This window comes from Lagenorhynchus albirostris, chromosome 6 (assembly GCF_949774975.1).
Source record: "Lagenorhynchus albirostris chromosome 6, mLagAlb1.1, whole genome shotgun sequence".
In the NCBI taxonomy this organism is placed as follows: Eukaryota; Metazoa; Chordata; class Mammalia; order Artiodactyla; family Delphinidae; genus Lagenorhynchus; species Lagenorhynchus albirostris.
In genome coordinates, this window is record NC_083100.1 from 70089735 (window position 1) to 70233913 (window position 144179).

The 144179-nt window shown below is 37.0% G+C and overlaps 3 protein-coding genes across 5 annotated transcripts; 1 reads left to right on the plus strand and 2 right to left on the minus strand.

Annotated features, from left to right (window-relative positions):
- Positions 1-3238: 3238 nt before the first annotated feature.
- On the minus strand, positions 3239-10867 carry TBR1 (T-box brain transcription factor 1). Its single transcript, XM_060151485.1, has 6 exons — positions 10176-10867; positions 9460-9614; positions 8984-9105; positions 8177-8335; positions 7156-7217; positions 3239-4094 (listed from the first exon to the last, which is right to left on the minus strand). Exons 1-6 carry the CDS (start codon positions 10865-10867, stop codon positions 3239-3241), a joined length of 2046 nt encoding a protein of 681 aa, XP_060007468.1.
- Positions 10868-15709: 4842 nt separating this feature from the next.
- On the minus strand, positions 15710-110675 carry PSMD14 (proteasome 26S subunit, non-ATPase 14). 3 transcript variants are annotated; one of them, XM_060152771.1, is made up of 13 exons: positions 110334-110671; positions 103902-104030; positions 101579-101630; positions 88985-89072; positions 56445-56516; positions 56110-56229; positions 53491-53561; positions 52348-52498; positions 38432-38539; positions 31692-31766; positions 28385-28510; positions 18561-18623; positions 15710-16121 (listed from the first exon to the last, which is right to left on the minus strand). In XM_060152771.1, exons 6-13 carry the CDS (start codon positions 56227-56229, stop codon positions 16023-16025), a joined length of 813 nt encoding a protein of 270 aa, XP_060008754.1. In that variant the 5' UTR covers positions 56445-56516; positions 88985-89072; positions 101579-101630; positions 103902-104030; positions 110334-110671; the 3' UTR covers positions 15710-16022. The 3 variants fall into 3 exon arrangements, with proteins under 3 accessions (XP_060008754.1, XP_060008753.1, XP_060008755.1); XM_060152770.1 differs by lacking the exon at positions 88985-89072 and having other exon boundaries at positions 110334-110675; XM_060152772.1 differs by lacking the exons at positions 88985-89072; positions 101579-101630; positions 103902-104030; positions 110334-110671 and adding an exon at positions 87381-87400.
- LOC132521812 (AP-3 complex subunit sigma-1-like) lies at positions 98903-99770 on the plus strand. Its single transcript, XM_060151486.1, has one exon. It carries the CDS (start codon positions 98999-99001, stop codon positions 99578-99580), a length of 582 nt encoding a protein of 193 aa, XP_060007469.1. The 5' UTR covers positions 98903-98998; the 3' UTR covers positions 99581-99770.
- Positions 110676-144179: the final 33504 nt, after the last annotated feature.

The following is a 144179-nucleotide window of genomic DNA, read 5'->3' on the forward strand; positions in this document are numbered from 1 at the left end:
GATGGTGCAAAGCTGCAAGGGAAACGACCTCCCCAATTTTTTTAAGTACTTCCTAATAGCAGCTAAGTGCGTCTTTCAGTACCGGGCACTACGTTCCTGTGAAATCTATCCTCGGCTTCTAAGAGCTTCGTTTCCGCACATGACACCGACTCCTTTGTTCGCGGTGACTCTGACCCGAGGGCGGCAGGTCTGGCCGGGCGCCGCGCTCCGACCGCCAGGCTCACTCCCGGAAGCCCAGCGCGGCCCCCGCTACCCCTCGCCCTCGGCCTGGGCGTCCCCGGGCCTCCCGGCTGCACGTGCGCCTCCTGCTCGGCGGCAGCGAGGTCGCAAGAGCGCAGGGCCAGTGGGTGATTGCAGGAACACACTGCTCCACTTCACTCGCCACGCAGGCCCCCTGTTTTGTGCTTTTTGTCCTCTTGTTTAGTTCTTAGGTGTGGGAACGGAGAAACACAAAGGAAAATCAGTCTTCGCTGTTCTATGTGGCAGACAAAACTCCGCGGAACGCCGTCTAGTGGCGAAATCGCCCAGGGAAGGCAAATCGGTCTTGTTCCCCCCACCAATTTTCACTTTAATTGGAACTTTGAAGCCTCTTTGCAGCTGTCAAATTGCAAAGGGGATACACGACCGTCTCTGGGTGGTGGTAAATTTCGTCCCATAACCTGAGACTGGCCCAGACTAAGCAAGAAAGTTGAACCATTCTCCACCTCTTTCTTGGATCTCGTTTCTCTGGACACAAAAGTACAAAAATCGCTTCTCCAGGAGGTAAAGGCAGAGCTCTGCGGACACCTTGACTAAGACGCAGCGACCCCCCAGCTGGAATATCCACATTTCTGTATTTTTTTTCTCAAGGGATGGGGATCTGGCTTGGGCAGGACTGGCACAGGAGTTCCGTTGTAGAAAAGACGGGAGTGGTGCCCCCCAGATACCTCCTAAAGCAAGTTTTAAGCTCAGTGGTTAAATACCGACCTTTCACGAGTTTGCTCTATGAGTCCTTCCCCCCCTCCAACCCCTCCCAAATCCCCCCAAAACAATCCACTCAAGAAATGTAGGCCATCCTGTGTATTCATTTACGGATTCACCACTCAACTCCAAGGCCTCGTATTTAAGGACCGGAATTTTCGACAGCTGCCTAGAGCTGCGGTCAACAGCCTATTTTGACAAGCATTTAAATCACACCCTTTTCTTGCCCAAAGCCTCCCTCCTGACTTTGTGAAATTTAAAGAAATTCTAAATTTCGTATTAAAGACCCTCCTTTTTCTGCTCACGTTATTTCCTACTTAAAGATATAAGGAAGTGTCTACATTTTCCTGAAAAAAAGAAAAAGTGCAACAAAGTAAAACGACTCACAGGGAACTAAGTAGTTGTAAATAAGAGGGAAAAAAGTAATTACTGGTAGTGCTATAAAACAAATTTAAGAAGAAAACGGGAGGCAGTTTCCACTAAACAGACTGCCCCATATTGGAGTAGGGACAGGCTATTCTTCCTTAACCCTTAAAAATAATCGTCTACAATTAAATTATTTTCAAACTGTAAACTGCTTTCAAACACCATAGCATTTTACCAGATTTATTTTACTTGTTATACACAGACGATACAAACGAGCAAAAAACAAAACGTTTCTCAATGGAGTGTGTACTTGTATAAATTATTCAGTTCACAGACAAAACGAAACAAATATAAAAATCACAACATTAGATTTACAGAAGAGCCAAAATATACACACGTTTAGACCCTGAATTCCTATCAGGAAAAAAAATCCCCCCAATGGACTGAATCTAGGTTGAATATTGTGTATGATGCATATTTCACATTAATTTTAAAATACAAAAAAAAGTATAGGTTTGCTACACAACATTAGAAATCCTACTAATCTATTTTCAGGGGGATTAGTGCTCCTTATCAAATATAACAAGACTTAGTGGGAGGGGGAAAAACAGTCTTACTTGCATTAATGCTAGTGTTTTCCCAAGGAAGTCAAATTGCAGCTGTTTCTAGGTGTCGGGGAAATCATTTTCAAAACTAAAATGCAGTAAAATATACAACTCACACAATTCATCTTCACTAGACTACACTATAGTTACCAACAATTCAGTCATCTATATCATTAGTAGAATATTCATTACAAAGATTTACAGCATATAAAGGTGGAGGGGGGAACTGAAAAGATACTCAGAAACAGTTCGTCAGCATATGTGGCATCTGCACAGACCAGTGATGGATTTGGCACTTGGGGAAAAACAAATAAGGCAAAAGAATATTGCTGATGTCGAGCTATTCTGTTTAGAAGTAAGGGGTAAAAAACATATAATTCCAGTTAGCTTTGCTTTGCAGGCATCATGCCACCTAATCGACTTGCCTATGAGAAGACACCTATCCTTTACAGGTGTTCGGTCAGATTCTCCTTAGCTATTTGTGTGCAGTAGGGCAGAGTAATTATTTCATGCAACGGATTGAGGAGAAGTGAGAAACCCATCATTATCTAGTTTTTCAAGTTTCAAGTTTTCAGAGCCTCTTAGAATATTGTTAATTATCCCACCAGAAAAAATGTTAAAGGGGAGGGGGGTGGAGAAAAAGGCAAAGAAAGGAAAAGAAATGAACGAGAAGGTTAAGCATGAACTGGTTTTGTGCCTTGACGATGAGAATAAAAACTAGCCATTCGTTACAGTAAATTAACACTATATACAGTCATTTCACAGGCTTTGTTCCACTAAAATTATTAACATCCCTACCATCCATCCATCCATCCACTCGGGGATAAGAAAGGACGCGCTGGGGGGTCCAGGTTCTAGAGTCAACATCCTACGGTTAATGGGGAGGCCGAGATTTGGCGGGTCGGAATAGCTGCTGCCTGACAGGACTGCCCAGGTCTCCTAAAGGTGAAGAGTTTCATTACCAAAAAGGGAAGGAGAGGGTGAGAAAAAGACGAGGGGAAGGGGAATTGTTGGGAGGATAACTTCACAGAAGGTTCGGAAGTAGGAAAACCAAAAGGTTTACAGCCAAGTTGAAGGTCGGTGCGCTAATTGCGGAAACTGCTGTGCAAAAAAAAAAAAGAAAGAAAGAAAAGGTTAAAATTACACTCGGAGACCTGTACTAATCCGCTGCAGACGGTGTTCGAGGGTCAAACAAACTGAGGGGGCGCGCGAGTGGGGCGTGGGCAGGAGGCGCAGGGGGAGAGGCGCGAGGGGCTGGCGGGGGCCCGGCCGCGGCGGGGCGCGGGGCCGAGGCGGGCAGGGGCGGCCTAGCTGTGCGAGTAGAAGCCGTAGTAGCCGCCTATGTCCTTGGCGCAGTTCTTCTCGCAGTCCCGCTGGGCCAGCACCTCGCTCTTGAGCGGGGACGAGCTCTCGGACACGGGCGTGTCAGCGGGCGAGATCCGCCTCCGTTTGGCCTGCTCGTAAATCCCCGAGTCGCTCGAGTCGATGGACTTGATGGAGGAGGGCGTCTCGATCCAGCTGGAGTCGGACAGGTCCTTGGGCTTGGCGTCCTCGGCGCCGGGCGGCAGCGGCGAGCGCTCGGCGGCCAAGCCCTCGGCCTCCTCGCCCAGGTAGGGGTTGGCGCCGGCCATACGCGCGGCGGCCGCGGCGCTGTTGGGCCAGCAGGGCAGCACCGAGCCCGACTTGGCGCCGCAGTACTGCGGGGGGCTGCGCGCGCCCCAGCCCGACGGGTCGGCGTAGTAGCCGAGCGGGCGGCCCGTGCAGCCAGCCGCCTGCAGCGGCAGCGCCTTCACGCCGGCCGCCGCGTACGAGAGCAGCGTGGCCGCGTTGCCCGCGAAGTCCGTGGCCGTGTCGTAGGCCGAGGCGGCGAAGTCCAGCCGGTTGTTGGCCGGCGTCACAAACCAGCGCTGCGGCGACGGCGCGCCCGGGTCCTCGGCCTGCTGCGGCGACAGCAGCCCGTTGGTGTGCGGCACGCTGCGGTCCGTGCCCGGCCCGGGGCCCGCGCCCGCGCCCGGGTGGAAGCGGGCCTTGGCGTAGTTGCTCACGAACTGGTCCTGCAGGAAAGAGCCGGCCATGGCGTAGCGGGCCCCGGGCACGATCTGCGAGCGCGGGGAGTCGTTGGGCGAGGGGGTCAGGCGGTCCATGTCGCAGCCAGTGTAGATCCTGCGAGGGAGGGAGAGAGAGAGAACCGAAGGGTGGCGCCAGGTCCCTTCGGGGGGCAAAAGGGAAGGCCACCCCTGGTTGCCCACCCACACCATCTCCACGTGTAACCTGCCGCCGTCCAGGATGGAGACAGACAAAAGGTAACAGACCTGCATCCTCTCCAAAATAAATCGTGAAATTATAAAGGAATCAATCTGTCTATTCAGGGACCTAAAAATGATACAGGTGAAGAGGAAGGCTTCCCTCCTCTCTTGCGTTCTCTCGCCAGGTGCACAGGGGGCCCGAGAGAGGAGCACAGCAAGGGATTCTCATCCCACTTCTCCACTGTATGTGTACACATTATGGCAGATTTACCCAGGAACTAAGGTGTTATTTGCCCAGTGGGCCTTTCTTCTTCGGTGAGAGTTTCTGAGCGAAATTTCTAAACAAGTCACCCACTTCCACCCTTTTAAGACCGCTTTCCTCCATTTGACACACGCGCGGGCCCCCCAGGTACTGACAAGCATCGGACTGGTTTTCGCCAGTCTGCTGAGACCCGGGAGGGTTACTGCTGCAAGCCTCCGCAGGACTTACTGTCTTGTTTTCCCCGTGTGATCTTTCAACCCCCAGCTCCCGACCACTAATACAAACAAGAATTACTACTTGGAAACAAAGTCATCAATCAGTAAAACTCTTTTGCAGAGGAAAAGCATTCTTTACTCTGACCTTCTTTCCCCAGCTTTTGATCTGTTACTGGTTAAAAACAACAGCAACAACAACTTGGGGGGCAAACTCTTGAAGTACAGTTATCAACCTCCGCCAAGCAGTCTCCCACTAATAATAGCTCATCCTTATACAACTTGATTATGTGTACCAGGCACCCTTGTCTAGGGCTGTACAGACAGTAATTTATTTAACCATCACAACAATTTTCCAAGTTAGGTACCATTATTATCCCACTTTACAGGTGAAGAAACTGAGGCAAAGGGAAGTTAAATAACTTGCCCAACCCCATACAGTAATTGTGTTACTAAGAATTACCTTAAAGAAAATAGTCAAAGATTAGCTCTAGGCCCTGGGCCTAGAAAATCCCATTCGAATTGAGAAGGAACCAGAGATTGGATCAAGATTGGTCGAAGTATTTTCTCATACACATACACACATGCCTCCCTTTTTATTTAGCTCACACATAAATGTTTTAATCTTTAATCAACAGACTGTTTTGAAAGAGAGCCTCAGTCTTGTCAGACCTCAATCCTTTGGGGAGGAGATTCCCTGGTGAGTGGCCAAGCAAACCCCCTGGCCCCCCTGAACTCTTCATTGCTCTCCCTGTTTCTCCAAAAGTGAGCCAGGCCCAAATAACCGCATGAACAGTGGAAAGGGAGTGTCATAAACCATTCTACTCTTCTCTAACCCATAAATGTCTAAGATAACCACTTGTACAGTTAAAGAAGCTTTTTATGAGAAATATATAGTGATTTAAGAACCAAATGGAGTGTTTTTTTCCAACAGAAGTCAGCCAGAAGAGGGGCAAGTGAGTGTCATGCTGTGGCTGCTCAGGTGCAGTTTGCTTACTGCACAAAATTTCCCTCCTGAAATTTAAGTCCAGCCTCAAATAAGAACAAGTAGAGGGAGGCAGGAAGGGAACATAACCAGCAAGGTGCAAATACCTTCTCTGTTTACCACCACAATATTTTAAAAAGAAAAAAAAAAACAACAATCTGCAAAAGATACAGTTTATATGCCCATCCAGGTCCCAACCCACTTGGGATTACTGAATTGATTTGTGCAAAATAAATGCTTTGGAACAGATGTTCACAGCAGAATTAAAAGCTCAAAATCTACAAGACCCCCTAGTACAGAGACCAATATCTCTGGTCTCATGGGCCACACACTTTCCACTGTGCTGAGCCCACCTTTTTTAGATTGTGAGGAAGGACTAGAGTAGCCAAGTTTGTTTTTTTCTGGGGAATCACACTGATGAGGCTTGCTTCCTTTGGACCACTTTTGAGGGATGCACATGGCAGTTACAGGCAGTACCATCCATGACTGTCTTTTCAATTTGTTATAAAAATATCAGGAGGGAAGTTCGGTATCTACCTGGAGATAGCCACTTGTCTCCTCCACAAATTTAATCTGTTCCTAGTCAAAGACAGATTCAACTTTGTAGTTCTATCCCAAGCACTTAATGCAAGCCATGAAATTAAAATGTATGTATTCTTCCCTTCTATGGTCAGAAAAAAAGTGAAGGGATCACCATAATCCAGATTTAGATTTTGCTATATAACTCTATCTGAACTCCTAGGCACTATACCTGGGCTCTGAGGAAGAACGCTAGAACAAGCCCAGGAAGTATTCAGTTTACACCTACTGTTGCCCCCAGAGGACAGCATTTTGATAGAAAAGACATGGAGTAGGTAAGTGATGCCTGGAGAAAAGGGAACCAACACATTTAATTAAAACGCACCTAGATAAACACGATAAGAGGAAATATTTTTCTTTCGAAGCATAAATAATACACAGCAACAGAACCTGGGTCCTTCCCAAAGCCTGAAGTGACTGCAGTATCGGCTGTGCTCGTGAACTTGCCTGTAGTGGGTGCACATTTTTATTCAGTCCATAGTAAACTTGCACAGGAAAAGCTATTACACAAAACTTGGAAATGGGTAAATAAAAGTCACATATGCCAAGGAGACTGTAACAACTGCCAGAGCCACATGCACTTTCAGGCAGACTCGGGTGGTTTCAGACACAGACAATCTGAGCTGAGCATCTGCAGTGCCACATACAACTCGCGCACCCGGGAACCAGGGCGGCTTCCCCAGCCAGCCAGTCCCCGAGCCCCGCCAACAACTTTGTAATTCACGCAAAAGCTAAAAATAGGCAGAGGAAACCTTTCACCAAAACCACAGAAGTACTAAGCCAGGTCACCAGAGAGAAGGGGAGCCGACAAAAAGGAAAGGAAAACCTCGAAAACAGCCCTGTCTTCACACTTTCTAGCTTCCAAAAGCCTTGTACAAAGCAATGCACCTTTGACCTAAAGCCCAATTCCACAAATTTGAGAAAGTGCAAAACTACTTACGTGTCATAATTATCCCGAAATCCTTTTGCAAAGGGGTTGTGATCTATTTTCAGTTGTGTAATCTGGAAAAGAGAAAAAAAGATTAATACGATTTTACATTCTATACAGAGGATTGGGTGTTTAAGGATATGTCATCTGCCGCTTTTTACAGGGGCTTACGGCCCACAATTTCATTAAATAGCAAAGTTTCCCTAATTGAAAAATTTGAGGGAATGGGTGGAAAGGAAAAAAAAGAAAGTATGATGAAAGTTATGAGGAACATGTTTAAATTAATGGTGACTAAAACTAAAGAATTGCTTTCAATTATCTCTCCCATGTGTTCTAAATTGGTTCAAATGCTCATTTTTTTTTAAATGCTTGTTACATAATGCCCTTACTCAGGCAAAAATCTTTAAGGGGCACTTGAATTCATCACTAAAAAATGTTGCGTATCTTAAATGTTTCATCATATTTTTAAAAATTGGTCGCTTTTGATACACAACTTGAAGAACCCACAAGCTGCAACTTAAAATCAGTTTTGATTTAAAATAAACGCATATTTTTAACTTCTAATATTTTCATTTAAGTTTTTAAAAAACACCATCAATTCTAGTAGTCAAATCAACAGTAGTAAAATAAGTTTCTGCAAACTTGCAAATGCTTAAGTTCAAACTGCTAGAAAACTCACTTCGTAGCCCCCAGTAATTTATTGTAGGTTTTAAATATATGAATGTGGGTTTCTTTTGATCACCCAGAAAGTGATACTTGAAAACTAAATAAAAATTCCCAAGAGGCCCGAGAAATTCTGGTCACCTTAAAGGTGGCCCGGGTGACCCGCGACGGAGACGAATAGGAAGCGTTTTCCCACCGGCTAGGTGTTTAGGGAAGGTGCCCAGCAGGCCCCTAGCCCTACGCCTAAAAGGCGCAGCAGAGCCAGCTGCGGCTGACGTTAGTGCCAGAGCGGGGGATGGCCGGGGGTAGCGGCGCGGGCCTGGAGAAGCCGGTGCCGACCGCCGCGCGCCCAGCCCCCAGGCCTCCTTACATCGGTGTTCTGGTAGGCGGTGACGGCGATGAACTGAGTCTCGGGAAAAGTGAATGTCTGCACGCGGCCGGGCTGGCTGGTGTCCTCCGTGCCGTCCTCGTTCACTTCCACCACATGCAGGCGGGGCTGGTACTTGTGCAAGGACTGCAAAACCACCATCTGTCCGGCGGAGAGAAAGGGGAGCGCCGGGCGGCGCGTTAACGCAGCCGGCGTGCGCGGGGCTCTGCGCCGCCCGCCGCGCGGAGGCTGCAAGGAGCCCGCCGCCCCTAGTAACTGATAGCGGGCCTCGCCCGGCTGGTGACTGGCTGGCGGGGGCAGACCAGCCCTCGCTGCCCGGGAGCACGGATCGCCCGAGCACGGGAGGAAAACCAAACCCGACCGCCCGATCCTCAGGGCCCTTCTCCCTGTCCTCCTTTAAGGAGAAACAAAGATTTTCACAACCTGCAGATCCTGCGCGTTTCCTTCTCAAAATCAACCAAGTATTTGTACTTGGGAAGGTTGGGAACTCGGGAATTGGGCGAGAGGGGGGGAGAAGAACAACTTTGTAGATTGTTTAATATAATTTCGGAGGATGGAAATAGAATTTTTTAGAAGTCTTTTTAATGAAGCAAAGAAACGTGTCCAGTTTCTCATGTTGGTTTAAAGTGATGAACTGGATCTTAGGGAGGGGGACGAGTATGTATAAGTAAGTGTGTGTGTGTGTGTGTGTGTGTGTGTGTGTGTGTGAGAGAGAGAGAGAGAGAGAGAGAGAGAGAGAGAGAGAGAGAAAGAGAGGGAGAGAGAGAAATGAGCGCTTGAGCCACTGACCTGCCCATTGTTGTTTGAAGCTCCTTTGTTGTTTGTAAGTTTTAATTTTCCAAAAGAGATTTCTTGACGCATCCAGTGAGCCCCCGTGTTGGGGGAATCCGGATGCATATAGACCCGATTTCCTAGAGAAAGAAACAAGTTGTTTACATGTGCCCCGGGCACTGCCCAGTCTTAACTCCTCACCACGTAGGACACACACACATATACACATACGCACACCCCTTATTCCACTGTGAGGCCCATTAGCTGGGGCTTTTTAGGCCGTGCTTTCTTCCTATTAACTGGGATGATTAAAATTGCTTTTGCATAATCCTCCCCCTTCTCGCGGCTCAGTCTGTCCCCCTATCCCCCTCGTTTGCTTTTAGAAGTCATTGGCCGATCGTTTTAAAAGTCGCTCGAGCCAGTCCACAAAGGCTTTAATTAATCATTCTCACCTAAATAAGTGTCAGGAAAACGTGTTAATTGGAAGGACTTGCCTTGCACATTGGTGTCCGCTTTGCCGCAAGGAACCCATTTGCCTCCTTGAAACCTCCAGTGATTGGGATCCGCCAAAATCACATCCACAAAAATATTGTAATGAGCCGTGGGATCGAGACCAGAAATGTTAAAACTTAAAAAAGGAAACATGCGCCTATTTAAATTAGGAAGGGGGGAGAAAACAAGGGGGAAAAACATAAATGTTAAAGATTAAATGCAAGAAGCGAGGCGCCAGATAGCAAAGCAAAACTTGTTCTCTCAGCGTCAATGAGCGAATGTTTGCTGGGTTGGAAAAGGGGTGGTGGCGGAGGAAAAGAAGTGGGGCTGAAGTCGGGGAGTCGGCAGGTAGCACTGCCCAGCTGAAAAGCGAGATTGGCGACCCGAATCTCCACCTGTCGGTGCATCGGGCGTTGATGCGTCCCTCCCATCTCCCGGCCACCGGCCAGGGCTCTCCCCCTCTCTCTCGCTCTCCTTTCTCCGGCCACTGACTGGCTCTCCGACCACCTTTCTAGAGCGGGACCCCCCTCCCCGACATCACCGCGGTGGCTAGACCTTCCACTTTCCGTTTTTCCAACACCAGCCAACTCTAGGACGCGCCAGAGCGCCTTCCACTCTGCTCCCGACCCCGAATCTTCGCTGCCGCGGCGGTCACAAGCCGGGTGCACTTGCCCCCGGACCGCGCCTGGAGCAGCGGCAGCCAAGAACGTAGCATTACCTGCCCTGTTTGGTGATGATCATCTCCGTTTGGTGCCGGTGAAATTTCAGCCAAAGGGGCCTGTTGCACAGGTACACCTGCGCTTTGCCGGGCACCAGCCCGGGCTGCGTGGAGGAGAACTGGTAGAACGGGGCTCCTTGGTAGGAGTGGCCGTACTGCTGTGGGTAGGGGTAGCCGGCGGTGGGGTAGCCCTGCGGTGAGGAGTTGGACAGGAGGCTGTTGTAGGCTCCGTTGGTGATGACCGGGTGGTGGGCCATGTAGCGGCTTGGGCTGCCGATGGAGAAGGCGGGGTGCGCAGGTCCGTGCTGCCCGGCGTACGGGAACATGGCACTGGGAGCAGTGGCCGCGGACTGTGGCTGGCTGGACTGAGAGAGGAGGTAGCGATCTGCAGCAGAGCCATCGAAACTGTGACGAAGCTCAGAGACCCCGTCCAAGACAGGAGAGAGTTTACTTCTCTGGACGTCCCCTGGTGAGTCCTTGGAGTCAGGAAAATTGTCTGTATCTGACTGATTCGTCATCCCCCTGGTAATTTTTTTCAGAGGTGAACTTCTCTCCAGGTTGTCAGTGGTCGAGATAATGGGATGATCGTGCAAGACGAGCTCAGATCCGCCTGAATGTGGGTAGCTGCTGCTCACATTGAGAAATTTCTTGGAGAGCATGATAGAAGGAGAAAGGCAGTGCTCCAGCTGCATAGCTCTGGAACCTGAACACTCACCCTCCTGTCCCTGGTTTTTAAAGTCCTATTTATCATAAACTAGAAATCCACAGACCCCCTCACTAGACAGAAAGCACTTCAACCAGCAAATGCTTCTCAAAGGTTTGATTTACTTTTTTTTTCCCTGGGAGAAGAGATTGGCCAATTGACACTATGCAGCAATCAGAAAAGGCTCACTTTTGATCTTGCTGCTTGTGCAGCCGATGAAACGGCTCCTGCCATTGGTTAACTGCTGACAGTAATTTAATTAGATAGACATTAATTAGGATAATCACCTGGCTCCTGGTCGCTGCGATCATGGCAAACTGAAGGGGATGATTTTATTGTTGGCTTGGGGGTGGGATGGGGAACGTGTGTTAGTTTTACGTGAGCACTGTTGTGTCACCTTTAAGCTTTGTGACCACTGCTTTAGGAAGATTCAAAGATGTGCAATTTACTAAACATTTTCCTACCTTCTCCCCCCACCTCCCTCCTTTGGAGCTGAGGGGCGGAGGAGGGAATTCAACGATGCTAGGAGATTTTTCGGATCTGAATGAGCCAAATATTCAGTTGAATGTAACGATTTCAAGTGCAAAGTATACAAAGCGCGAGCCGGTGGCCTCTTCTCGCCCTGTAAAAGTTCCAGAGTCTGTCTTTTCCAGTTAATACAGAAGCACAAGACACCTGACCCAGTCCTTTGTGAGCAGGTCCTGTGTGTCCTCCACGAACACCCCCACCAACGCACACCTTTTAAACTACATACATACATAAATAAATCACTGCTGCTGAGAGCCACCTCCATGAGAGAGAGCGGGAAGGGGGAGTAGTGGGGGAGAAAGGCAAGCAACTCAGCCCCCCCCATCCACCCACCTCGGGAAGGTTCGGTTTCTTGGTTGAGCACAGAAACAGTGACAATCAATGATCTCCTTTTTAAGTTTTGAAATAATCATAAGCTGTCGGGCTGAAGTGCCTTAATGTAGTTGCTGTGATGTTTACGAGGTCTTCCCTAAATATTTTATCAGCGAGCTTGGTTGCAGATTATCTGAAGAGCATCTAACTGGGGGCAGGCGCCATGCATGCCTCGCATGCCACTGCACTTCCTTCTCTCTGAGGTACGGCCTTGGCGACAGGTTCAAAAGCCTCGCCAGGAAAAGAGAGGGCCGGGTCCTCGCGCAAATGGGTTCCCTAGAAGCGTTGATCTGGGGAGACAGAGTGGAAGTGGTGTCAACGCAGTGATCGTTACGGAAGACTCTGTGTGTGTGTGTGTGTGTGTGTGTGTGTATGTGTGTGTGTGTGTTTAATGTTTATATAATCTGGAGGGGAGAAAAAGAATCCATGCCAGTAATTTTAAAATGAGAAAGAATCTAAAGAGGAATAGAGAAAAGAACCAGTTTAAAAGGATGTTGGCACAAATCAATAGCACGAGGCCCAAAGCAGCACCGAGGTGTAGGAAGAAATCTCCCAGTACTGGGTCTACAGAGGAGCCCAGCCCTCCGCCCGAACCAGAAGGCCAAGAGGCTTCACCGCTCTACGCTGCTTCCCGTGGCCGGCACCCGCCAACCTGCCCTCCTGTGGCTTTCCCGGGACGCCGAGCCGCGCGGGAACTAGGAGGAGGAGCGCAGCGCCGGAGCTCAGCTCGGCCCTGCGAGCTGGCTGACTGGCGGGCCGGCTCCACGCGGGGCACTGCGGGGGCAGGCGGCGAGAGAAGCCGCCCCCGCGCCCGGCGCTCGGCCCCAGGCCAGCCGCCCCGCTCTGGCTCCATTGTCTAAGGTCCCCGTAGGCTCCCCAGCACCCTGGCGGTCCCGAGAGGGAGCCGCCCACAGACCCGGGGAGCGCGGGGCGAGCGGCCGCTGGCGCGGACCCCGGGGGCACACACTCTTTCCCTGCCGGAGGCTCGGCCTGGGCGCCTCCGCCCGGTGGAGCTCGTACCTTCCTCCGAGAGAGTGCATCTGCCTTCCTCGGGCCCGGCCGCTCCCTGAGGGAGAGCGGCGCCGGGGACATTGGGTGGGTCTGGCGCTTTGCAGAGAGGGTCTAACCCGACTCGACCTGCGCCTAGGCGGGCGCATTTTGAGAGCGCCGCCTCTGGGGGCTGAGCGGGCAGCGCTGAGCCCGGACTGCGCCCCCGAGGCGGGCGGGAGCCTTGGCCGCAGAGGGCACCAGGCGTGGCAAGGCCCGGCGAGCGCGGCCCAGGGCCGGAAGGGTTGGTGCCCAGATGTCCCGGACTGGGAAAAAAAAAATACAGCCAGACCCCATTTTCCTTTCGAAAGCAAATCTCAGCTCGTGGCCAGGAAGCTTCACTAACAAGCAGGGCCTTAACTGTTGAGGCGTTGGGGTGTGGGGGGAGGGGACAGCAGCTATGACATTATTGGACGCTTGGTTTTCTTTGCCTTTTACCTTTCACCACCATTTCTCCCGAGAGCCTGTGGCCTGGTTTTGGCTACTCTTGCTTTCCCCTTTTTCGATCATTCACTTCTTTGTCCCCGAATGCCTCTCCACCCCCTCCTCGGTGGGACAGAGCCTTCAGTGTGTCGCAGAAAGGAGAGACTCTACCTGGACTCTTTTTCGGGTTTTGTTATTCCCGGTACCCTGAACTGGCTTTTTAAAAAAATGAAGAATGCTAAAAATGACTGTTAAAGTAGAGGAAAGGGAGAGTGCCTCCTCCTCAGAGTTTCTAAGGAATTGGATTAGGAGATAAATGTGCACTCTCACTTAGATTACCAGTACTGAATTCAGTGATTCCTCACATACAGGCTACGTCTTTAACATATATGCTCAAGAAGGAAAACAGGCTTTTCTCAGAATCAGCACATCAGCTCTTGAATCATACTTCCATAGAGCTGGTCTTCTCAAACTTTAGAAGTGCTTATGCACCACACCAGGATTCTTGATTCGGATTCAGCAGGCCTGTATTTCTAATGAGCTCCCGGAAGACTCAGGTGCTCCTGGTACAGGCAGATGGCACTGAATAGTGAGGCTGGAGTTTTTGATGCCCCCATACTAGGCTAAGTGGAAAGCGGGAACATCTCTGTATTAGAGGCAAGAGTTTTGGTTCTAGTGCTGCTTTAGTGCTGCAGAGACCGGTAAAGATGCTCACATAAACACACACACACACACACACACCCTGAAGTGGTTTATTGAGCTTGTGATTAAATAAGTTGTTTCAGTGCCTGCCTCGGCCTGGGTTATCAGGCTGCTGCTAAGATAGCTGTGCATTCCAAGAGAAAGGTGTTCACTGAGCCTTAAGACATCCTCATTCTGATTGACTCCAAATCCACAAAACTGTAGGTTTTTGCTAGGAGGGATTCTGGTAAGGTTTTGAAATTGGGAACGTCTCCAACATGAACCAAGTGGGAGAACATGGTATGTGACTGTGGGAAGTCCCGGAAGATGAGGTGATCAAACAAGAAGAGCAAAAGGCAGGCCTTGTGTAAGCCTTCTCAGTCACTTTACTCACTCAGGAGCTATTTTTCAGGGGACTAAAGTGAAAGAAAGAAAAAAAAAAAAAAGTAGTTTCCAATGCAATGTTGAGAATAACCCTTGTATTACTGAGGCCTTCTTCTTTGGACATATTGTACAAAAATAATCTTGACTAGCTTTTCACACTATCTGTGAAGAAGTCACAGAACCTGATTTATGTAAAGGGGAAAATCATGTATTAAAAAAACCCGAAACACTTGCACACAAGTTTAAATCAGGCAAAAGGAAAATTTCTACAAACTTCAACTCATATTTTAATTGTAAATGGTTAGCTGTTATAATCCCAACAATTAATACATATTACAAGTCCTATATAAAATATACCATCACTATATTTAAAAGAAGAAACCACAGGACAATCAAGAAATGCTCAGAATACCTTATTCCACCAAAAACAGAGACTGTGAAACATAGTGGGAATTTAAGCCACTTCCACTTTTAGTTTCTGGTAACTTTTCATTAGGCAACCAAGAACAGCCTAGAATTATTCAAATAGGAGAGTAATTTGGTTCACCACATTATTCATACTACTCTATCAGAGGCTGAAGCTCAATTCTAAATCCCCAAGTAAATTCCCTCTTTAATGAAGCCTTAGAAACATTCTTACCATTTTTCACAAAGAGAGAGACAATTAAATCTTTGTCTCCATGCGTTTTGCACATTCTTTGGTGTACCCAGTATGGTGCTGTACCATGTGTGAGTACTTATGTACATCAGGTTAGAAACAGGTTGAGGGACGAGGTCATCTATGAAAACTGCCATTAGTCAAATTTTTGTCTTTATCAGAAAACTGGGTACTTCTAAGTTAATTTAAGAAAGATGAGAGAAAACAGTAACAAAATTACTGCTTATGTGCTCATGATATTCAATTCACATTATGGCTACGTTTCTCGTTTTGCTTTGAGGACACTGCACACCTTCTATGGCTGTTTCAGCTGGAAGTCTAGTGAAGTTTTGCAGCAGGCAATTCCCAGACAATCGCAACACTGTTGGTGGAATGTACTCTTTAAAAAAAAAAAAAATCATCAAAGTCTAAATTTAAACTGCCTCCCTTTTCTCCTTATATGTACCCCTCTGAAATACTGAAAGTATAATCTGTTAACAAGATATTGAGTATTCAATATTAACTTGTGACAAATATTTTTAATAAAATATGTCAACATTTTTCTGGGTTACTCACTAATGAGGTAGCCACTCTTTAATGGCAGTCATTTTACATTTGTGAAGTTTTGTTATCACACTGATGTTTTATGTGTTATCTTAAATTACAAAGGAAAACATATCTTTGTGTGAGATTTCCAGTGCACTGTCAAATGTTATTCTGTCAATTCCACCCAGTGCCAAAAAGACCTCAGGAGACATAGACTGTAAATGTATTTTATTTTGTAAGCAACAATCAAAATATATTTGTGTTACTGATTTCTTCAAATATTAAATGGGATCTTAACAAAATTTGTCCACTTTGATGTATTCTTATACAACTTTGGAATCTGCAAAGACCCTGACTAAAGAAACAGAAGTAATTGCACAACGGAGACTGAAGGTGTTACAGTGCTGCAAATGATGCCAGATGTCTTACATTTAACCAAATACACCTTCAGAGGTCCCTTGATTTTGAGCATTAGGAACAAGAGGACTATACACTGAAAGTATCACTAAGAGCTTTTTGCATTGCTTTATTTAAATACAACAGTATCCAACATAGCTGCTAAACACTGGACAATATTTGAAGTCATAAGTACATCCACATGTTCCTCCAAATGACGTTTGGGGTCCTAAAAGAAAAAAGGAATAAGGAAAGAAAAAGAAAAAAGAACCATATTACTGGTAGATGAATTATTTAGATTTTTTTTCAGTAGCTGATGAAATTGGTAAAGAAAGCCAAAACTAAATTTATATATATTTTACAATTTAACTTTCCCTATATATTGTTACATTTTCAGGATTTCTAAATCTGTTAAAATGTTAAGGAGCTGATAAAATAAAGACCGATTTACACAATCGATGTTATGACTCTGCAGCAGAAATGATAGTCACAAGGAATTCTATACAAATCCGAAATCATCTGATTTTTTTAAAAAAGCATAAGCATTTTATCTGTGTGTATAAGCCTGATTATGTGTGTATACTTTCTGCCATTCATATATACTGAATGTCTGAGGGGGTACTTTACTCAAAGCAGACATACCAAAAGGAAAGAGTTCAATGTGAATTCTCATCACTTCCTCTGTAATTTTAATTTAATTCCTATGTAATTTTAATATTTCAGGAATAGTGCTTTAAATGATTCAGGAAATATTCTTGGATCAAAAGTCACTGTTAGTAATTTAAAAATTTAAATACAATTTGGATCAATTCTAAAATGTTAAGGATATTTCGTGTAGCTATTTTGAAAAAATGTATCACAGAAAAGAATATAGGTACAATCCATTAATTTAAACCTGATCAAATCTGTATTTGAAACATCTGAGTTAAAAACAAGACTTAAAATTGCATTGTAATAAAGGAGGTTAAGTTTAAATGCTTAATATACATTTATGTTTAAGGCTGAGCTGATTGAAATATTTCAGCTAAATTTGAAAGCTTTGAAATAAAGGATAGATACTGCACACAATAAAAAACTTTCAACTAAACCATTATTTTCTTATATGTATTTTGCTAAAATACCAAGACTCCTAACTTTAAACAAATGTTCACCACTGAAATTACTTCTTGGCTGTTCTTTTCTAAACTACAATTTCAATACGCTTGATTTCTTTAAAATACCCAGAGATACAACACGCTACAAATAATTTCAAATAACTAGACCACAACACTAAATTTTCTTTATTTCAGAAATAAGCCTTAGGACATTTTAGGTGACAGAGACTAAGAAAGACTGGCAGGAGAAAAAGATATTGGTCTGATTCCATCATAGGCAGTTTTGCTTTTGCCACAAAGGAGGCCAAACTAGTGAAGTACTATATTTTTAAAAAATGATTCTGATGATTATTAAACTTTGCCAATTATATATATTTTCAGTTTCACTTTTAATTTCTTTGCTGCTAACTGTTAAATAGAATCTACATCAAGAAACTATAGCATCAGAGTCATTTATTCAAAAAATAGTTACTGAATGCTAGGCTCCAAGTTGGTGATCTAATATTACATATTAGACTAAAATAAGTAGTGGGAAAAGACAACAAGGGTGACTGTATCACACAGGATGAGAGAATAAGATGAATTATACCTCATTTTCGGTTTTGGAGGGTTCCTCTTGTTAATGAAACTGTAATATTCAGAATGCAGTGAGATTTGACTTCACCAATTATGATACTTAAGTCAGACCCTTGCCCCTACTGCTCTATTGGAATAACTGGTTTTGCGGTGAATTGGTAACACACTTCCCTCAGTTATCTACATTACTTCTTGTGGCAGCTGGGTGATTCTTAGAGATTTCCCATCCAAGAATGGTCCTGGCCCAAACCTACATAGCTTGTGAGATGTGATGGGATCAGAGCATATGGTAGGATGGCTGAAAGCAAAGACAGCTTAGTGTCTTGCATCTGAAATATCAAGATTCTGCCAACATCAGCAATATGATAACCATGTTCCATGAAATGAAAAAATGTAATCAACATTCTTTAAAAAACAGTCTAATTAATCTGTAGATTCTTTTAATTGGTTGCTGTGTTCCCCCCAACCTTCAGAAAAATAGGAACTAAAATATATATTTCATCTTGGGAAAAGTGAAAGAGCAAATACTTAAAACCCTTTCCCTTCACTCAGTAGAATCCAACAGGGCTCTAAGCTTTCTCAGGAATATTACCTATATATTGAAGCCTACATATTGATAAACTATATCATTTTTAAAACTGTTACATATGAAATAAACCTATCATTCTATTATCTTCATGGACAATATTATTTCAAGTAAAAATAGTGCTTGGAAAATCAACTCAGGACACAAGTTTCCTACTTTATTTCTACAAAATTGTTTTCACTAAAGATAGTATCTCACAGGTATATTTGTGATTTACTTCTCTATAGATGGCAAAAAGAATCTGACATCAAATAATTCAGGGACCTTTAAAATTAGCATCACATTTACATGACAGAAGAAAAATGTACAGTGAACAGACAGGGAAAAAAAAATCACACAGGCTCCAAAATACTTTTAACTCTACAAGAGCATGTTATTATGTGAATGCATAACCTATTACAGTACACCTCACCTGCTTGCCAACATTCTTTATTGCCAGCTGTTCAGGTGTCATCTTATCTTCTTCTTCTACAGCCTGTGAATGAAACACAAAGGACAGAGTTTCAAATTCTAAATGTACTTTTCCCACTGCTGAATAATCATCAGATAATGATGATCATAATTTTCATTCACAGAACCTTTTATTCAAGTAATTTATTGCACAAAAAAGTAATTCTGCTAATCTTCAGAACAGCCTTCAGGGTAATAAAAACTATAACCACCATCATTTTGAAAACAGACTTAAGAAATTTGTAAAAGACATTGAAAATATCCAATTGGACCACCAAATGGAAGTGGTAACCATTTGAAAACTGTTATGGAATTATCTGAGGGATGGCTAAACTGGAAGATGGAAGACCCTAAGGGAGCTGCTTGTGGCACTGGGGTACTAACTACTCCCATTCTGTCTCCTTTTTCTTTTCCTACTTTCACTATGGCTCTCCCCCAACTTCCTATTATCTTTGTCACCTTTTTCTTGTCAACCAAACTGTGCATACCCAGTATCTAACTATCAGTAACACTTAGGATCAAAGGATCTGCTACTGACTTTTGATCCACAGTTAACAAATCATATAGTGTAATCCCTTAATACCTTCACATATTTAAATCTGTAAAAGTAATAGATGTACTCAGAAAAAATTCTCAGTTCTCCACATGAATGATCTTTAATAATCATGAAGAAATAGAGTAATCTGAAGTTTTCAACATCAAAAAAATTACTTGAAATAAATGCCAAATCAAATAAAAATTAATTCAACCAAACCATATATACAAACCACTTTCTACTATTTTCAAAGCCAGCTACAAACTTTTATGTGTATGACCATAAATTTTCTAGCAGAATAATTTTGAAGTAATTACAGCATTTAGATTAGCTACCAATATTGCCCTCTACCCTAATAATGCACCACTGTGTAACCTCTTTATTGAGAATTCTAAGTTTAAGCAACCTCCTTCGTAACAGTTTTGGGTATGGTACTGCCTGAAGCTAGGACTCTGCATCAGGTGAACTCCTGGTCTATGATTTATTCACAGCATTTGATAAATGGAAAATGAAGAAAATTTAAGTATCACCAATCTTAAGAAGTAATACCATAGCACTTAATATGGTTACAAAGGGGGTGAGAAAACAGGGGCAGAAAGCAGGAAACCAAAATCCCAGTGAGGGTTAGATTTGGATACTCTAAACTTAATCATCTCGCAGCTGCCAAATTTCTTCATGTGTGAACAATGAACACGTAGGAAATGCAATCATCAGACATTTCCCATAAACTGGGAAGTTTGGCTGCATTTCACACCTTCTTAATAGTTTTGTAAACAGAGAACTTGAAAATGAGCAAAGATGGCAAGTATCTAATTTTATAAACGGACAAACTATCTGGAGAATTTTCCACAGTAGAATCTGCCTAAAGAGAAAAGACAGTGAATAAGTATTGTATCTACTGATTATTACAGGATACTTATTTACAACACATCATTAGGAAATACATTTATGACTCATAAAACTAAAAAGGGGAAAATAAGTTAATAACACTCCAAATCTAGAATTCCCTAGACAGAGAATATATTCATTTTCAGAGTCAGATGTCACTCCTATTATTTGCAGCTAGTTAAAAAAAGTATCTTCTAACTGGAAAATTGCTTCTCCTACTATCTCAGTGTTTTACATATACAGAAACACTGGCAACGCATAAAAAGTTTGTCTTTCTAAATTACTTTTACAAATCATGACACTATACCTTACCAACCTGAAAACATATAAGATAAATGGAACAATTCACGTTAAGTCTGTACTCTATATCCATTCAGTGTTAGTTCTATGCACACGCCAACAATAGTACTTTACGGTACTGGAAGGAGGTAAGGGTTTTGGAATTTGGCTCAAAATACCAATCCGTGTACAAAATAGTTATTATGGAGTATTTTGGAGTGTTGCAAATATCAAAGATGGCAGACATGCAAAGATGAAAGTAAAAAAGCACTTAAAGCATTGATCTTATTTGAAAGGTTAAACAGAATATAAAAAGCTCTAACTCAATTTAAAAAATCTTTTATATCATTTAACCACTTTACCAATTAGTTTTTCCATTTCCTATAATTAAAAGAGAGAGTTCACAAACTCTTTGAGAAGTGCAGATGGTAAAAAGTACTCCCAGCCATAGATGCCATCTGGAAAATGAGGAGCAGCTGTAGATTTAGGCATATACTAAGGTTGCAAACCCCCATGACAAAAGAGTAAGCACATCTCTTACACTCTGAGATAGACCAGATCATCACATTAAACCCCTAAATATTTTCTCCAGCTACCTAAGTTACCTTTATCTCATCTATCATCTGAGCAAGACCAGTTTGCCTTCATTCATAGCTCTAATCTGGCTAGTCACCAGGAAAAATTAAGAAATGGTAGCAGCAGAAACAAATGAAATTCAGGCACAGGCAGTGTCCTTACTAGGGGAACTTCTGTGTTTATGGCAACTTCTGTGATTTGGCATCAAATTTTGCTTTTGCATTCGTGCTCTTCGGTTTACTCAACCAACAAAAAAGCACTGAAAATGTTTGTGGCTATTCACACTAGAAACGTTTTTAACAGTTTATCAACAAAGACCCCCAGATGGCTATCCCATCATGCACGGTCTGCACAGTTCTAAGAAATTCCTGGAATTTGGTCTGTTATGTTATCATAATCCCCTCAGATGTACCCCCCATCTTAAAGAGGCTTTTACTAAAGCCATTAACCTCATTATCTTTTTCCTGGTAAGAGTCAAATTTCTCAAATGGAAAATCTATGTTTCAAATTCTACCATTTTATTTACCTTCTAACAAACATGGATTGGACCCTTAGCACTTCATGAGTACTCTTTTAAGGATCTCCACCTGGCAAATTCCAATGGACTCAGTTTACTTGAACTTTCTGAACACCTTTTCCAATACCCCTTTTCTCTTCTAATCCTTTAACCTCTGCTTTCATGACACCATGTCTCTTATTTCACTTTATATGTCATATCTATTCCATTCCTTGGGCTTCTTTTTTTCCCTTTGATATGTTTGCAGTGTTCACTCTTAACATGCCATGCTCCCATTTAAGCACATGCTTTGTAAAATCACCTATATGGTATATTTTTTCACCATTAAACAATCTCTGCATAAACTGCTAGTGAATGTAATATAGGCATTTTAGTTCTTTCTTGATTTTCATAAAAAGTCAATTCATTGACTATATAACTGAAAATCACATTATGGGTTATGGGGATAGAGAATAAGTTTAAAGAAATGGCTTTTATAAAACATACTTGGGAAAGCAAAATTAACAAACATGAAACAATTAGAAAACTATATGAGAAAGTATTACAGGTGTGAATATGGAGAACAAAAAAGTGGGTTCCCTACAACCATTAGTAATTAAACATTAACATGTACATATTAATTTACTGAATCCTTAAAACATCCCAGTGAAGTAATCTACATTTTACATAAAGAAATTAGGCACTATCTCCTATATGTTAATTCCAGCAATACTTCTACTATAAATTTTTTTTCTAACTCTCCTTTTGAAAGTGCTTATAACGCTCTAGTACATTCTATGTATGTCCTCAACAGTAGAATTTTCCTCATTTTATACATTCAGTAAATAACTATTAAGTACTCACTATGAGTAAGACAGTTCTTGCTCTTCAAGAAGCTTGCATTTGGGTTTTACTTTACCTGCCTGTAAATCTCAAATTATAATGCAATATGAAATATACAAAAAAGGAGTGTGCCCAACTAATGATGGGGACAATATAGCCACACAGCCAATAAGCAATGAAACTGTGACTTAAATACAGTCTTATCTATCTCCAAAGACCTCAAAGCAACATTCATGGCAATTCGGGAAATCATTACTTTTTAATGACATATCCTGAATAAAGCCAAACCCATGATTTATTAAGTGACCCAGAATACGTAAATTCCTTCTAAAAATATTATAAGGAATCCAATTTTAAAATATAATTATATAAAACAGAGATATAAAATAAACATCATGTGTGTGCCCATACAAGTGTGTGTATGTATAATAGAAACTGCAGTTTAGACTGTTGAAAAAACTTTCTATGGCAGAGTCTACTGCTAGTTGCCTACCTAATACACATCTTCTTTTATAATATAGCTCTAATTTTATTAAAGGCAGTAATGCTCCCAGGTAAAAGACTATATAGCCTTTCTCAAAGCAAAGTATGTCCACTTGATTAAGTTCTGCCAATGAGATATAATCAGAAGTGCTGGGTGGGACTTATAGGAAGGATCCTGAACAGGAATTGATTTAGTTGAGAGGTCTCTCTCTTTTGCCCTTGCATTTCTTCCTGTTGCTTGGAACTCAGATGGGATGGCTAAAGCTTTAGCAATCACCATGAATCATGAGGAGATCTAAACGATGGAAGCCAATACAAGGAAAGTGGAGCAAAAGATGGAGATATCTGGGTATGTAAATGTAATAACTTCAAAGTTTCACTTGAATGGACTTGAATTGCAAGAGATGTACATTCCTATACTCTTTAAGCCATTGCTACCTCAAGCTAACACAATAGATATAAATAACACCTGCTTAGTGCAAAAACTGAAAAGAATCCAGGATTTACATAAAGTATAAAATTCCCCTACCTTCCACCTGAGAGGTGACACTGTTAACAGCATAATACGTTGAGATATATGTGAGACAGAGAGGTATCATTGAAAAATGGAGGGAAGGTAACATAGTAGGGACTTTTCATATTGTTACACAATTTCATTTTATACACATAACATCAAGTTTTAAATATTTCTCTAAGTTGGTACTTGTAGAATTTCATTCTTCATAATAAATCCTTAAAAGAGAACACATTGGCTTAAAGAGTTATATGCACTTAAAATTTAAAGATAAAATGGGAGATGGCCTTCAAAAATGTCATATATCACTTTTTTATTTTCCCACTAGTGGCGCATTCTCCCAAACCATTTTTTTTAATTTGAAAAGAAAAAAAAATCTTATACTTTTAACTTTTTTCTTTGAATACTTAATAAGATTGAATTCTTTTTCATGTTTATATGCCATTCATCTTCAGTGAATTTTCCAGCTCTGTTGTCCAATTTATTATCCTTTCTTTATATTTTATAGGAATTCTTTGTCTGTTATGTACTTTTTGGATACTAGCCTTTTCTGTGTTATAGGTACAAATATTTTCTGCCAGTCTGACTCCTAATAAGCATTTAATAAATGTTATTTTTATTGCAGGTAAACTTTACTGTCAAGTTATCAAAATTTAAAAGCTCACTGATATTCTTACTAGCACTAAAGTAACCTTTGGGAAGCTTGACCACAGCTTTACAAATACTAAGTCTTCCTTTTGGAAATGGGAATTTATTCACAAATGTTTTTAGCATTTTTCAAAGAAGTCATATATACATATTTATACATTTACATTTTTTATGGTAGTTATTCCTAAATACTTTGTAATTTTGGATGCTTCTGTAAACTGATTTGCCTTTATATATATATATATATATATATATATATATATTTTTTTTTTTTTTTGTGGTACGCGGGCCTCTCACTGTTGTGGCCTCTCCTGTTGTGGAGCACAGGCTCCAGACGCGCAGGCTCAGCGGCCATGGCTCGTGGGCCCAGCCGCTCCACGGCATGTGGGATCTTCCCGGACCGGGGCATGAACCCGCGTCCCCTGCATCAGCAGGTGGACTCTCAACCACTGCGCCACCAGGGAAGCCCTGCCTTTTATATTTTTCAACTGGTTTCAGCCTATGTAACTGCATGGCTACATAATTCTCAATCATAATAGTTCTAATAGTATTCTAGTTTAGTTTCATGTATTTCTATGCTTGATTGCAAACATATCCTATCATACTTAAATAATGATAATCTGGCCTGGTTTCCCAATATTTATATCTTATTTTGTTTTTCTTATCTTATTGCACTAGCACAAAACAAGACCTTCTTATTTAATACAGCTACTTTGATAAACCAAATGTAATCATATAATTACATATTTTGTATGTAATTACATAAAAGTTGCATCCAAACCTTCTTTCAGGTTCCTAAGTAGGCAGTTTTTCTACCTGAAAAGTAAACTGTCAGATCTCTGAATTTATAGGGCTACATGCTTGAAAACAAAGCAAACTTTTATGTGTCTATGCTATTCTTAAAAAAGTCTTTTACAATTCATTTTTTCACTGGCAGATTCATTTACAAATATCCAATCAAATGTTATCAATATTAAAATACTGATACATCTTGGCACGAATAAACTAGGAGATTTGGAATAAAAGAGTTGTGGGTGCTAAAGTTCAGTAACTAGAGAAATCAATGACTAATAATCAAGCAGAACGTCTGTGTGGACTTCAGACTTGAAATCAAAAAGTTGGTACAAAGGAATTTAATTATTTTCTAACCTTCTTTCACTTTAGGAGCTAACTGGCACGTAACAGTAATTACCTTAGTTTAAAACACCAACCAATTAAAAAGAATACTATGAAGAACTGGTTGTATGGGCCTTTCTTTTTATATTTTAAGTGTTACTAAAAACTCCACCACATTCTCTTTCAATCACAGAGGGAATTACAGCCCCAAATTTGGACTCCTTCATATCACAGCTTATACATTGTTTTCACTTTATAACCAAACCTTACAAATTTTTGAGTACTTCAGAGATTTTTTAAAACTGTAAAATAGCAAAAACTTCTGTGGATGGGCAGCAGTAACCATAAATAGGTTATTTCCTGGCAGTAGTACCAATAAGAATTTACTTAAACTTGTAATGTTACAGAGATATGAAAACCATTCCTACAGTCCACTGAATAATAACTTAAATTTCTTTAAAGGTTAATTTATAAAAGGTTAACTGTTTTAAATAGGATGAACTATTGTTTTCTCTTTAATCTCCACAGCATGAAAACATACACTAGAAAGATTAAATATATATATATTTTTTCCCTACAATCTAGAAGCAATGGGAATTTCCAGCTGGAACACTACATATAAATCAGGGCATGCTCTTCAAAGCCAAACCTAATTCTGCTGGAATTTAGCTTGTATGGGCCCATCAACATTTTTTCAAAGCTCAATTCTCTCAAAAGGCTTGTTGTTAACACTTGGCAAATCTTATACACCGTCTCTTGGTTAATATTTATTTTGTAAGATGTGTTTAATTTAAAAAGTAAAATATTACTTTTTTGGTGTGTGCCAACCAATATCAACTTTAACTGTCTCCAAAAGCTCTAGCCCCCACCATTAATTTTTAGTCCCACATAGTAAACTGCTTGTTTAAACTTTTTTTTTTTTTTTTTTGGCCGAGCCATGATTTGTGGGATCTTAGTACCCTGACCAGGGGTTGAACCTGCACCCTCGGCAGTGCAAGTGCAGAGTCCTAACCACTGGACCGCCAGGGAATTCCCTGCCTGTTTAATCTCTTTATCTTCTTTCTCAATCTTTCTACTTCTACTTAAATTGGAAATGTTAATGGTACCAGCATACTTCTGGTCACCTAGGCAGGAGACATTTAACTCATCTTTGATTCCTTCTTCTTTTACTTTATCTATCCAACTGGCACCATGTTTTATTTTATTAGTCTATTGATACCTCCCTTCCCACTGCCACTACAGTAATTCACACACTTAGTACCTTTTGTTTGGGTAATAGCAAGCTCCTCCTAAATATAGAATCTCCATTTCAAATCTCCTCTTACAACACTCTTTCTTCTATAGCCTTGTCAAATTATGTTTATAAAGTCAGGTTCTGGGTATACCATGCCCCTGATCAAAAATAACTCTATCATGATTCTCCAAACTCTGTTACTTGACTTCAGTAACTTTAAAAATCTTTATTCCCCACTATTCACCCTTTTATGTACACCCTTCTCATGTACTCTAGCCAAACACAGTTTCCTAAAGATGCCCTTGCTTTTCTGTCTCCTAGTCTTGCTCATGATGTTCAGTTGGCCTAGGGTAACATTCCTTTGTACGTCCAAATCTTATTCATGCTTTAAGGTCCAGTTCAAATGTTATTCTCTAAAGGCATCATCCTGGGTCTGTACCAGCTGAAAGCAAAAGCCTTTGAACTTCTACAGGACTTCACATGGACTTCTCTATGGCAGTGTTCTCTAACTTCTAACTTGAATGAGTATACAAATCTCTTGGAAATCTTGTTAAAATGTTGATTCTGATTTAGCAGGTCAAACACCTGCATTTCTAACAAGATCCCAAGTGATACTGATGCAGCTGGTCTGTGGACAATCTGAATACTAAAGTGCTATCAAACACACGAATTTTGGTCAAGTACTCTGGTTATGAACTTTTCTTAATGCCCCTGTTTTCCTAAAAATGAAGGAAGGATCCCTGTTTTCCACTGCAAATTGTACAGAAGATATTTGATAAATATCTGTAAGCATAACACTGTATAGTATGTATATGTTTTACAAATTGCAGGTTTTCAACCCATTAATAGGTTGCAAACTATATGTCGATGTATATAATATGTATGTATATAACTGAAACAGTATGAAATTGAGTCAAATGAGAAAGAAAATAGAATATAACCACTTGTAATAAGGGTAAATATTGCTTCATAAAACTTCTGTTGCAATATATATACACACATACATATACATTTGCAGGTACTGGGTCAAATGTAATATCTATTCTTTATATGGGTTTTGGTCAAAAAAGTTGAAAAATACATGTTATGAGTTGAATCATGTCCCCCCTAAAAGGGTACATTGAAGTCATAACCCTGGTTAGAGATTAGAGTTATGCTGCCACAAGCCAAGGAATGCCTGGGGACCAAGAGAAGCTAGAAAAAAAAAGAAGGATGCTCCCCACTAGAAGCTTCACAGGGAGCATGGCCCTATCAGTACCTTGATTTTGGACTTCTAGCTTCAGAATTGTGAGGGAATAAATTTGTTGTTTTAAGTCACCCATTATATGGTAGTTTGTGATTGCAATGCTAGGAAACTGATACAATACAGAAGATACATTTTAGTCTTGGTCAAGTATTCTCTTAATTTCAGAATTGTAAAAGAACATAAATCTATAAACAAAATGTTATCATGGCCACATATACTTTAGCATACAATAAATATTTTCAGGAGATTGTGAAAAATGTAACTTTTTTACATCCTCATATGAAGTGGTCTCCCTTTGCTACTCTTTACATCATCCTGTTTATTGTCTTCACAGCACTAATTACAATGTATTATGTTGTGTTTATTTGTTTACTTTCTGTTTCCCCTACCAGAAAATAAATTCCATGAGGATAGGTCTTATTTTTTTACCATATCCCCAGCACCTGGCACATAGCAGGTTTTCAATAAATACGTATTAAATGAAAAACAGAGAAGTTCATAAAATAAGTTATATGTTATCAAGTATTAAATGCTGTTGTTGTTCACATCTCCTTGTTCCTCCTTCCCTTCCAAGAAAAAGTCCTCTGAATAATGAAGAGATTTCAATTGTAAAGCTATTTACAACAGGGGTTGGCAAACTATAAGCCACGGGTCAAATCTAGCCAACTGCCTGTTTTAGTAAATAATGTTTTACTAGGACATAGCCTCACTCATCCCTTTACGTAGTGTCTGTGGCTACTTTTACACTATAACAGCAGGGTTGAGTAGCTACAACAGACTGGATGGCTTATAAAGCCTAAAATATTTACTATCTGGTCTACAAAATAGGCCACTCTACTCTTAACTATTTATATTTATACAATGCCTGATATCTAATCATATATATTCTAAAGATTATAAGAAATAAATGTTGAAAGTAAGTTTTTACCTTATTGTAATTTTTGGCTAATTCCAACATCTCTTTTACCACTGATTCATTGTGTTTACAGTGTTCACTGTAGTCCTGAAGTGTCAAACCTTCCATCCAACTCTTCTTATGCAAATTTAACAACATCTAAAAAATATAAAGAAAAATTAATTATTTTCCTATATTGAGAAAATTTCCTTTATTTGTCTTGAGAAACAACTTTACAAACAACTTTTGGAATTAGTGAATTTAAGTTTAATTTTATTAATTTAAATAAACTCTAATAAGTATCCTTCTAAATTTATATTAATAAAATCTAAGGAATACTCCAACTCATGGCCTTTGCATTTGCTGTCCCTTTGCCTCAAAGGCTATTTTTCTTATCTTTCTATGGCTTACACTTCTCACTTCCTTAGATATAGCTGCCATTCCTCACCACTATATAATAAAGCCACCCCATACTATCTAAACATCTTTCTTTCCTTAACTTGCTTTATTATTTTTATAACACTATAAACAGCTGAAATTTTTGTTTTCTTGTTTAGTGCATTTCTCTCCCATTAAAGAGAAATCAAGGCAAGGACTCTGCTCTGTTTATTTCAAGATTACCAAGGTCTAGATTCTAGAATCTAGATCATAATCTAATCATAGCAAATACTAAATAAGCATATGTTGAATGAATGAAACTACTATGTTACACACAGGATTTCTAATAGTTCATATAGCCCTGCTCTCAAATGCCGAGATAAGGAGGTAAATGCCTCCATTTACTGAATGACTGTGTCAATCTTTCTGAGTCCCTGTTTACATATCTATGAACTGAAGGCTTGTATTAGCTAATCTTTAAATTTTCTTCAAATTCTAATATTCCATCTATAATTTAAAATTTTTGAACTTCTTTATACCAGAATGAAAAGTCGTAAAACTGGGAAGGAAATCACAGATCCATCCACTTTGCAATCACATCAGCAAACTGGGATCAGACCCTATTAGTAGTGATCATGGAACTAAACACTTTAGTTCATTATTTCTCAAACTGGACTCCTAATTCTGAATACATATTCTTCGAAGTTCATAAGTTTTCAAGTTCAGAGTCTTAAGACAGTTTTTCTTAAAAGTCCTACTCTATAATGTCCTTCAGTTGAGGATAATCATTGAATAAGAAGAGTTTTCTAAACGATTGATAAAATTATGCAATGTGAAAAAAAAAACGGTACCTACAGAATGACTATTGTTCTTTTGCTATGAGAACCAGTATACTTTAAGTGAGATCCACAAGCTATGAGGATCTAAAGACATAGTCGGAAGTGTATGAGTTTAGTTTAGAACAATTATTTGTTTAGAGGTTTGCAGCTAAAAGTGGTACAAAGTTTTCCTTATGCTGGAGAATAAGCTGCATGTCAAAATCACCTATGAGAATTTTCAAGACACAAAAGATCCATATTCCTCCATGCCCCTCCTAGGGCCCATGGAAGCAAGAGTAGTTTGGAAAAAAACTGGAAAACTCCTGCACATGTAACCCGAATTTCTTGGATTGCTACCCATCTTCGCCAGTGACAGTGTTTTAGAAAATACATCCTCAGGAAATTTTGGTGCAGCTGCAACTACCTATGCTATAAAGCTACCTATAATTAAGTGTTGAGAATTGGATTTTTCTACACTTCAGAAGCAAACAAAGAAAGTTCCCACAGACCAGGAGAATAATTCTACCATGCCTGGACAAAGATTGGATTGGGCCCCTCAGGTAACACTTGGAGTTAAGTATACAGGTTGGTGAGATAAGAGTAAAGGCAGGGCTTTGAGTATCAAGAAAGCACCTGAACTGAGCTATACTAGGAACATAAACAAAATATTAATTAATTTATGTAAGTATTTATATGTGTGTTTTTTATACCAAGGATGGTGGCTAAGTTTATGGGGTACCATAAAGGAAAAAAAGAAAAAGAAAATTTGATGTAATTAGATGGATATTTCCAAATAGCTGGGTGTCAGACTGATAAAATATTTATATATCTGAATGAATTTTTCAGTTTATGTCTGAGTGGTACCCTTTTATCCCACAGCCTGTACCTATTCTACATAAAATTAAAATAAGTGTTGAAAATGTACTTCAAGCTATCAACTAAATCTACCACAGGTGATATGAACTTTGGGACAAAAGCAAGCAGAAGGAAGAACTATGGCTCTGTGTCTCCCCTCAGGTCAAGGAAGAACTGGTCCCCTGCAGCCCCTCACTCAAAGTCATGCTCAAGCACCTAGGACCTTTGAGTGAGTTTACTGGTGGCTTTGAACTTTTAAAACAATTGTCTATCAAACTTCAGAAAATCTTATACAGCACATTCTGCCCACAATATATAAATAAGACTGAAAATGGAGATGATCTGGTTGAAAGAGGGAGTAGTATGGAGAGCCCTCTAACTCCACTCCCATACACCATCACTAGAATCCCTTCTAGGGTGACTTTGTGGGGAACACTTTCAACTAGTAAGAAGGGTCTTGTTTACTACTGATTACTTATGTTTGGACTTCAGCGTGCATGTAGAAATCAAAACTTAGGGGCTGTCAATAGTACTCATGTTCTTTCAAATTTTTTAAGTCTTTCTCAGAGAGAAATACAAGAAGCTTATTTGGAGGATGACCAATTGTAATAATAAAGAAAAAAAGCAGTTCAGATTGTAATTTCAAAAAGCAGTAGGCAGACTTAAATATTTCCAATTAGTTGAGAGAAAAACTGTTCTTGAGATAATCCTAAAACAGTAGAAACTAAAGAATGCTAATCTACCAAGACGCTAGGTAATTTTTAAAGTCATCAAATTTGATTACTATAAAAAGGTATAAAAATTTAGATCTAAATATCTGAAAACCCTTAAAATGCATTTCCCTTTTGACTCACCTTCAGTTTATCCTAAGTAACCATGGTACTTTTTTAAAAAGCACTACACAATTACAATCTAATTTATTCATTTCAAATCTGGAAAGCTATTTATTTAGCAATTTAGTAACAAAAGGCCATTTTATTGGAGAAGATAAATTAATCAGAAAAATCGCAGAACTAGAAGAAAGATTTTTATAATTTATCATAAAACCAAACTGCAATGTTTGTTTCCTACTTCCTCTCCTGTTTTAGCCCCTACCAATAAGGTAAAATGTCTCTCAATTTGTCCAATAAACTATTCCTTTATTTTATGCTACAGTTCATCAGGAATGAAAAAATATTTGAACGCATCAATGAAAGAGGTCAACAATTTAAATTCAAATATACCAGGTAATAGTTTAAATTGTTTGAAATAAATTTTTTTCCGCCTCTAAGATAAAAATTTAAGCTTACCTTCTGTTCCAGTTCATTTTTCCGATAGTTAATAGTAATGGAGTAATAATGTCTGTTTAGTCCATGAATTAACGCCTATATAGATAAATGATTAGAAGGACAAATTAGTATTTTTCATCTAATAAAATAAATACAACTGTTTGAAACTGTTGACATATCCTGTAGACAATACCTTTACCATCTTCTAAAAATAGCTTTTTATCCTAAGTAAATATTAAACTATTTTTTTCTCAGCTACGAGTTTAGAAGTGAGGTTTAGAGGTACAGGGCACACATTCTTTAAAACATGACATAGAGCCGCACAAATTAACAGTTTTAGTAGTCTTGCTCAGAGTCAGAGATACGATTTGACCACATCATAATCTAACCTATAAACTAATTATTCATAATTTATAAATAATACATAATTTATTAAGTCTGATTTTATGATTATCTACATAGGGGGCTCTTTCTTATTTCAAAAGAAAAGCCTAAAAAGACATAATAATATAATTATTCCTTCACCCACAACATTAATCTGGAGTTTCCGTTTTTCTTAATTCAGTTCTAACATATTAAAAATAACTGTGTCTGGGCTTCCCCAGTGGCGCAGTGGTTGAGGGTCCGCCTGCCGATGCAGGGGACACGGGTTTGTGCCCCGGTCTGGGAGGATCCCACATGCCGCAGAGCGGCTGGGCCCGTGGGCCATGGCCGCTGAGCCTGCGCGTCCGGAGCCTGTGCTCCGCAACGGGAGAGGCCACAACAGTGAGAGATCCGCATACCGCAAAAATAAAATAAAATAAAAAAATAACTGTGTCTGCATATGTCTCCAAATTAACGAAATGGAGTTTGTTTTTTAGTGGGTCCAGTCTCAGGCAACCTCACTAAGCAGAAATTTTTCCACTGTACTTGATCACCAAGACAAACACTCAAATCATCATAAAAACTGAAGCTAATGGCATGGCTTTATTAAGAAACAATAATCCTGCATGTGCTGTAATCCATTCACAGCTGCACAAATGTCTAACTCTAGCTACATAGGTTCAAATGAGGTCCAGAACAGTTTCTGTGGACCCCTCTGTCAGCCTTCTAAGACATTAAAGTACAGAAATACACCCTGGACATATCTTCAAGTACAAAAACAAAAAGGGCTTTGGGGTTAACTCTCAGGAATCTAAAGATAAAGCTAACTAAAACAACCACCACACTAATAACTGGATTTTTACAATGTAGTCTTAAGGTGTTGAGGTAGAAGAAGGGGTGGAAAGGAAACATTTGATGAGCACCTGCACCTGCTTTACACAATAAGTCTTCTAATCTTCACAACAACCCAGTAAGGTAGGCTGGTTCCATTTGTATTTTGACAGATGAGGAAATAAGACACAAATCTCAATTTGTCCTAGTTTATACCTAATAAAATGCAAAGCTGGGATTTGAACCCAAGTTTTTCTGACTCCAAAGCCCATGTTTTTTTCTATCATACTATGCTACAATGTACCTTAGGAAATTCTTAAGTCTTTGTACTTCAGGGATCAGAATGAAAACAAAGCATAGTCTTATTTTTAAACTTTGCTAGCAAAAATCGCCCCACCAAATACTAACCCATTTTAGGTATGTACTATAACAATCCATTCTTTTTTGTTTTGTTTTGTTTTTGGTTTTTTTGTGTGTGTGGTACACGGGCCTCTCACTGCTGTTGCCTCTCCCGTTGCAGAGCACAGGCCCCACGGCCATGGCTCACGGGCCTAGCTGCTCCGCGGCACATGGGATCTTCCCGGATTGGGGCACGAACCCGTGTCCCCTGCATCGGCAGGCGGACTCTCAACCACTGTGCCACCAGGGAAGCCCAACAATCCATTCTTATATTCCTAACATCTGCTATAATAAAATGGTTGCTATATGAAATTAAAGTACTAGGAGTATCTATTAAATCCTTATTCATTTCAATAATAATCAGGAATAGTGAATTAAATTTCAGTGCCTAGATATGCTGTACTGTGTGAATCAAAAAGTGGAGCTAATCAGTGCCTCCCTTAATCTGTACTCACCTTTATGAAAATTAGGAAGTGCATCCTCTGGGTGGAAGAATTAGAAAAAGGTGCCCAGTGCTCCAAGCAAACTCAGCCTGGCTGGAGAGCAAAGTTTAGGCTAGATTTCAGGTGCCAACTGCCCTCTCATCCAATCACCTTTATGCAGTGCTTCAACTATATAATTCTATATAGTGGCCATAAAGCTAATAACAGGTATGGCCAAGAGATACAGAAGTCAGACAAATGGGCACACAGATAGGTCCACATTTTGGAGATTAACTGTACTGCTGAAATATACAGTTTGGAACTTGAAGGCACTACCTACTTGATTTTCAATTACATTATTTAGATGAAAGTAGTACAACTAACAGACAGCATGAAAGATTAGCAGGGACAATAATAAAACAAATATAAATTTAAATCAAATGATATCCTCAAGCCATTTCCCAATTTCACTTACTCACTTGCTGTGTGCCCCCAAGTACATTCATCCCAAATCATAGGTAAACTGGCCATGTACAGTCCTCCTTCCATATAAACCCAAAGGCACAGGCTCTTCTATTTAGCTCAGTGAAAAACAAATTCTCTCAAATTCCCCATTCTAGTTGACATTGAATTACAAGTTGTGACAGCATACACCAAATATAAGATTAGCTTTACCAAGGGGGAGACTAGCCTTTTGACAGGGTCAAATTGCAAATTAAACATAACATACTAGCAAATGCCATAGTATGTCAGGCAGACAAAGAAGTTACATAATCAGGAAATTTCTCAAAACATCAATACTTAACTTTTAAATTTACACCTAACAAACATATGATGAATTTAGGAAAATTTAGGCAATTCTTCATTAAAACAGGATATTGTCCTGAAGCTCATTCATTAATTATTTGAAATCTGCAACAGTTTCTCATAGAAGCACTGTTAAAAAGCATGGTTCTATTCTATAGTGTTTATATTGTGGGCTAAATAATATTTCAGTGACTGACCTGGGAAGCTAGCCACCTTTTAGAGCACTGTTTCTGGGACAATACTTTTTGGAATTACTAACAGGACTTAGCTTATTTGCTTCTTGGATATCCTGACCCTTGTTTTCTTTGCTCAAAGGCTGCCAACCTTTCAAAGTAGGAAGTTCTTCCTAGGTTGGTACTATCAGTCTAAGATGCTATTTATTCTAGACAAAGAGTGGTTTGGAGGAGGAACTAGACAAAGCAGAGTTTTGAGATCCCACTGATTAACTTCCAGGTTATTTCTATGTTTCTTTAAGCTAATCTTTAGAGTAGAGCTTTATAATTTTGTTGGTATGACAAATTCAAAGAAAAGCACACAAATAATCATTACGGTGAAATAATACTTCACTGGCATTGTCCAGACTACTGAGAAGAGGTTAGAAGTTATAACTCCATTTGCTCACTGCTGTGGAAAAGCAGGCATACTATAAAATACACAGCTTATGAACTATGTAATAACCTATTTATAGGTTCTTGATAGGTTAAAAAAGTTTCATGCTCTTAAAAAAGGCATATTTACTTAGATCTAAAGATATATGTTTGCCTTAAATTATTTTACATTGATAAACTGAAAATGTGGTACTAAATATAATCCAGTAAATCATACTTTAAAATGAATCTTTCTTTATATAAATATAATAGCTCTGGAAAGAAACAAAACATGTGCTTTGTTCCCTTTAGGGTGGAGAACTGGGTCACAAATGGCAAAAGAAGACAAGAATTTTTGCTAAATACCTTTTCATACCTTTTGAATTTTGAGCTGTATATATACATTATCTATGCCAAAATTAATGAATTCATGAAACTTCCAAATATAGTATAAAAGAATGAGGAGCTCTGGTTATGTACTAGTTCCTACAGTAACTCAGTGGATAAGCTAGGCAAATCACAAACTTGCTGGGCCTCAGTTTCCTCACCTACAAAATCATCACAATGGTTCCTTCTAGTACAACTATTTTATAACTGTTTAACAACTACCGAAAACAATGTTTTTCAAATAGTTTAACTGTGTTAGACAATGCAGTTGTACTCAGGGCTACACTTAGAGGTTCATAACCCTAGTATAATGCATCTATGCATCAACAGCTACTAAATTTCCATTTAGTTGACAACCAGTCTTCATATACACTGTGGCCCTTAAGCATCTGAAATGTTGTTGAACAATTTTTAGTGGAATACTTTTACATTTTTAGTTACTAAAATAAATGCTTGCTAACTCTCAATTCTATATATTTGACAATAATGGTCAAATGTTCCAAGAACAAAATAATACAAAGTCACATATATTAATAGAAAAGTCTACAGTACAGGCATTATACTCTTCCCTCTCTATCAGGATTATTAATGACCTCTCATTTAAAACATAAAAGTTCACATAAACTTTGTCTATTAGCTTTGTCTTGTGGCAGATACTTCAACATTGCTATTAGTGCTTTAAAAATAACATTTTCTAAAAGCAATATATGTTTAATTGTAGAAAGTTAAGAAATATAGAGAAGGAAAAACAAGAAAAAAAATTCAATAACCCTACAACCTAAAGGTAATCAATACTAATATCATATTGTAAATATATAGGCACAGTTTATAAAATATATATTTTCAAAAAGGAGAACTTGCATATGTGATTTTATAATCTTTTTCTTAACATATTTTGAACTTTCCTCAATATATTAAATAGTAGTCTACAGTATAACCCTAATATTTCCCCTCCTACTTTAAGTATGATAGTAAAAAAAAATCAGTGTTAGAAAAGCATTAGTAACCACCCACATGAGTGCTGATGGTACCTGTTAGGTTCCTATTCCTACCAGTAATAAGCTGGTTTAGGAATAAGATCCCTCTAAATACAAACTAACTTTCCTTCAAAATAAAAGGCACAGCCTTTCTGAAAGGCTTCTGATCCCTGAGGTAAAGATTCTGCTAACACATCTTAAAACTCTATTATGAATATCACCATTCACTTCAAGTTCTTCTGGGATGCTTTCTTTCTAGCTTGTCTTAGAAAACTAAGAATTTGTTTTAAGGTGTGCCTTTGTTCCGTCACTTTTTGGCTTGATCCCATTTGAGTGTTTCAGTATTGGAATTGTCTCAAAACTGTAAAGCACCCAGATAGATGTTTTCCTGATGGACGCTATAAAAACTGTGAAATAAATATATATACAGATTTTAACTGGAAGCCAAAACAAACTAAAATGAAATGGAAAACAATGATGCTGTAGCTGTTATATACACAGGTCCTTTTAACTTCGGTTTGGAACCTGCTTCATAAGGTTCACCTTAAATTACAGACTATAAGGTAAAAGTACAAACTGGACTGATGTAGAAAGAAACAGATTTTAATTATTTAATTAACTCAAATTTTAAGGTTAAAAACCAGTGTTTAAATTTAAAAGATGAAATCTGCAACAGGTGGCTGTTGACTTGCAATTAGTAAAAACTTCTGGCAGAAACACACCATGCAGTAATCACAATGATCTTAGACTGTGAGATGCTACTTAACAAAAAAAATACTATTTGCAAAAAAATAATGAAGCAGTATGATGCTATGGGGGTTATAAGAAAGGTCATTATCACAGGCTAAACAGGTCCAATAATATATCCTCTTGGAACATGCAAGCATGGGCTTGTCTGTACCCAATCAAAAACACTAGTAGCTTATTTCATCATACTCACTATACTTTGCAGTTTTCCCTGGCTTCTAAGTAATTTTTTCAAAAGGAACACACCTCAATCCTTTGAAAGAACTTTTTCACTTTGATGAAGATTTCAGATGAGTGACTGCTGAAAAAGTAAGCATCTAAAAGTATAAAGTTATCAAAGTATAACCAAGCTTAGTTTAACTGTCAAAGCCACAACTCCCCAGAGACAATCATATGACAGAGCAAGGTTTCAGAAGGGGAGCAGCAATAGCTACTATAATGTCTCTGTCCTATGTGTTCTATTTAACCAAACACGGTATTTCTGTCCTTTTAATTAATCTTCAGAGAAGCAATTAACTATATAGACACAGGTTGTGGTGTATTTAAAAACACATTTAAAATAATTTTTGCAGACAATAAAGATCTGTGTAAAAACAATAAAGCATGTGGATGATACAAAGAAAACATTAATCACTCAGGAGGATATTAAGTGTCTGAATAACTGTAATAATGGTGGTTGACATCACTAGAAAGAACAAGATATAAACTCTAATCAAAAGAAATATGTAGTTGTGTTTTATATGATTTGTTTTAAAAGTAGGGATTAAGGCGAAAAAAGAAAAAGGTAAAAATATTTAAGTACTATTTAGGAACTGCTTCTGGGGACCTCTTAAAGTATACAATAATTTACCATTATTTACTACTATAAGAAATGTCTACTAACCAAACCAATAATGATACCATGATACCTAACCCACTCCACCTAAAACCCCTATCAGTCCTTTACTACAGTGTTAACCGTGCAAAGCTGTAAGGTACTCTCAAGATTAAGGCTCTACTATGCCCCCCAAAAGGGTGTCCTCAAACTATGTTAGGAAAGTTTAAAGACTTCACTGAAAGCAGACTCATATGTGAGCAAATCTAACTTTTGCAACACTATTTCCATAATCTCCTTTTAAAGCACAAGAAAAATTAATTGCAAAACAAATTAAAATGCTAAGTACTGGATCTTAAAATGGTCATTTATAACAGGCTTTTAAAATGTAAAACAGTTTTAACACATTATCAAATACAGGTATTACCTGGATAGATGGCTTGTTTAGGTGACCCAGATTTGAGGTTGTTTGTCTTGGTTCATGTCCTAAGACCATCATATTAGCATTGATCAATCTGAAGGCATCAATAACAACCTGTAAAAACAAGGTGTCAGGTCATCTCTTTTTTAAAAAGCAAGTGATGGTGCCAAGCAACACTGGACAAGGCATGATCAACTTGCATCTGTTTCTGGCCTATTTCCAGAAAATCATTTAATTATAATATTAATAAAAAAGAACCTCCTGCTGACTGCACCATCAGCACACCACCCTCTATCTTGTAATGTAAGGTGACACCAATTATTGCAATTTTCATGAAGCAGTAAAGGAAAATATTAACTTTGCATCTTTATTATTGAAATACGTCATTACTAAACTTACACCAAACAGGCTTCATTGGTGCGCATATGTCTGTCACCTAAATTTTACCTAATCAAAATGAATGACAAAGAGAAACTAAAACTGAAAGTGAGCACAAGCTAAGGGACCACATCTAAAGCCCAGCCCTGTCACATCAATTATACTACCACAGTACTTGAAATGACAACAAAATTACAACCAGCAAGGCACTTGCTCCACGTATTCTCTTCTAGTCAGATACCTTTTACTTCTTGTGACTATAAAAGACTTTGTACCTTGTCTGATGGCCTTAAATGTCCAAGCCACTGTCAAGAATACGAGGCACAATACAAGAAAACCAAGGTCATCTGTGCTTTAAGCCAGGAACATGGTATAGAATGATACAGCCCTAAGTTCATAGTAAAGAAATAACAATAGGTATCCTCTTTTTCCTAGGTGTACTCAATATTTCTGTAGAGAAACACTTCAAATTCTTACATGATACAAATCATCTTTTAGCTCATATATTAAGAGATTGAACAAGAACTACATACTATCCGAATGCTTTTCTCTGTTCATTATCATGGATTTGAAAGAACTTGTTAAAGCTTTTAAATGTTGTTAAGTTTTATGTAAAGAACTGGGGATCTTAAGACAGATGCCTCTTCCAGGGAATGTAAATCAATTACCTAGAGAATAAACTCAATACATTCTTCACATAAAAATATCTTAAAGCAGGGTAATACAGTTATTTCTAGATTTGCCTTTAAAAGTGCTAAACAACTGAGATTTATCAATGTTTTAAAATCTATTGTCTACTAGACTGTTTCTCATTTGTATAATTATAGTTTGAGGATACTAAGGGATTAAAAAAAATTTATTTCCAAAATAAACCAACTGGAATCTGATCAAGTCTGAAAAATCTGTAGTAAGTATTACTAAATGCTATATGCTAAAGAATAAGATTTAAAGAAAGAAAGAAAGGAAAAATCACCCTTTCTAAAAAGCTGCCATGAAGGGTCAACGGTACTAATGAATACAAACTTACACCAAAGCACTACGACAAGTGACTCAATCTAAGGCCTCCATCTACTCCGGCAATTCCCCCCCCCCCGCCGCCCCAAAACTTTGAATTTTGCTTTTATTTCTAACAGTTTGAATTTCCCCAAAGATTCCTCTTGCCTTAAAATAAAACCAAGTATCCCCAGAACATGCATGATTTAATAGTTTGTGAAAACTTTTTTCTTTTTATACAGTAACTATAATCCAGACTTAACTTTCACAATTATGTATAAATAAATATGGCCTAGGTTTATACCTCTTGCTTATACTTAAACTTTTTTCTAATCATTTTCATAAAGTAATAAGTACTACTATCAAACATGCTTTAATCAGATATTATCATAAATAATTTCAAACAACTGTTTAAAAACATATAGAAGTAAAATTTTCTACTAAAAAGCACATAAAAATAAGATAAAATGTAGGCTAAAGAAGGGAAAAGAGACCATTTTGATAGACAGATGTACAACTTAAATAAATACAAAATTAAGAATTGCTTCCCTAACCAATAGCAGTAAATATTTAAGAGCAAAGCATCATTTTGGTCCAGTTGTTTTTAGAATATTTGGATTCCATTTAAAGATTTCTGTATCATTTGTAGAAAAAGAACACTTCTACAAAACTATGAAAATTCCACAATATATCACAAAATATCTTTTTTACACTGAATGCTTCCAAACTAGAACAGGAGACCAGCTATTTTACACAAGAAAAAAATCTCTGTAATATTTCTCTGGAATATTATAAACAGGTGTGAAACTTCATAAAAGGGAAATAAAAATACCAGCTAAAGAGATATCATGATCAATTAAAAACAGTCTGAAATTTAGAAATTTTAATTCTATTTAAAATTAAGAGAAAAATTCAAGAATTTAATATACTGTTCAACTAGTAAATGATGGCCTAAATGAAATGAAATGTTTAGAATGACGATTTCTGAGTAGCAATATGAAAGCCAATAGAAAATGAACACTTTACACCAAGATTAAAGGAATTTGCTGCCATCACTATAGCAACTGTCTTAAGGAAACTAACATGTTCAACAACCTGCAGACCAAAATTAGATTTAGTACACAATAAAAATATAAATACGGCAATATAGTCTATATTTTAATTTCTATACAATTTTATAATTGCTTTTTGTGCTGTGAGAATAAGTGGGTTTCTCCTTTAGAGCAACCTATCAAAATAGACTCCTTAATGTCCAGTGCACTAATGAGCAATGGGTGAAGAAGGTGTTAATTATGCCATAGTAAGATTCAAGAAAAAGCCTTGGTGAGCACTTGGAGGTGTGTATAGGCTGATGGCGTTTCTCCATGTTTATGTATTTACAGCACGATGCAACAGAATGACAGCAAAGTGGTCACTCCATGGATGAGAACAGAAATCTTAGGTACAATAGACTGAACAAAGAACCCCCAAGGATTAATTAAGTTATGGGAGGGGGGCAGGGGAAAAATTCATTTTTGGGGGCTATATGAATTTTCTAAATGGTTTGTTTTAAAGTATATATACATTAAACCAGTTCAGCTTATGTCTTATAAGGTTATAAATCCAAAAAGTAATTTAGCCAAAAAACTTTGCACAAAAACTACCCCTTAATATGTACTAACAAAAACTTCCAAGCTAAAGTATGACAAACATTTTCAGGAATATGAAGCTAGACTTTTATAATTCCTTTCCATGCTGCAGTCCTACGCACCACATTGAATATCCATTCACCGGCCTGACCATTTAATTTTTTCTGGTACAAGTGCCTTGAGACTTTTCAGAGGTCACTGCAACAGTAGACAGCTTATAACAAAACCATTAGCAGTTTGGCTAGCTTAGGGAAACCTCTTACTTTCCTTTTTTGTTTATTATCACTGCATGAATCTGCAGCATATGATAGTTTATAATTTCTCAGGCTTGTTAAATTCATGTTAAAGGTCTGTTTTCTTGTTGAATAAATTTTGTTCATATAATGCTGCCTATTTCATACACTCAGTCTTTAATAGCACCTTTGGTCTATGCGCAACTCACAGATCAAAACAGAGGACTAAAATAGGGGTTGATGATGCTATTTACATGTGTGATTCCTGCTGTCTTCTTGTTAGTAGCTTTAATATAATAGAAGACCTTGTCTGTTTTGTAATTAACACATCTTTACTGGAGAGATATTTGGAAGTGATTGCTGTGAATACACTGGTTAGTAAAATAAACACAATCACACACCACTTTCTGTTATCAGACAAATTTGTGAATTGTACACATTATACCCCAGATCAACAAACTGTGATATAACAGCCAAGTAGAAGACACATATTTATATAACCCTTTATTTTTCTGAAAATATGTATTCACTCTGACCTTGCAAATATAATTAGCTTGTGGGATGTGCAGATTTCAGTACCATGGTTGCTTTACTAATTGCAATTCTTGGAAATAGATACTAAATATTTGGAAGCTGCCAATACAAAATAAAAACTGCATCTTTTTTGTACATCTGTCTTAGCTTATAAAAGCAAAATAGTTTTAAAAACAATACTGTGTTCCACATTTATTCCAAGCACACCCAAGGGTCAAAGACCTATCATTTCATTTTAACAACGAATCTGGTTTAGGACACAAAACTGTAATTATTTTCAAATTCAGTTTAATCCATAATTTTTTGGCTTCTTTCATGAGTATGGTACAGTTTATCCAATATGCTATTTATTTTTAAATTCATGTTTTCATATCAACTGCTAGGTCACTGAAAGACTAGACTAAATTTCTAAAGCACCAATGTATGGTTCCCAATTTTTACATTCAAAGGAGACTAATTTTTAAGTAAAGCTTGTAAAATTAATTTAATTCAAAGGTGTTTGAAAGAAAAATACACAAGCACTTCTGGCAGTAGATACTGTACTTCATAATTTATCTCCCTCCCCACCCCCCTCTCCTTTTTTGTTTAACAGTAGCTGCCTTTGGCATTCCCAGCTGCCCTTATATTGAAGTCAATGACTATGGGAAGTGTTTATATATAAAATGAGCTGGAAGAAAAAAAGCTTGAAAAAAAAAATTCAGACCTCAAAATCAATGTCAAACATCAAGAAAAGAAAAGAGTTACAATTCAGTGACCAGTTAGGTTACATATTTAAACACATATAAACCCACCACCATAAATAAGTCTCTAAATGACTATAAAAATGCTAGGTGTGGAAATCAAATACCCTTTATCACCCAGAAATGACCTGTTATCAACTGCTTAGGTTGTTTCTAGATTCTTTAAAAATTAAGGGTGCATGTGACCTGGGAAGTACTGCTGGGGTTTGTGACCAGTTCGTTACTTCTGCTGCCGTGCACTGCCAGGCATCTATAAGAGAAAAACATCTTATGTCTCTTGTAAGCCCACGGCATAAAAAATTCAAAGAAATCTTACTTTTTATGCCATTTCCAATGAAAAGCACTAAGAACTAAAACTGACTCATGCCAAATGCATATCACTGAATTGCTGTGATTTCTTAGTCTCAACTTTGCAACATGGAAATTATTTATAAAATGTCAATTTTAGCTCTGGAAAAGAAATTCCTATGTGTATGTACATTTTCTTTCTTCATCCTTGGAGAATTGCTTATTGTAGCTAGAGATCTGTAGTACAACTTCAATATATTGGGAGAAAAGGGGATGGAGTATAACTAGCATAACGTACTTTTTTTGACAAGTGAAGACATGCATCAAAATGCAAACAGTAAAGCCACCGTTTTGGATATATATACTTTAATAAAAACAAATCGATCTCTAAAAACTAGTATGGTGAAAGGTAATTAAACATTTTTAGATTCATGAAACTTTCTAAAAAGAATATAGTTATGTCATAAAATAAATTTAGCAAAATTTTTACAGTGTATGCATGTACTCAGTATGGTATAGGTATTTAAATGCTTAAGACACTCTGCAGTCAGAAGCCTGCCTAAGTTAGAATTCTGGTTCTAACACTTGCTAGTTATTGAGCTAAGATAACTGTTATTTAACTTCTCAATGTCTCCATTTGCTCATGAATGACACCATTTAATGATAAGATTAAATGAAATAATATGTGTGTACCTACCACTATAGTTCTCAGTGTTTTTAACTATGGTGCTCATGGACTTGCCTAGCTCAGATCTCCTTTCAATAGAACCTACTGTAGAGAGCATAGCTGACTCACAAACTCCAGATGCTACACTTTTGGATCCTCTGGGGGTTCACCCCAGGTCAAACCTCCCTTGGGCTACTCCCAGCCAATGTCTGAGCACAGCAGGGGTACTACAAACCTAGCCATTCCTGCCAAATAAGGGCTTCTTCTAAAGGACAACTGTCTCAAGGACTCCCCAACAGCCTGGCTGAAACTTCCTTAGGAACATGCTGCAGTCTGACGCTCTTCCTACCCAATCCTACTTTCTCTTTCTCCTTCCACACGGTCAGACAGATTGAATCCCATTTTGGCGTTTGCTTCTTGTAGCACTCAACCTGACCAGTAAACTAAGCAGAATACTGCTACTGCAATACAATGTTAAAGTTAGAAAAAAGCCACCCTCAAAATCAAATCAGAATTATAAATTTGGTATCCACAGACATTTGGCATATGAAAATACCAACAGGAAATTAGGGAGAGACGTTTAAAGACATATTTCCCTAGGAAAATTCCTAAATAAAATAAAGAAAAAATGTAACAGCTATACTGAATATTATCTCTTTAAAAAAATGACAATATGCCTAGAATTTTGATACTCCTCTATGATAGGTATTTCTAGAATTATAGGTGATGAATAAACAGTGAACTTAAAAACTGAACTCTTCAGGGACTATTAATGAGCTACAAGATACTAGCATCTCTGGGTCACTGGTCAGATAACCAACTCAGAGTACCAATGCTATCTGGTGGCTACTCTGTCAGCCAACATAAAATGAGCAAGTGACTTCAGATTCCCCTCTAGTAGACAAATGAAATCAACACAATTGGTATGCTTATTGACAGTCCCACATAAAGTAAAGGAATAAAAGGCTCTAGAGATTAAGGGCTAGGGCTCACCCATGTTAGAAAGGCAGTAAGGAGGGGATAAGGGAAATAAAAGACTTAACATACATTTCTTGTGCTTTAACATCACCTTCAAAGAAAAATACAAATATATCCTTCAGACTGCCATCTCTCAAAAAATATAGTCCTTTTTGTAGGAAAAATATGCAAAGGTCAATTACTTTGCTATGTTATCACTTTTACATATTTTTATTGGGCTTGTTAAAATATCATATAGAAATTATATTGTCTAATACTCAACAATCAAGAGGTAGGTATTAATATTCTCAATTTATGGATAAGGAAACTGAGGTTCCGAGGACTTGAATACATTAAATGAGATGACAACCAGGTAAGTGATACCACTATCATTTGTACATACACAGCATGCCAAAGCCAGTACTCTTCATCACCAAGCTATTTGATGTAACAGTTATCCTAACACAAATGCAAGAAAAGATCACTCTTAGATTCAGTTACTTCACAGCAAGGTTTGTGTCTTATTCACCACTGAATATCCATTCCCCAGCAGAGTACCTGGGGCACCTAATATGGTGCAGAATAAATATCTATTAAAATGAAAAGCTCCAAGAAAGCATTTTTGGTTACGTTTTTTGGGGGGTTTTCTGGGCCACACTGCGCTGCATATGGGATCTTAGTTCCCTGACCAGGGATCTAACCCACACCTCCTGCAGTGGCAGCACGGAGTCTTAACCTCTAGGCAGCCAGTGAAGTCCCTTTGGTTACCGTTTTATATAAAGTTTTACCACTGAATGCCCCCACAAATTCATTATCTATAAAAATCTAATCACTAGCTTTACAAAATATATACTTCCCATTTCCTTACCACCGCTCAGTTTTGAATTCATGAAACACTCAAACATCACAAAGCACTGACTTGTGTTTAATTAGGAATAAAAACTGTATACAGAAAAGCTATTTGGCATGTAAAAAGTGGCAGTGGGCATCTACTGAAAAGCTTACTACTAGTCTAAGAATAATTACTGATTATTAGAATAATAATCAACTATGACTTAGAAGAAAATTCACCACCATAATCAATTCTACCCTCTTCAGGAAATTAGTGATAACAACAGACTAAATCCGCCAAAACTAAGTCCCAGGCCCAGAAACATCCTCACAATTAACAAGGGTTAATGTCAAATCATTTGAATATGATCTTAAACAATTAATATACATGGGCTACGCAAAGGCCTTTTATACAAAGTCATAGTTTCCATTTTCCGGTACAACACTGGCATTAAGGACAGGGAGTAGATCTTACTCTCCTGTGTGTCCACTGTATGCCTGGCACACAGTAATGATCAATAAATGTCTGTTGAATGAATGACCAGGGATCGTTAGATTGGGGAAAGAAAAGCATTCAAGAGGCAAAAGAGTCAATAAATAATATTCTTATAGATAATGGGACATTGTTTTAAAGGTTTTCCTATATCTTTACAGAAACAGCTGAATTCAAACTAATTTGAAGCAGATGTCTATCACTCAAATGCATAGCAATTACTAAACAATAATAAATTAGCTCAGAAATTATATTACTAATACAGAAGCTCTAAATTAAAAGAACAAAACTAAGAACTGTTAGTTCTATATCAGATTTATGCTTCTTAGAATTTTAAACATAAAATTGCTTTAAAATTCTTAGCTGACAATTTCTGATTTATCAGCTAAATTAATGTTATAATTTAAGACTATTAAGTCTATCAGGAATAGTACATGCACATTAGCACCTAAAATATTTTCTTAGACGTCCTCACAGATTGTCTAAGAGTGTTATAAAACTTCAAATTGATACTAGGAGTAAAAAACAGGACACAAACAAAAGATAATATAGTAACTAACCTTGTTCCAAGAGTTGGATGAGTATGCTCACAGAGCTATATTAGGAATGGAAATAGAATTTTTATGTGTCCTATTTTCTATTTTTCTCTTTCAGTCTGAAAAACTAGGCAAAGGAAAGGTATGTGTATATATTTGAGATAAGAATTATTCAGCCCTAATTAACCTTTATGGGATACTGATCAACAGAAAATCTTATGAATGACAGCTATTCTAAATATCTTTCACTACCTTTGGAAGACAAATGACATGATAAACTTGAACTCTAACTCTGATTACACAAGGCTCGGATTCATCAAGGTTAATGTCTATGAACAAACTGGCTCACTGACCTTGTCAATCTCATGTTTCACTCATTTAATAAGTGATCACCGCTAATGTATACAAATTACTTAACCCCACAAAATTAGTTGCAGTTTTCTTATATGCTAAAAGTCTGAATTGGTAACAGCTAGCTGACCACTGAAACATTCATTCCTGATTTTACCTTATATACATTTATTTTAAAAAAACTACTTTTTGCAGACACTGCATCAATTCCAAGATATGGAAACATTTCTCCCTTAAAAGAAGCTCCAATCTTGTGAGAGAGACAACATACAGACAGGTGAATGAAACACAAAATGGTTTTAATCACATCAATCATTTCAAAGGCCAGAATTTTAAAGTAATATATTCATTTTCTTTTTCATCAGCATGCCCCAGAGAAATATGTTGGAAAAACAGTAAGTGCTCAATAAAAAAATCAGCTGAATCAGAAGAGTGTTCCTAAATTAGTCTGAACATACAAAATATAAACGGGAAAGTTTTCATTTCTTTTGTAATTATTATCTTCATCTTCCTAAAGTGAGCAAGTTAGTAATTAATTTATAGACTTGTTCTTAACAACATTTTCAGAAATGCTCACGTTCTGTTTTTTTAAATATGCTAGTTGTTTTTCCTGTTAAATATCAATTATTTTAATCTTCAGAATAATAAAGTGATATTTATTGCACACCTTCTATATGCATGTGCACTGTAATGATTACATATATCACTTTATAATATTCATAATATAATACTATGAGATAGTTACTAAAATCCCTGTTTAATAGATGAGAAAGCTCAAGATTAGGTAAGTTGCTCAAGGTCATGCTATAAAGAAGAGATAAAAATTGGATTCTAATACAGGCCTGATCCCAAAGCCTGTGCTCTTTACTTTATGCCCAGCCTTTATGGTATATAATTTTTAATAGCAATAAGAAAATGCTAAAACAAAACTATTAGTGGAATAGTTTAAAATTGTCACCATCTTAAAACTTTCGAATACAAAATTTCTTGGATAAGTAAAATATTTTCCCCCTTACCTTGAAAAACACATGACCTTCTAGATATCTGAAAATAAAAGGTAAGCTCCTATAACATACATTCCCTAATTCTTTCCTCCTATATTTTGTAGTTACTCTTCAGAGCCCTACCTTTTCTGTAAAACGCTGATTAAAAGACAACAATAACAGAGTGATGTCCTTAAAATTCAGTCCAAACTTCATTTACTTTATGCAGTCTACACTGATTTCTGCCTACTTTTAATCTGCATTTACTATGTTTGCTATACAAGTACTATTTTATTGCATATTGACACATAAAAGGTTCTAAATAAGTATTTGTTGAATCATTTGTCACTAGCAACCAATTTAATACTTAGTTACAGAAACAAAGCAGTACCAGTATAATTTGTATTATATCAGTATGCAGTGTAGGATTACCAGCACATAACTAGCAGAATGTTATCTGGCTCACTAGTGACACTAAATGTATATGACTTATCTTCTCAAAAAGACTAAGACCATTTTTTATTTAATTTGTATCCCCATTAGCATACAGGCATATCAGCTGTACTTAAGAAATACCTGATGATGAGTTGATCTGAAACTAAACACCACATTTTCAGAAGCCCATTGAGTATTTCCAATCAAAGTAAATAAAAAATCTTCAAGAAAGTCCAGCCAGTGTGAAGATTTATTTGAGATAAAGGGGTTTTAGTGATTGTATTTTCAAAATAGAGAACAGACACAAAGATTGTTTGGAGTTAGCAGGTAACATGTGAACATTTTACTGACAGGAATCCTGACAAGAAAATTAGTTCTCAAAAGTAGTCATGGTTGTAGGCTAGTTTTATGACTTTGCACAAAGTGACTGTTCTTTTTGCCCTAATGAAGAAGTATAGTCATATTACAAGTTGAATTTACTTCTAAATTTGTTGCTGGATTAAGTCCAGCTGTAGGCTGAATATACAAGATAACAAAACATTAAGCAAGAGGTTGCCACCATACCACTTGAGAACTGAAGTTTGAAATATTTTAATACGTGTTTTCTTTACAAGTAAACTAAAACAGAATCTTAAAAACTATTTCACTGGTAAGTTTTGAGTGGAGCTCGCTGGTAATTTCTATAAGCTTACACTCCATTTAAATTACAAATGTTATTATCATTGATTTTTCGCCTGTATCATTTTTAAACATTTCCAAGATTATGTGATATACAGAGTGATATGGATTCTTTATCATATAGTACATTTTATTTTTTATGTTGGTCTCAATGTTTGGTCCTAGGGATGTCACAAAAGCTGACAGACATGAGTCTGTCTAAACTGTTTTTAATTAACAGAAAAATACTATATGAGAAAATCAATTAATATATAATACCTACTAAAAATAGTACACAGAACTCTTGAGAACTCTGAGAAACTGCAGCTCCTTCCTCTTGACTTATGTTGAAGGGAATGATATCTAAACATGTAAATTAAGAGAAGGCCCTGCAATGACTATGGTACTCATTTTCCATTCCTGAGTTATTCTAATTACATTGTTCATAACTGTCTAATATTAAAGAGCCAGTAAACAGCTTGAGTTCTGAAATTTTATAGACCTAGATTTGTATCCTTGTTCTGCTGCTTAATACACAATAGTATGATTTTGGGCAAAGTAATCTTTTTGACCCTAAATTTTTATACCCTTTCATTGACAAATGGAATAATAGAACCTATTTCCAGAATTATCAAAAAGAATAAATGAGACAAGTTCAAATGATTATTGCCGTAATACCTGGCACATAGCAATAATTCCATAAAGATAAAGTCAAGTCACTATAAAAGGAAATCAACCAGTTTGAATCAATTGAGATTACAAAGAAAGAATCCATTTTTACCTAATCACTCAAAAAAACAGAGATAATACTGGGACTTACAAAAATGAAAATACAAAAATATACAGGAAAGAGGTATTAAAAGAACAGACACCCACTTAAATCCTTTATATATAGATTGTCATTTAACTCTTGATCTAATCATTGCCTTGCTAAATATTTTGACAGCTTTGATAAATCATGTGCAGGGAAGGGAAAGGGAGAGTCCTATGTTATTCTTCATTTTCTTGTAAGTTTATATTCTTAAGTATAATGATTTAACTAGAACACTCTGGCCATGGACTTACTAACGTCTAATTTAATTCAGTTTTGAGACACTGAGAGAACTATAAATTATAACCAAACTCAGACACCTTATAAATGAAGTTACATTACTGACAAAAAAATGGATCCTTATTTGAGGTGATATAATTGTATGAATCTCGTTAGGTACAACAAGTGATGCGAATCATCAGTGATAGATGCTTATACTAAATTTTTTCCAAATAATTTTTTTCATGACATATAAAACTAGACAGCGATACATGTAATTTCCTAAAGTAATTTTTGATATATATTTTTAAATACTACACTTTACCACATGACAACAGAGTCATGTGATGCAAGTATATTTTTTAATGAAATGCATTCTTTGAATCATGGTTAATTAGAAACAAACAATGCAAACTCCACAGTTATATAATACCTAAACCAGGTTTGGAAACTAAAACTGCCATTTAAAATACTATAAACAAGATAACCAAAACACATATTCATTTATTTACATTCTATTTTGAAAATGCTTTCTTTCATTGTATTTAAGTTTATATTTTCCTTTTCAAAGCAGCCACCATCACATGAGTTAAGTATCCTAAAAAATCACACTAAAACTACAAAACAGAATTCTAATTATGTTTAAAACTAAGCTTCAATTATTAGTAGCATATATTGTGGCATGGGAATTTAATCAGATAATTCTATTATATTTCTAAAATAATAATTATTACTTAAATGAGTTGCTTATGGGTTACTTTTTTATAAGGTATCTTAATTATCAGAGAATTAAACTTAAATATTATACTGTACTTTAATTCATAAAACTAACAAATGTCAAAGATTTTCAACTCCTTTTATCTATATCAGTTAAATAACAATACACTTAGTAAAAAAGAAAGTGAATAAATTGAAATATAGTTATATAGCAAGCCTCAGAAGTTATCCATTCAGAACTGCCTAGTATTATCAGTTTCTATTATTATTGTTTTTGTGGCTAGTTTCTACCTCTAAAAAGCTAAATCACATCTAATAGGATCATGATTTAGAAAAGACCTCAATTTTTATTCATCACAATAATATAATGTCAGAAAGTGTTCAAATTCATGACAGATAAAAACTCCATGTTTAAACAGCCATATTTAGTTTGTCTGAGCTGGTGAGCAGATGTAAATGTAATCTGCAATACTATCAAACTCCAGGTCTGATAAGCTAATATTTATTTTTAAGTGCTCCAAAAATTATTTGTAAAAGCTCCATAAAAAGGATTCCATAAATGTATTGTGATTGTATTTTAGCAATTATTCTACACTACAATGGACATACATGCTCAAACAAGACACCTCAGCAGTATTTTAAAGCAGTAACCACCTAGCCAATTTCTGTATGTTCTGTAGTTTTTCTAATCCACTCTCCCTGTGGTTGAGCAAAATCGAATTGCCTCTCACATTTGCAGACAGCTCTGTGAAGGTGATAATAGAGCTGCTCCCTGCTGTCATGAGGCAGGAAATAGGAAAATGGCATATGGGGCTAGAAAGAAAGAAAGAAAAAAAAAAAAAAAGAAAGAAAAAAAGAAAAAAAAGAAGGAAAAAAGAACTAAACATGAACAAAAGATTTCAACAAAGAACAACTATAACCCAATATGCTTTGCAAGTTAATCTCTTTTCAGAATCATTTAGCATATCTAATCATTCATCTGTGTCCTCACTCCAAAAATGCAAACGGTTGATACCAAATGTTTGGGTCAAGTTTTCACTGTCTAAAATATTTGGAACCTACAACTGCAGAATATGTCCTGCACAATGTCTGCAAACAGAGCTCTTTAGATTTTTTAAATGTGCCAATCCCAAATTCACCATTTTAAAATAAAAGAAGGTACAGCAATGTTTATTAAAATATTTATAAAATGTGTATAGAAGGCTTTCAGTATGATTAACATTCCTAAATCTATGAAATAAAAATTAAAGATAAACATTTATAATTAGACTAATTAAAGTAGAAACAAATCTCTAAATAGGTAAATTGCTAATGATAATACCAAGACACATTTATTAACTGGTACAGTTTTTTGTTTGGTTGGTATTTTTGTGTAATTAAGAATCATGCTTTAAACAAAATAGATTTTTATGTGATGTATCTGTAAATAGAATGTGGCAGGAGATGCTAATAAAGATAGAATCCACTCTACCTTTCCTTTTACACTCTGAATGGGATCCACAACCACTGCCACAGCTCTTTCCGACAAGGCTTCAAAGCTCTGCTGAGTGTTGATATCCACACCAGAAAGCCAACAACCAAAGCCAGGGTGACTGTGATACCAACCAACAACCATCTCAGGCCTGAAACAAAGAGGGCATTCAGCCGTTCAGAACAGAATAAGTAATACATTTATGATAGAAAAGAAACAACACACTAACAGGGTATAAATTAAGAAGACATGAAAAACACACAGGTGTGAAAAAGCACCATTAGAAACACTGAAATCATACACCATATTATCCAGAAAACATGGAAATGAAAAAGTGTGACAAAGGAGTGCTATCATTAAGAGATGCACATTAGCAGTGGTAGATAAGGCTTTCAGTTTTTCACCTTGTTACCACACTTTCTCAGAGCCAGTTTTTACCCTTTCAGCATTCAAGTAAATATCTACTCTTTAACTCCTTAGCTCTGGGAGTTGGATTTTCCAGGCAGAGTACATTTTTAACAATGGACACCAGGATCCACTGTTGTGAAAGGATTAAATATCAATTAAACCAGCAGTAGAACTAGGAACTCAGTCAAAAACCAATTTGCACTGTTCTGCTCAGCTGCTGAGCCTTTTGCTAACATTAATTTTGAAGTTTTTTCCACAGTAGAAGAATTTGAGCAAGAGAATGACAACTATTGAGAGATTTAATCTGGGGTAAAAAATTGAACAATATTTGGATTGTACTTTCCCTGTCTTTAAAACTCAATATGACTACAAATATAATTAAATATTCAGAATTTTATTTAGCTGCAACTCTCAAATTTTGGAACATACAAGCTCTTTCAATTATAAGTGACTAGAGAGTAACTCCATATGCTAAACGGTGGGAAGCTACAGTCCAAATTTACTATGTAACAGTTGAGAATTTTAACATGAGGCAGTTTCCTAACTGGCAAATTTCTATGATTCTAGAGGAAAGAGATACTAGATAGGTGGTGCAGAGCACTGACAGTGATACTTTTACATTAATTACGTGGCTTTTTTCCCCTAAGAATGATATTCACGAACATGTAAAATTCTGAGATACATTTCTGAAAATATTTCCCATAATTCCATTATATGATCATTTGAAATACTTACCTTCCTGTCTGCTTCAACATATCCAACATCTTGGCTTGGAACACTGGATCGACTGCCTCCACACTGACACCCTGATTTAGAAAGAAAGCAAAACGATTAGCTTCTATAACAATGAGAAAAAAAATTATATTATAAGATAAATGAACAAAAAGCTACTGCCTAAAAACCTGTGTATATTATTTTGGGATACCAAAATAAGTTAATAGGTTTTGATATCCATATTTGATACCCACTCATGTCATTCAATTATAAACCATACATCAATAAAACTTTTTAAATTGCCAAGTACCAAGAAAACCAAAAAATTGCCAAGTACCATACTGCTGTTAGCTAATGAGTTAAGATAGTTTTTTTTTTTTTTTTTTTGAGTTAAGATAGATAGTTTTTAGGCTCCTTTAAAAGAGTTTATGGGGGCTTCCCTGGTGGCGCAGTGGTTGAGGGTCCGCCTGCCAATGCAGGGGACACGGGTTCGTGCCCCGGCCCGGGAAGATCCCATATGCCGTGGAGCGGCGGGGCCCGTGAACCATGGCCGCTGAGCCCGCACGTCCGGAGCCTGTGCTCCGCAACGGGAGAGGCCACAACAGTGAGAGGCCCACGTACCAAAAAAAAAAAAACAAAACAAGCAAACAAAAAAAAGAGTTTATGGCCATGATTAATGTGTGTGTGTATATATATACACACACCAGAAATACCAAATAAGTGAACCAACTATTTTTTGGTTAGATCAGTCTAGGCAAGCATACTTCCTAACGTCATCCTCTGATAACTGATAAGCACTAGGCCTCTTCCATCTCATCCGAAGTTCTACAAATATTGTGCTATTATAATAATCAACAGTTCAAGTTGGTTTTTTTTTCTTCAGTAATATAAACACCTTGAGGAAGGAAAATAATTTAATAGTTTCCCAGAGTTGTTTTTATTTGTTTTTTGGTTGGCTGAGTTGGGAGGGGAGGATGTTCAGTGCTTTAGTTAGGACTACTTGGTAGATTAGGCAATTGGAGGGAAATATATACATTTGAATATTACCTCAAATATAACAGCATTCTCAAAATATTCCCCACAAGAGGCAATCTGCAACCAAGTCTTTTAAATGCTGCATTATTTTGCTAGTTCAACCAAAAGAAAATTTTAGGACATGGAAGAATTAAAGGCATTCATATTATCTCTCCAGTGATAGATCACTGCCATTATAGCTCCCTCAAGGTTTTCCTCTAACATCAGGAATTTAAGTCTAATCTACCTAAACAAACCAGTTAACATAAGCACTTCTTCCCACCAAAATAAACAGTATTTTGAATTCTAATTGAGAGTGCATCCTCAAGAACAGGGGTATGCAATCTACTGCCTACAGCCTAAGAATGTTTTTTAACATTTTTAAAGGGTGGTTTAAAAAAAAAACAAAACAAGAATATGAGACAGAGATATATGTCTTTACAGAAAAAGTCTGCTAACTCTTGGGCTAGAAGAAAAACTTTCCCACTCTACTACAGAGAATGAACATGGGGATCAAATATTCTATTTTATATTGTCAAACAAGCACTTGTAGTACAAGGAAATAAACGATATTAAAACTTAAGAACCCTTTACTACAATGGATATCCACATAAGGACATTCATCAGACGAATATACATATTATATTTTCTTAGGCAAGTAGATGAGAAGGATATATGTTATTTTTCGGAAGGTAAGTAAATGGTTATTGTTTTTTGGCTATTAAAAAAATCTAAATACACACCTATCTACAAGTTCAATGCATTAAACAAAACAAAACAAAACAACAAACTCCCACAAAGAACAATGCATTTTAAATGCATTAAAGTAGAGGACTTTCAAAATGTGTATGCAGTATGGTTCGTCTATTAACAAATTACCATGCGAAAAAGGCAAAAAGAACTAAAGTTTGTCATGGTTTTTTGTTTTTTTTTTTAAACTTAACATTTTGAATAGGAAAAGCTTGAGTCATTTATCACCATACACAGAACATTTTAAAAAGGGTGATATTTCAAAACAATAAAAACAAAACATGAGGACTAGATAATGTAGGTGAGTTGAAACTCTAATTAAGAGTGTCTCTGGGGGCTTCCCTGGTGGCGCAGTCGTTGAGAGTCCGCCTGCCGACGCAGGGGACGCCGGTTCATGCCCCGGTCCAGGAAGATCCCACATGCCACGGAGCGGCTGGGCCCGTGAGCCATGGCCGCTGAGCCTGCGCGTCCGGAGCCTGTGCTCCGCAACGGGAGAGGCCACAACAGTGGGAGGCCCGCGTAAAAAAAGAGTGTCTCTGAAATCTTTTGAACCAAGTGTTCAAACTAATCAAACTAGTAACCTACTATTTTAAGGTAACTAACTTATAAATCCGGTACACTATGCTAGTTAAAGCTGAAAGAACAAGTAAAGGGATTAAATGTTAGCATCACTCAATTTGTGGATCTACAGGGAATTCATAATGCATTTAAAAGATCAATGATTTGATTCAATACAGTCTAAAAATTTCTATCATTAATCTTATAATGAATTTTTCTATCAGAAAGAGAAAATTACAATATGATGAGAGTTAATTTACACAGGAAAAGAAAAAAGAAACACGTTTACTTGCATCAGGCAACCAAAAAAGTACTCACTGTTCCTGACTGTGGCATAGCAAACACGTCAATCACTCTGACGGTGTAATCATCAACAAATTCTCCAAGCATCAGACCCATAACTTCCATTGGAACCCCAGCACGACCATGTTTTAACATCTGTAAAGAGGAAGATATATAGACACAAAGCTTTGAGATCTTTGGACCCACCTCCCTTTTTAAAATTAATAACTTAATTGTGTTTCAGTGGAAATAAAACACATGCACCTAAAACAACAGCTTATGTGTGAGAGGGTTAACGTGAAAAATATTCCGAAGTAAAAGAGAGAAAGCAGCTGAACTCTCTGAAGCAAGTAACTCCATTCAACACTTACTTTTAACAGTGCCAGGGAAGAGATATAGACTTGTTCTGCTGTGTCCACTGCAGGAGCATCTGTAGGTGGGCCCTAGAAACAAGCATACAAATCATTATAAATACAAAGAACTTATGAGTTTAAAATTAAAGTTACAAGTTATTTAAACATGATTGTTTTAAAAGAGTTTAGGGGAAACATGGTAAGTATTCAGCTACAACACAATCAAAACAAGCTTGTAAATATCAAACCTGTAGAAAACATCAAACTTAGTACTCAGGTAAGTGTCCAATGGACAGAATGCTTGAATCTTTCAGCGATGCTAATTTACCTCCACTACAAAATAACTATAATGCACCAATTAGCTATGTTTCTTACCCCAACGTGAATGTAAACTGATTAACTGAAGGACCAACACGAACAGTAAATTCTCTGAGCCTAATTTTCAGCTAAAGACAGCATGTAGATTAGGGCTATGGGATCTCTGCAGAAACTTAGGTATGGGGGGGGGGGTGGCGGTGAGGGGCGGAGAAGACTTCTAATCCCTAGGTGAAAGAGCTGTGAACAACATGCTCTTCACTTCACCTGATGAAGTTGTTCCCCTCCCCTATACAACATCAAATTTAACACAACTGCCCCAGATGTGAACAAACTGGTTGAGACTGGTATAGCTAACATGAAAATACTTCCAAATCCTGACAACTACCTTTAAAACAAATATTACTATTAATCTTATTACAGCCTAAGAAGATACTATGTTTCCCCCTAAGGATTCTATCTTCTTCATCAAAATCACCAAACCACTATTTAGTGTAACATTCTGCCACACAAAGTAATTTAGATATAGTCCTTACCCTCAAGATGACTACAATCTTATAAATTTAATTCTGCCCCAATCAGTGCACATGGAAAGCTTCTTGTTTTTTAATACTGAGCAGTCCTGGGAAACTAAAATGAGATGTGACTTTTTTTTTTTTTTTCCGGTACGCAGGCCTCTCACTGCTGTGGCCTCTCCCGTTGCAGAGCACAGGCTCCGGACGCTGCAGGCTCAGCGGCCATGGCTCACGGGCCCAGCAGCTCCGCGGCATGTGGGATCCTCCCAGACCGGGGGACAAATCCGCGTCCGCTGCATCTGCAGGCGGACTCTCAGCCACTGCGCCACCAGGGAAGCCTGAGAGATGTGACTTTTACTTGCCAGGTCCTGTTTTGCTTAAAGTTCCCTTTCCTCAGCAATAACTCTATTACAATTACATAATGAACACGTTAGCTATCTAAATTGTAAGTCAATATTCTATCTTGCTTTCATGGATTTGCTTATTACTAAAATTAAAAAATTGCTTTACTCATTACATTTCACACTTATAGGTCTGTGTGTACTTTGTGCTTCTTGTCTATTTATATGCCAAATTCTGTGATGTTTTGTTTTGTTTAAAAGCTCATAATACTTACTGGAAGCACTGAGTATGAAAAGTTCTAGAATAAGTTTTCTCTAAATATAAGCATCACATACAAAAACTACCTCTATTTCCTTATATACAAAGTGGTGAGAAAAATAAAATCCTTCAATCCTTCAAATTTTATGTTTAAAAATACATGGCAGATAACATATTTTAAAAAGGAACGAATTCTTCATTGTTATCACCTAATGCAGCTTTGCTGCTTGCCTTTCAAATAGATATGAAAATTCTAAGGTAAGCTAAAGTGCTATCATGCCAAAACATTTGTTGAGGTCACCACATAAAACAAGATAATTTTGTTGATATGACAATTTTATTCATCTAATTAAGAAAGTTAAAGAAGTTTAAGAAAAAAGAGAAGAAATAGTAAATTAGTTGTCACAAGATGTTTTTGGGGAAATAATACCCTAAGGTCAGGATAATGAACACTGTATTCATAAAAGTTATTTCCTAATTCAGAACAACTTAAAAAATGCCCATGACAAAAGTTAAAACTGATATCTAGGCTAGAGTTATTAATACAGCCTTTCTCAATGTGCCAGGAAATACTTATTAAGAAAAAATAAGAATAGGGAAATAAAACATCACATCATCACCAAAATGCATTACTGACAAAGTTCAAAAACTATTTCTGCCAAAATGCATTACTGACAGAGTTCAAAAACTATTTCTGCCATCAATGAAAGAAGAAACACTGTTTTGTTCAGCATTATATATATCCAGTACCTAGCAAAGTGCCTGGCACACAGAACTCACTAAGTATTGGTTGGAAAAAAAGAATGAACAAGTTAAGGTAGTGCAAGCCAATGGAACAGGAAGGGAAAATACCCACCAGTTACCCTGGGAGAGAGAACAAGCCATATGCAAGCAAGTACAAAGATCGCTAGCTCCTCTCTCACTATGTTCTTCTGGTTCAGAAACATACTAACAGAAAACCATGTAGCTGGCCTCTCTATTGTTGTTTTTTGAGACAGCAGCCAGTGATATTTCCTGTTACCCTTCTCACTCTATTACTACTGTTTCTTGATCTAGTTAGAATAAATTTCCCAGAAAACAACTTGACAAGAAGTAGAGAAGGGTTTGTAGCAGTGAACTGCAACCTAAAGAAAAAAAAAAAAGAGTAACCCATGTAAAACACTGTCTATGGAACATGTGTTAAGGATCTCTGGAGCAGATGCTATCATTTTTCTATCATCATGCTCACCTGTTCAGAATAGCACACAACCAGGCAATGAAGAAAACCCCATTAAATATCCTGGAAACTGAGCTAAAACAGTTATGTAAGAGCCAGTACAGCTGTAGATCAAAGATGACCTGAGTTGAGAAAACTGTGGAGCAATGTACAATTTACATACATTGCCTTTCAGCAAACACTCCTGAGGAATAGCATTCAGATAATTCAAAGAGAGGAAAGTCATTTAAAAATAGGAATCATATACAAAATTCTGGAAAACTATTTGGCACCAGCAGAATACAAGACGATTTCTTATCTTTGAAATAGATGAAAAGATGAAAAACAGTTAAGAATTAAAGTTACACTGGAGTAAACAAGGGTAAAAATAACACTATGACAAGTTTAATTCAGTGATACAGAACGTAAACTTTTGAAGATGTCTTAGAATGTAGAGTAAAAAAGTTACAGATGAAAACTATTAAAAATATAATACTAGAGGAGAAAGGAAGGAGATGTAAGCTAAGAAATACAGTTGATCCTAAGAATAAAATAAAATAAGAAATGGAAAGCATCAATAAGACAAAGCTGAAGAAAACTTTCTTGAATGAAAAACAATTCAACTTTTGCATCACTAAATGTCAGGCAATAATCAATGAAGAAAAGTGTTATATACATTGTAAAGTCTTAGGTAAATCTTAACTACATGAATAAAGCAAAATTTCTAAAACCATACAAATAGAAAAACTACATAACCTGAAGAAAAAAATGCACCTCAGTTGACTTTGAATTTCTTTGCAACATTAAATGGCAGAAAACAATGAAACAAAGTTTCAGACTTTTAAGAGAGATACCCTGTGGAGTCAAAAACATTACACTCTATGAAAAAAAAACGTCTGAAGGCCCACAAATATATTACTATATACACAAGGGCTCAGAAAATATGATTCCATGTATCTTCCTTCAAAGAACTTTTTGAATAAATGATCCAGTTGAGACTCCACAAATCAAAAATAGAAAATTAAAAATGGAAAAGCCATTATACAAAACAATTTGTTAAGACCACTGAAAGCAGTTAAAAACAGAGAGAGCTAAATAACATAAATAACCAGGGTTCAAAACCACAGATCTCACCCAATAACTATATAGGGCAATGGAGAGAAATGAAGTATACAAAACTCTCTGTTTGACATATAGGAGGGGAAAAAAGAGATCTGTTTAAGTGTTGACTTAGACTATTACAGAAATATGGATTTGAGAGTCTTTTGAACAAATTTAAAGTAACCACAATAAACATTAAAACTGAATATACACCTTACCAAATCTCTGAAGAAGAAAAAGCTAACACAACACTGACAATAAAAAATATGAAATGAAAATGAAATGAAAAAATATAAATGAGGTATAAATGAGGTAAGGTCCCCTGTTAAAGCCCTTCTATAATGGGTTTAAAATGGAAATTCATGTATATGCTGCTTACAAATAAGAATTAAAACAAAACAAAAGGATTGGTGAGATTTGTCAGTGACACAGCTATTTCTTTTTGCAAAAGAAGCCACAATGGCCACTATATTTTACTTACCTTGCCTTTCTTCAGTGATGTGTTACATTAATAGATTTCCTAGTATTAAACCACCTTTCCAGGATAAATTGTTCAAGTTTAATTTACTATTTTTATACTAAAATTTAAAATATATTTATATTTAATTTTTATTTATATTACTATATATATTATTATGAGTGAGACTGACCTGACATTTTCTTTTTTTCTGTTAAATTTGTCAGGTTTTGATATCATTATGCTAGATGTATAAAATGAATTGGAAAGTTTTACAACTTCCCATTTTCTATGTTGTAATACAATGTATATATACTAAATTATCTATGCCTTCAGATTTAAATTTGGACAAGTTCACTAATGAAACATTTGGCTCTGACGCTGATTTTGGAGCTAATTTTTATAACATCTGCAGTGGTATTAATAAATTCAGGTTACCTGTCTTGAAACTAGATGGAATATTATATTGTTCCAGAAAGTTTCGTTTCATTTAGATTCAAAGTTATTACCATAGAATCGAACATATTCTACTTTATCTTTTTTTTTTAACTGTTCAGTATGGAAAACATTTAAAACTAAATTTGTTTCTCCATGTCACATTATCACTACCCAGATAGATCAATGATTTACATTAAAAAAAAATCAAATCATAACCAAAACCATGATAAAAATATTGGTGAAGGGAACACCTCCTAATTCATTCTATGAGGCCAGCCAGCATTACCCTGATACCAAAACCAAAGACACTACAAGAAAAGAAAACTACAGACAGACCAGTATCTCTTATGAACATCGATGCAAAAATCCTTACAAAATACTAACGAACAGAACTCAGCAGCATATTCAAAGGACTATCTATACACATGACTGAGTGGGATTAAAACTTGCAATGCAAGGATGGTTCAACAAACAAAAACTGGCCAATGTAATACACCACATCAACAGAATGAAGGGGGAAAAAAACCCACATGATCATCTCAATTGATGCAGAAGAAGCATTTGACAAAACTCAACTCTTTCATGAAAAAAACACTCAACAAACTAGGTATAGAAGAAAACTACCTCAACATAATAAAAGCCATAGATGAAACATCCACAGTGAACATAATGTCCCATGTTGGTGAAAGACTGAAAGCATTTCCTCTAAGATGGGGAACAAGGCAAGGATGCCTGCTTTCACCACATCTATCCAACATAGTACCGGAAGTTCTAGCCAGAGCAATTAGGCAAGAAAGAGAAATAAAAGGCACTCAAGTTAGAAAGGAAAATTTCTCTGTTTGCAGATGATATGATCTTATACAAAGAAAAGCCTAGGGCTTCCCTGGTGGCGCAGTGGTTGAGAGTCCGCCTGCCGATGCAGGGGACACAGGTTCGTGCCCCAGTCCAGGAAGATCCCACATGCTGCGGAGCAGCTGGGCCCGTGAGCCATGGCCACTGAGCCTGTGTGTCTGGAGCCTGTGCTCCGCAACAGGAGAGGCCACAACAGTGAGAGGCCTGCGTACCGCCAAAAAAAAAAAAAAAAAAAAGAAAAGCCTAAAGAATCCACAAAAAGGACATTAGATCTAATAAGTGAATTCAGTGAAGTAGCAGGATACAAAGACAACATTCAAAAAACCATGCAATTCTACATACAAATAATGAACAATCTGAAAAAGATATTACAAAAATAAGTTCATTTACAATAGCATCAAAAAGAATAAAATACTTGGAATTAACCAAGAAGATGAAAGTCTTATACAATGAAAACCACAAAATAATGCTGCAAGAAATTAAAGAAGACATAAATAAATGGAAACACATCTCATGTTCATGGACTGGAAGACTTAATATTGTTCAAATGTCAAAACTACTCGAAGTGATCTACAGATTCAAAGCAATCTCTGTCAAAATTTCAATGACAACTTTTGCAAAAATAGAAAACCCATCCTAAAATTCATATGGAATCTCAAGGGACCCTGAACAGCCAAACAATCTTGAAAAAGAACAAAACTGGAGGACTCAGACTTCCTGATTTCAAAATTACTACAAAGCTACAGTAATCAAAACAATGTGGTATTGGCATAAAAACAGACACATAGACCAATGGAACTGAACAGAGAGCTCAGAAACAAACCCTTGCATATATGGGTCAAATTATTTTTTAATAAGAGTGTCAAGGGTGCCAAGACAATATTTGCAAATTATATATCCAAAATACATAGTGAACTCCTAAAACAACCAAAAACCTGATTTTAAAATGGGCAAAGGATTTGAATAGACATTTCTCCAAAGAAGATATATAAATGGGCAGTAAGCACATGAAAAGATGCTCAACATCACTATCATTAGAGATATGCAAATCAAAACTACAAGGAGATACCACCTTACACCTATTAGTATGGCTACTAATAAAAAACAAAACAAAACAGAAAACAAGTATTGGCAAGGATGTGAAGAAATGGAAAACCTCATGCACTGCTGGTGGGAATATAAAATGGTACAGCCACTGTGAAAAACAGTATGGTGGTTTCTCAAAAAGTTAAAAATTGAATACTGTAAGATCTGGCAATTCAACTTCTGGGTATATAACCCCCCGAAATGAAAGCAGGTTCTCAAAGAGATGTCTGTACACCAATGTTCACAGCAACGTTACTCACAAGAGCTAAAAAGTAGAAGCAACCCAAGTGTCCACCAATGGATGAATGGATAAGCAAAATGTGGTATACACATACACAATGGAATATTATTCAGTCTTAAAAAGGAAGGAAATTCTGCAACATGGATGAACCTTGCGGACACTATGCTAAGTCAAATAGCCAATCAAAAAAGACAATACTGGGCTTCCCTGGTGGCGCAGTGGTTGAGAATCCGCCTGCCGATGCAGGGGACGCGGGTTCATGCCCCGGTCCAGGAGGATCCCGCATGCCATGGAGCGGCTGGGCCCATGGGCCGTGGCCACTGGGCCTGCACATCCGGAGCCTGTGCTCCGCGGCGGGAGAGGCTACAGCAGTGAGAGGCCCGTGTACCGCAAAACAAAACAAAACAAAACAAAACAAACAAAAATCATAAAGACAGAAAAATATAATGATGGCTGCTAGGGGCTGCATGGAGGGGAGTATGGAAAGTTACTGTTTACTAATGGATAATATTTCAGTATAACTAATTAACTAAATAAATAAATTTGACCTGGGCGAGGAAATACATTCTAGTTACAAACCCAATTGAACAAAAAAAATATATAAAACTGACAATATAATCTAAAATTTCTGAATACAGGCATACCTTGGAGATACTATGAGTTCAATTCCAGACCACTCCAATATAGTGAATATTACAATAATGAAAGTCACATGAATTTTTTTGGTTTCTCAGTGCATATAAAAGTTATGTTTACACTATACTGTTGTCTACTAACTGTGCAATAGCATTATGTTTAAAAAAATGTACATACCTTAATTTAAAAATACTTTAGTGCTAAAAAAAATGCTAACCATCATCTGAGCCTTCAGTGAGTCATAATCTTTTTGCTGGTGGAGGGTTTGAAATATTGAGAATTACCAAAACATGACAGAGACACGAAGTGAGCAAATGCTGTTAGAAAAATGGCACCAACAGATTTGCTGGATGCAGGGTTGCCACAAACCTTCAATTTGTAAAACACAATTATCTGCAAAGCACAATAAAGTGAAGCTCAATAAAATGAGGTATACCTGTACTAAAAAAGTTAAAAGGAAAAAAAAAAAACCCTGAAAAAATAGTTGCCCCATTTATGACAAAAAGTCAATACCCAAGTTAACAAAATACTAAAATCTTAATGGAAACATGGGCAAAGAATATAAAGCAACTAATTACATAAGAAATAATGAAATAAATATGAAAAACATTCAACCTCACTAGTTGACCTCCTTTAATTAAGAAATGCCAATTAACACATTAAGACATTGTTGTTGCTGTTGTTTTCCTATCAAACAAGCTTTACAATGCCCAATTTTGGAGCCGGTGTGATAAAAGAGACACTCTCAGCACTACTGGTGGAAACGTGAATTAGTACAAACTATCAGAAAAGCAACTGAGCAATGTATATCAAGAGCATTACAACTGTACAAACTTTTTAACCCGCTTTTGCAATCCTAGAAATTATTTAAGTAAATAAACAGTGATGTTTGCTTGAACCAGAATATTCATGATACTTCTTTTAATAATGCAGATAAACCTAAGAACAAATAACAACCAATAATTTAAAAATATTGTTGAAAGCTCCTTTCTCTGAGATCTCAGATGACTCTAGCCATCTTAATCAGCAATATTACCTTAAGTTAAAAGTACCCTAGCTTGGGCTTCCCTAGTGGCGCAGTGGTTGAGAGTCTGCCTGCCGATGCAGGCGACACGGGTTCGTGCCCTGGTCCGGGAGAATCCCACATGCCGCAGAGCGGCTGGGCCCGTGAGCCATGGCCACTGAGCCTGTGTGTCCGGAGCCTGTGCTCCGCAATGGGAGAGGCCACAACAGTGAGAGGCCCGTGTACCACAAAAAAAAAAAAAAAAAAAAGTACCCTAGCCTGCTGCTATATTGAATATTTTTAACTTACAATATTGAAGGAAACCGCTTAATTTAAAAAGAAAGCTAATAAAAAGGAGTATGGCTGTGAAGTACATTCACATGGAGGCAGATTCCTCTCCCATCCTGAAGGCCATGATAACAAACAGAGGTAAATTAGGAACTAACCTATAAGACACCACACAAGTTTCAACATTTACCAGTGCAAAGTATTTTAGAGCACTGAACCATGAGGTCTTTTTATGGTTGGCTCCTGACTGTATGTAAAGGATTCTACTCCAGAGTTCTTCACTCTCAGAATCTGAGCTACCAAGTATGGAAAAGTGACTTAAAGTCATGATATATAGGAAATATTCCAAAGAACTTAATAAAGCTTGGAAAAGACAAGATACAAAACAACTGTCTTCAAATATATGAAAAGCTGTCAGACAAAGTTCAGACTAATAGCTCTCAAAGTGCAGTCCCTAAACCAGATAAACCAGCACCACCTGGGAATTTGTTAGAAACACACATTCCTACTGAATCAGAAATTCTGGGGGCAGAGCCCAGAAATCTTGGTTTTTAGAAAGCCCTCCAGGTGATTCTGATGCTTGCTAAAATTTGAGAACCACTGATTTAGACTATATAATTTGTAGAACTATGGACTAATGGAATGAAGCTATGGGGAGATTGAATTTGGCTTCAATATAAGAAAAATCTTGTATTGGTCCAAGCTATCTAAAGAAGAGCTCCAGTTAATGAGTCCCCTGTAACTGGAGTTATGCAAACATAAGTGGTTCATATTGGGGAAAATGTTACAGAGGGGTTCAAATATTTGATGACTAATTAAATCAGATGATATTTTTTTAAGGGTTCCCTCCTCACTTAGTAATACTACCAATCATCATATTATTTCCTAAGGAAGACTTCTCAAATTAAACATCTTCAAAAATCAAACTCACCATGTTTCTCTACAAACTAACCTTCCCAACTTATAATTATCTTGAGTCTCAAACTAGAAACCTAGGCAAAATTTTCATTTACTCTCCTTCAGTCCTTATAGTCAATATATCACCAAGTTTTATCAATTCTTTGTTATTCTGCAGTGTGACAGAGATTTTTAAAATACTCATTTTTGGGGAAAGAGTTTCAAGAAAATACCATCCATAGAGTTCACTCCTAGTTAAGTAAGTTTGGGATATAATGAATATCTAACCTACCCCCCAAATTTATGTTGTATGTTAGAATATTAGAGGCTCTAAGAAAAATCCTGGAGGGGAAAAAATCTGTTTGTCTTTGTTTAACCTGAAGTTTTCCGATTCATTCCATGGTCCACATGGTCTTCTCAGAGAAAATCTGGACTTTCTTTTTCAGGCTCTGAAAAAATTTATCATTTTTCAAATGTGAGGCAGAGATCAAGCCCAGGCTCCAAATAATATTTAAGTATTTACCATGTGCCTAGTACTACAGCTGTATGGTTAAATGAAGGCTTCAAGAAGCTTATAATGTAAATGGAAAGGCAGACAAAACACACATTGGCACAGATCATCAGGACTGAAATGCAGTCTCTGACTTCTAGCCATGTGGCCTTTCCACTACAGCATACCATCCCTTTTTCATATGCCCAAATATACTTTTATTCTGGAAGCTTAGTTCCTTTCCATTGTTTACAATTTTAGAATCCTCTTCCACCTGGAGCCATTTCCTACTAAAGAAAATGGAAATAAGTCTTGGGATGCTCTTCCTACCTAAAAGCAGTTAGTATGCCCACTAAGAACGGGGAACACTTCTGGGCCTTCCTTTATTTTCTGAAGTCTAGATGGGCACAGGGGGCTTGGCTGACCAAAAGGCACTACTGAATTTACTTATAACATAGTATGTACACTACTGTGAAAACAAAAATATGCCTTTTTATTAAAATATACTGTAGGAAACAAGTTACACAACATTTGGGGCTTTTTTTTTTTAATCACAGCATACAAATGATAGAAAAATAATAAGGCAAGCACAGTTCACAAACATATCACCTTATTCAAACAATTAAATCATGGTTGTACATATGTCAGCACACCAAATTATTTGAGTATCACTTTAATGTATTTTAAAGAACTGAGTAAATATGCACAACAACAAAAGTAGGACACTAGTTCATTACAGAAGCAGAGATATCAAGTAAGAATTTTCAAGATACTTGAGGTGCAAGATGGCTATACCCTAGGCAAATAAAGATGTCGAGGTATAGCTCTATATCAAATGTTAAATAACTTAAGAAAAAACACGTGTGAGTCAGGGGATTCAAGGAGGAGAAATGTACAGAGTAGGAGCAGTCAGGGTAATGAAGTGGTAATGGGCACAGAAAGGGACTTCCAGGATTGGGAGGTGCCACCCAGGAAAAGAGATATAGGATGGTTTTTATTCCTCACCCACAGAAAGTTTCCACGTCCCTTTACCCCTGCCCTCATGTCTCATATTTATAATCCTATGACTTCAATGAGAAACAAAAGATTTCACAAGTAGAAAGTGATACAAACTTTAATGTTAGATTTAAATCAACTACTGTTAGTCTATGTTTACATTCAACTAAAATGGGCATATGGTGATCACATACAATGACAAATTACATGTGTTCCATTCACAGGATGAAAAAAATTTGAATAAATGTACAGAATTTGAATTACTTTCAAATACCTTTCATTTATTGAGAATTTATTATGTTTAAGAAACTAAAGAAAAAAGAAACTACGCTAAATGCTGGGTAAACTAAAGTAAAAAACTATACAGTGATATAAATCAAATGAAAACCTGGGCCCAAATATTTTTTGAATTTCAAAAATTGGCTTAGGCTGTTATTATTCTAAAAAATAAACAATGAAGAAAATGTTTCTGATGTTTAATCAACAGCATAACTCTAAAATTACCAACTTACATGGTGTTTGAACTATTCAAGTTAACTCTATTGACCTTATAACAACTATCTAACCACCATAATAAACAAGTACAGAAAGTCATTTTTTTTTAAAGATTGAACATGATGTAACTTAAACTCCAAGGTTCTTTAAAAACAACTATGAGAATAACTGAACGTACTTTTATAACTAAAGTGGTATTACGCAAAAGAAAAAATAAAATAAAAAACTAAAGAAAACTGGTCTGTATTTCACAAAAAGCACACACACACATCACTGACAACAAATAAGTAAAATAAGAAATATATGAATGTTCTACAACTTTATAGTCTACTGTTAAAACTTAAATGAATGTAACAATTTGAAAATTAGAATATGATTTAGTTATATATTTCTGTAAAAAAACATGGAACTAAAATGCACATACCCCTCATACAAATAAGAAACTGAAATAATTACTTTTGCTATATAAATCCACAATGCTCAAATCCTACAGGCACAACTTTGAAATCACTTAAGTAAGTGCCTAACTCTTTAAAATAAGTTTGTTTAAAATGAGGTAGGGGGGAATCCATACCTTTAAACTGACTAAGAGTATAAGTTAGCTATCTAACAGAACTGCAGGGTAAAATAGGTGAGCCATAGGCACAAGCAGTGTGACTGACCTTTATACATACATGAAAATCTACCTAACCAGTGATATAATACCTATTAGGGACCCCACAAGGCCATCAAACTTACCTCTGTACAATGAGTTTTATCTGTCACATTTAGTAAAACAGAAATTATCATCCAGGTCCACAAATTTTAAATGTGGTAAAATTAAATGAGACATGAGTTGTTTTTTTGTGTTTTTGTGGGGTTTTCCCCCCCATTTAGAAGGTTAAAATCTGATCCAGCATAAAAGGCTGTGACTTTTACTTGGGCAGCCCTTGTTGACTAAGTGTTAAAAAAAAAAAAGGCATTTGCCATTATAACAGGATAAAAACTAATGCCTCAAAGTGTTACCTACTCAGGCCTTTTAACAAATATGTTAACACTATTAGTTATATTACTCCACCTTTCTCTTAGTGTGAACTGGTATCAATTATTTAGCCAATTTTATAATGTTATTAAAGTACCTGCTGATTAAACATGAACCAAAGTGTCACTTAAAAAGAAACGTAAAATAAGTAGTATCACTGAACTGCAACACTCCAAAAAAACCCAAAAATATAAAGTTACCTTAGGAAATGACATAAAGCATTTCAAAATTTATTAAAAAGTTGTTCTAGGATTAAAATATTACCTGGACTTATTTATTTTTATAATGGCTGTTTTAAGGTATTTGGTCCTGCATTATAGAATTATTTTTAGAGGTCTGTTAAAATATTTTTCAACAAAGAGAAAGCAAGTTTTATCAACAAATGAAGGTGACTATGTTTTTAAAAACAAAATAAAACCTAAACATATATTGGAAAGCTGACAGAAAATAATTCTTAATTTATGGTATGCAACATAACCCTCGACAAATTCTGTCAAAAAATTTAAAATCTGATGAAACCACCACCTTCAGTTTCCTCAGTTAATGACCCCTGAAGAGGAAAAAAAACCTGAACAGAAAATAAGCAAATTCAAACATTCACAAATAACTATCACTGTATTGTTTATCTCTAACCCAGCAAGGTAAGAAACAACCTTTTAATACTTTAATTTTGTGAGTATTAAACAACTAGTGTGAAAAACAAGCTGCATGTAAACTATTTCTACTGTCTGAGCTTCAATGACTAGCTGAGGCAACCTGTTATAGGAGGTGTTAATTGGCAATAGGAGTACAAGTCAGAAGCATGTTCCCCATAGTCCTAACCCAGCAAGGCTAGGTCATTAAAGTGGAAATGAATTCTTTCATGTCGACTTAACCCTTTCAATGCATGCTTTCAGCTGTTTTCTCTCAGTTAATTTTAAAAACTTGTTACTTTTTAGAGTTAAAAAAAAAAGTTCCAAAAAAAGGTCCTTTGGCTGACAGTTCCAATGACTACATTATTCCAGAAGAGAAGAACAGAGCAAGCTAATTGCATGGTAATACTGCAACTCTCCCCTCTGAAAAACATATAAATTAAATGTATTCTTATTTTAACACTGAAAAAAGAAATAGGATATAGTGTTTAAAAATAGCTCAGAACCATTTAGCCACAGGTTTTGATTTACATTTCTGTTTAAGATCCAAGGACTATCTCATGATGATAACTTAACCACCTTAACCTTGGGATAGAGTAGTAATAATTTTTTTATTTCCACAATGTCCATACAAGAATCCCCATTATGAAAATGTTTTGGAACATATATGAGATAAACACCTTTCTAATTAAGTTTCATTATTCTGATAAGGTGCACAGTCACAGCATATCCTGATGACTGGTTGCCAAAAAGCCAAAATTCCTTTTATAGCATGATTTCAGAGGTTTCCAGATGGCACATTAATTCTTTAAAAAAAGAGACAAAAAGAAGGAAAGAAGAATAAGAATAGAAATGTTAAAATAATGATGCATTACTTTTGAAATACCTTATTTATAAATACTAATATTCTCATATAATAAGCATTATAGATATTTAAAACTCAACTATATAAATAACATTCTAAATATTACAATTTAAAAAATTAACATACATATGCTACATCTTTCATCACTAAGTAATCTTGGAAGTATTTCCTTTAATAAAAATATTATCAGAGGACTTCCCTGGTGGCGCACTGGTTAAGAATCCGCCTGCTAATGCAGGGGACACGGGTTCGAGCCCTGGTCCAGGAAGATCCCACATGTCACGGAGCAACTAAGCCTGTGCGCCACAACTACTGAGTCTGCGCTCTAGAGCCACGAGCCACAACTTCTGAAGCCTGCGCGCCTAGAGCCCGTGCTCCGCAATACGAGAAGCCACTGCAATAAGAAGCCCGCACATCGCAACGAAGAGCAGCCCCCTCTTGCCACAACTAGAGAAAGCCCACGCACAGCAACGAAGACCCAATGCAGTCAAAAAAAAAAAAAATCAGAGTAAGAACTAAACATTAGAAAATCTATAATGCTTAAAATTATGCCTTGTGATAAATCAATAAAAAAAATTACCAGCATGACAACAGAGACATAATTTCATCCACTGTTGTAACATAGCTGAGCTCTCAAGTAACTATAACCAACAATACGCTTATTAAAAACTTGATCAGCAAGGGCTTAGATAATAATGGGAAATTTAATGGTTGAGGATGTCAAAAAATGGAAATCATACATGCTATATTCCTACATCCTATTCTTTATTCTTTTCCTCCTTCTTTTCATTCGTCTCCTTCTTTCAAGCATTCCAATTATGACAAACTCAGTTCCTCCTCTCTGAAAACTGACTTTTTCCCCTAGGCTTACTCAGCTCCTCCAATACAGCAAACCTAAGTGGCCACCCTGGAGCCAATATTTTGAGAATATAAAAATTTCAGTGGGGAACAGGCAGTGGGGTAAGGCAAGGTAACAGTCGGGGAGAAGGGGAGATGACACCATTACTTGGTTAAAAAGACACCTGATCAAAATAACATAGGGGCTGGCGGCCTAGTGAACAATGCCCAGCTGTGCTATTTCTTTCTCTTTAAGACCACCCTTGATATTCACTTTGAAACATTTTCACCTACTTGAAAATGCGTGTGTATGTGTGTGTGTAAAAAATGCCATAAGCACCAACCACTTCAGACATTTTTGTGAAATCTGTCTTACCAGAAGAAGGACCTACTGTCTCCCACTCTGGGTGACTTTCACTCTGCCCCACAGCAATGAGAGAGGAACAAGCAGTGTTTAACTACCTCTGTTATAAAGAAGCATCATCCACAGAGGTTCGATTAGTCAAACTTCAGAAGCTGTAACTACAAACATTTAGGAGTGGCTAAAACATGCTATCTTTTATACTGGAAATAGGGTCCCGGAATCAAGCAGAACCTCTAAAGTCCTACAACAGAACATTAAGGCATCAGAACTGTTCCACAACAGACCCTACAGTTGGCTTTGACTTTAAAGTTCTTACAGTCACCGGTGGCCCTTTCTCCTTTTATACTGTTCAACTATTTATGTATTTAAATTATAAAACATGTAAAATATAGTCAGCCACAAATAAACTGGTTATTTTGGGAAGCATTCATAATTCACTAAGTAGCTCATCTTTTAAAGTATAGTATGCAAAGTCATGTACACACACATATACAAAGAATGCATGCTTTTATTTATTCACTCAACAACCACAGACCTGAAAGCCCACTGCCATGTACTGGTTATACAAAGGTAAACAGGCCCCTGTCCTCAAAATGTTTACAAACCAGAAGGCAGGCAAGAAAAACTATAAAAGCACCACAAAAGCATGTATAGGGGGCAAAGAAGTCAGAGCTATGTATTTGATACAATTATCCCTTATACTAAGAATTGAAAAATATGTATAACTTTTCCAAGCAAAAAAAAAAAAAAAAGAGAGGAGAGTGGCAAGGAAAGAAACTGACATTTAAAGGCACAAAGACATGAAACAGCAATCATCCTGTACATTACCATTCAAAGCTTTTTAAAAAATAAAATGGGCTGACTGAAGCATGGATTCTTAAGAAGCCAAACATGAGTCAATACTGCTTCCATTTCAATGGGTGTTTTACTGAGGATGTGACTTTTTTTAAAGGTCATTTTTTTTCTTATCCACACTTTGCCTTTTATGAAAAATATCCAGCACTTCAGAATATAAATCAAACAGTTTGGAGTTCTCTGACATGCTTAAAAGAAATACACAGTTATAAGACAAGAGAGAAGATGGTGTGTTTTCCATACAAAATGCTTATAGTAATATGTAGTATATTTTTGGTTTATAGAAGTTCTACAAATATTATATCTGACTTATAGTCTTGAGGCCAAGGGCTATTTCTCTTTAACATATAGTTCTCAAAATAAAATATTTTTTCAACAAATATTTGTAAAAAGCTGATTACCTGACATCCAAGCAATGGGTATCCCTGGAAGAGAAGACAGAGTTCAAGACTAGTTGGATCACTGATCAGAGGAGCTTAGGGTTAAGTGGATGCTACTGTGACCAGCTTATTAGAGCCACTAAGCAGCCATAAAAGCCAGGCCCTAGAGGTATTAACACAGAACACTAATAACCTTGCCTGTTTGGGTGCATCTTGCTTTATATTTTTTCAAATATGATATTTATCTCATCTAATGAAAGAAGAGGAAGACCAAGGAACCATGTATTATATAAGAAAAAGTACCATATAGAGTAGAGGGAATCCAAAAATTGTGGGCATGGCTAGGAGAGAAAAAGGAAAAGGACTTGGGGAAACTGTATGTGCTACATACTGCGACATGAACTAGGTATATGATGAACCAATTACACGTGGTGCTAGTCCTTAAAATGTATGTAGGAGACAGATAATTATACAAGTAAATATAAAAAATATATATATATAATTGTAATAGGGGTTTGGTACCAAAAAAATAGGAAAGAGAATAAGCCTTGGGGATATAATAAAAATAAAGCCTTATTTTCAAAGAGCCTCCCCCAAAAGCAAACAAGCAATGAACATGGAAGCCAGTGGTTCTTAAACCCTGTGTATTCCTCAGAATCACCTGGCGAGCTTAAAAAATTCTGATGCCTGGACCCACCATCCGAGACTCTGATTTAAACTGCTCTGGGGTGAGTGATTCTAAAGTACAGCCAAGGTTGAGAACCACTGTTGTAAACTTATAAAGCAAAGATTTCCTTATTGCAAGGTTAATGAAATGACTGAGGTAAGTCTGCCCAGCTACCTGGCTAGGAATTTCAGAGGTCTACAGCCAACTGCCAAACATATCACATTCAATATTACTATAGGGTTTTATTATCATTTCAACTCAGTGAAATACAGAGGTTTTACAGTGTCACAGAAATATGAAATAAGGAGAGATTAATCAGGTTTGGAGACATCATGGGTGACGATTACTGCTATAGCCCTTCTCTCCGGAACATAATAGAACTGCATCTCCTTGATTGAAGTTAGATGTGAACATGTGACTTGCTTTAGCCCATGAGATGTAAGCAGAGGTGACCTGTCATTCCCGGTCAAAGCTTTTTAAGAGCCAGTGCTCAGTGATGATGTTCTATCAGCTTGAGTCCCAGAATAAGGATGACACCACAGAATAGTACCCAGCTGACACAGCGTGAACAAAAAAGAAAACTTTGTAGTTTTAAGCGGTTGAAGTTTAAGGGTTGTTGCTAAAGCATACCCCAGCCTTCCTCACTGACATAGTAATTAGTAATTAGTAAGTAGTAATTCATCAGACAAACAATGGAGGCAAAGGACATTCATTTAGAGAGAATTCCTTATACAAAGTCATGAATGAATGAGAAGAATGACATGGGACACTTGAGGAATTACAAAAAGATGCTCAATAAATAACTCTTCAATTTCTTCATAAATAAATGCAGTTTTGGCTTTTATTTTTTGATCACTATCTCACCCACTAACATGCCAAGCAAGGCATTCTGATGCCTCTCTGAGCCAAGCACACATGAAAATGCCAAAGGCAATCCTATGCTTATGTGGTCTCCGTTAAGAACTTTAGATCCCTTCTCCAGGAGGATAAGTATATCCAAAAGGCTGAATAAATGAGAGGCTAGAGAAAAGGAAACTAATATGCCTGAAGTATACTTAGAGAACAAGAGACTGAGATAGTAAACCAACTAGGCAGCATGGACACAAGGGTTATTGTTTAGGGAACTAATCTGTTTTAGGCCTAAGAGTAGAAAGTTGCCTTCCTGGGTGTCAGAGAGGCCAATGAGGCAGGTATGTGAGCAGTTGGGAGAAAAAGAGAGCCAAGTGACAACTATCCACAGAGCAAACAACAAATGTTTTTTTCAAACTAACCACTGTTAATTTCTTTTAAACTTTGTTTCTTTTAAACTTCATTATAAAATATTTAAGAGACACAAAAGACCTAATAAATAATACTCTCACTAAACAGCTTATGAAATAAAACATCACCAAAAGTTAGGCTGAAGCTCCTGTGTCATCCTCCTTGATTGACTGCATCTTCTCCATACCCCCTGTTGTACCCACTATTCTAATTTTTGGTGATATCACGCATTTCCTCATACTTTCACTATGTAAGTACATGCAGGTAATATATTTTATAGTATTTGTATGTTTTTAAATTGTATATTAAAACTTAGAATGTATTATTCCTCCACTTGCTTTTTTCCTCCAGTATATTAGTACGGATTAATCACGCTGATATGTGTAGATCACCTACTTTACAAAAGTCCACTGTTAAGCAAAGTTATGTACACATTCTCCTACTGATGGACAATTAGGTTGTTTTCAATTTTTTGATATTATAAACTAGAGATCAGCAAACTAGGGCCTGTGGGAGAACCAGCTGACTGTTTTTGAAAAATGAAGTTTTATTGGAACACAGCCAGGCACATTCATTTTGTATTATGTATGTATGGCTGCTTTAACACTGCAATGGCAGAGTGAAATTGAGTGGTTGCAACAGAAACCATTTGGTCCACAAGTCTAAAATATTTACTATCCAGCCCTTTAAGAAAGGAGTACTGAAGGGTTATAAACAATGCTGTTGTGAATGTTCTTGCATCCACGTGGGAGACTTTCCCTAGGGAATATAATTAGGAAAAGATCTCCTAGGGTGTAGGATAAGCAAATTTTTTTTTTTTTTTTTTTTTTTTTTTTTTGCGATACGCGGGCCTCTCACTGTTGTGGCCTCTCCCGTTGCGGAGCACAGGCTCCGGACGCGCAGGCTCAGCAGCCATGGCTCACGGGTCCAGCCACTCCATAGCATGTGGGATCTTCCTGGACCGGGGCACGAACCCGTGTCCCCTGCATCGGCAGGCGGACTCTCAACCACTGTGCCATCAGGGAAGCCCAGGATAAGCAAATCTTCATCGTTACTAGATTTTACCAAAATGTACAAGGTGGCTTGTACACTACCACTAGCTTATACATGTTTATAAACCATTTGTGTTTCTTCTTCTAATGTTCCTATCTTTTGCCCATTTAAAAATGTATGCCTTTTTCTTATTGATTTGTAGAAGCAAAATACATATACTGATGACTAGTGCTTTGTCCATTACATGTTAGATATATCTTTCCCAATCTGCGGCTCCCCGCTTTGCTTTTTACATTTCTTCATGCCTCAGTTTTATGTGAAAAAATGAGGACTCTTAGCAATAACACAACTTCATATAGTTGTTCAAAGACTGCATGAGTTAATATATTTAAAGTACTTAGAACAGTGCCTGGCACATCTAAGTGTTCCACAAATATTAACTATTTATTTTATAATCACGTTTATAAAGGAAAACGAATTTTAAATTTCAATGTAAATTTATCAATCTATCCCGTTAGTATTTGTGCTATCTATCCTGTTTAAGAAATCCTGCCTTACACATTAAATTTTATGTGTCCATAAAGCAATAACCTATCTTGTTTATTTACTACCTCTGAATGCTAAGAAAGAACAGCACTTTCTGTTAATTTGGTTTCAATTAACTGTTCAATGTCAAAATATTTTCTTAAAATCTAAGTACAGGGGCTTCCCTGGTGGCGCAGTGGTTAAGAATCTGCCTGCTAATGCAGGGGACGCGGGTTCATGCCCCGGTCCGGGAAGATCCCACATGCCGCAGAGCGGCTGGGCCCGTGAGCCATGGCCGCTGGGCCTGCGCGTCCGGAGCCTGTGCTTCGCAACGGGAGAGGCCACAACAGTGAGAGGCCCGCATACTGCAAAAAAAAAAAAAAAATCTAAGTACAATTTTAATACTGATCTCTCTAAAGTTCCACTAGAAAAGAGAATCCATCTAGAATATCTAGTCCCACACAAATTTTTCTTATTAAAAAGTAAGTAAAAAAGACATCTGCTTATGTCCAAGATAGAGCAACAGGGACTAAGTTTACGTTCTCACCAGAAAATAAAAAATATAAAACAATAGCTTGCAAGACACTGATCAGGCAACAAAAGACAGTGATCTCTGAGAACCTGGAAACAAAGGAGGTGAACCCTGCTACTACTTGGCTTATTGCCTTGAGACAGTTTCCAGGCTGCAGTGCAGGGGGAAGGAAACCAGGCAAAGACTACTGGACTCTCTAAATTGAGATGTTAAGAGCTGAGATTACTGGGAGACCAAAGCAGCTACAGTAATCAGGACAGACTACCAGAGAGAAAATAGCTGCAAAGGGAGAAAAACCTTGGGATCTTCTGAGGGTCCTCCTTGAATATTCAACTGAGTACTAATCAGTGCAGGTATATGAGGAAACTACTTAAGGCCGTGTTAAGAACACCCAGAAAGATTAGAGGGAGGAGTACCTACCTCTCACATAGCACTGGTAATAATGCTTTTCCCATCAGCCAAACGTTAAAATGCACAAGGCGTTGATTAGACAGAAAGGTCTTGCCTCAGTAGTGTAAAATAATAAGCCCAAGACTAAGCACTGTTCCAGTCTCACCTAACAAATTTTAAAAGCAAAATAGAAAGATTCAAACAGGTTCCAAGTAATTTAACTGCACCCCATAACAAGTATCAAGAATATTCTATAAAAATAAAAAACAGCCAACATACAAAGTAAAACTCACGTCAGCCACTAGTAAAAAAAATTACCAGGCATGCAAAAGAGTAAGAAAATATGACCCACAATGAGGAGATAAATCAATTAATTGAAACCAATCTGGAACCAACATAGATGTTAAAATTAACAGACAAGGACATTAAAATCTTATTATAACTGTCAAAAAGTTAAGACATGAAACACATAAAAATGACCCAAATGAAACTTCTTATGATGAATGTCACAATACATCAGTGGCAACAGGATAAAATATGCAGTGAATTTAGAGGGGCTTGGGGGAGCTCTATCTCTAGGGTGTCCATGGGTGGCCAAAAGATAGAAAAAAATGCTGTAAGATGAAAAATATATTGGATAGGTTTAATGAAAGATCAAACACTGCACAAGAAAAAACTGAGTGAACTTGAAGACACAGCAAAAGGAAATGAAACACAGAGACCAAAGACACTGGAAAAAAATTAACAGAGCCATCAGCAGGGACAACTACTGTAAGAAAAATATACATGTCATTGGGATCCTTGAAAGGGTGGGAAAGGTGGTAGGAGGACAGAAAAAATATTTTAAAAAATAATTTCTAAATCTGTTGAAACTTGATGAAAATAATAAATCTACAGATATGGGAAGGTCAACGAACCACAAGCACAAGAAATACGAAGAAAACTATGTCACTGCATAGCATAACTAAAAACCAGTGATAAAGAGAAAAATTTTTAAAGTATTACAGAACAATAAGGAGAGATACTGAGATCAATGAAACAGATTTGAAAGTTCAGAAATAAATCCCAACATTTATGGTCAATAAATCTTTGATAAAGGAGCCAAGACAATTCAATGGGGAAAGAAGAGTCTTTTCAACAGATAGTGCTGAGACAACTAGATATCTACATGCAAAAGCATGACCTCACATCAAGCACAAAGTGGATCACAGAACTAAATGCAAGAGTTAAAATCATAAAACTCCTGAAAGAAAACAAAGGAGTAAATCTTCATGAACTCTGGCTAAACAATGATTTCTTAGTACAACATCAAAAGCACAAGTTATAGGACTTCTCTGGAGGTCCAGTGGTTAAAACGCTGTGCTTCCACTGCAGAGGATGCAGGTTCGATCCCTGGTCAGGGAACTAAGATCCCGCATGCCGCACTGTGTGGCCAAAGGGAAAAAAAACAAACACACATCATAAAAGAGAAGGCTGATCACCATCAAGAAAGTGAAAAGAGAGCCCACAGACTGGAAGAAAATATTTGCAAATCATATAAGGAGGCTTGAGTCCACAGTATATAAAGAACTTCTACAGCTCAATATTAAAAGAAAAATAGTCCAATTTTTTTAATGGGCAGCAGACCTGCATTACAAAAAATGTTATGTCCTTCAGGCAAAGGGAAAATAATACGAGATAAAAATATAGATCCACACAAAAGAAAGAACACAGGAAATGATAACTACATAGGTAAATATATGATTTTTTCTTATTATTTAAATCTCTAAAAGATAATGCACTGCTATGAAAAACAGTATGGCAGTTCCTTAAAAACTTAAAAATAGAGTTAACATATGATCCAGCAAATCCACTTCTGGGTATATACCCAAAAGAATTTAACACAGTGATTAGAACAGATATTTGTATACCAATGTTCACAGAAGCATTATTCACAATAGCCAAAAGGTTGAAACAACCCAAATGTCCATCATCAGATGAATAAACAAAACGTGGTATATCGTACATGGAGTATTATTCAGCCTTAAAAAGGAAGGAGGGACTTCCCTGGTGGTGCAGTGGTTAAGAATCCGCCTGCCAATGCAGGGGACACGGGTTCAAGCCCTGGTCTGGGAAGATCCCACATGCCACGGAGCAACTAAGCCCGTGCGCCGCAACTACTGAGCCTGAGCTCTAGAGCCCGCGAGCCAGAACTACTGAGCCCGCATGCCCTAGAGCCCATGCTCCGCAACAAGAGAAGCCACCACAATGAGAAGCCCACCCACCGCAATGAAGAGTAGCCCCTGCTCGCCACAACTAGAGAAAGCCTGGCAACAACAAAGACCCAACACAACCATAAATGAAGGAAGGAAGGAAGGAAGGAAGGGAGGGAGGGAGGGAGGGAGGGTGGGAGGGAGGGAGGGAGGGAGGGTGGAAGGGAGAGAGGGAGGGTGGGAGGGAGAGAGGGAAGAAGGAAGGAAATTTTGACACATGATACAACATGGATGAACCCTGAAGACATTATGCTAAGTAAAATAAGACAGTCACAAATCAGCAAATATTGTATAATTCCACTTATATGAGGTACCTAGAGTAGTTAGATTCATAGAAACAGAAAGTATAATGGTGGTTGCCAGGGGCTGGAGGAGAGGGGAATGAGGAATTATTGTTTAATAACAGGTACAGGGAAGATGAAAAACTTTTGGAGATGAATGGTGGTGTTAAGTGCACAACAATGTGAATGTACCTAAAGCCACTGAACTGTACACTTAAGAATGGTTAAACTGGCAAATTTTGTTATGTATATTTTACCACCGCCACCAAAACAAAAAGACTACTCAGACAAAAATAATAAAAACATACTACAAATTTTGTAACAGGTGAGACTAAAAATTATAGCAACACTACCATACCAGAGGAGATACAAAATATACTATTTTAACATTCAAGTGAAGTAATATAATATTACATGTGAAGTAATATAATATTACATGAAAGAGGTAGAAAAGGAAAAAGCAACAAAAGAACAAATGAGAAAAATACTAAGTAAACAGCAATATAATAGATTGAAACTTAATCATATCAATAATTGCATTAAATGTAAATAATCTTAAAATTTCAATTAAAAAGCCAAGATTATCAGAGTGGATTAAAAACAAACAAGACCTAACTATATAGTGCCTACAAGAAAGTTACTTCAAATAGGAAGTAATAAAGACCCAAATATATTAACATGAAAAAGATAGGAAAAGATACACCACATTAATAGTAATCAAAAGAAAGCTAGGATGCTATCAATTTCATAGCAAAAAACATTACAAGGGCTAAAGAAGGTCACTATATAATGATAAAGGGTCAAAACACGATCATCTCAAAAGATGCAGAAAAGAGACTTGACAAAATCCAACATCCATTCCTGATGAAAACTCTGACAAAGTAAAAATAGTAGAGAACTTCTGTAACCTGATAAAGAACATCTATTAAAAAACATACAGCTAATATCATATTTGATAGTGAAATAAATGCTTTCCCCCTAAGATCAGGAACAGGATAGGAATGACTTTTACCACTTCTATTCAACATTTTACTGACATTTACAGTCAATTTAATAAAGCAAGAGATAAAAGGCATCCAGATTAGAAAGGAAAAAGTATAACTGTCCTTTTTTTATATATACTAATTCACTCACATTGAGTCTAAATTTCAATAAAAAAAATAATTTTTGGCTGCATTAGGTCTTTGTTGCTGAGCGTGGGCTTTCTCTAGCTGCAGACAGCGGGGGCTACTCTTCGTTGCAGTGTGTGAGCTTCTCCTTGCGGTGGCTTCTCTAGTTGCAGAGCACGGGCTCTAGGCTCATGGGCTTCAGTAGTTGTGGCTCGCAGGCTCTAGAGCGCAGGCTCAGTAGTTGTGGTGCATGGGCTTAGTTGCTCCACAGCACGTGGGATCTTCCTGGACCAGAGCTCGAACCCGTGTCCCCTGCACTGGCAGACGGATTCTTAACCACTGTGCCACCAGAGAAGTCCCCTAAAACTGTCTTTTTCACAGACAAGATAATCAATGAAATAAAAATACTGCTTATAATAGCATCAAAAATATGAAATACTTAGACATAAACATGACAGGATATAAAAATTCTGTACACTGAAAACTACAAAAAATTACTTAGAAAAATTAAAGAAAATCTAAATAAATAGAGAGATATACTATGTTCATGGGTTGGAAGACACAATATAGTTAAGATGTCAATACTCTTCAAATTGATGTGTAGGTCTGATATACCAACAGCCAAAACCCCAGCAGATTTTTATTTACTGAAATTGACATACCTAATTTTTAACCATATATGAAGATGCAAAGGACCTAGAATGGCCAAAACAATGCTGTTAAACAACAACTGGAGGACTAACACAACCTGATTTCAACACGTGTTATAGAGCTGCAGTATTCAAGACAGTGCAGTACTGGCTTAAAAAGATAAATAAATAGATAATGGGACAGAATAGAGACTCCAGAAATAAAGCCATACATTTAGGGACAACTGATTTCCAACAAAGGTACAAATGCAAAGGTAGAGAAAAAAATAATCAACAACTGATGCTGTAACAATTTGATATTCACATGCAAAAAGTTTTAAAAACTGAACATGATCCATATCTTGCATCATATATAAAAATTAATCCAAAATGGATCACAGAACTAAATATAAAATGTTAAACTATAAAACTTCTACAAGAAAACATAAGTGAATATCTTTGTGACCTTGGGTTGGCATAAATCTCTTTGATATAACACCAAAGTATAATTTATAACAGAAAAATCTTATAAACTAGACTCCAAAATTAAGAACACCACTCTTCTTTTTTTTTTTTTTTTGCAGTACGCAGGCCTCTCACTGTTGTGGCCTCTCCCGTTGCGGAGCACAGGCTCTGCACGCGCAGGCTCAGCGGCCATGGCTCACGGGCCCAACTGCTCTGCGGCATGTGGGATCCTCCCGGACCAGGGCACGAACTCGTGTCCCCTGCATCGGCAGGCGGACGCTCAACCACTGTGCCACCAGGGAAGCCCAGAACACCACTCTTTGAAAAACACTAACAGAATAAAAAAATAAGCCATAGACTGGGAGAAGATATCTGCAATCACGTATTCGATAAACGACTTATATCTAGAATAGATAAAGAACTCACAAAACTCATTAATAAAACAGCCCAGTAAAAACTGGGCAGCAGACTTTAATAAAGACCTCACTAAAAAAGATATATAAATGTCAAATTACCACATGAAAAAATGTTCAGCATCATAAGTCATTAAGAAAATGCAAACTAAAAGTATAATCAGATACCACCTTTTAGAATGGCTAAAATTTTAAAAATTAACCATACCATGCACCAAGTGTTAGCCAGGATGTGCAGGAACTGGAACTCTCACACTGCTAGTGGGAATGTAGAACAGTAAATCATTTTTGAGAAGTTTGGCAGTTTTTTATTTTAGTAAGTTAAACACACACCTACCATATAATCCAGCCATTCCACTTCTAGGTATTTACCCAAGAGAAATAAAACACGTACAGAGTGTTCACAGCAGCTTTATTTGTAATAGCCCCAAACCAGAAAACACTAAAATATTTATGAATAGGTGAATGGATAAACTAAGTGTGGTATATCCAGCCAATGAAATACTACTTAGTAATAAAAGGGAACGAGCTACTGATAAACACTCAGAGAAGAATCTTGAAATATAGTAATGAAAGCCAGACGAAAAAGAAAATCTACTGTAAATTCCATTTGTTTAACAGTCTAGAAAATGAAAACTAATGTATAAAGGCAGATGAGGTGTTGCCTGAGGAATGAGGAAGAGTGAAAGGAGAGGGCCTACGAAATGGCATAAATAAATCTGGGGGAGAGGGGGAGATGGATGTTCACCATGATGATTGTAGTGACAGTTTCATAGGTGTATGTATACATGTCAAAACTTATCAAATTATGTACTTTAAGTATGTATAGTTTAGTGGTTGCCAATTATATCTCAATAAAGCTATTAAAAATAAAACAAAAATAAAAGGCTTATAAATATTTCTATCCTAACTTCTTATAACTCAAGAATATTGTAAAGTTATTTAATGCCCAAGTACCTCCTCTTGTGATCTTTCTCAAAAATAGTGACTACAAAATAAATCTCTTTTGTAAGCATAAAATTGAAAAAAGGCCTACAAATAGGGTAGATAATACGATCTGTCATAGCAATTCAGCAAATTTCGGCATCATGGCAAAAATAGCATTCATTCAAAGATGCCCAATTAAAACTTTTTAAGAGCAGTTTTCCTATCTTTCAAAAAAAAAAAATCAACTCCTGATTCCACCTACAGTGTAATTGGTTTACAGCACCTGTGTTTACTTACACACACACACACACACACACACACACACACACACACACACTCCCCCTCTCTCTCCCTCTCTGACTCCCCTTTCTCTCTGCAGTTTCCAAACCTCCTATCTCATAATTTGTAGTTCCAAAGACAGCTCCAAAAGTTAAGAGAAATTATGGTCTTAGGAGACAATCTAGTTTAGGGATGCTTCATCAAGGCTTGACAACTCACCACAACGTTATGTGCTTGGAGACAGCCAATATTTTAAAGTATTCGTTGAGTGCTGTATGACTTTGCAAAACATTTTTAAATCCTCTCATCGTTTTTTTATTGATCCATAAAACAACGAAGTGGTCAAAGAAGTATAATCACACTTTTATTGAACATACAGATAGGAACAGACAGGAAAATAAACACAGATAATTTAAACAACTGTGCAATCTACACGTCAGAACCAAATCTCCTGACCCACAGTCTAATCCCTTTGATTCAGTGCATCATTTCAATTAACACAAATGTACCTTACTGTTTACACACTGAAAAATATTATTACTTACTGCTCAAAATCATCTGCACAGGCAGCCCTGAGACCATCACCATGAACAAAGAATAACCATTTGAACTGGGCAATTCCTATAAAGTCAGTATATAAGGAAGATGATGATGCTTATCAACAATTTGATAAAACTCCCTCCCAAACTAAAATATTGTAAACAGCATAGATATTTCGGAATCAGAAAAATTAAACGTGAGGCTGAATCCTCACTACACAGCTTAAAGCTAAGGCTCACTTTCCGTTGTGAAATGGGGCTAATCATACCCACAGTACTGGTTACTATGAGGATTAAGTGGTATCAACATATGTACTGCAAATAATACAGTGCCTGGCACACAGCTGCTATCACTCCACCTACTACTTTTAACGATAAACTTTTAATACTTAAATTACTGATGTCTATCAAAAACTAGCAATTCTGGGCTTCCCTGGTGGCGCAGTGGTTGAGAGTCCGCCTGCCAATGCAGGGGACACAGGTTCGTGCCCTGGTCTGGGAAGATCCCACATGCCGCGGAGCGGCTGGGCCCGTGAGCCATGGCCGCTGAGCCTGCGCGTCTGGAGCCTGTGCTCCGCAACAGGAGAAGCCAAAACAGTGAGAGGCCCGCGTACCGCAAAAAAACAAACAAACAAACTAGCCATTCTAATTTCAATATAATATATATATGCTTTAGAAATAAATACTAAATTTAGATAGAAAAAGGCTAATACTTTGTTTTTCCTTTAACTGAGTTTCACTCACAAACATGCCATTTAGGTACTCAGATTAAAAACAACAAAAACTCGCCAGCACATTTCCTTCGTAGTATACACAGACACAGAACATGCTTGAAATTGGTTCTTAATCTGTATACTTGTGAAAATTTTGATTACTGCCTTTAAAAAATTAATCTAACTTTTCTTTAAATAACTTTGAATAAGAAAACCATTCACATGAAGTGCAAAGGTGTTGTTAACAGATCTTAATGTTTATGAAGAGTGAAGTCAAGGAAAACTTAAAACAAGTTTATTAATAGTTGCCAGAGTATTAAGAATGAAAAAATCACCTGTGGTCAAGGAATCACAATGCAAAAAGTTTACTTTTTCAATAAAATTCTAAGGGTTTTATTTATAAGCAACATCACTGAAAATACTAAAGAAAAAACTGATATCTAAACTCATAATATACTTCCATAATCCATATAATTTTATGGCTGCTTCTAAATAGTATAAGCATCTTTAATTTCCTGTTTTCCATCAATATTCAAATATACCATAAAATATCCAAACACAAGCAATGTTGTATTAAGACAGTGATCTTGCTTAAATTTAACCATTGGCTGACAGGCAAGGCACCATGTAAGAGCTTTAAATGTACAATTTTGCCAGTTGATATACAAAAGTTCTAAATTAGCATATGAAGAGTAATCTACAGATGGCTATGTACAATTCAGAGAAGTCAAGTGAATAAAAGGTAGAGACTGTCTATACTTACAACCCTAAAATGGGCTAAGCAAAGCTTTCTCAATTTTCTGCCACAATTCAACACTAAACATCAGCCAATGGGGTTGTTATGGTCTCATTATTAAAATAATAAGTAACAGTAAAGCTATTATCTACTACACCTAATTTGAGCTCCTAGACCATTCTTGAGTCTTTTACATAAATTACTTCTAATAATCACATAATCCCATGAAGTGGATACTACTGCGCCTACTGTATAAATGAGCAAGCTGAGGCTCAAAATCAACTAATGTGTCCAAGGTGATCAAGGTAAGTGGTGAAGCCTAAATTCAAAGCTGCCAATGTTGTAATAAATATCCTTGTGAAAACATTAAGATAGAAAACAACCTAAGCATTACTGACAGAGGACTGGTTAAATAAATCATGGTTGACCCATAAAAAGGAATAGCAAACAATCATTTAAAGAAAATGAGGCAGCTTTATATGTATAAGTATGCAATAGGACAATCTCCAGAATATACTATTAAGTATGTATACTGCACTGTCTAATATAGTAGCATTGGCCACATGCAGCTACTTAAACTATTTAAAATTAAATTTAAACATTTAGTTCTTCAGTCATACCACCCACACTTTAAGGGCTTGATAGCTACATGGCTAGTGGCTACCATATTAGGCACCTAGCTATAATACATATCTACCCTCACGGAATGTTCTATCAGACAGCATTGATATAGAATATCTTTGGAAGAACAGAAAGAAACTGATAACAGGTGTTTCTAGGGAAGGGGACAGAAACAGCAAGGACACATTCAACATACGCACAGTTAATTTCTTAACTCTGTAACATGTCATATACCACCTATTTTAAAACAACTATTTACCTTTTTTAAAAACTGTCTTGTTTGGTTCTCAGAAAAACTCCTTGATTTATGCTCTTAGAAGCATAAAAGGCTCAGAAGTTCTAAAGCATAACAGCTAGAGGGTAAGGGACAGAAATCACCTCTCCAAGACTTCTTAGAAATACTCTTGCCCACTACCCTAACTTCATTAAGCATTTATCTATTCACAATATTATTTGGGATACCATGCAAAAGATTACCAAGTTGCTATTTCTGAGGAATTATGGAACAGGGACAGAAAAAACATCAGGAAAAAAATGCTTACAAGGTATGAAAGAGTAACTGTGGTCAAAAGGCACAGGGGAAAGTTCTATTCTTTTGGGAAGAAAGGCACAGGTCACACTGTCACATCTCTCTTCTTATACTTCCATTTACTGCTCTACAGAGGAGCACTTAAAAGCAACAGCCTTTCAGTTTTGCTTTGAAGTCACTTTTTTTTGCCAAATGTCATATTTCTTCAAACGATATAGTACACTGAACAAGTGAATTGCTATATGCCTCAATTTCCTCACCTGTAAAACAGAAACCTGTTGCCTAATCAATGTTATTCACTAACTACCGGACATTTTTGCCTAGGAGAGGGAACAGCCAAACCTTTGAGAACAAAAAAGGCACAGTGGTCAGATACTCCCAAATAACAAACAACAAAACATTTGAATTGATACTTTTCTCTCATTGGGGGATAGATGGTCCACTCCGGGAGGCTGAAGGACCTGAGGATGGTTCAAATTTATGAAAATCTACCCTGGAAGAAAAATGAATAGGAACAATATCACAAACCACTCACTTTCCTTCATGCTGACACAGCATTCTCATTCTCTTCCTCTTCCATGGAGCTCAGCCACCGTTTACATCTGGTCTAGCTCCAGAGCGTGCCTTTCTTTCAGCATTGCCCAAAACATACTGCCTTTCACAATGAGTTTAGGCAGGTCAGAGATCTGTGCCAGGGCAGACAGAAGGGCAAGCTGGTGTCCACAAAGTGACAAGGACGTGAATTTGTCCCCACACAGACTGGTGACCAGGAAGCCTGCCCAAATTTCAGGAATCTGGGTTTATGGGAAAAGAAAAGCATGATACAGGCCTAACAGACAGGAATGTCATTCAGGGACTCCAATAGCTAATCATATCCACAAGCATTCAAGGAAGTCAACTTACTAAAGAAATCATCCTATAAAATATAAGACCAAGCAAGAAAGATATAGTATTGTGAAGAAGGACATATGACAATTATTTCCAGAAATTTATATTTCCAAGTTGTTATTAAATTTTTTAATGTAATAATTACCAATATGTAACTTAAATCCTTAAAAATGTATAGTGCAGATGTTAAATTCACTTTATACAATTGCTACATAGAAACCTCAACACTTACATAGCTTAGACTATTATCCATTTACTTAAGGGAGTAAGACACTTGAAACTGAGTTTATATTAATGGGAAAGTGCAAAGAAACTTGCCAACCTGTGCCAGTTCCATGGCCCACAGGTAATGAGCACTGCCTGCCTGTGCCAGTCAGATCATCAACCAACATTACTGTGAAGGCCATGAAAGAGGCTGTTAATACTCTGGTTTAATCTCAGCACAGACCAGAGCAGCAGATTAGGCAGAACTTTACATCAGTGGCAGGTCTCCCAAGTTCTCTTGATGCCACAGAATTCATAAGTGGGATCAGTATGTTCTAAAAAAACATGGTACTGCAAAAGGAAAAAAGGGTTCCACAGCATCAAGCAGTGTAATACTTGAAACCTCATCATCAAAGTGACAGTTTTCAAGTGCCATTTATGATGCCCTAGTCTGGAAACATCCCAGCTAACCCATCTGATCAACAATTTCACAGATGGAAGCACTTGATGGCTAATTGGCAAGTCTATTATTCAAATAAAACAGCTCTCTGTACCTCTTCTTTCATTATTACAAGTCAAGGTACAACAAGATTGGTCATTCAAATTAGCTTAATAATAGAAGCCTCTTTCCAGAAATAATTTTTTTAATGAAACCACACATTTTGACAATTAGTTTAGAGCACTAATCAGTTTATGAACAGTAATGAAAATGCTTTATAAACTAAAAGGAGTAAGAAATATAAACCTTCTTTAAAAAGTTGTACTATTTGTTTCCTCTGTCTTCATCAATATGTCAAGATATACATTGTCACAGGGAATAAAATGAATGAAATATTTACTCATTCCTTAAATATTTTAAAAACATTGGCCAAGTATTACACGTCATAATGAAGAAAAATCCTCTCAAATATTTTAGGTTTCCTAAAGAATTGTAAAGCAAGAATCTTCTCTTCACCTACATTTTGCAGTAAAAATTCCAGACTGTTTAAGGTTTTTTAATTTATGAAGCAAGTAGCCAGTGACAACATTATTATAGATATTATCTACCTGAGGACATGTTGATGTAGATAGGCTTTGGCATCAGGACTTGTGTTCCAACTCTAGCTCCACTTCTTGTTAGTTCCGTGACTTGACCCTATAATATGGAAATAATTATCCCTACCCATATAGGATTGTTGTGAGGATTAAACGAGGAGATTATATACATAGAACATCTCACATTAAAACATGGGAGCCCTCAGCATTCGTCCATTTGGCTCTCATCCCTTTCTCCACACCACTGCTATAAATTCTAGAGGGGAATCCTGATACAACTGTCAAAATATGTGAGTTCTGGGCTTCCCTGGTGGCGCAGTGGTTGAGAGTCCGCCTGCCGATGCAGGGGACACGGGTTCGTGCCCCGGTCCGGGAAGATCCCACATGCTGCGGAGCGGCTGGGCCCGTGAGCCATGGCCGCTGAGCCTGCGCGTCCGGAGCCTGTGCTCCACAACGGGAAAGGCCACGGCAGTGAGACGCCCGCGTACCGCAGAAAAAAAAAAGTGAGTTCTCTTTACAGATCCATACATTTGCTCCAGATCCCACTGAAACTTACATTCCCTATTTAGAGTATCTGGCTATCTCCCTATATTGCTACAATTTTCATAGATGCCAAGGAAATCCCCAGGAAGATCCTTGTAGAAAGACTGAGCTATAAAATATTTGAAGACCTCAGTTAGCCTATAAAATAGAAACTAGGAAATGCATATAGTAACCAGAACCTGCAAGTGGGAAGGAAACAGTAGCCAGAAACTGTGGAACTAGTTATAAGCTAAAGTAAAATCAAAATTAACTCCCTATAGTGATACAGCAATATAATGGTAACAAAAATGTATTTTACTAGGTAATAAAATAAGTAGTTTCCCATGATGTAAAAGAATACCTTTTCTATATAACAGAAAGGGGTGCTTTTCCAAAACTAGGTTTTGTCATTCTACTATTACTTTTGATAAGCATTTTGCTTCTAATTACTCAGGCTCTTGTGTTTACAACACTAGGTAACAAAGAACTAATAGTTAACAGAGAGATACCACAGGCAGGTAAGAATATGTAATCAAGTAAAAACAGAGGAAATGAATATACAATGAATGGGAGAAAAGTATAACTATCATAGTCATTACTTAACTCTTTATTGTCCCTAAGCCTTCCCATTGTGCCCAACACAGGCATTCATTCAGTCTCCTGGAAGGAAGAGCCTGTGAAATCACTGGCAACAGTTTGAAAAGCAGCACTGGGAGGCTGCCCACTAGAGACCATTGCCCTGCTCTCGTGGCATGCTTCCAGGATGCTCAACCCAGAAAATATTCCACAAAGAACCACCTTGAATGTATGTTGTGGGAGAGAACACTGGCCATGTCTGTCCACATTTCAAGTGAGTACGATAACCTAAAGAACTGTCCAAATGATCATATGAACTGAAAAATTAGAAACTATGTAACACAAGTTTAAGATAGGAAACCCAAAGATCAGTGTACCAAATGAGAATGGTTACCAGTAAATCAAACAAGTAAAACAATGTTGAGGGTAGGGAAGGAAAAGACATAAATTCGATTTTTATGACCATAACATCCCATACATTTGGAATATTAAGATTATGCTGTAACATCTCAGTTTCCTATATTAGACAGAGGTATCCTTTCTTGTTTCTCACCCCATATACCCTTTCTACCAAAAGCAGTATCAGTTGTCATGGATCCATCATATCCTTGACTTTAATTTTAAAATCTTAACATTTCATTTTTCCTCATGATTTTGATTTTCTATTTCATCAGAATGTGATTAATTCTGGAAGACAATTTCACTATGATTGAAAACACGTCACTGCTCCCCTTATGTTCTAAAGAATTCAAGCAAAGTCATTTACGGTAATTTCATATCAAGACAGAATTTAACATTCACAAGTGTCAAACACCTTTTCCCTTGAAAGCCCAGTCACAACTAGAATGTTCAAACAAAAGAACACAGATTAACTATAGTGCACCCACCAGATATCTGTTTTGTTTCCCTTTTACTTGAGAACTCTCAAGAACAGATTTGAGACTCCTCAGGAGCACATTTTTCATGGGGTTTAATAACTATTCAGAAGAATTATACTACAATGACACCTAGAAAGAATATGCTCTAATTAGCATGTTTTTGACCTGACCTCTTTCTGATTTTCTACAGTAGAAACATCAGCTCAAGTATATGAATAGAATAATTAGGAACTATACTTTTTTAAATAATAAAATTATTACATGACAAGAGCAGCAAATGAAAAAAAATTAAAAGCATTTCGTATTTTTCCTTTGTTTCTAAAGCAAAATCACTATTTACTTGTAGTAAGCAAAGAAATAAAAGAATTAAAATTTCTTGACCCTTCCCTATTTCTCAATAGGAACAAAAATGGCCAAATTAATCTAACAGTGTTTAGAAAGGCTCTTTGTAAATGTTCAGAGGATCACATCAGGATACTCAAAGAATCAAAGGGGGGAAAAAGGTAACCAGAAGCACCCATCAGTATATAAAAACTGTCAATACAGACAGGTTAAAGAGCTCAGGAACATAAAGAGAACTCATAAAAAGCCTTTTGTAAACACCTGCTCATTTTCATGCTACTGCACCAGCAGTAAATAAAGGTTTTATTTCAAATGTGGCTGAAGCCACACCAGAATCTCTCCAGTAGATAAATACACAATAAAAATAAGTCATAATCTGTAATTTATTTTAAAACAGTACCGTAGTAGCTTCATGTCTCCGCTTCCATTCCTAAGTCTCATCTCCAGAGTATCCAGGTTCTTTAAAAATGGAAGTATGATGAGCATAACTCCTTTCCTCAAAAATCTCTAACAACCTCCCAACTCACTTGGAAGAGAATTTTCTACAAGGCCCTCTATGATCTAGTCTCTGGCAACTGCTATAGTGTTACCCTCTTCAACTCCAAGGAGAATATGGAATGTCTAAGTAAGGCATGAAAAAAAGTACTGAAAAATAAAATGAATTTCTGATTATGTTTTACTTGGCAGCTTTTTAAAAAAAGTTTTTACCAAAGGAAAATGTTATTTAATGCTATTCACTGACTTGTTCTTTTGCTTTAATTTTTGTGTTTGTTTATTAAAAAGAGAGAACATTATTTATGAAGTGGAAATTCCTTTTGTCTCCCTCCCTTCTCATGCATTTGGTATGAGTTATCTGGGCATGTGTTATACAATATGGTAGCCACTATCTACATGTGACTATTTAAGTTTAAGTAAAATTAAAAATTCAGTTCTTCAGTCACACTAGGCACATTATCATGGACTCAACAGCTACATGTGGCTATAAAATTTAAGTTAATTAAAATTAAATAAAATTTAAAATTCAGTTTTTCACTTGTTCTAGTCACATTTCAAAGGCTTAATAGCCACATGTGGCTAATAGCTATTGTATTAGCAGAGATATAGAACATTTCCTTCACAGCATAAAGTTCTATTGGACAGTGCTGCTATGGAACTTGTAATACTTTTACTAAAGTTACATGCCCTTAAAAAAAAGTTATTCTATGTTTTTAAAATTAGCATTAATGCTTTCATATTGTATGTATATATCTACAACCTGAAATTTTCTCTTAATATGTTTGTAAAGTCTATTACGCATATTGAGATATAGAATCTAGTTCATTTTAACTGCTGCATAATATTCCATCATAATGCATTTTGGCACAGATAGACGCTTAAGTACTTTGCAATTTTTCAATAATCCAAACTGCCACACCCACACCAACGCTACGGAAAAAGGCTTCCATGAGAATTCTTGCTTCCCCAAGTCTTCATTAACACTTAAAACAACATACTTTTGTTTAAAAAAAACAATCTAATACTTGTTTTACTTTGCATTTCCCTGATATACGGTGAGGTTGACCATCTTTTCATGTTCATTGGCAAATCTTGTTCTACAGATTATCATTTCATGATCTTTTTTCCCATGGGTCTTTTTTGTGTTACTGATTTATGGTTCCACTAAATGTGTTGTGGATGGACGTGTCACAAATATCTCCTCTTGCTCTACTACTTGTCTTTTAAGTTTGTTTATATTGTCTTTGTTAGGACAAGAGTTAGTAATGTATTGAGGCAGTCAAATTACTAATCTTCTCTTTTGAGTTCTGCTTTCCTATTTTGAGGTCAAAAAGGACGAAATTTTCTTCCAAAAAACATTTTTTGGGGCTATGTACTGTATGTCTGACATGGTCACGGGTTAGTTTATTTAATCCTTATAAGAACTATCTGAAGTAGATATTGTTACTCTCATTACAAAGATATGGTAATTGAATTTCTTAATGTGGTAAAATATACATAACATAAAATTTACCATTTTAACCATATTTAAGTGTACAATTCTGTGGCATTAAGTACATTCACATTGTTGTGCAATCATCAGCACTAACTATCTACAGAACTTTCATCTTCCCGAAGTGAAACTCTGTACCATTAAACACCAACTCCCCATTCCACTACAACCCCCAACTCCTGGCAACCACCATTCTACTTTTTGTCTCTATGAATCAGACTACTCTAGTAACTCATTTAAGTGGAATCATAAAATATTTGTCCTTTTCTGACTGGCTAATTTCATTCAGTATAATGTCTTCAAGGTTCATCAATGTCATAGCATGTGTCAGAACATCCTTTTTAAGGCTGAATAATATTCCACAGTATTAATACACCACATTTTGTTTATCCACTCAACCATCAATAAATACAAGTTGCTTCCACTTTTTGGCTATTGCAAATAATGCTGCTATGAAATGTCTGTACAAATACCTGACTCCCTAATTTCAGTTCTTTGGGGTATATACCTAGACATGGAATCGCTGGATCATATGGCAATTGTTTAACTTTTTGAGGAACCGCCATACCATTTTCCACAGAGATCACACAATTTTACATTCCTACCAGCAATGCACAAGGATTTCTCTACACGCTCACCAACAGTTGTTTATTTGCTACATATTTTTGGATAATAGGCATCCTAATAGGTGTGTCTTCCAAAATTATAAAGTTTAATCTTCACAGGTAGGTCTTCAATACATCTGATATACACTTTTGTGTACAGAATAATGTAAGAATCTAATATTATTTTCCCCCCATATAGAAAGCCACTTGCTTCAGCATCGTTTAATGAACAGGCCTCTCCTTCCCCACTAATTTTTAATACCATCTCTATTATAAATCAAGCTCCCATATATGCATGAGTCTGTTTCTGGACTTTGTATCTGATTATGCTGATCTACCTGACTATTTCTATACCAATATAACACTATTTGAGTCACACAGCATTAAAATATATTTTGATATTTGGTAGAGCAGTTTCTTTTTCCTTTCTAAGAATTTATTTGCTGTTCTTGGATTTTTTTTCTCCTATATGAATTTTAGAATCAGTTTTCTAATTCCATGAAAATTCTGGTTGATATTTTTATTGGAACTGTATTGAATTTATGATTAACTGAAGATAACTGGCATGTGATATTGAGACTCATCATTCATGAAAGTTTATTATTTCTTCATTTATACCAGGCATTTCCCCCCATTACTATGTTAAATTAATTCTTTCTATAAAATGTTAGACCAAAATCTGAAAGACAGATAACTGAAAGAACATTTCTATTCCAAGACACATAACAAAAACCAAAAAAACAGTTATTGGTTATAAATATAAAATCTGTATACTGTGTGAATTTGGGAGTTATAACAAATAAAATAGATCATATCCAATTCATGAAGTTATTTTTTTTAAGTCTAGCGACCTGAAATAATCCTTCAAAATGTAGCTTACATCTCACCACTTTCAGAAAGCCTTCTCTGACCACTCACCTACAGTATTTTCCCTTATTTTTGCATCTGAAATTTACTGAGGTCTGCGTTAGAAAGGTACAATCTGATAACTTATAGGCAACAAATATGTTTTTGGTTTGTGCTTAGTTTGGCCTATATCATGTTTCTTAAAAACTAGAGACTAAAAAAATTAGGGAATTTCACACAAAAATCATAGGATTTCTGACTTGCAGGTTGTATGTCACTCTCTCTCAGTTAAGAGAGATTCCATTTCCATGCTTCCTTGATTACCAGGGCAGGCAAATCACACACTGATTCTTAAAGCTTCCACCTAAAAGTGACCTGTTAATTTCCAACTCACACTCCATTGGCCAAAGCAAAATCATGAGCAGGCTAAGTTCAAAAATGATGGAAAAGGGCTTCCCTGGTGGCGCAGTGGTTGAGAGTCTGCCTGCCGATGCAGGGGACATGGGTTCATGCCCCGGTCCGGGAGGATCCCACATGTGGTGGAGCGGCTGGGCCTGTGGGCCATGGCCGCTGAGCCTGCGCGTCCGGAGCCTGTTCTCCGCAACAGGAGAGGCCACAGCAGTGAGAGGCCCGCGTACCATACACACCCACAAAAAAAGATGGAAAAGTGTAACCCTACTATGTACCTAGAAGATTAAAAGACAAAAATATTCATATAACTGATGACTTTACCTTCAAACTCTTTCCTCCTACCTATTCTTCAAACTACCACTAGAATTACTTTTCAAAAACACAGATTCAGTTATCCCACAGCTTTGCTTAAAAAGTCTTCATTAAAGTACATCTACTAGGGAAAAAGTAAAAATCACTAAAAATGGCATTCAGTACCTTTTATAATCTACTCCAAACTCCCTTACCAGATTCTTTTCCCATTTTTCCCCTCACATCACCTGTTCTCCAGGCCTTTCTCAATATATGTTGGCTACATTCCAAAATTTAGCTCAAGCATCATTTCCTCAACTCAGTCTCACTTTCCTTTTTTGGGAAAAAAAATTAAGTACCACATCCTCTACAAATCACATTATTTACAATAAGCACTGGTATTCGCTAATTCGAAGAGTTAATATGTGCCAGGCACTTGAAACATAACTGCTGTATGTCTACTAGAATGTTAGGTCCCTAGATTAAGTAACAATGTTCTTGTTTACCTTGGTATTCCCTATAGCATAACACCCAACACATGAAAACTCAAAATACTGGCCTAAAGAATGTAAATACAAGACGAGATAATAAATGTCATTGACATTTTACTTAAGTTTCATTTACTTTTTTTTTTTTTTTTTTTTGCAGTACGTGGGCCTCTCACTGTTGTGGCCTCTCCCGTTGCGGAGCACAGGCTCCGGACGCGCAGGCCCAGTGGCCATGGCTCATGGGCCCAGCCGCTCTGCGGCATGTGGGATCTTCCCGGACTGGGGCACAAACCCGTGTCCCCTGCATCGGCAGGCAGACTCTCAACCACTGCGCCACCAGGGAAGCCCTCATTTACTTTTAAGCTTATCTTGACTCTTTCTAAAGCTAAAATGGACCAAGAGACTTAAACAAAAACTTTTAGATGGAATTCCCTAGCGGTCCATTGGTCAGGACTCCAAGCTTCCACTTCAGGGAACACGGGTTGGAATCCTGGTTGGGGAACTAAGATCCCCCAAGTCATGTGGCATGGCCAAAATATAAATAAATAAAATAACTATCATTAAACTATTTAAAAAAACACTTTTAGATGCTGCAGACTATGCTTTGGTTAGGCCCATCTGTTGGGCTTAGTCTTGACTACTTTTGGAAATAGTTTAGTTGCCAAGACCTAAGTTGGGATAGTTATGAAGACAACTGAGCAGTCAAATTACAGCAGTAAATACTTTTAATACAATCATCTCACATCTTTCAGTAATTTCAAGTTCATAAGCACTTTAGCAAAGTAAATAAAAACACACATTTGAAATAAAAGCTATTTGTTTACAAATTTTAATAGTTCTAATAAAACATCTGTTTCTGCTTCACTACTGATAAGTTATATTGAAGTAGGGGATTGTAGACAGATTTAATGATTTTAGCCTGCTACTGTTCACGTATTAACATTTAAAAATGTAATATTTAAGAAAAACTTTAAGTTGTTTTATAGGTATGCATACCATAATGAAGAACTAGGAAAAAGTACCATGATAAAGCTAAAGGAAGAAAAATTCTTAAAAAAGACATTGTGAACAGTGTGATATATTAAAGTCTCGTGAAAAAAGAACTAAAAGTAAGCCAATAGACTTGGCAATTTGAACAATTCCAGTACAGTAATGAAGAAGGAGGCCAGAATATAATCTCATGAGAGTCAATGGAGGTAAGGAGGTAGAATATGTGAGTATAAGCTATTATTTCAGGAATTCTTGAAATAAATGGAAGAAAAGGTTTAATGGCAGAATGCAGTGAAGTTTTGTTGTTTTGGGGATACAGGACACTTAAACATCTTTGTAGGCAGAGGAAGGGGTCAGTGGAGATGAGCAAGGTTTCAAGAGAGGATGGGATCAGAGAATAAGTCAAAGCATTAGCCATGGAAAAGAGAAAGGTCATTTCTAGTCAAAGAAAGTTGAGTCAGTAGAATGGATGGAAAACCCTGTTCTGCTACTATTCCCATGTTTTAAAAGAGACATCTGCAAAGTTAAGAGCAAGTAACCTGCCCCTATTTATGAGGAAATTCTGACTTTTATATTATATGGTAAGATAGTAACATTTCCCATTGATTTTTGGAGTGGTAAAACAACTTCTATCTCCTTTCTACTTTTTTTTTTTTTTTTTTTTTTTTTTGCAGTACGCGGGCCTCTCACTGTTGTGGCCTCTCCCACTGCGGAGCACAGGCTCCGGACGCACAGGCTCAGCGGCCATGGTTCACAGGTCCAGCCGCTCCGCGGCATATGGGATTCTCCCGGACCGGGGCACGAACCTGCGTCCCCTGCATCGGCAGGCGGACCCTCAACCACTGCGCCACCAGGGAAGCCCATCCTTTCTACTTTTATTGGCTGCTACGCATTATCTAATGGAAAGAGTAGCTATTATCAATCCAAAGGTCTTTGACTTTTTATTAAAAATAAATACACTCGGGACTTCCCTGGTGGTCCAGTGGTTAAGACTCCCCACTTCCACCACAGGGGTGCAGGTTCGATCCCTGGTTGGGGAACTAAGATCCCGCATGCCGTGTGACGCAGCCAAAAAAAATTAAAAAATAAACAATACACTTAACTTTTTTCCTGTTTATTAAAAAAAATACACTTAATATTTCATGTTTTAGAAGCAACATCATATCCGTTTGTCATATTAGTCTAGAACAAGAGTAAATTAACTTTTAAGAAAAAATGTAATCATTGAACACCTACTATTTGATAAAGGAGGTAACACAGAAATAAGAACCCCATAAATCATTCTCTTGAGAGTCTGTCATCTAATCAGGAAGATGAAACACATGAAATATCAGATTCTCAGGCACCACATTTTTAAGTTCAAATAGAATACAAACTGAGGGGGGATATGTGTTGATTAAATTATCCAAAACCAAGGACAGGTTATTGAACCAACACTTAGTTTTCCACTCAATGCAAAGGTTTGCAGCGGTCATTGAGATATGATGTAACTCAATTGGTGGTCAGTCAACCCATTATTTCATGTCCAACAATTTCCCAGCATGGATTTCTGGCATGGATATATAATTTATTGCATCTACTACTTAAGGAAAAAGTTATTTTGGTATTTAAATTTGATGCAACTCCCCTTAAGAATTCTACTAAGGCAACATCTTTACCTGTAATTTGCAGGTAAATGTGCAGTATCTACATACCACCTCAGTTCACTTCTGACACTTTTATATGCCTACACATTGTTATTGCTAATTTCAGAATGAATCAGGGAAATTGTAGACGCTACCTAGAATGTTTGTAAATGTATGGAAGCAGCTTTAGAAGGGTCAAGTTCAGAGAGGCTTAGGCCTCTTAAGAGAATGTATTACACAGATCTTACAAAAATGAAGAATCATGAAGAAACACGCTTACAGTAAAGGAACATGAGAAATATTCAAAACTAACAAAAGTAGGGGCTTCCCTGGTGGCACAGTGGTTAAGAATCTGCCTGCCGAGGGGGCGGGTGGGGAAGGATCACCAGCGAGATCCCGAGGCAAGTCTCGTGCGCCCGCCCCCGCCCTGGCCCCCAGCTCCCACCCGGTCGGCCCGGCTCAGCCATGATCAAGGCGATCCTCATCTTTAACAACCACGGGAAGCCGCGGCTCTCCAAGTTCTACCAGCCCTACAGTGAAGATACACAACAGCAAATCATCAGGGAGACATTCCATTTGGTATCTAAGAGAGATGAAAATGTTTGTAATTTCCTAGAAGGAGGATTATTAATTGGAGGATCTGACAACAAACTGATTTATAGACATTATGCAACATTATATTTTGTCTTCTGTGTGGATTCTTCAGAAAGTGAACTTGGCATTTTAGATCTAATTCAAGTATTTGTGGAAACATTAGACAAGTGTTTTGAAAACGTCTGTGAACTGGATTTAATTTTCCATGTAGACAAGGTTCACAATATTCTTGCAGAAATGGTGATGGGGGGAATGGTATTGGAGACCAACATGAATGAGATTGTTACACAAATTTATGCACAAAATAAACTGGAGAAATCTGAGGCTGGCTTAGCGGGAGCTCCAGCCCGTGCTGTATCAGCTGTAAAGAATATGAATCTTCCTGAGATCCCAAGAAATATTAACATTGGTGACATCAGTATAAAAGTGACAAACCTGCCCTCTTTTAAATAAAAAATTTAAAAGGCCACTCTCAGGTAAAATCCGGGGGAAATGTCATCTAAGTTTACCATGCAGTTGTTTACCAAAAATAGAGGAGGAGAGGCTTAACTTTTGCTCTTGGATTTAAGTCAAGGTACTGTATAGAAGTTATGTAAAATCAGTATGGAAGTTCATTGTTGCTTTTCTTGTTCAGTGATTTTGAAGAATTGAGTAGTTACAGTGTGATTTTTTTCTTTGTTTTCTAAACCGCATTCCTATGGCCACCTAAGGCATGCCTCTATGTATTGGCTACTACAGTATTTTGAAAAGTGTTTGGGACATTTCTTTAAATTACGTATAACCCAAAATGTTGGTGTTTTGTATGGATCACAAATACAGCATTCCTTAATTCTTTCTGTTATTTGTCAGAATTGTTATTTAAAGAACGAAGTATGTATTGCATGAAAACATTATGACCTTTTTCTCTTAGTTTAAATAAACTCCAAGGTAAATGGACTTCTAAAGCACCATTCTGTTTGCCTGGTATCTACTTTAGCAATAATTTTTTTATGACCCTCTGACTCAACGAAGTAAATAAAAATATATTTTATCACTGTTAAAAAAAAAAAAAAGAATCTGCCTGCCTGCCAATGCAGGGGACATGGGTTCAATCCCTGGTCAGGGAAGATCCCACATGCCGCGGAGCAACTAAGCCTGTGCGCCACAACTACTGAGCCTGCGCTCTCGAGCCTGCGAGCCAAACTACTGAGCCCGCGCGCCGCAACTACTGGGCCCACACGGCACAACTACTGAAGCCCGCACACCTAGAACCCATGCTCTGCAACAAGAGAAGCCACCGCAATGAGAAGCCCACGTGTCGCAATGAAGACTAGCCCTCGCTCACCATAACTAGGGAAAGCCCACGTGCAGCAACGAAGACCCAACGCAGCCAATAAATAAATAAATAAATGAACCTCACTGTTTTAAAAAAAAACTAACAAAAGCAAACGAAAAATAACTGAAGTCTGTGCAATGATGCAATATAGGATCACATGATTTCAACTTTCTAAAAGGAAAAGGTTTATTAGTCATAAACCATGATAGACCCTTGTAAAAGAACCTACAAAACATTGAAAATTTCATGAAATCTCAAACAAAACTATTTCTTAATAGTCAAAATATTAGACTACTTTGAATAAAGGAAGACAAAGTCATTGACAGTGATATGGAAATAGGAAACAGCTGACAACTAAAAGGGTTCTTAAGGAGGGTTATAAAAATAGTCCCAAAATTTGGACATAAAATACATTCAAGTCTAACATAGTCATCTCTTTTGTAAATGTTGGACTGGAAAGATAATCAGTGTAGAATTCAAAAGAGGCAGAAATTTCTTCTTTAGCTGAAAGCAGATAGAATATCCTGAGATAGAAATCTATCTGGAGGCCATTTGCCCCAACAGTATGGAACAAGACAGATGATAATATTAAAACAACTGAAAATTCACTTAATTTTAATAAGAATGTAAAAAGGAACCATATATGCCAAATTTAAAGAAAAGAGAGGTATTACTTATTAATTCATCCATGTATCATAATTACTAGAAGGAATTTATCAGTGTTAAGACTGTACATACAAACATTCTATGGGTTTTCTGGATCTTGCCAAGAGTATGCCATGTTTACTTTTTCATGTGTTACTTTTAAAGTCTACATTGTAAACCCAGAAATAAGATACTTTGAGTCTTTTTTTTTTAACCAATAGGCAAGTTTGATAATCTCGCATATCCCAAAACTTTAAATCAAAGCAAATAGAGAAAATTCTTATTCCTGGGAGAAAATTAAATTAAGAAAATAGAACATTTTCTCCACAAGTTATTTAGTGTTGGAATACAGTAACCAGCAGTAAGGGAAGCTTCCTACCATAAGGCTATCTGTGAGGCGATTTTCTTGGGACTGACTTTTTTCTCTTTGGATAACTAGTGAAAGGCTTATAGTTTACACACAAAGAAACACGTAGAGTCTATATACTAACCTGGCCCAGTCCAGGCATACCTCCTCCAAGTCTAAGCAGTCTGTCCATATTTCTAGAAAACAGAAACAAAGGAAAACGTTCCTAAGCACAAAAGTGTTTACTCAATTGCTATCTACATAATTCACCTTCAGTCACTCAGTATGTCAAAAATATTGGTGGTAATTACAACACAACATCAGACTTCCTGTTAATTAACACCACATATTAATTCAAGAAGCTGTCTTCCATGCTAATTAACAGACCTTATTTTACTGCTTTGGTTTTGGGTTATCCCCAGTTTTAAAGACAAGCAATCTTAGCATACTTTCAAAACTTTGCTATCATTAAGTTAATTATATTTTCTTATTGTTACCTAATAAAGTAACTGAATGAGGAAAAAGTGCCTGAAATCCTTATCATATGTATGATTGAATTTCCTTCAATTTGTCCAGAGTGTACAAATAAAAGTCCTCACTTTTAAATTAAATTTTAACATCCTCATTAGTAAGTTCTGTGCTAATTAACTTACAGCTTGTCAGTTATCATCAAAACTACATGTGAAAGACATTGTGAGCAGATTATGGATCTCTGAATTAGCATCAAAGGCTTTTTAAAAACGAACTCATTATACTAAAAGAAATATAAAGTAATATTGCATTAAATGCATTAAGATAGTGTTCTAGAATCCACACAGATAGTTTGCCTTATTTCAGATACTGTAAAGATATACACCTTTTTCACTAAGGAAATTTGGCTGCTGTTCTCAATTACAATTTTAGAGTTAATCAGTACCAAGAGAATTAACTTTGAAATATCAATCTGATTTGTTTTTTATGTCTGGAATAACTACAGAAGATATTCTTATAAGCTTGAAAAATTCACAGAAGAAATCAAAGGAAAAAACAACAAGGGTACTAGTATGGCCACAAATACACAAAAAGGAGTAATCAAATTATAAAAATTAATATTAGTATAACTAAATACTCTAAACAATGAAGCATTTTTTTCTACTTAAAAATTGCTACTATGCCTTAAAATTCCTCTTCTTCCTATGTGTATGCTTTAGAAAATGGTATTACCACAAATTATATTCTAAATTAAATGCTAACAGATTACTTTAGTCATTTGTCCATGTTGTTTTACTAGTTAGAACAGATATACAAACTTTTCAATAATGTACTTATGATCATTACTGCCTAATTATATTTGTTGAATCCTGCAAACAATTTAATCCTGTGAATATTTAACACTGTTGGTACAGCAAACTTCATTCAAGTCCATATTTAGAAAAGTGCACAAATGATACAGCCATGGAACCTGTACAAAGTGAACACACCACCATAACCACCACCAAGATGAAGAAAGAGAACCCTGTCAGCACCTAAGAACCTCTCGTATCCCCTTCCTAGTCTCTACCACCCTGCAAAGGTAGAATTCCAACTTCCAACAGCACAGATCACTTCTGTTGCTTTTGAATTTTATGTAAACAAAATAATATATGTTGTCTGGCTTGTTTCAGTCCACAAGTTTGTGAGACTGACAACAGATAAACTCATTTTAAAAAATGAAAAGGCATATAAGAAAACTGGATAGTCTAAACAAAATTTCCACTTTATAATCTTAACTCACCTTCCTAATAGCAATATTTACAAATAAAATCTCCATCAAATTCTCATTAAAATTCCTCAACTCAAATATGGCATTGATACCTATCACTTTTTAAAGGCTGTAGACTGAAAACAAAACAAAACCCTGTGTATTTTAAAATATAAAATACGTTTATTCCTCTACAATATATTACCCCCTTCAAAAAAATTCTTTTGGCCTAGTTCAAGCTTACAAACATAAAGAACAAATGGGAAAAAAAAACTTTAGACATTCTATATATTCCAGGCCAAAGTCAATTCCCAGCTGTGTTCAGTTTATCTATTCCCCCTGTGTTGTTTCTGATGACTTTACACAGACTCCAGATGCTGTGAATATACATGAGCAATGTGAGGAGCAGAGGGAAAGAAAATCTGGCAGGTCAAATTTGTGTTTTTAACAAAATTAGATGTCTCAGCAAACAGGAAAAAATTTAACAAACTAAATATTTTAAGATAATAAGGTTTAATAAAAATACTAACATTTGGAATGAAATACATCGATAAATGTTCTAAGTCATACTACTTTAAAAAAAGTTTCTAGAAAGCAGACAAGGACAAAACTGCTAGTTATCTAAATGACTTTCATGAGCCCCTCAATCTGGGCTTTTCATGTGTGCTAAAACTGATACATTTTCATAACATCTTTATGACATATCCTGTAAGGATAGATAAAAGTAAAATATATTCTTAATGCTCACCTGGTCAGTAACTGCAACTCTTGTGATGTTAAGCTTCAATTTGTTGAGTTTGACAAATTTCTTCTTAACTCAAGCTCTTGCTAATGCTGGCAGGTACAGTTTTTCCCAAGTTTTTATTTTTTTTCTCTCCTAAAAAAAAGTAAATAAAATAAGATGTAATTATTTTGAGAACTAAGGAGGGAAATATACCAAGAGCTTTAAAAGAAGCAAAATTCCTAAAAACAAAATAGAAATCAAAATTGATTTTTAATTACCATTTCCTGAGAGTACAGAATGAAATACCATCCAAGGGAGCTACAGAGCATAGTGATTGCCCCTGTATCCAAATTTTGTTTCTAAAGTTTCTTTTTTGAGCTGTTCTAATTATATGTAGACTGACATTTCATGACTTTCAGTCTTTCTAGAGGTGTTTTAAAGAACAAAGAAGATTTATTCATTTTTTAAATAGAACAAAATTCATTCTATTGAGTAATTACCATATAGGTTCATTGTACATTGTTAGAAATCTATAACATATTATGGAATCTAAGTGGTTAATTTTCCTATATCTTTAAGGTTTGTTATTTCATTATCCTAGGAATTACTCTGTCATGTCTTAATCAGTTATTCCCAACTATGCCAAAAAAGACTAAAATAATAAGAAAATGGAAGAATGGTAACAATCATCCCAAATGATGCAATAGTGAAATACATTACAGCCATTGCATCATCCTTCAGTTTTTATTGTGCTGCCCAAAGCACTGCTTCATCTTTCAAAAAGATATAAAAGACTGGAGACATCATCTTTGTAGTCTTTTTTTTAGCTTTCATTGAACACAGTTGAGAATTCAGAATTCTTCATTTTCCTCCCATAATGGCAAAGAGAAAACTGACAGAGAAAAAAAGTTTCACAATTATTAGAGAATCACAAGGTGAATGTAAAGAAACAAGTAACAGCACTCTAATGATAACAAAATTGACATAAGCCAAGGTTTCTTTGGCACTACTGACATTCAGAACCAAATAATTTCTTATTGTAGGGGGTTGTCTTGGGCATTATAGGATGTTTAGCAGCATCCCTGGCCTCTACGCACTGGATGCCACCAGCTGTGATAATCAAAACTGTCTCCGAAGAGGGAACCCTCCTACCCTGTTGGTGGGAATGTAAACTGGTACAGCTGTTATGGAAAACGATATGGAGGTTTCTTAAAAAACTAAAAATAAAACTACCATATGATCCAGCAATCCCACTCCTGGGCATATATCCGGAAAAGATGAAAACGCTTAATTAGAAAAGGTACATGTACCACAATGTTCACAGCAGCACTATTTACAATAGCCAAGACATGGAAGCAACCCAAGTATCCATCAACAGACGACTGGTTCAAGAACATGTGGTACATATACACAATGGAATATTACTCAGCTATAAAAAAGAATGAAACATTGCCATTTGCAGCAACATAGATGGACCCAGAGATTATCATACTAAATGAAGTCAGACAGAGAAAGATAAAAATTATATAATACCACTTATATGTGGAATCTAAAAAATAATACAAATAAATCTATGTACAAAACAGAAACAGACTCACATAGAAAATGAACACGGTTACCAAAAGGGAAAGGCTGTGGGGGAGGGATAAATTAGGAGTATGGGATTAACAGTATAAACTACTATACATAAAATAGATAAGCAATAAGGATTTGCTGTATAACACAGAGAACAATAGTCAATACCTTGTAATAACCTATAATGGAAAATAATCTGAAAAAATATACTTATATAACTGAATCACTTTGCTCTACACCTGAAACTAACACAATATTGTAAATCAACTATACTTCAATTTTAAAAAAATGTCTCCAGACATTGCCAAATGTCCCCTAGAAGGGCAAAATCATCCCAGTTCAGAACCACTAATATAAACAAAATCTCAGACCACTGACAATATCCTGTATCAATTTTCTCAAACTTAAAAATTAATGACTGTTGGAAACAGTTTGAGAGCTCTTCACAAAGCTCAACACAGAATTACCACATGACCCAGAAATTCTACTCCTAGGTATATAGCCAAAAGAACTGAAACAGGTATTCAAAACAAGAACATGTACATGCATATTTATAGCATAACTATTCACAACAGCCAAAAGGTGGAAACAGCCCAAATGTCCATCAAAGGGGGTAAGGATAAACAAATTCTATATATACATACAATGGAACATATGGAATATTATTCAACTATAAAAAGGAATGAAATACTGATAACTGTTACAACATGGATGAACGTCAAAACATTATGCTATGTGAAAGAAGCCATGCACACAAAGTCACATAGTGTATGATTCCATTTACATGAAATATCCAAAATATATAAATCCACAAAGACAAAATGCAGGTTGGTGATTGCCAGGGGCTGAGGGAGGGAATAAAATGGAGAAACTGCTTAATGGGTAAGGGATTTTACTTTAGAAGAATGGAAAATGTTTTGGAACTACATAGAGGGGGTAGTTGCACAACATTATGAATGTACTAAATGGTACTGAACTGTTCACTTTAAAATGGTTAATTTTGTGTTATGTGAATTTTACCTCGAAAAATTACTTTTTAAAGGGTCAATGAGTTGAACAATATATTTCTAAGACCAGAAAGGAAATATGACATTCTCATCCAGTTAGTATTCAACAAGGACTTCATTATACACTATTTTACAACAAGAACCTGTTTTGATAAAGAGATGACATATTCTGTTATCTTTTATGATGTTGATACAGTTGATAAGTGGACAAATGCTGAAGTGTACACAAAGGTGAGTAAAAGAATGTAGAAATTTTAAAAAATCATTGGATTAACTCTAATTGGTGTTTATAAATCTAAAAATAAAAATGTTTTATAAGCAAAGATGATGGACATCTCCACTTCAACAAAATTATAAGCTTGTTTTAAAAAGTACTGCATCAGGGAAGATGAAAAAGGTCTGGAGATGGATGGTAGTGATGATTGCACAACAATGTGAATGAGCTTAATGCCACTGAACTGTATGTCTAAAAATGGTTAAAATGGTAAATTTTATGATAGGCATATTTTAACACACATACAAAGTATTGCGAGTGCAAGTAGAACCAAAAGAAAAGATAAGCTGGGGCCTATTAGAGACATATTTAAAATGTGGAACTGATCTTTATAAGATGGGTATGTTCCAGGTTCATGCATGATGGATGACGAGCAGTTAATTACATTCCAACAATGTTGTCCATTTCAGGTACATACACCTTCAAATGACTTAAAGGTGTAAGAAATTTTAAAAGGTCTACTGGCCCAGATGGTAAATGGTGATGACTGTTTTTCTTGCTATATAAGGTTAAGAGCTATGAGTCTGCAATCTAAGTGCCAGGATTCAAATACTGGCTCTAACACGTTTTAGCTCTGTATCCTTGGGTCAGTTTCCTCTCTCAGGCTCAGTTTCCTCATCTGCAAAATAGGGATAATGATAGTATCCACCTCATAGAGGTGTTTAGATAATTAAATAAGATAATGAACATAAACAACATTTAACACAAGGCTTGGCACATAGCAAGTAAACAATGAATGCTAGCTGCTGTCATCAGCACCACCATCCTGAGCATAGCTACAGTTCATCCGGCATGGGTTCTTCTTCCCATAGAGTTTGCCATTTAGTGAATTTCAAAACATGGCATATTTCACAGTACTAAATGAATCACACTGGAGAAGAGGGACTTGCATTTTGCAGAACTTCGCAAAGGGGTTCATAAAAATTAAAAGTGTTACACTAGAACATAAAAGAATACTTCCAGTGCTTAGAAATAAAAGCAATGCAAAAGGTCTATGGATCTAAACCAAGTTTTTACACCTATCAAAAAGCAGAGGACTCAACAGCTTATTCATGATATGATTAACTAAAACATTATGAGATAATATGAATAAAGTGTTTATGCCTAATATGTCATACATAATGTTTAGAATCCTAATTGGTAAAAAAAAAAAAGGGCTGATGATTTTCCACTTCTTCATCTCACAACTGAGCTAACAAAATCATGAAGCCCTTATCTGTTCAGGTTTTTCTACTGTTTCCTAGCTCATTTTTCATTTTTTACTCCTCAACCCATGCTGCAGTTATATACTATTACTTCTCAGATTGATGCTAAATCCTTTAACTACTCCATATTTGTGATCTCACTGTATTTCTAATTCCTCTACTGTCTGATTTGTGGAAAGTAATTAGGAACTTCTTTCTCTCACTTTCTTAAGGGCTTTCTTCAGTGGAAAAAATGGAAAGAGTCAACGTTAAACTTAATTATATAAATAAGGTTTTGAAAGTAAGATTCCCCCTGTTTAGAACAGTGAGGATGGAATTATCATGAATATCTTCTTGTGCTAGCTCTTAATTACAGCACTGAAGCAAAATATTTATTAAATACTATCTTGTTTATAAGGTGATACGGAAACAGAGCCACTAAGGAATTTAGTGACTTTCACTGAAAGAATTTACAATCTACCTGGGGAGGCATGATATAATCCCATAGAAAAAACATAAAGTGAAAGAATAGTAGTATTGAGCCAGAAAGGCTCTGGAGGCAATCAGACCTAGATTTGAATCCTGGCTTCATCACCTACCCTCTATATGATGTGAACAAGTTACCTTCTCTTAGCCTCTAGACTTCATCTATAAAATGAGAATAATATCTTCCTTGCAAGTCTGTTGTAAGAAAAAAATGCAAAGCACCTAATATAGTGCCTGAAACATTCATAGGTACTCAGTAACTGTTGTTATTGTTATTTATCTTAGAGCCAGGAAAGATTATTTAATCCAATTCTCACTTTACAGATGGGGACACCAAAATACCATAAAACAGAATGAGTGTCAAATGAGTGCAACAAACCGGGTATATGACAAGTTCATGAGTACTAAATCACAAGTATTCAGGTAAGGCTTTCACAGGTAGACAATGACTTATGAAACAAACATTGCTATAAAATTTAAAACAATTAAATAGAAGCACAATTGCTCCTTGTTATTGATTTTCAAACATGGGTTCTGAAATTAGATATTAAACACAAGGGTTACAGACAAGTATAAAAATAGAATAAACCCATGTCAAACAGGTTAAAAATCCAGCTTTTCAATTAAAACAGCAATATAATATTTATCAAGACCCTAGGGGGAAAAAAAAAAAATCTCCCAAACTCAACAGGTGAGGCTTCATTGAAAGATCATGACTTCAAAATTTTCTTCTGTTGGCCAGACGCAATTCTGTCCTGGGACGAATTCAAGACAATATTCAGGCTTCTCACTAAATACCACTTCACTAAACACATCTTGTAGTTAATTCTGAGCCACCATGTCTCTTAATCTCTTCAAATGCACAATAACCCATTTAAATTCATATGTTTAAAAGAAACGTAATTTAAACTTCAAATGAGCCAGTTGCTAGCTTTATAGGACAAGACTAGAAGGCCACCATTATATTAATCATCTCCACTATAACTGTATTCAGTTCTTTTTTATTTCAACATTATCAGTGGCTATCGTCTTGCTTACTCACAAACATTAAGTCTGCAGCACTAAATACTTTTGTGAGCAATGAAAAAAATGATTTTCACTCTAGAAGTACATTTCTTGCTAATTTTTAAAGCCTCTTCCTTGCCTTTCCCAACTTTTGGATACCATTTTAATTTCAAGAATTTTTCCTTAGGTCACTAGGTTTATATTCAAACTCTTTCGAGAAATTTACATTTTTCTTCTTTGCCTGACACAAAGTAGTGCCCCCAGGAAAATTAAGTTCCAAGATGTAACACACAGTAGCAGATTTCTACTTTACTGAAAACAGGAAATGTAATCAATTCATCAACAACTACTCAAGTGGGACAAACTGAAAGTTAAGTTAAAAGGCAGAGCAGGAATAACCATACTTTGTTTTAAAGAGTTTCAAGGTTAAAAAACAATGCACCTCTGGGGTTTTGTTTGGTTTTGAAGGCAGTTGAAAACCTAACACTATGAGAAAAGGGGTCAAGGCCTAAGGTTAACACAAGTGATAAAGCAAACATACATTCAACGGGAAAGTTAATTTTATTCTCTCGCCCTTGTTTCCTGTCTGGCGGGAAGTTTTTCAGCACAGGGGTAAGTTTCAACAGAACACAGACAAACAGAAGCCAAAACTAAGGGTCCTCTCTGAATAGAGAGGAGAGGCTCCCAAGATGTGGTGAATTCAGCGGAGCAGAAACGCTTGGAGGAAGGAGACCACATCCAGACCTAACTTAGTCAGAGACCCAGGGAGACAGCGTGTAGGACGAAGGGAGCTGGACTCCACCCTCACCGCCCGGGACCCCAGTGGAAACTAGGCTGAGCAACGTGACTCAGGAAAGCAAGGCGCTGGCAGCGGCCTAGCGCGGCTGCCTCCGCGGACCTCTGGGGCCTGCGTTCCCCGTCTTACCTGAAGGCGGGCGGAGCAGGAGGCCGCGGTCTGGACCCTTGTCTTCCAGCAGCGGTGACGCAGCGGCGGCGGCGAGAGCGACAGCAACACCAGCAAGCTCCGACTCGGCCGAGCTCTGGCTCCGCGAACCTGCGATGAATCAGCCCGATTCCATTCAAAAGAGTCGCCCAGGCCTCCGCCGCGAAGCACTTCCGGGTTCACTGCGCCGCTTCGGCTTCCGTTTCCCCGACGGCCAATTGAAGACGACTCGGGAGTCGAGCGGGCGTCCGAGGAGGAGCGCCCGGGACAGACAACGCGGGCCGCCTGCTTCAGGCGTCCCGGCTTGGAGGGTGGGGCGGAAGTTAGCGCTAGGGCCGCTCCCGCCTCTCCGACATCCTCCCTTCTCTGCCCGCACCTCTCCCTCCCCAGTTCTGTGCGCCCGGCTGGCGCCGAGATGAAACTGCAGGAACGCGAAGACCGGAACCCCTTTCTTCGTTTTAGTGTTCACCGCGGCCCTACGTCAAAACTAAAAGGTTCACTTGGACTAAGATTAACTTGGTCATCTGAGAAGCAAAAGAAAAAAAGGGAGAGGTGTGAAAAGAGTGGAAATCGGTCGGATGTTCTTTTCCATAGTGCAGTCTACCCACCTTCTTGTCTTTACCAATTTGCAAAGGTTGAATTTCAAGGAAAACAACCATTTCCCTAGTGGTAAAACCATCTATTTTAAGCCCAATTTAATTTACAAGGTTTAAGAAATCATATACTCACGTTTCTCCAGGTAATTATCATCACCAATAACGTTTCACCCATTATCTGCTAGGTTTTCAGAGAGCAAAACCGCCCAAGAAATAACTATTGACAAGTTTATATCACATTTCTGTTTAGGGCAGCACGTTTACCAAGTCCCTCTCACTTTGTCAGATACGTTCCAAATGACTAGCATCTTTAAAGCATTCCTAAATCAAGAATGGTGATGAATCTACTGGATGGAGGGAAAGGAAGGATTGTGGCATCTGAATCCAAAACTGTTTGAGTGGCACAATTACACAGAATGTCCCACTCAAAGATCTTTATCTAAAAAATACATAAATTATTTCAATCACAGGTAATGTTAATTATATTTGGATCCCTGTCTTTATGTTTTCTCTCAAACCTGTGCCTCCTCCCTTTTTTTTTTTTTTTGGTAGATGACCCCATCCTCCATTTAATTTCCCTCATCAGATCTGAGAATAGACAGACCTTACCTCTGATTTACCTGTTCGCACTGGCCTCCCAATGAAACACCCTGGAAATCACAAAGGGTCTAATCTGTAAATAGATTTTCCAATCCACCACTCCTCTTTCTCCTTTCTCTGTATTCCAACCTTAACTCAAGCCTTCATTACTCTTTTCCTAAAATACTGCATTAATCTCCTTGATCTCTCTGCCTCCAGTCTGTCTGCCCATAATTCATTCTCCGCTTCATTGGCAAAGGTTCTTTCTGCTATACAAATACAGTTGTGCTCCTTCTTTGCTTAAAATTTCACCAGTGGCTCCTCATCCAATACAGAGGTCAAAAATTTCTCATCTTTGAGCTTCCCTGGTGGCGCAATGGTTGAGAGTCCGCCTGCCGATGCAGGAGACACGGATTCGTGCCCCGGTCCGGGAAGATCCCACATGCCGCGGAGCTGCTGGGCCCGTGAGCCATGGCCGCTGAACCTGCGCGTCCGGAGCCTGTGCTCCGCAACGGGAGAGACCACAACAGTGAGAGGCTCGCGTACCAAAAAAAAAAAACCTCTCATCTTTGTTTGAAGCACCATTGCTCCAGCCATACTATTTAGCTGGGGAATGTGATGTCCATAGGGACTTTGAAAAACTCTGACATATTTCAGGGAATCCAAGTAATATGCATGCTTAGGATTGTGTGAATGGCTAGGGCTGTGTGAATGCTCAGGAAAGACCTGAGAAGGCTCTAAGCTCTCACCTCTGGCTAACCTTGAGGCTCTACACAAGCAAGAAATGAATACAAAAATAGAGTTGTATACTCCCTGGCTGATTGTTGAAGTCACACCCCAACACACATACTAAGCCCCTCCACAAAGACTAGGAAACGTATTGGTTGAAGACATTTAAGGAAATCCCCGTCCAGTCATCAGATGACCACTAAGCTAACTGAGCAAAGACATCAGTGGTTATGCACAACAAAGAACACAGACTTTAAGGAATGAATTCAGAAAATTCACTAAATCAACAATAACTACAACAAAGAAAAACAGCAAAAACCCTGGGGAGAGGGTAGAATATGATTTCCAGAGTGGCCACACTGTATTATTCAAAATGTCCAGTTTTCAAAATACAAAAGTTTAAAAGGATGATACATGCAAAGAAATAAGAATGTATGTATGGCCTGTACACAGGAGAAAAAGCAATCAATAGAAAATATTTCTGAGGAAGCACATATTACATAAAGACTTTAAGATATTTTAAATATGTTCACAAAGCTAAAGGAAACCATGTCTAAAGAACTAAAGGAAAGTATGATGAGAATGTTTCACCAAATAAGTAACATTAATAAAGAAATTGTTTTGAAAAAAAAAGAAACAAAAATTCTGGAGTTGAAAAGTATAATAACTGAAGTGAAAAATAAGAAGGGCTCAACACCTTGAGGAAACTGAGGATATGAAAACACAGGATACTGACCCCAGATAACTGAGGTACATATCAAAGGAATGATTTCAGTGAACCTAGACTCCTGCATCTTCCCATACATAGAAAAGTGCTAAATTCCTTAACTTGGGATACCTGGGTTTATTTAATTAACAGTAATCTTTTGATGTTCCAACTACCTGCCCTTTGTTCCAAAACTCCTATATATCCTAGCTCCCTCCTCGCCTCCTCAGAGCAGTTCTCTCAGGCGTACTTGAGATGCTACCTCCTGGGCTGGAAGCCTTAAAAATTCCTGCCAAATAAAACATAACTCTCAAAAAAAAAAAAAAGGGCTCAACAGCAGACTTGAGCTAACAGAAGAAAGAACCAGCAAATTTGAATATATGTCACTTGAGATTATCCAGTCTGGGTACCAGAAAAAAAGAAAAAGAATAAATATGCATGAACAGAGCCCCAGAGGGCTGTCACACACAATCAATCATACCATGTATAATTGGAGTTCTAGAGAGGAGAAATATAAAAGGAAAGGAATAATATTTGAAGGAATAATGGTCAAAAACTTCCCAAATTTGATGAAAAACATTAATCCACACATCTAAGAAGCTTAATAAATTCCAAGTGGTATAAACTCAAAGAAATACACACCTGGACACATTATAATTAACCTGTTGAAAGCCAAAGTCAAGAAGAGAATCTTAAAAGTGTCAAGAGGGCTTCCCTGGTGCCGCAGTGGTTGAGAGTCCGCCTGCTGATGCAGGGGACATGGGTTCGTGCCCCAGTCCGGGAAAATCCCACATGCTGCGGAGCGGCTGGGCCTGTGAGCCATGGCCGTTGAGCCTGCGCATCCGGAGCCTGTGCTCCGCAACAGGAGAGGCCACAACAGTGAGAGGCTCACATACCGCCAAAAAAAAAAAAAAAAAAGTGTCAAGAGAGAAGCTACTCATCACATAATCCTAAATAAGATTCACAACCAAAGCTATGGAAGCAGAAAACAGTAAGATGACATATTCAAAATGCTGAAAGAAAAACACTGTCAACCAAGAATTCTATACCTAGGAAAGCTGTCCTTCAAAAATGAAGGAGAAATTAGTACATTCCAAAATATATGCATAAACAAAAATAAAGAGAATTTGTCACTGGGAAACTTGCCATACAAGAAATTCTAAAGGGAGTCCTTCAGGCTGAAATGAAAAGAAACTAGAAAATAACTCAAATCCACATGAAGGAATAAAGGAAACTTGTAAAGGTAACTATATAAGTAATTATAAAAGTCAGTATAAATATATTTTTTGTTCATAATCCTTCTTTCTCCTATTTGACTTAAAATACAGCTGCATAAAGCAATAATTATAAGTCTGTGTTGATAGACATATTATGTATACAGATCTAATTTGTATCACAACTGTAGCATAAAGGTGGGGGAGGGAATAAAGCTATATAGTAGCAAAGTTTTGTATACTATTGAAATCAAATTAGTATTAATCCAAGCTATGTTGTTCTACATTGGTAATTGTAATCCCCAGAGCAACCACTAAGAAAATAATCAAAATATATATAATAAAAGAAATAACAAGGTAATTAAAATGGTACACTAGAAAATATAATAGATATTTAACACAAAAGGCAGCAGTAATAGAGAAATAGAAGAACAGAAAAACATACAACATTTAGAAAGCAAATAGCAAAATGGCAGGTTTAAATACTACCTTATCAGTAATTACATTAAAGGTAAATGGATTAGGGAATTCCCTGGCAGTCCAGTGGTTAGGACCCCGTGTGCCATCACTGCCAAGGGCCCAGTTTCAATCCCTGGTAGGGAAACTAAAATTACACAAGTCAAGCAGTGTGGCAAATAAATAAATGTAAATGAATTAAATATTCCAATTAAAAGGCAGAGATTGGGCTTCCCTGGTGGCGCAGTGGTTGAGAGTCTGCCTGACGATGCAGGGGACATGGGTTCGTGCCCTGGTCTGGGAAGATCCCACATGCCACGGAGCAGCTGGGCCCGTGAGCCATGGCCGCTGAGCCCGTGCATCTGGAGCCTGTGCTCCGCAACGGGAGAGGCCACAGCAGTGAGAGGCCCGCGTACCGCAAAAAAAAAAAAAAAGCCAGAGATTCACAGAATGGGTTAAAAAAAAACCCAACTATATGCAATCTACAAGAGACACATTTTAGATTTAAAGACACAAATATTTTGAAACTATAAGGATGAAAAATATATATACCATGCAAACAGTAACTAAAATGGTATGACCACTTTGAAAATTGTTCTGGCATTTTTAAATAATAAAGTTAAAAATACAATTACCAGGGACATTGGTTCAAGATGGTGGAGTAGAAGGACATGCGCTCACTCCCTCTTGCAAGACCACCAGAATCACAACTAACTGCTGAACAGTCATTGACAGGAAGACACTGGAACTCACCAAAAAGATACCCCACATCCAAAGACAAAGGAGAAGCTGCAATGAGACAGTAGGAGGGGCACAATCACAATAAAATCAAATCCCATGACTGCTGGGTGGGTGACTCACAAACTGGAGAACACTTGTACCACAGAAATCCACCCACTGGAATGAAGGTTCTGAGCCCCACATCAGGCTTCCCAACCTGGAGGTCTGGCAACGGGAGGAGAAATTCCTAGAGAATCAGACTTTGAAGGCTAGCAGGATTTGATTGCAGGACTTCAATAGGACTGGGGGAAACAGAGACTCCACTCTTGGAGAGCACACACAAAGTACTGTCTGCATCAGCACTGAGGGAAAGGAGCAGTGACCCCATAAGAGACTGAACCAAACCTACCTGCTGGTGTTGGAGGGTCTCCTGCAGAGGGGGGGGGGGTGGCTGGGGCCCACCGTGGGGACAAGGACACTCGCAGCAGAAGTTCTGGGAAGTACTCCTTGGTGTGAGCCCTCCCGGAGTCTGCTATTCGCCCCACCAGGCAGCCAGATAGGCTCCAGTGCTGGGCCACCTCAGGCCAAACAATCAACAGGGAGGGAATCCAGCCCCACCAATCAGCAGACAAGCGGATTAAAGTATTAGTGAGCTCTGTTCACCAGAGCAACACCCAACCCTACCCACCACCACTCTCTCCCATCAGGAAGCTTGCACAAGCCTCTTAGATAGCCTCATCCACCAGAAGGCAGACAGCAGAAGCAAGAAGAACTACAATCCTGCAGGATGTGGTAGGGAAACCACATTCACCGAAAGACAGACAAAATGAACAGGCAGAGGACTATGTACCAAAGGAAGGAACATGATAAAACCCCAGAAAAAAAACTAAACGAAGTGGACATAGACAACCTTCCAGAAAAAGAATTCAGAATAATGATAGTGAAGATGATCTAGGACCTTGGAAAAAGAATGGAGGCAAAGATTGAGAAGATGCAAGAAGTGTTTAACAAAGACCTAGAATAATTAAAGAACAAACACCTAGAAGAATTAAGAAACAAACAAACAGAGATTAACAATACAAAAACTGAAATAAAAAATACACTAGAAGGAATCAATAGCAGAAAAACTGAGGCAAAAGAACAGAAAAGTGACCTGGAAGACAGAATGGTGGAATTCACTGCTGCTGAACAAAATTAAGAAAAAAGAATAAAAAGAAATGAAGACAGCCTAAGAGACCTCTGGGAAACATTAAATGCAACAACATTAGCATTATAGGGGTCCCAGAAGGAGAAGAGAGAGAGAAAGGACCCGAGAAAATATTTGAAGAGATTATAGTCGAAAACTTCCCTAACATGGGAAAGGAAATAGCCACCCAAGTCCAGGAAGCACAGAGAGTCCCAGGCAGCATAAGCCCAAGGAGAAACACCCCAAGACACATAGTAATTAAACTAACAAAAATTAAAGACAAAGGGGCTTCCTTTGACAAGACAAAGGTGGCGCAGTGGTTGAGAGTCCGCCTGCCGATGCCGGGGACACGGGTTCGTGCCCCAGTCCAGGAAGATCCCATGTGCTGTGGAGCGGCTAGGCCCGTGAGCCATGGCTGCTGAGCCTGCACGTCTGGAGCCTGTGCTCCGCAACGGGAGAGGCCACAACAGTGAGAGGCCCGCGTACCGCAAAAAAAAAAAAAAAAAAAAAAAAAAAAAGACAAAGAAAAATTATTGAAAGCAACAAGGGAAAAACAACAAATAATATACAAGGGAACTCCCATGAGGTTAACAGCTGAATTCTCAGCAGAAAATCTACAAGCCAGAAAGGAGTGGCACAATATATTTTAAATGATGAAAGGGAAGAACCCACACCAAGATTACAGTACCCGGCAAGGATCTCATTCAGATTCGATGGAGAAATCAAAAGCTTTACAGACAAGCAAAAGCTAAGAGAATTCACCACCACCAAACCAGCTCTACAACAAATGCTAAAGGAACTTCTCTATGTGGGAAACACAAGAGAAGAAAACGACCTACAAAAACAAACCCATAACAATTAAGAAAATGGTAATAGGAACATACATTTCGATAATTATCTTAAACATGAATGGATTAAATGCTCCAATGAAAAGACACAGGCTCGATGAATGGATACAAAAATAAGACCAATATATATGCTGTCTACAAGTGACCCACTTCAGACCTAGGGACACATACAAACTGAAAGTGAGGGGATGGAAAAATATACTCCATACAAATGGAAACCAAAAGAAAGCTGGAGTAGCAATACTCATATCAGATAAAATAGACTTTAAAATAGAGAATGTAACAAGAGACATAGAAGGACACTACATAATGATCAAGGGATCAATCCAAGAAGAAGATATAACAATTATAAATAATATGCACCCAACATAGGGGCACCTCAATACATAAGGAAACAGCTAACAGCTATAAAAGAGGGAATCGGCAGTAACACAATAATAGTGGGGGACTTTAACACCTCACTCAACCAATGGACAGATCATCCAGACAGAAAATTAATAAGGAAATACAAGCTTTAAATGACACAATAGACCAGATAGATTTGATTGATATTTACAGGACATTCCATCCAAAAACAGCAGATTACACTTTCTTCCCAAATGCACACAGAACATCCTCCAGGATAGATCACATCTTGGGTCACAAATCAAGCCTCGGTAAATTTGAAACATATTGAAAACGTATCAACCAACTTTTCCGACCACAATGCTACAAGATTAGAAATCAATTACAGGGGAAAAAAAACGTAAAAGCACAAAAATATGGAGACTAAACAACACGTTACTAAATAACCAAGAGATCACTGAAGAAATAAAAGAGGAAATCAAAAAATACCTAGAGACAAATCACAACGAAAACACGATGATCCAAAACCTATGGGATGCAGCAAAAGCAGTTCTAAGAAGGAAGTTTACAGCAATACAATGCTACCTCAAGAAACAAGAAAAATCTCAAATAAACAATCTAACCTTACACCGAAAGGAACTAGAGAAAGAAAAACAAACAAAACCCAAAGTTAGTAGAAGGAAAGAAATCATTAAGATTAGAGCAGAAATAAATGAAATAGAAACAAAGAAAACAATAGCAAAGATCACTAAAACTAAAAGCTGGTTCTTTGAGAAAATAAACAAAATTGATAAACCTTTAGCCAAACTCATCAAGAAAAAGAGGGAGAGGACTCAAATCAATAAAATTAGAAATGAAAAACGAGAAGTTACAATGGACACCACAGAAATACAAAGCATCATAAGAGACTACTACAAGCAACGCTGTGCCAATAAAATGGACAACCTGGAAGAAATGGACAAATTCTTAGAAAGATATAACCTTCCAAGACTGAACCAGGAAGAAATAGAAAATATGATCAGACCAATAACAAGTAATGAAACTGAAACTTGTGATTAAAATCTTCCAACAAACAAAAGACCAGGACCAGATGGCTTCACAGGTGAATTCTATCAAATATTTAGAGAAGAGCTAACACCCATCCTTTTCAAACTCTTCCAAAAAATTGCAGGGGAAGGAACACTCCCAAACTCATTCTATGAGGGCACCACCACCCTGATACCAGAACCAGACAAAGATACTACAAAAAAAGAAAATTACAGGCCAATATCACTGATGAACATAGATGCAAAAATCCTCAACAAAATACTAGCAAACAGAATCCAACAACACATTAAAAGGATCATACACCATGATCAAGTGGGATTTATCCCAGGGATGCAAGGATTCTTCAATATAAGCAAATCAATCAATGTGATACACCATATTAACAAATTAAAGAATAAAAACTATATGATCATCTCAATAGATGCAGAAAAAGCTTTTGAAAAAATTCAACATCATTTATGATAAAAACTCTCCAGAAAGTGGGTATAGAGGGAACCTACCTGAACGTAATAAAGGCCATATATGACAAACTCATATCAAACATCATTCTCAATGGTGAAACACTGAAAGCATTTCCTCTAAGATCAGGAACAAGACAAGGATGTCCACTCTCGCCACCATGTTTCAACATAGTTTTAGAAGTCCTAGCCACGGCAATCTGAGAAGAAAAAGAAATAAAAGGAATACAAAGTGGAAAATAAGAAGTAAAACTGTCACTGTTTGCAGATGACACGATGCTATACATAGAGAATCCTAAAGATGCCACCAGAAAACTACTAGACCTAATCAATGAATTTGGTAAAGTTGCAGGATACAAAATTAATGCACAGAAATATCTTGCATTCCTATACAATTACAACAAAAATCAGAAAGAGAAATTAAGGAAACAATCCCGTTCACCATTGCAACAAAAAGAATACAATACCTAGGAATAAACCTACCTAAGGAAGTAAAAGACCTGTACTCAGAAAACTATGAGACACTGATGAAAGAAATCAAAGATGACACAAACAGATGGAGATATATACCATGTCCTTGGATTGGAAGAATCAATATTGTGAAAATGTCTATACTACCCAAAGCAATCTACAGATTCAATTCAATCCCTATCAAATTACCAGTGCATTTTTAACAGAACTAGAACAAAAAAAATATCTTAAAATTTGTATGGAGACACAAAAGACCCTGGATAGCCAAAGCAGTCTTGAGTGAAAAAAACGGAGCTGGAGGAATCAGACTCCCTGACTGCAGACTGTACTATAAAGCTACAGTAATCAAGACAATATGGTACTGGCACAAAAACAGAAATACAGATCACTGGAACAGGGTAGAAAAGCCAGAGATAAACCCACGCACCTATGGTCACCTAATCTAAAAAATGAGGCAAGGATATACAATGGAGAAAAGACAATCTCTTCAATAAGTGGTGCTGGGAAAACTGGACAGCTACATGTAAAAGAATGAAATTAGAACCCTCCCTAACACCATATACAAAAAGAAATTCAAAATGGATTAGAGACCTAAATGTAAAACCACTCACTATAAAACTCTTAGAGGAAAACATAGGAAGAACACTCTGACATAAATCACAGCAAGATCTTTTTTGATCCACCTCTTAGATTAATGGAAATAAAACCAAAAATAAACAAATGGGACCTAATGAAACTTAAAATCTTTTGCAAAGCAAAGGAAACTACAAACAAGATGAAAAGACAACCCTCAGAATGGGAGAAAATATTTGCAAACAAATCAATGGACAAAGGATTAATATCCAAAATATATAAACAGCTCATGCAGCTCAATATTAAAAAAAACAAACAACCCAATCAAAAAAGGGGCAGAAGACCTAAACAGACTTTTCTCCAAAGAAGACATACAGATGGCCAAGAAGCACATGAAAAGCTGCTCAACATCACTAGTTATTAGAGAAGTGCAAATCAAAACTACAATGAGGTATCACCTCAGTTAGAATAGGCATCATCAGAAAATCTACAAACAACAAATGCTGGAGAAGGTGTGGAGAAAAGGGAACCTTCTTGCACTGTTGGGAATGTAAATTGATACAACCACTATGGAGAACAGTATGGAGGTTCCTTAAAAAACTAAAAATAGAATTACCATATGACCCAGCAATCCCACTACTGGGCATATACCCAGAGAAAACCATAATTCAAAAAGACACATGCACCGCAATGTTCATTGCATCACTATTTACAATATCTAGGTCATGGAAGCAACCTAAATGTCCATCAACAGACGAATGGATAAAGAAGATGTTGTACATACATACGATGGAATATTACTCAGCCATAAAAAGGAACAAAATTGGGTCATTTGTAGAGGTGTGGATGGATCTAGAGTCTGTCACACAGAGTGAAGTAAGTCAGAAAGAGAAAAACAAATATTGTATATTAACATATATATGTGGAACCTAGAAAAATGGTACAGATGAACCGGTTTGCAGGGCAGAAATAGAGACACAGTGTAGAAAACAAACATATGGACACCAAGGGGGGAAAGTGGCAGGGGGTGGTGGTGATGGGATGAATTGGGAGATTGGTATTGACATATATACACTAATATACATAAATAGATATCTAATAAGAACCTGGTGTATGAAAAATAAATAAAATAAAATTCAAAAAAGAAAATACAGTTACCAGGGTATTACCTGGTGGTCCAGTGGTTAGGATTCGGCAATTTCACTGTCATGGCTCAGGTTCAATCCTTGATCAGGGAACTAAGATCCCATAAGCCACACGTCACGGCCAAAATAATAATAATAATAGTAATAATAATAATAAAATTGCCTTTTGACCCAGCAATTCCACTTTATATATTTACCAAAAGTAAATAAAACATATGTCCATGGGCTTCCCTGGTGGCGCAGTGGTTGAGAGTCCGTCTGCCGATGCAGGGGACACAGGTTCGTGCCCCGGTCTGGGAAGATCCCACATGCCGCGGAGCGGCTGGGCCCGTGAGCCATGGCTGCTGAGCCTGTGCTTCCGGAGCCTGTGCTCCGCAACGGGAGAGGCCACAACAGTGAGAGGCCCGCGTACAGCAAAAAAAAAAAGCAACAACATATGTCCACACCAAGACTTAAACATGATAGCTCATAGTAGCTTTATTAACAATAGCCCCAAAGTGGAATTAATCCAAATGTTTCCCAACTGATAAATGGGTAAAGTGTGGTATGTCCTTACAATGAAATAACGCTCAGCAATAAATAGGAAACTACTTATATATGCAACAACATGGATGACTTTCAAAAACATCATGCTGGGGCTTCCCTGGTGGCACGGTGGTTGAGGGTCCGCCTGCCGATGCAGGGGACGTGGGTTCGTGCCCCGGTCCGGGAGGATCCCACGTGCCGCGGAGTGGCTGGGCCCGTGGGCCATGGCCGCTGAGCCTGCGCGTCCGGAGCCTGTGCTCCGCAACGGGAGACACTACGGCAGTAAGAGGCCCGCGTACCGCAAAAACAAAAACAAAAACAAAAACAAAAACAATGGCAAAAACATCATGCTGATGAAAAGAAGTGAGATACAAAAGAGTACATACTGTATAATACCATTTTAATGAAACTCTAAACAAATGAAATCAAATATATATAATAGTTATGGAAAGCAGGTCAGTGATTATCTTGGGGGTTCAAAGTGGAGTTATGTGGGAGGATTGACTGCATGGGGTGGGAAAGAATTTTTTGGATTGTCAGAAATGTTCTATTTCTTTATTGTGATTTATCAAAATTCATCAAACTGTACACTTAAAACAGGTACATTTTATTGTATATAATTTATACTACCATGTAGTTGATTTAAAAGAAGAAAAAAATCCTCACATTTGTTAGTTTATTACTTTCCTTAGTCATATCAAAGTATGACTCCTGTCTGAAATGTACTTCCTTCCGTCTCCCATCCACACACCGTACCCCAGTGTTTTGGAGTGTTAATACTAGTCATGTTGCTTACCCTACAATCCTACTCTATCATCCCTGTTTTACTTGTCTGCCTTTGCATCTAAATGTTAAGCTTCTTGAGAGCAGTGGATACGGCCCAGCCATAGTAGGTACTAAAAATTGTTGTTGAATATTGGAGTAATATTTGTTCAAGTACTTTGCTTACTAAGAATACTCGAAAGGATCAGAAACATTTAAAATGCAGATACAGTCCCTCTTGAAATAATCACTTCTTTAAAGTTAAACAAACAACAAAATTTATAGAATTCAGTCCACATATCTGATATGAATATTACATCTAATATCTAAAACATTCATTGTTTGGGTTAGTCCCAATGTGGCTTTGGAGAACACTATATGCACAGAATTGTGAATTGTTTGATATGTTTCCTAAAATCATAAGTCGCCAAAAAGTTCACCTTATTAAATACATAATATACATGTGTCAGAGAGAAACTTTCCTGCTCATTTGGTATCTTCTGAACCTGACAGGTTCATCAAATGAATGAATAACTCTGGCAATTAGCATGAATACATACCTGTTCAAAATGCATCCACCTTATTATAAAAATCCCTTCCTTTTTGTAAAGAGCAATCCATGCATATACATATAACTCCTTTCATACAATGTCTAACTATGTGTCTAACAAGAAATTATAACAGTAGGTTTTCAGATAGCCTAACTTTATAATTATGAATATTAGAAAACAGCTATTGCCATTTGAATTTTAAAGAAATGTTTGGAAAAAATTTAAGAAACACATTGTTTTCTGTTCAAAATCAGTTTTAATTGTTATACCTACTTATAGTTTTTGAATTATGCAGTTTTTGAATATTATAAATATAGATCTAGTACAAGAAAAAAGAAAAATAGGAAAATATTTACTTTTTAAAGTACAGTGATTTAATTTAATGTATAAAGCCAATAGGATAATCGTTACTTCTGCCAGATGGTATTTTACATTTTGATAAAAAGATATATTCTTAATCATATATGTCAAGAAAAAGGGACCATATGTTGTTAAACACTTCCAATTTGTCATTTAATTTAAAAGGCACTACTGATATTGCCATAAATTTTTTTTGGTGATGTGGCCTAAGTATCCTTGGTGTCAATAAAATTTAATTTTCTCAAGTAATTTCCTTATTGCTCTTTGAGCAAATAATTCAACAAAGAATTTTTTTTAGCATCTATAAAGAAAAGATGCCATAAAGAGGATAAATCAGGGACTTCCCTGGTTGTGGAGTGGTTAAGAATCTGCCTGCCAATGCAGGGGACACGGGTTCAATCCCTGGTCCAGGAAGATAAGCCCATGCACCACAACTACTGAGCCCATGCATCACAACTACTGAAGCCTGCGCACCTAGAGCCCGTGCTCCACAAACAGAGTAGGTACCACAATGAGAAGCCTGCCCTCTGCAACAAAGATCAGCCCCTACTCACTGCAACTAGAGAAAGCTGTGCACAGCAATGAAGACCAAACGCAGCCAAAAAAAAAAAAAAAAAAAAAAGTAATGGGCATGTTACCACATTATTAAAAAAAAAAGAGAGAGAGAGAGAGAGAATAGGGCTTCCCTGGTGGCGCAGTGGTTGAGAGTCCGCCTGCCGATGCAGGGGACGCGGGTTCGTGCCCCGGTTCGGGAAGATCCCACATGCCGTGGAGCGGCTGGGCCCGTGAGCCATGGCCGCTGAGCCTGCGCGTCCGGAGCCTGTGCTCCGCAACGGGAGAGGCCGCAGCAGTGAGAGGTACGCGTACCGCAAAAAAAAAAAAAAAAAAAGGATAAATCAGAATCCAGAGTCTATATTCAAGTTACTCCTGGGTAAAAAAGCATAACCTCTGTTTCCAAGAGGCCTCTAAAAGTTAATTTACTGTATTCTAGCAAAGTAAGTAAAATATACAGAGTAACTCAAATGATTCCAAACTGATGTGCCTTAAGTTCAGAAACCCAGTATATTCTAAAGATTTAAAAAAAGAGAGAGAGAATTCCCCGGCGGTCCAGTGGTTAGAACTCCATGCTTCCACTGCAGGGGCCCCGGGTTCAATCCCTGGTGGGGAAACTAAGATTCCACAAGCTGTGCTGCTGGGCCAAAAAAAAAAAAAAATATATATATATATATATATATTTTTAATGGGTATTTATATTACAAAATAATTTTGCACAATAAAAAAAGTTTCTAATGAAAGAAACTATATGGAAGACACAGAAAATAGCATTACAATCTATAATGGGAAAAGGAAATTGGTATTAGATGAGAATTAAAACAAAGGTTTTATATGCCTTTGTTTCCTCTGCCTTTTGAAAAGAGAATTTGTTGATCCCTTTTCCTCTGCCATTCTCCACCCATTTCTCTTTTCATTCTATAGGGCTTTATATATGATTTTATTCAGGCTGAAAATTTTAATTACCATGTACATTCTGAAGACTTGCAAATTTCTGTTGTCTGAACATATCTCTTCTCCAGGTTTTTCATTGTTGTATGACTATATCACTATTTATCCATTCTCCAGTTGATGGACATTTGGGTCGCTTCCAGTTTTTTGTTTTCAGTTTTTTGCTATTATGAACAACACTGCTACAAACATTCTATGTATTCCCTGGTCTATCTGACCAAGAGATTCTCTAGAGTATCTACCTAGAAGTAAAATTGATGGGTTCTAAGGCATGCATGTTGTCAATTTTACTTGATAATACCAAATTGTAATCCAATATAATGTTCAAACTTTCTTGTTGCTCTAAATCATCACTCTCATTTAATTTTGTTGGACTTCTTAATTTTTGTCAATCTAATGAGAATAAAATGATATATCACTTTGCTTTAATTTGCATGTTCCTGATTACTAATAAGGTTGAACATCTTTCAACTGTTTGTTGTCCATTTATATTTACTCTTTTCTGAAGTGCCAATTCATGACTGTCACATTCTTTACTATGAAGTTCTTCTTATTATTATTGTTTTGCATACTTTCAAACTCTTCATTTTGCACTTCAGTGAAATGAAACCCAAAGAGGATACCCTGCATGGGAAAGGTCATGTAGCTAGTAAGTAGCAGGGTCAAATTCATAGTAACCAGTGATTTTTTATTTTTTTGGTGGAAAAGCAACTGATGTGCAACTAATGTGATTTCCTTCTATGTTATCATTTTATTTTTCTAAGTAGAAACAAATATAATATAAGATTTCTATGACACTTTAGACTGTATGTGACTACCTCCTTTCTAAGCCAGGCAGATATATGGGCTTAGCAGTCCACTGAGATTGGAATGCTGCTCCAAGGAGGCTACACCCAACAGTGAAACTTGAAAAGTTATAGGTCTGTTCATTATAATTGCAAGTAGCCTAGGAAATTTGTTAACAACTATCCTGGAAACTCAAATTTTGGGGATAGAATGAGGGAAGTGTGTAGTGTAATAAAGACCCCCAGATGAGGCTGATCTTTCTACTCATTGTGATCTACCTACTCATTGTTTAAAGTGACTGAGAGGTAGGGCTTCCCTGGTGGCGCAGTGGTTAAGAATCTGCCTGCCAATGCAGGGGACACGGGTTCGAGCCCTGGTTTGGGAAGATCCCACATGCCGCGGAGCAACTAAGCCCGTGCGCCACAGTTACTGAGCCTGCACGTCTGGAGCCTGTGCTCTGCAACAAGAGAAGGCCGCGACAGTGAGAGGCCTGTGCACCGTGATGAAGAGTGGCCCCCGCTCGCCGCAACTAGAGAAAGCCCTTGCACAGAAACGAAGACCCAACACAGCCAAAAATAAATAAATAATTTAAAAAAAAAAGTGACTGAGAGGTAAAATCAAAATACAGTGTATTTCTCATCGTTTATCATGAATACCACAGGTGGTACCCAAGATGATTTTGGACAGTCTGTGGACATTTTTTACATTAATAGGTATGTACTTATTTTAATGTATACTAGAAAAATATATAAAGAGCATATCAGACCTTTAATTTAATGGCTATTATTGCTTAAGATAACACTCAGTTTCTTTTAAAAGCACCTCTTTAAGGAAAATATTAAGTAAACAATAATGCAAATAGTAAGTGGATGGGAAAAATTGTGAAAAAGTCACGTAAATGACCAAAATTTGGGAAACACTGGACAATGATTATGATCATAGACAAATCTGGGTTTATAAATTGACTCCATTACTTCCTATGTGTATGAACGTGGCAAGTTATTTACTTTCCTTGGCTGTATTGGTTAATATATTAGTTGCTTTAGCAAAGGCCAAAATAGTAATGGCTTAAACAGGTTATAACATTTCTTTCTATCTCACATGAAGATCAAGGTGGTGAGGGGGTCAGAGTGGCACTGCTCCATGAGATTCTGAGAAGCCTGGGGTCCTTCTACCCAGCTGTGCCGCCATCCTCTCATATTACAGCATGTGGGAAGGGGAAAGAGGAATTAGGGGGGCAAGCAGCTTTTGGTTAAGAGCTTGAATGAGAACTTACACATATCACTTTTGTTTACACTTGGCTAAAGAGACTATCATCTCTAGTGGGAAGGAAGGAAACAATGGAACTTAAGACAATGGACATCAAGCAACAAAAGACAATGAACCCTGAGAGATGGAAAACAAGTGAAGGGAGCCCTCTAGTTCCCCCAGTTGTTCCAGCTTACTGTCCGGAGAAAATTTCCAAGCCTCAGCACAGGAAGGGAGAACGTAGGCAGAACCCAGAGGCCTACCTGAATTGAAGAGACAGATGTGGGAGTCTGGAGAAACCAGGCTGTTAGAGTTCACAGGGCAGAGAACCAGAAAGGAGAGAGAGATGCACAGGGAGAACGCCAGAGATCTACAGAGAGACTGTCCTGAATATTCAGTTGATTGGAGATCAGTGCATGCGTGTGGCTCGGGAAAGAACCATGTGAAAGGATTAGAAGGAAGGGTGACCAGTTCGTAAGGGCCAATAATAATGCCTGTTCCCAAGAGCTAGACTTGGAAAAAACCTCATAATTAAAGCAGCATCAGTAAGAGCACCAAGAATGGTATGCTTCAGTAATGGGGAATAATTAACCATACACTAAAAGTAGGTCCAAAGGATCAAAGTACTTCTAAGTAACTGACCAGATTTAATACTGGGATAGCAATTCTCCCCAAGCTGATTCTAAAATTCATATGGAGGTGCTTCCCTGGTGGCACAGTGGCTGAGAATCCGCCTGCCAATGCAGGGGACACGGGTTCGATCCTTGGACCGGGAGGATCCCACAAGAGGTGGAGCAACTAAGCCCGTGCACCACAACTACTGAACCTGCGCTCTAGAGCCCGTGAGCCACAACTACTGAGCCCGTGTGCTGCAACTACTGAAGCCCATGCGCCTAGAGCCCGTGCTCCGCAGCAAGAGAAGCCACCGCAATGAGAAGCCCGCGCACCGCAACGAAGAGTAGCCCCCGCTCGCCGCAACTAGAGAAAGCCCACGCACAGTGACGAAGAATAAATAAATAAAATAAAATATTAATAAATAAAATATTTATTTATTAATAAATTTTATTTATTTTATTTATTTAATAAATAAAATTAATAAATTTTATTTATTAATAAATTTTATTTATTTATTAATTAATAAATAAATAAATTTATTTAAAAATTAAAATAAAAAAATAAAATTCATATGGAAATGCAAAGGACTTAAAATAACCAGAACAACTTTGAAAAAAAAAAAAAAAGGTAAAGGACTTAAACTACCTGACTCTAAGACTTAATATACAACTCCAATAATCCAGCCTGTGGTATTCGACAGTTCTAGAATCAAATCCTAGTTCCACCTCTTACTTACCTTGGGCAAGTCACCTAATCTCTGTAAGTTTCAGATCTCTTATCTGTAAAATCAAAATAGTAACAATCTGGTAGGATTATGTGACTAAATGAAATAGTGTATATGATGCACTTAGCACAGTACTGGGCCTGTATAAAGAATGTCAGCTTTTCTTATCCACTCAGCCCCAAGCTCTATAAGACAGGGACTATATCCGTTTTGATTATCACTGTATACTTAGGGCCTTAGAACGAAACTGAGCTTCAACTATCTCAAGCAAAGAGTTAACAAGTAAATAGTTAACCATATAATTAAAAGAACTTTAGATATTATCAAAAGTTCAACACCATCACTTTTCAAATGATTTGCATGGAATTTAGAGAACCCAAGTTTCAAGCCCAGGTCATTCTTATCTAGTGATTCACACCTTCTCTCTTATTCTCAAATACTTTGGCTTTAGGATACCTTAACATTGGGACTTCCCTGGTGGTCCAGGGGTTAAGACTCTGTGCTCCCAATGTAGGTGGCCCGAGTTCGATTCCTAGTCAGGGAACTAGATCCTGCATGCCGCAACTAAAAGGTCCTGCATGCCGCAACTAAAACGTCCTGCGTGCCGCAACTAAAAGGTCCCGTGTGCTGCAACTAAGACCCAGCACAGCCAAATAAATAAATAATTAAAAAAATAATTTACTTCTAATAATCCCAAATTCAAGTGATAGATAGTATTAATTATAAGAAAAAGCTCTAGTTTCAGAATAGTATATTTAGAATAGCCATGGTGGTCTATAAGCTGAATACACAAGTGTAAGCAAATGATCTATTTTAAAATTTAGCATGACATTGAGTTATTTTGCATAGAATTTAGTCTATAAGAATTTCAAATTTAAATATCTAGTGACCACTATTTCACAATATCTCCAGAGTCTACACCTTTCACTTTGCAGCAAGAAAAAATAAATAAATAAATTGAATCCTGCTTATCATACTTCAAATGCCCAACACAAATGCCCCCAAGAAAATCCTTAAAACCATTACCCAAACTACCTGACCCCCTTTTAATGGTTTTACATAGTCCTGGGTCAATTTTTTAAATCTCTTCATTGTTTTTTACTTCAAAGTTTTCATGTCCTATCTTGTTTTGTGTTATTAACTTTGTATAAATATTCCCAAATTTTGACTTTTTTCAATGATGTTGAAACTGGCATGTAATGTAATTCTGCCAGTATACTCAGGAAAAAATAACTATGGTAATCCAGTTAAAAGCTGATTCATAATGTATAATGGCTGATAAATAATAAATTTAATTTTAATCTTCAAAAATTTAATTTCCGTTTTGGTGGATTAATCTTCATCATGTTTTCTCTCAGCTGCCCCTTTCCACACAATGTTCTACTTCTGGCCATTTTCATGGGCACATTCAGTGCTTAGGATGTATTTCTCGCTCCTTACATCTACCTACAGTTATGAAACTCACCAAAATTTCCATCTTTTTCATTTATATACTTCTTAACCTCCCCTCCCCATTCTTGTTCAAATAAGCACGTGCACAGAAGTAATTTCTTCCTATTTTTGGCATTGACTAGGCCCCTTTTAGAATCCTATATCTAGCTTTTATCACATTTTAAGAAAAAGAACAAACAACAATAATAATTGCTTTAATAATAGAAAAATGAGTGAATAAAGATGAGAGTAATTTGGGGTTTTCAACCTAGAAAATAAAACTAACGGATGAATTCAACTGAATGTTATTTTGAGAAAAATACTGAATGTTCTCTATTCCAGATAAGACATAGAATGACAATTTTGAACAGCTTTATTAGCCATAATCAAAGAAGGCTTTATCATCTGTAAGGATAGTATCAAATATTTCAAGTTCTTGAGAGCTTTAAAATAAGATGCACAGGGAGGTACCCAATGTTTTGACTGATAATGTCCTATCTTCCATTTACTACTTGGGGAGCTTGTAAATGAAAGAAACTAAAGTTCCTCTCCTAAAATTGTTAGGGTACAGAGTGCCCAAAATACAGTAGAACAGTGAAGACCTTAATGGCTTAGTATCTCTAGATTATGACCTTTTTTTGACACTATATATGTGTATTCTCGCTTAAGGCAATTGGCTATATCAGATCACTACTAAAGACTCAACCGCTTTTCTATCCCAGGATTCAAGAAGCATAGTATTAAAAAAAAATAAAAAAAAAAATAAAAAAAAGAAGCATAGTACTGTCATTTGTTATTTGTTTCAATGTGCAGAATATTGTTTGCATAAAATTCATTCTCTTCTTAAGAATTAGAAAAAAAAATTTTTCTTAATTTTATAAAATCCCAAAACTGACACTTAGCTCCTATTTTAAGAGTAAAAATATTAGTGAATTGTTGGTTAGGACTTACATAAAGCTCTGAACTTTTTATAAAATAAACTTGATCCACCTATAAATAGGATAATTAAATTAAAAATGTGTTAAATATCAGAAAATATTGCTCCATTTACACTTCAAAAGCTTTCTTAGCCTCTAATGAGGTAGCTTATACAAGATAATCTTTGTTGGATGATATTAATTGGTACTATAAAGAGTCCTTTTATTAGAGTATAACTATTTTCATAATGAGCTTATTTGACTTGCAGATTAGTTCACTATAAATCCTATTAATCTTTATATTAGTTTTCTTAGCATTTTGTGATAGCTTTCTATAATTATTGTGTATTTAATAAATTAAGCAATAACCTTAATGCTTTAAAATGTTAGTGTAATAGATGAATTTCAAACAATTCGGGTGAAAATGAGCTCATTCATGAAAAGGATTTAATATTCATTCACAAATGACAAGAATTCTCTATAGGTAGATGGTAACATTCTAAATAAACCTCAGCCATTGAGTGCAAGTTTCAAAAGTGGTAATTTTGAGAGTGCAAATAATTTGATTAAGAATTAAATAAAGGCAGATTATTTTTCCTTACTGAGAGATAACTTTTAATTTTATGCTTCAAAACATGATTGGACTATCAATACTTACAAGTGAACTATTAATCATTCTGACCAAAAAAATTTTGAAAATAATATTCACATGCAACACAACATCAAATCATATATATATACACATATATCAATATAAATTCTATTTTATATGTATTTATATGAAGTAACTTTATGAGACTAGCATGTAAAAAAAGCTTGCTGAAAAAAAAAAAAAGCTTGCTGCAGTTGTAATACTAACCATGGTATCTGTGCTGTGGAATTGCCTTGAAGGTGACACCTTTTTATAATAGGGTACTTTGGACATTTGGCATTATGCCAATTTTATTAGGTTGTAAGTGTTTCTAATGAATTTTTTTGTAATGAAGTGCATTTGTTAGGAAGATAAACTCCAAATAATCACAGGTAGTTCTCTCGCGCACTTGACAACTGCACAGGAAAAAGATAACCTTAACAGAGTCCACAGGATTTTGCTTACACCATAAAAGGGGTTTTAAGGCAGTTCTAATGAATTTTTCATTGTTTGGAACAAGCACTTTATATATTTCTTTGAAAAGTCTATTCAATTTTTTCTAATCTGCATAATTTTTAGATTATTTAATTACTTATTAGACAGAGCTAATAAGTAATTAAATAATCAATAATGGGACACATGCGAAAGATTCAAAACTAGTCAAAACTACTACGAACTAAACAAACTGAAAAAGTCAATAGGGGCTTCCCTGGTGGCACAGGGAATCCTCCTGCCAATGCAGGGGGTACGTGTTCAAGCCCTGGTCCAGGAAGATCTCACATGCTGCGGAGCAACTAAGCCCATGAGCCACAACTACTGAAGCCTGTGCGCCTAGAGTCTGTGCTCCGCAACAAGAGAAGCCACCGCAATGAGAAGCTGGCACCGCAACAAAAAGTAGCCCCTGATCCCCGCAACTAGAGAAAGGCTGCATGCAGCAACGAAGACCCAACGCAGCCAAAAATAAATAAATAAATAAATAAATTTATTTTTAAAGAAAGGAAAAAGTCAATAGGCTATTTAATTACTGCAAAAGAGAATTTATTTCCATGGCTATATAGTGTTTCGTTAATCTTAACAGAAGGATAGAAAAAAGAAGAAAACAAAACAAACAACAAAATAGCCCAAGTCTAGACCAGATTATGCTGCTAACTTTGTGACTTTAACTGCTCTGGGCCTCAGTGTGCACAACTAGAGACTGGTTTTCAGCTTCTTCCTCTTCCTCTTCTTTTTCTTATTCTAGCAATAGAACATTTTGTCAGGTGGAACCTTACATGGAGCACCAATATATAAAACAGATAAATGCAGAACTGCTCTGTTGAGGTGGTGGGTGGGAAAACCTGGAGCCCTCTGCAGATTTATATTTTTCGCTGTATAAAACTTTCAAGAAAAGTTTGCTGACTTTGCTTTTGCTTCTGGGCTGCATATACTCAGAAAAGGATTTCACAGCATAAAAAATTTTAAACAATCATATCTTCCTTCTTCAGAGACTTTTACATTTAAATTGTTCATCTATCTGGATTTCATTTTTGTGTATGGAGTAAAGTAGGTCTCTAAATTCTCATTTCTCAGGATTACTACCTAATTGTTCCTCTGTTTATTAAGTAATTTGTCTTTATCCTACTGATGTGAAGTGTCACCCTTCTCCTGTGATAAGTTCTCACATATCATCAAATCTATTTCTATTATCCAGTACTTTAGTTTTAGGGATGCTTCTAGCTCTCTCCATCCTCCACCGATTGCCAAGAACAATTGGTTGCCTTTTTTTTTTAAACTATGAAGACTTACAGTTTCATATACCAATTGTTAGCATTTTGTATATCTTTTCATGCCACATTTACTATTCTTTATTGTCACCTGTGTAAAATATGTTGACATCTATTGCAATTGTAATCAAATAAAGACATATATAAAACATTAGCATTAGTGGTTGAGAGCATGAATTCTAGAGCCAGAATGGGGACAATTATGCTACTTGTTAAATAGGCTTGTTGTGAGGATTAAATGACTTAATATTTGTAACGCACTTGGTAAACATTACGTGTTTGTTAATTATTATTATTATAGTTATTGCATATGACCTATAAATCAATTGGCCTAGTTTGTACATGATATTTTATCTTTTTTTAGTTGCTACCCTTAAATTTTAACATGACTATTTAACTTAATGTCTACATTTAGTCTTTTCCAACACTACTTCTCCAACTCTCTGATTCTCTGACACCATCTGGGTGTCCTATAATTCAATCCTATTCTGATACTAACTACCCAGAGTTAGTGTCAGACTTCACAGGTTTAAGGGCTCAGTCTCATAAGACTGCCCTCACTCAAACATCAGGCCCAATACCAGGTTCTCAGGTTACCTATACTTCTGTCTAACTTGGCTACAAATTCCAGGGTTCCTATAACCTCTTCTTCCTCCAAAGTTTGATAATTTGCTAGAATGACTCACAGAACTCAAGAAAATGATATGCTTATTATTCCAGTTTATTATGAAGGATACAAAAGAACAGGCAGATGAAGTACATAGGGTAGAGAGGGCCCAGAGCTTCCATGCCCTCTCCAGGTATGCCACCCTCCCAGCACCTTAATCTGTTCATCAATCTGGAAGCTCCCTGAACCTCATTGTTCAGGAGTTTTAAAGAGCTCAATATCCAGCCCCTCTCCCCTCCCTGGGGGTCAGTGCATGGGGGTGAAAGTTCCTACCCTCTAATCACTTGGCCTTTCTGGTGACCAGTCCCATCCTGAGGCTATCTAGGGACCTACTCTAAGTTATCTCATTGGCATAAACTCAAGTGTGACCAAAAGGGGCTTATGATGAATGAAAAAGGTCACTCCTAGCACTCAGAAAATTACATGGGTTTTAGGAATCTTGTGCCAGGAACCATGGACAAAGGCCAAATATATTGCTTATTATACCACAGTGGCAGGTATTCGATGTCCTTTTTCCTTCCTGAGCTCGCAGAAGACCATAGTTCCCAGCCCTGTAGGAGTTGGCCAGGACAATCTGATACTTCCGGTCAATAGACTAAGAGAAGAAGTGATGTGTTTTGCTTCTGGGCTGAGGCAGTAAAAAGCCACCATGCAATTTTCCAGTTCCCTTTTCCCCTGCAGCGGCAAATGTGGATGTCTTGTGGTAAGAAGTTGGAGCCAGAAAATCAAAGAAGATGAGATTGCTACGTGACACACGAATGACAGCTACCCTGAAGAACTGCGTCAATGAGAGTGATCTATGAGTGACAGAGAAGTAATATTTTATGTGTGAAACCACTAAGATTTTAGTTCTTGTTCGTTACCACAACATAAACCTAGCCTCTTCTGCCTAGTCTCTTCTGCTTAGTGTATATTCCTTTTTTATAATCTTCTTGCTGGGACTCTGACTAGAAGCCTTATACCAGTCAGAATCCCAGCAGGAAACAGAGACACATTCAAAAGATATCATTAAACGACAGTTTAATTAGAGACGTGGGCCAGTTTAAAGGCACTCGATTGAAGCACCTGCCAACATGAAGCCATTACTCTCCCTAAACTTGAGGGGAAGGGAGGGAGGTGGTAGTAACCAGAGCTGAGCTGAGAGCTTTAGCTGTGGGGAGGAGCCACCAGACAGGAGCTATGGCCTTAGGGGAATCCAGGCATTCTCAGACTAAGACGGGCTTCCAGATGATTCAGTCCTCAGGGCAGAGAGCAGGGTGAAGAGGATGAAGAGCAGAAAATATCCAGCACAAGCCTCATCAAGTCATTGCATATCTTGCTGTAGGATACTGAATTAACAATGACATCTGGGGCTTCCCTGGTGGCGCAGTGGTTGAGAGTCCGCCTGCCGATGCAGGGGACACGGTTCGTGCCCCGATCCGGGAAGACCCCACGTGCCGCGGAGCGGCTGGGCCCGTGAGCCATGGCTGCTGAGCCTGCGCGTCCGGAGCCTGTGCTCCGCAACGGAAGAGGCCACAACAGTGAGAGGCCCACGTACCGCAAAAAAAAACAAAAAACAATGACATCTAAGGAGTACGTTCATGGTCAAACTGCATCTTGACAACCACCTTGAAAGTTATAAGGATCAAGAAAAATGCGCTGACATTAGGGAACACCCTGGGATATTCAACCGAAAGAACTACACACACTTTCCCTGTGATTAGTGCATGAGAATCTAAAAATTAACACGAGAAATAAAAACATCAAATGTATACGTTTATGAGTAAACTGAATAAAATTCAAAATAATTTTGGATACCCAGCAAACGTTTAGTTTATTATGTGCTCTTTCAGTACAGAGACCTAATCTTATCAGTCTTTATAACCCTAATATCCAGCACAGTTTCCCCTACTGCCTATCATATAAAGTCAGTCTTTAAGACAGAATTCCCATGACCCTAATGACATTCTTGTTTTATTTCTTTTTACTTTCCCCGTTGACCTCTACATCTACATGCACCTCTACGTCAATACATCATATTAACTTTCAATTTTCAATGCTCCTAGTTTATATGCCTTTTTGCTCCCTCTTTGTCATTTTTTACCTATCACTCTGTTCTAGATCTTACTCAAAACTTCTTAAATCTTTCCTTGTCTAATCATACCCCATCTAAAACATTTCCTTTCAGTACTTGTTCAGTTTTTACTATCAACTAGCCTTGCCTATCTGTATTAAAGTGTCAAAGAATTAAAGGAACTGTATATCTACCATAGCCAGGAAATATTATATATGGTTTCACTTAATTGGCATTATTAATTCTTTATAGAAGAGAATATAGTATTTACGTTTGAACATACCAGTAGAAGAAATTATAGAAATATATGCCAGACCAAGTAATGGACACACACAATAAACTTTTAATAGAGATGTTCTCTCTTGGGCTGGCACAAAGCACCAGAAAAAGCAGGTATGCCCCTTCTTGAACTTTGATTGTACAGTGGTTACAGGTTTTAAATGCCTTTTAAAAATTAATTTCCCTACTAAATATTTGCTGTTGTAATTAATCTCTTGTCATTTCAGCTGTATTTTGTTAGATTATAAACAGAGGCTATATATTTTTTCAATCTCATTAATTCCCCAGATCGTGTTTAGTTATGTAGAATACCTATTTAATAAATATTTGTTGGTTAATTATAATTAATCAGAAAATCCAGTTTTCCTCACAATGGGCTAATTTTGGAATGTATAATGATGCTGCTTGTAACCACTTTCATCAGAGAAAAGAGAATTCCACTCCATATTAATAATTTTTAAAAAGAGCTCGGAATGTAAGAAGACCATTCTTCATAAAATGTATATATATAATAAATAATATATCTATAATCAATATTCAATAAAGTTTTTTCTTAAACTCTATTTGTGTTGATTTTCCATTTTATATTCCTATATCTTTACTGTTTATGTTGACACGACTTTCATCATCTTCAACCTCTTCCTGACTCCGTGATTTCATTAGTCTGAATTCTTTTGAAATTAAATAAATAATTTTCAGTTTAATCTCCACAATTTAAGACATTTTTTAAACCTTTAACAAAACCTGTATATGTAGCCAGTTCCATATTGTCCTAATCCAATGACAAAACAATTACCCTGAAACTACCGTCTTTTGCCACTAGATGGCGCCTATGTCTAAGTAACAACATCTATTCTTTAAGTTTAACTATTTGGAAAAAACCTTGTCTTCCTTTGAGGTAAATCCCACTAGTGAATTTTCATGTTAGGTGAAATTTATCTAAGATTTAAAGAATTGTTCATTTTAAACAACCCAGATTAAAATCTTTCTAAAATGGGCTATACATTTCTCTCCTTTCTTAAACTAGAACATATAAAGCTGTTTCCTGATGATTGACAGTGATCATCATAAACATCAGTTACAGTACTACACAAGCATATACAGATTATTCTAGTTTTAACCCTATATTAAATGGTCTCAGATAACTATACTTTTTGAGATCATTTTTCACAGTATTTTTGTATAGTCTGGTATTTGGGGGGCTTAATTTTTAATAAGCCTTTTAGTCTTCTTTATTCCAGATACTACTTCTTAAAAGTAATTGCTAGCAGCAAGTGTCTCCTTTCCTCAAACTTTGTTTTGAAATATAGCTAATGTTTTATGATCAAATAAACCAGATAGATAAAATTATTAGAATTGGGTCAAATATAAATGCTATTGATGAATTACATAGACCTTAGTATGTTTTACGGCATCTATTTTGAATAGTCTATGACATCTGTTTTGAGTACTGAGATGTTTTGATAGTTGAAGCAGGTTAATAAGTGATATATCTTAATATATTGATTATATTTATAACTAATAGTTGAGTTGTAGAGCATTCAAAAATTTGAATGCTATTTACTATAATAACACTTCCCTTGACTTCTTTCTCCTTTTAATTTTAGCACTAATAATATTATTGATCCCATTAAGGTGACTCCAGGTCTGAGAACTTATTTCATAAAAGTAATTTCAGGTCTAGTTTTTACTATTTGGAAAAGTATTTTCATATGCCTATTGAAAAAATAATCTTGTTTATGAAAAGGAAATATTTGATGATAATAAATATTTACTAACAATAAAGTCATTCTTAAACTTTAGTATGCATCAGAATCAACTAGAGATTTTGCTACGATTGTACACAGATTCCAAGTCCCCACTTCCAGAGATCGTATTTCAGTTGGTATGAGGTGGAGACCAGGACTCTGTATTTTAAATAAACATCCCAACTGATTCTTTTACCGCTCCGTGTTTTTCAGAGTTCTCAGCTGGCACTAAAGAAGAAACTCTCATTTGAATGGATGTAATCTTGAGTGTTTTATTTTGCATTCAAAATTAAGGTGTGTTATACAATTGTAACTTACAGGAAGGAAATTAGTTTTCACATCAAAGCCTCTTCCAAAATAGGGCAATACTGGAATTTCCATTTAATACTTATTTTCTCAATGAATAGTGTTTGAAGACATCTCTTCATAGTCCAAGTCACATTTGAAGATCTAAACTAAATCTAAGCTAAAATCTAAACTAAGATCTAAACTAAAATCACTTCAGATTATTAATTAGTAAGACTTTCTAATATGCAGTTATGAAAAAGTAATTAATATTAACGTAATGATCTCAGGGTATTTTAAACACTGATCTTTACTTTTTTAAAAAATGCTCTTTCTAAAAATCAACTCTTTCCCTTCTTACCTTGTAGTAACACTTTTCCATGTCTCTTAAGTGACCCTGTTTTGAGCAGTGTTAACACTTCAGAAAAATCCCCAGATATGTGTCATGTATCTTTTGGTCCTACTTTAATAACAAAACAAAGTGTCCTTGTTATCCTCACTTGCTCAACCAATGTACATTCTTGCCCCTGTGTTTATATAATACATTCATTAGTGGTTTTTACTCTAGTGTTTTGGGCCATAAAACTAGAGTTTATTATCCTCCAGGTGATGAATCTTCTTATTTACAAATTAATTGCAGATCATGTGTGGGCAGCATGATTGCTGATCCTGCCTAACGAATACATTTAGTGTTTAATTTTTTTTTCTGTTGCTATTTTCTAATTTGAAGTGGGTAGACCAAAACCAATTAATTCTATTCCAGTTTTTCAGTACTTTGTTGCATGCTTCTTCTGTCACTACAGATGCTTATGACTCTTAATGTATGGCTTTAAATAACATCGATATTAGAGATGTGCTGATATTAAACTACATGCTCCTGATAACTGCATCTTTCAGGTAAACCAGAGCTGCTAATTACTTAAGAAATTTTAGGTTACATATTCATAATTTAAAGTCAACAAACTGCTTATACTTAGATTGCTTTAATAATAATAATCATAATCATAGAACTAGAAAATTTTAGGAACATTTAAAAACATAGCAGGGGGGTGACACAGTGGTTAGGAATCCACCTGCCAATGCAGGGGACACGGGTTTGGGCCCTGGTCCGGGAAGATCCCACATACCGCAGAGCAACTAAGCCCATGCACCGCCACAACTACTGAGCCTGCGCTCTAGAGCCTGCGTGCGAGCCATAGCTACTGAGGCCTGCACGCCTGGAGCCTGTGCTGGGCAACAAAAGAAGCCACCGCAATGAGAAGCCCGCGCACTGCAACGAAGAGTAGCCCCCACTCACCACCACTAGAGAAAGCCCGTGCGCAGCAATGAAGACCCAACACAGCCAAAAAATAAATAAATAAAATAAATAAATTTTAAAAAAAATAATAAAAACATAGCTCAAAGACGATAATAGGTAGTTGAATGCAATTTTACCAGAGGGCAGTTTTGTGGGTTTTTAAAATATCTGAATATAAAATTAAGAAACAGACATCTGAGATATTTTAGATGTAGAAGTTAGTAGGTTTTTGTACTCCTCAATATCTAGTCAGTCAAGACGTGAATGAAGCAAAAAAAAACAACCTTGTATTTGTGAAGACAAGCATTATTGAGGCTATTATAAAATTTCTGGTGAACTTTAAATCTCATGATGAAATTTTAGCATTAGTGAGTGAGTGGTAAGGTAAATTAAGTGAAGAGGTAAATATTTATGTAAATATAACATGACACAGCCATTACCCTAACACAACAAGAATCCAGTGTATAGTAGAAGTATCTTTAGTTTTCTCATGTTAAAAAAATTGTGACCTGGTTCTATATCATAATATTAGTCTAGGGCTTCCCTGGTGGCACAGTGGTTGAGAGTCCGCCTGCCGATGCAGGGGACGCAGGTTCGTGCCCCGGTCTGGGAGGATCCCACATGCCGCGGAGCAGCTGGGCCCGTAGGCCATGGCCGCTGAGCCTGCGCGTCCGGAGCTTGTGCTCCGCGGCGGGAGAGGCCACAGCGGTGGGAGACCCACATACCGCAAAAACAAACAAAAAACAAAAACAAAAACATAATATTAGTCTAATGACACTTCAGTGACCCTAACATAATAACAGACAACCAGGTACCACCACCCCCCAAATTATGTGACATTACCAAGCACTAGACACTTGAAACATAAAGAGTAGTGAGTGTGATATAAATAAATTTAAATATAACTATTTTTTAGTATGTATTATATTTCTAGCACTGTGCTAGGCCTGATCATATAGGTTATTTCATTTAATCCTCAATTGTATATATCTTCTACAGATGAAGAAATTGTAATTTATTCCTGACTTCTTAGTTTTCCTGCTCTCAATTATATATGCTCCAGTGGAAGTAAGCATTACCATCACTAGAATTATTAATGCTAAGGCTGTGTAAGCACTTGAAGAGATTAAGGTATCAAATGGGTCCTTGAACTGGATGAATTTGAAATTCATCCAACCCTAAGATTCTATACATTTATGTAACACTGCTCTGTTTTAGCCTTAAAAACCATACAGCAGGGCAAAAAAACAGCAGGATAGTACAAATACGAAGAATCAACCATGTTCTGATGTTCATAGATAGGCCATATTCATGGCAATCTGTCCAGGAGAGTTTGGAGTTGATTATGCATGCAAAATTAATCGTTTGTCCTTAATCGTCCACATCATAGTAAAACAATCACCTAATACATAAAACATAAGAAAGAATTGGTTAGAAAGGACTCCCCCCACCCCAATTTTCTAAGCAGTCAGCTTTATACTCTCACCTACAGAATGAGCAGAGGTTAGAACATTCTAATTCTATTTCTCTGTAGGACACCAAAAATAGAAGCAGTTTGCATTGAAATAGTACTGTGACTAAGCCTAGCCTCACTGTTGCATGTTTCTAATTGCATGCACTTCAAGGTTTGAATTTTTTTAGAAATCTATTAAAAGTTAGGAAAGTAGGCCCTACAGTATGACTTATAGTTTACTTTTAAATATTTCAACTACTTAAAATTCATTAGTATTTAAGGCAGTGTTATTTTTCACTTCTTTTAACTTCATTCCTTTTCATTTTTATAAATAGTCATACAGATAAGTTATATGCTTATGTGCATGGGCTTTAAAAAAATAACCTGGAGGGCTTCGCTGGTGGCGCAGTGGTTGAGAGCCCGCCTGCCGATGCAGGGGACACGGGTTCATGCCCGGGTCCAGGAAGATCCCACATGCTGCGCAGCGGCTGGGCCCGTGAGCCATGGCCGCTGAGCCTGCGGGTCCGGAGCCTGTGCTCTACAACGGGAGAGGCCACAACAGTGAGAGGCCCGCGTACCGCACACAAAAAATAAATAAATAAAATAAAATAACCTGGAAAAAAAAGATGGCCAGTCGTAAAAAATATAGAATAGGGACTAAAGAATATTTGATAAACTTTGTCTTACTTTAATATCAACTTTTGGCTATTTTACATGATAATTTGTGTTTGAATAAACTCCAATGGCAAAGAATTCTTAAGTGTTTGCTACAATGAATGGGAACGAAAAGTTTGGTTTTCCTGCTTTCATGTCTTTTCCGCAGTAAAATTGCTTTTTTATTGGGCAAGTAGGTTCTTAGAGTCAGTTCCTAATTTCTCATTAGAGTCAATTTTAACCTCTACTTTTTTATTGTGGTAAAATACACAATATAAAATTCACCATTTTAGCCATTTTTAAGTGTAGAGTTCAGTAGCATTAAGTACATTCACGTTGTTGAACAGTCATGACCACCATCCATCTTCAACCCTCCATCCTGTTTTTTTTTTTTAACCCTTATTGCTACAGATACAGAATTGGACCATTGCTGCAGCTTTTCTGACCCCCATTTTCCCTTCCTTAGCTGGCTTCCACAAGATAAATTTGCCAAAGGCCTTCTAACCTAAGGGCTGCGTTTGTTTGTATTTACTATCAACAGATACTAGTAGCATGAGGTAGCTAAGGAAAGCGATCGCATTAGCAAGTAGATGGGCCAACACAAATTATGAGGAGTCATAAGAATGTTTACAGGCTCAAAGATGTTTTGAACTTTCTGTAAAATTACAATCGTATATTTGAAAAAAAGAATTAAAAAAAAAACTATAAAACTAAAAGCTCAAGTTTAAAGCTATGAAATCCTGTAGCACAGACTTTTCCCTCCAGAATATGAAATACAGCTCACAAGATATGAAATTATATGATATTGGGGATAAAATCTGTGAAAATGTCAATGCTTTGTACATTAATTATTTGTATATCTGAACATATTACCATAGATATTGAACCTCCAAAATAGCTTCATACAGCTGTTCTCAAAACATATGTGTAAGATAAGGCCAAACTCACTCTTCCAGTATATCTATTCATTCCATAATTTAGTTTTCAATTGAGCCTGAACATATATCAGGTGAAAATAAGATGATCCAGATCTGTCAGTATTGGTGTATATGGTTCATTTGTTATAATTTGTGGAATGCTTGCAAGCGCTCTTGGTGAGCATTCTCACATGGAGAGAGATAAGAAAGAGACAAGATGGCAAAGGTCAGTCAAGTTGTGCAGTTTCGTGAAGTGATCAAATACAATAAGTTTTAAACAAACAAGGCAAATTGTTGGCTTATTCAAAGGCAAGGTGCTATAGTACAGTATTTGAGTGCAAATTATTTGATATCTTAAAAGCTATTTCTTATTATTTCTTTTCAGTCTAAAGTGACTGACAACACTTCTGAAATCACTTGCTTCCATTTGAGTGGCATTTCATTAAAAATCCCAAGCTAGGATCCCTCTTATTCTTTTATTAAGTATTGCAGTCTACATCAAAACTGTCTACAACCATGAGTCGTTTGTGTTTACGTCTTTGCATTAACTGCCTTTCGATTATATTGAGAAAATCACTTTTGTTTTTCAATTACTTATTAGATTCCAAAAGAAACAGTTGTCAGAAATAAGTTTACAGTGGCGAATGCTGCATCAATAGGTGTAAAATCAGATTCTGTAATTTTTATTTAAGAAAAGGGACCTGCCACACTATCCACTGTTCCTTTGCTTACCGATTTTTGGTAGTGATGGTATACCTAATTCCAAAGAGAAAGTTTTGTTTTTTAAAAAACAAGGTAGTGTACTTTACCAAGCATATCATGAGCTACCTTGACATTTTTCAGGAAATGAGTTTTTTTCAGCCTTCCTTCTTTATATGTCTTAATTTTCTCTCTGAAATGATACGATCATCTCTTCATCCCACAAGTAAATCTATTTCAGAATCAAAGTGCACAGCAGAGAGCCAATGATTGAACATATTTAGTGTAAAAATGGAGAAATGACAAAGACTGCAGAGAAAACTAAAGGTCCACCAATGCAAGTAGATGTTATGCTAAAATAAAGTTTATAATTTTGGGTTTTTTTCTACCCTTTACATTTCTCTTAAGGTCAACTTCTGCACTTCAAAATCAATGACTAAAGTAGCATAAGCAAGAACAGTAGGTAGATATGTTGTCTGATAGGGTTATGTTGATGCCAATCCTCATTTGAGGTAAAAGAACCACTGCTGATTTGCACATATGAAAACAAGGCCACAGAAGACATTTAGGTTCTTCCTTAAACCCATCGAACCTCGCCATGAAATTGCCACGTGGAAGATTTTGATGCAAATAATGACTACAGAAGTATAGTGCTTGCAAATACTCAGAAGCTAATTTAAAATTACGAAAGGCAAAGAATGAACGGCCTGGCTTTGAAAACAAAACTGTTGCGTTGAAGTGTAGCCAACTAGGCAAAAACAAATGGTTGCTGGAGACCCCGTCAAGTGGATAAGTTATTTTGGGTGTACCTGAGGAGGGACAAAGATGAGAGAAGCCATTTCAGAGCAGTTCTGCTTTCTGCCTCTTTTGTTCTTGCCAGGGTGCCC

Coding starts and splice junctions, on each gene's coding strand:
- TBR1 (XM_060151485.1), bottom strand. CDS start 10,867: ATGCAGCTGGAGCACTGCCTTTCTCCTTCTATCATGCTCTCCAAGAAA. Junction 7,218..8,176: donor CCGCCTACCAGAACACCGAT/GTAAGGAGGCCT, acceptor TCTCTTTTCCAG/ATTACACAACTGAAAATAGA. Junction 4,095..7,155: donor TTTCGGGATAATTATGACAC/GTAAGTAGTTTT, acceptor CCTCCCTCGCAG/GATCTACACTGGCTGCGACA.
- PSMD14 (XM_060152770.1), bottom strand. CDS start 101,626: ATGGACAGACTGCTTAGACTTGGAGGAGGTATGCCTGGACTGGGCCAG. Junction 52,499..53,490: donor ATGTTGAAGCAGACAGGAAG/GTAAGTATTTCA, acceptor TCTTTGTTTCAG/GCCTGAGATGGTTGTTGGTT. Junction 28,511..31,691: donor AAAATGAACTGGAACAGAAG/GTAAGCTTAAAT, acceptor TATATTTTTTAG/ATGTTGTTAAATTTGCATAA.
- LOC132521812 (XM_060151486.1), top strand. CDS start 98,999: ATGATCAAGGCGATCCTCATCTTTAACAACCACGGGAAGCCGCGGCTC.